Source organism: Nesoenas mayeri (genome assembly GCF_963082525.1).
Source record: "Nesoenas mayeri genome assembly, chromosome: 4".
Taxonomy (NCBI): Eukaryota; Metazoa; Chordata; class Aves; order Columbiformes; family Columbidae; genus Nesoenas; species Nesoenas mayeri.
Genome location: NC_137540.1, coordinates 72,137,176 through 72,281,354, shown reverse-complemented (window position 1 = coordinate 72,281,354; position 144,179 = coordinate 72,137,176).

The following is a 144,179-nucleotide window of genomic DNA, read 5'->3' as shown; positions in this document are numbered from 1 at the left end:
TAAAACTGATTTTTTTTTATCTGCCTTTTAACATCAGTCTTCTCTGCATTTCCAGCTAGATTTCAGTCTGTCTTCTCACTTTTCCCTTTTTGTCCCGCTGTCTCTTTGTAACGTTGTGACTTTAAGTCAAAGAAAATCTGTACAGCCCCTATATCTACTCAATCATAGCTTTTCTTCTGCCTCCAACTACTTGTTTCCACACAGGACATTTTGTTTTGTATTTATATATCTACCTACAGCACAGGTGTCAAGCACCCGGCCCGTGGGCTGGATCCATCCCACCTCCTTGTTTCATCAGCCCAGCACTCCATTTCCACCCAACGCAGTGCATTTGAATGAGTTTGACACCCTTGCATTACAGGATTATCATTGCAATAAAGTTACGGCTAGAGAAAAGACCTTTTGGGATTTCTCTGTGCAAAGAATAAATGGGCCTTGCAGAAGAGAGGACAGCATAGCTTTTAAAATAAGTCTGTTCTGTTTGTTTTTCTCTGAGGTATTTATAATTTTACCAGCTGTATATTGCGTTATTACGTGATGCCAGTGTTTCACTCTTTTGCTTGTGCTGACAGGAATATTTCGAGTTGCTCAAGCGAAGTGTGGAGGAGTAGTATGCTGTAATTTATATGGTATTTCTGATTAGAAGATGTGTTCATGTGCAACAGTTTGGAGGATGAGGAGTGTCAGAGAGGAGAGAAGTATCGAAAAAACTGAAGGCTGCATAAAAGTACCTGACTGTTTTATCCCTTTTTAGTTAATATGTAATTGCAGTTATTGGGTGGAAAATATTGAGTTTACACTAGTGTTATTGAAACTGGTAAAACTAGTGCTATCGAGTTGCCATGGAGTGGAAAGAAGCCACACACCATTTCTGATTCTATTCTGAAAGCCTTTTACTTTCCCGTTGCTCTCAAAACCAGTTTCACATCTAGTAGATCATTACAAATATTTGCTTTTTTTAATTAAAACCAAATCTAGCACTCAAAAATGCAAGACTTAAATCTATTTGATTTAGTTTATATAGACCTTTTAAAACAGGACTGTATAAATGTAATTTTAGGACTGTATAAATAGTCTTAAAATTACGTTCGGCCCCTTCAAGGCAACAACAAGGCTGATGTGGCCCCCAGTGAAAATGAGTTTGACACCCCTGACCTACAGACTACAGTTGCGTGGAGTTAATTCTGTGGTGGGGAAAGAGAAAAGCTACTTATTTAAAGCAATCAAGCAGCAGACAGTGTTTGCTGAATAACGCATGTACCACAAACAGAAGCTCAGCCTAATTATGAGCATCTCATTTCCCATGGGCTGCAAGAAATACTTTGCTTGGTTCCAGGCTTTTGGGGGCAGCCAGTCCATGGTGTGACTTTAGAAACAGAATCAGTTCAGTGCAGATGGTCTCTGTGATTTGACAAAATAATAATGATTCACTTCAGCTAAGTGGTGCGCAATTGCTCTGAATTTAGCTAGAAAGAAATACAGAGATGATCACCGGCTTCAAGTCCTGAACTGGCACAATGTGATGTATAATGAAGAGCTTCACAGAATTGAAGGCATCACACAAATGAGTAACTCATTACTATTTTCTTGTAGAAAAATAAAGTAGCTTTTTGCTATGGGGAATTTTATTAAATGCAATGAAACTTTTCTTCTCTTTAAAGGCAGCTGCCATTAGGTAACCTGTCAAATGCTACTCCATGCAACATGGAGTGGAACATGAATGAAATTCTACTGTCACAGCACCAGCATAAATCAGGAAAGACTTTATTTATGTAAGTTTCAGCTGCTTATTTGACAATCACCCCTCTAGATAAAATTCTCTAAACAGCCCATTGCCCCATAATGCTTAGCTAGTATAAATCATCGTAGCTTTCTTAGCTTCAGCAGATTTCCTAGTCCATACCAGATGATACATAGAGAGCAAAAGAGGTTCAAAGCAGTCAGCTGCATGACTTTGAACCAAGTTCTAATCCTGATCATATTTTGAGCATTTTAACTTCTGCTAGCTGTGCTATATGGATATCAGAAATGTCCTCTTATATTGAATATTTCATCTGTGTCTGAGTATTTTAAGAAACAAGTGTTCATACTAGCTACTTCGAGAAAGTGAGATCAGAACAGAAATCAGGAAAAATAGGCCTAAGATAACAAAGGATTTTGATACAGATCCTGAAAAACTATGAAAGATCAAATTCCTGTCCAAAAAGGACGTGTAAGTATTTTATTCTAAATCCTGTTGTCTGTGATGAGAACATGACAATAATGCAATACCAGAAGTGTTCAGCAAGTTGAAGCTTTTGGTTGTTCAAAGATGGTTGAACAGATCCTAAAGTTTGAACCATGCTGAGTTATTTGCTAGTCTAGGTCATGCACAGAACCTAAAGAAGATAGGAAAAGAATTTTTGCTAAAATTCAAAATATTATACTACTGATTACTGAAGCCTGACTTTATGTATGACATAAGGCCCAACATCTTTGAAAAGAAAGCACTTTGCAAGGACCTTCTGGAACTACATGAAGCTGGTTTTACAGTCCTTTTTTTCAATAATATTCTTATTTGATTATGAAACTGCAGAATTCTTTCAAATGAAGGATCATATCTAGAGAAAGTTGCATATCATGTACTTTCAAGACACCTGTCTAGATCCCAGGAGTGTTCTTGTAACTGTTCAATTTACACCAGGATTGACTATTTCTGCTCCACAGCTTGAAATACCTGAGGTGTTCATTCTGTAGGAATTATCAGTCTGACTTAAGTAAAAATTATTTGACCTATAGTAGTTTAAATGTAAGTTATGTACTACTATATCCTGTCTTGATAGTGTTGGACTGCTCTGAATCTCTAATGAAAATTGTGGGTGCATCAATATGAGGGGATATATTTTATCTTACATGTGCTTTCATGTACTGAATTCTCAGTTTCCATAAATAGTATTTTTCCAGATGTTTCATGTATATGAACAAGGGCAGAGAAGGACCATGTCACGTGTTAGAGAGACATAATATTATTTCTGTGTTATTCTAAATCAGTATGAGTAGTTTTTTAAAAAACAAAAAACAAACAACAACAACAACAACAACAACAACAACACTGTGCACACTATATTTTTTTTCCAGAAAAAGGTCTGGAACATATTATCTATAGTTTTATTTTAAAAGTGTCATGAAGAGAGGGCTCTGGGGAGAACTTATTGCAGCTTTTCAGTATTTAAATGAGGCCTATAAGAAAGATGGGGACAGACTTTTTAGCAGGATCTGTTGAGCTAAGACAAGGGATAAAGGTTTTAAAGTAAATCAGGGTAGATTCAGTCTAGACATGAGGAAGAAATGAGGGTGGTGAGAGCCTGGCCCAGGTTGCCCAGAGAGGTGGTGGATGAACCATCCCTGGAGACATCCCAGGCCAGGCTGGATGGGACTCTGAGCAACCTGAGCTGGTGAAGATGTCCCTGCTCATGGCAGGGGTGGCACTGGATGAGCTCTGAAGTTCCTTTCCAACCCAAACTATTCTATGAATTATTTTTCCTTAGAGAAAATAAACATTAAAAGAAACTAGTTTGTCTTCTGTAGGGCTAAAAAAAGGAAGGGCTCTGTCAATCAGAAAACCTGGACTTGCTGCAGGCTAATTACTATGCCTCACAGACAAGTCACACAAGAGAGCCATTTTTGAAGAACACTATCATAGATTTCTGATACTGTGTCTGCAGAAGTGCCACCATATCATTCATTGAACAGGTAAAATTGATTTTTGCAGAAAACTTTTATATCTAAAGGAAGTAAAAGAAAAAAAAAAAAAAAAGAATCTCTGACATTGTTGATGTACAAGAAAAACAGCAAAAAACCAAATTATTCACCAGATCACAGAGTGGACCTATCTGATTAGCAATAGTAGGGATTCATGTTATATATTTGGCAACTGTAAGAAAATTATTATAGCCTTAATGCATTGCAGCAGTTAATGCCCCCAGCTCACACTTTTTTTGAACAAAATTCTTTGAAAGTAGTCACAGATTGGCATATGCACTAATCTCCCCTGATAAGGAAAAGGTCAGTAACGTGCCTGGCTGCAGACTGTGTGCTCATAATTGAGGTGCATCTGAGCACTTGAGTTTTTCCTCTAGGGGAAATTTAATGGAATCATTTCATTGTATACTTCCCAGCAGCATCAAACAGTCATTTAAATTCACAGGAATTTTTAAAAGTATTTGCTTGTCAACAGCAAAGTTGCTGCAGCAACTGTATAAGTGTAAATCTGTTCAGATTGGAGTTAGATTCTGGTTTTATTAATTTGCCATTAGGTTTGTTACCTCTGCTTATAAAAACATTTAAAGGCCTGACTCCCCAATAATATATTTTTTTTAAATAGACAAATCCTCAGCATATTTTCATATGCTCCCATGTGGCTACTTTGAATTAGCCCCTGTGTGATTCTAAGATTCCTTCAAGTAAACTATAAGTAGTCAATTCAGGTATACATTGAAAAGCATCTAGTGGCATTTGAAATGTCCCAGGGTACCTTGTTGGTCCTTCAGCTGTCATGCCAAGGGGCCTAAAGTCCTCTGCCATATCTCTCAGATCTCTGCGGATGACTCAGATGCCTTTTGGCTTCTCTGATGTCATTTGACATGTGGCTATGACATATGGACAAGTTAATCAAGCCTTTGCTACATTGTCCCTAAATTTCACAGAAGTGTCCCCTGTAGCTGCCATTACCAAAACCTTGGCACCTACACCCAGTACATTAGGATCCAAAATTTGCTTGCAAATAATTTCTGTCCTTTACAATATAGATTTTGCTCTTTCCAGGGGCTGTACACGTGAGGCAGGATGTATTAGGACTGTGGACAAATGATCTTGTTTCTGGTATCATCAGGTTCTGACTTGTAGTGTGTCCTGAAAGTAGGGTAATAACTCTAAGTTCCTGTAAAGGAGGCATAGACAATGCTTAGCTCACCTACCTCCAGTCACCTAATAATTAAAACATGAGGGTGAGATTCCCCTTGAAATTAAACCTGTTCGTATGCTTCTCCATGTGAGTTACAGGGTTAATTATCCATAACGCTTCCAGTATTCCTAAATTAGGAAGTACAGTTTGGTTAGGTCCTGACATAAGGTCAGGGTGATTCCTCAGTAGATATCTACTCTATCTACTAAAGGTATTGTAAGTGCAAAGACACTTGGGAAATATGGATTTGCAATTTGCACTGATTTTTTTTCCTGCTCCAGAAAGTACTTGCAAATCCATTAGGCATTTAATGACAATGTTCTGTGGCTGCGTGTAGTTATAAAAGATGAGCAATAGCTAAACTATCAGCTCTTTCTATAAACATCCCTGAGTTAGAAAAGAATGAGAAGAATATTATGACACTGGACTGGACAAAAAGGTGAGAATATTGCTTGTGTAAAATTAATACACTGTGTAAAAGTCTATTTTATTGGTTTTAATTGAAAAGCTCTATTAATTTAAAAGGCAAAACCAATAGGTGATAAATTATTTTTTCAGGGTTAATCTTCCATTGAATGGAAAGGGCACATTATTTGCCTTCCATTAAAGTGATATTAAAGTTATTTTCCCAAATGTTTATGCAAAAGTTATGTTACATGAAAAATTAGGTAGGACTTGATAACCTTTAATTGGGAATTTAGTTTGCAAGTGGTGATATGATGTGGATTACCAGTATTCCCTCCCCAGTGCAGGAAATATTTTGAGGTAATACAAAATTTACACCATACAAATGAAAACATCATTTTCTGCAACTTCATTCTACTTTGGAGTATTTATGCAGTCTTCCTTGTTATAGAATCCTAGTATTTCATAACTATTCATACAATTTATCCCCATAGCAGGTCTAGCAACAAAAAACTGAACCATGGGTCAATTTATTTGTAATTTACCCAAGGCCACTCAAGTGTTCGGTAATCAAGCTCAGACTTCTAAATTCCTCATCTAGAATAATGGCTATTTAATTCCTTACCTAGCAGCAGTTTTAGAAAAAGAGCAAAAGCAAACTAGACCATATTTACAGAGGACTTGCACAAAATGAAATTAAAACAGCTTTACAAGCTGCCCTGTGTCAAGGGAGCTGTGCTGATTTTTTACCTGAATACTTGTTACCTGCACCAAGTCTGGGATTGGACTTGGCTTAGCCTATTACAAAAAGAGATTATATGAAATTATTGCCATTAGATAAGAATATACACAAAAGCCATTAGCCAGTGCTAGCTGTTCCTTTCATTTCTTGGACCATGTGAATGTCCAGTTCTCCAGTTTTCAATCTGCTCACAGTGCAATGGAAATAACTGAGCATTCAAGCCTCTAATAAACCTCATCTTTGTGTAGAATCACTGGGATTCAGAGTGAAAACAAAACTAGATAAGACTTTCAATATTTCAGTAAATACTGAGGTTTTTTTTTCCAGAAAAAGCTTGAGTTCTAGGGAACCTAAATATACCGTTGATATAACAAGCGGATAGCAGTAAGGTTGGAAATGACATCTGCAGTACACATGAAGTGCACATAAATACATGTAACATGTATGGATCTCTTCAAAACAATATGAAAAGTGAGTAATCCTATTGTCATTACTAATCTAAGATAGATGTATTGAATAAATGCCTTAAAGTATTTGTGCAAGTGCAGATGTTCTTATCTCTCATCATGTATCAGAAAAGGGTATTTTTAGAAGTTAACTTCATTTTTCCCCTCAAAAATTGTTCTTCCAAGTGGCACAGGTGGGAATCATTGAATTATCTGGTAAAGTTTATATTGCCACATGCTGAGTTTGATGTACCCTAAGGAGAAAGAATGGAAATCTGCTTCTAGGATTTTTTTTAAAACTGTCACTAAAAATAAAGAAGAAAGGGATGACAGGTTACCCAAGCTTTTGTTACAAACAATCCTCTAAAGTAAAAGCTGACAGTGACTTTTTCCCTTGCAAAAAGGAGAAGTGAAATTCTGCATTTACTAGCTACAATCAAAGGATGTATTTTTTTCCCTTCTTTTTAAGATGTTGAACAAACATCTCAAAATGTGAAATCTTGTCTTTTTCTTATCTGAGACACACAAGGCAGAACAAGATACCAGGGACTTTGAAAGCAAGGTGAGAGTACTTACTTATCCCATAATAGCTACTCTGTCTAAGGTTTGAAGGATGCTGACTTCACGTCCTTTCTAGGAGACTGCTTAGTTACCTCTGCAACACATCTAGTTCAGAAGTTGGTACAGTAGATTATATCTGATGCCTTCTACATTTATCAAAGTTATGTGGAAGGTCAAAATCACTAATGTTCTCTTTCCACTAGAACAAAAAAATGTATTGCAAAGGAGAGAAACTTAACCGAACAAGAATAATAAGAAACCTTTGCTGAAAGGACTATACTGAGTCCAAGTCTGCAGAGATTAAAAGAAATGAAAGAGAATGAAAGAAACAATTTCATTTTGTGCTGAATTGCAGGAATGGGGTGACAGAGATTGCATTCGCAATCCAAACGCCAGGTTTTTTTTTCCTGTAAGAGTGTGTAATAAGGCTTTAATTTTATTTACCTACTTTGTAAAATATACAAAAGTTTCCTGAATTAAATTTCTTATGAATGGAAATGAACAATAGGAAAGCATTATGGACAGAAAAGCTACCTCAAATAGAAAATCTTAATGTCAGTATCAGTTTTTCTTGATCTGCTGCCCAAGTATATGGATCAGTGTTGTCTTAGATTATCTAAACACATCCCCTCTGTTTTATTCTGGTTTATTGGCTACACAATTCAAAGTTCTTTCAGTAATTAAAGACAAGCTGTGTTTCTTCCCCCTGCCTCCACGTATTCTTTTCGTATTTCAAATCAATGTGTTTTACAAAGAATAGGCTTTCTTTTCCATTTCCTTGAAATTGCTTTATGGAATGTAATAATATTATAATAATTTTTCTTTAAAGATTTTGATACTTCTTTTTGAGATAGCAGAAAAAAAATCAGAACTTTTTTTCATGGTTTTGACAAGATGCAGCTTCATAGTAGAAAGACTGTGAAAAAAGATTCTGTTCTCTCAGTTCAGTTCAGTTCACTCCTTCCCTCTTGCACTCAGTTTAAAAAATGCCATTTATGACTTATTCTGTCAGCCTCTCCTGTCAGCTTTGCTATCTCTGTCAGTCAGGGTTGATCAAAAGGCAAAAGTCGGTGATTTGCCATTTGGCTTCCACTTGGCTCACATGCGCTATGGAGCAGCCAGTTTCTTTCAGTTCTTAGAACAAGTGACAAAGGTGGAGATTCTGGGAGGGACAAGTCATTTATGCATTGAACGTGCAGGTTTGGGATGACCTAAACAATTTAGGGCTGACCTATCCATGTCATTTTGAATGACGTAAAAATGACAGTGTATTTCAGAATGTCAAACAGTTCATGCACCAAATCAAAAACGTGGTGATTCATACAGCTTATATCTCTAAAATGTCAAATATTTGTTGATTTCAGTCAGCAAATTCCAACTAATGGTGGAACTAGATCACTGCACAACTAGATTTATCACTTTGCTAGATGTAAAAAAAATGAAGTAGAGTCTTTTATTCTTTTCCCCTTCTCTTAACATTAGGAAGTCATGAGGAAAAAAAAGGAAAATTCAAATTATTCAAGTGAGAATTTTCAAAAGCACTCAGCACATTTCTGAGTCATCCCCCATTGAACTCCATGATTAAACTCTTGCTGATATCCATGGCAGCAGAGTTATGCTAATTCTTACCACTCCTGGACATGCCATGCTTAAATACATCTGTGATGTGTGCTTTCTTTTCAGCTGGGGTCATTTAATGCCCATTGATTTATTTTTGCTCTCCCTTTCCTTTTCCACATTCTGGTTTTCAACACAGTAAGTCAGCTGGATGCCTCAGTATAACAATTCCTGATCAAAGTGCTCCAGGAAATCACAGCAATTAGTTACAAAAAAATATTAAATTTAGGAAGTGGTATACTGGAGAAAAATGGTGTATATTTTACTAACAGCAAGACTCATAGAAGATTGGCTGTAATAAGTCTGAATAGTTTTATTTTGCTTAGTAAAATGTACTTTGGAGTTTGTTTGGGTTTTTGTAATGCAATCTTTTTATAAGTTAGGTTAGGACAAAAATGTACCCATAGGAGCACTTTTGCTAAGTTATCATTCTTTCTAAGTTGTTTAGGTGTATTGGAAAGATGAAATAATGTTTTTTTAAAGAAGGACATTTATTTTACATTTTTGGGATGTGGGAATGATTAATTATAATATGTTACAGTTTAGAGCCTTGAATCATGGCCAAAATAAGTGAATAAAAAAAATATTTTGGGGTATGCAGCACAGTTGCCATGGCATTTAGAGCAAATGGATACTTACGAGGCTGCAGAGATTGACTACAAGAGTCCTAAAGCATTCCGTCATTTCCCAAGTGCACTAAAGCAGTCAGAGTTTTCTATCAAATCCTAATACTAAAGCATTTTGCATTAAACATTGTAATTCAGAGATACCTATGCAGCCATGAGGGACTGGGATTCCCTTGTTATACCAGTGTTCCTGTAGCACTAAATGATATCTTAACCTTCTTTTCCATATCTTGCAAGATCATGTATAAACATAGAGAGACAGACTGGCTCTGTCTCAGAAGAGATATTATAAAGGAGAGAAAAGAGCTGTGGAGAAACAGACCCAGAAAAGTGAATTTACTTGTTCATAGTCACTGTTTGGTGGTGCTGGTGTTCCCCTGCCAGGAATTCTCAGAGCTGTCTCCTGCAGTGCTGAGCTGAGCACCTGGAAGGCTCTGGGAAGGACCAACAGTTTTGAAGTTTTCTCACATTCCCTGAAAAGCTCAACCTGGGTACCTGCACAACACAAACCACTTTATGTTCACCAAAGGCCTCAGCCCCACCACTCGAACACGACTGGAGGGAAAGGAGTAGGACCCATTTTTAACTGGGAACCCAGAACAGCAGGCAGGGGACCAAGTGATGATCTTAATGGTCTCTTCCAACCAAAATAATTCTATAGTTCTAAGTTTACCACCGTCCTCATCCTGGGGAAGGCAACAGTCCACGTTCCACCTCTTAACACCAGCTCTAAGCACCAAGTGATATGTTTTCTTGCCTCCAGGTCAAAATGTTTATGGTGGTTTAGACACCAGCAATTAGCATTCAGCTTTGCTTACCCTACAAAGCAGAGCAATATCTATATATCCTTAAAATTTGAATATAGATCACCTCACAGGATGTCTGCCTTCCTCTTAGAACTACCTTCCACAAATAAGATAAATTTCCAAACCTGTTCAAAATTTTGTGGCCCTATTTTTCTCTTTTGTCAAGCACGTTGAGACAAAAGGACCATATTTCTGTCTACATTGTATTTCACCAGAACAGTGCAATAAAATATGTACACATGAATTGTCATATCTCTACAATATATGAATTCTCATAAACTCACCAGATGTTTTGAAGCGAGCACTAGGTTTTAATTGGGACATTCAAACTTGAAAAGGCCAATCTGCAATGACACTGTGCTTCTTATTTATTTCAGTCTATTTACATTTTAGAAAGAAGGGAATAGAAAGTTTCTTGTCCTATTTTCGAGGGGGAAAAAAAAAAAAAAGACATCAATCCATTAATACTTCTTAATCATGAAAGTAATAGAAAAGTTAACAGAAAGATCTCAAGTCATTTTAGCCCTACACAGAAAAAATTCCTAAGATAAATCCCCTGTAAACTTGACTATAAAATTTATGGCCACAGAGTAAGAATATGATTTCTTCCCTGAGTCAAGGATTTCCTCCTAAGAACAAAACATTTGTAAGTTAAAAGTATAAGGATAAAGTCCTCTACTGGATGGGATAGATTGATTATTACCATATTACCACAGCAGAATTAAAGAATGAAAACAGTTAAAACTGCACTTTTGAAGTTGCAAGAGCAAAGTGACACCTGCACAACCACCGGACTGCAAAACAAGTCACTGAATACTTTAGGATAGTTAAATGGCATTAGGCACCTATATGTAGTCAACTGAATCTATATTCAGGGCTCTGTCAGTTATAATGAGAGTTGAAGCAAACACCTTAGCTACAGACATCTGTGTCTTAATTTTGACCTAACTCCATGCAAGAAGTCTCATCTGTTCTTGAAAACCATGGTCTTATAGCACCATGAAGCACATAGTTCAATGTGAATGCCATTCAAGAGAATCACTGGACCTGAAAATCACATGAAATAGGGCTTGAAGAGCTTTTGAAAGATGAATGAAACTATACCTGTCCTTCCACTGTAAGACGGGATCAATTATACCTGTGGTATTTTTCACTGACGTGTAGCCAACCTCTTATTAAAAACAAAACAAAACAACCAAAGAAACTAACAAGAAAAAAAAAAGCATGGCTGACCAACTTAAGATGTCTTTTTCTACTCAGGCTTGGCAGAGGACCATGGGAGTCTGTTGGCACTGGTGCTGCGTTTGTCGTGCCACAACACCACTGCAGAAGCAGATCTAGGAGCAACTGCAGAGCAAGACATGATAACTGAATAGCTTTTCATCGTGTTGGATCGCTTGGCTCAGTGAGTAGTACGAAGTCCATTTCATGTGAGCCCCAGTGCATCTGCATCCATCTGATCTGACCCCATCCACTGTGGCCTTTTCAGTGTCACTGTCTCAGCAAAAGGAATTGGAAGGACCCTATAGAGAAGTCATCCTTCCACTAATACATGCAGTATTCATGCTTGGTAGACGAACAAAAAAAAATTAATTAATATCAAACTGACACAAGTAAATGGGAATAGGTTAGAAACTGCCTAGGAACAAGATACTTCATGTATGTGGAAGAATTGATAGATACTGTACCACATATTCACATAACTGTATTTAAAGACAAGTATAATAATGCAAAGACATCCACCAAATACTAAGAAACACCAGAATTAAAGCAAACCAAATTATCCATTATTATTTTTTTTTAGCCTTTACTTTTTCCATTATCATCCTGGATCTCTGTATACAGTATCAGAACTAGGCAGAAAAGATGCTTTCCTTCTCCTGCTCCACTCAAAATCCATCTAAGACTAAAACTTTAGGATATTATTTCTTAGCCAACAGCAGCTGTCAGAGGGAACATGCTCTATGTGGTTGGTTGTGGTGGTGGTCAACTGCTTTTTTGCAAGTCCATCCTACACTCTGTCTTTAAAAGGGCATCATAACCACTTTCACGTGGATAATGGCAAAACGCTGATAAATAGACAAGACCTCCAAACAAACTTTGAGTAACTCTTCTGCGAGATGGATGTACTCCTGCTTAAGAGTTAAAAAAAAAAAATTGTCCATGTTTTCACTAGGTATAAAACACAGTATTTTTCCCTTGATTTATTCTTGAAAAAAAATAATACTTTCCTTCAAAAAATTTCTTAACAGAATTAATGCAAAGGTAGACCCCTGGCACGAGATATTTCAGTGCACACAGTTCACATTTGTCAAAGGTATGAGTGTCTGAAAACAGGTTCTTGTAATGGGAAGTGTCAGGCAACCTTAAATACACAGACCTATTGCCCTGCCCGCAATGCAGTTTCTAAATGAAGTAAGCATTTCATCACAAAGATTTAAAAATGCAGCCTACGTTCACTCTAAAACTTGCTTCCAGTCTTTTAGACAGACAGCTATCGTGCTATAGCCATAGATTATACCAGTTATAAACACAGTTCTTTTTTTCAACTTTATATATCTCATAATTACTGAACCGTGAAGTCTTAGTGGACAGAAAGACACAGATCCAGGAGTATTCTTTGGTAATAACTTTGTCTAGGGCAAGAGAAATTCTGAATATGTCTCTTCTACTGGTTAAACTTATACACTGAGGTGCTTTAAATCAACTTCTTTTCAAGTTGCCCTTCCTTTCTTGTTTTCCTTTCCTGCTGTCAAGGATGACCTACCTGATAAGAAGGACTGAAAGTGAATTCTCACGCTACATAAATGCTGGATAATGCATATTTTTATGGCTTGCTCTCTGTCTTTAGAGTTAAATAATAACATTTTTCAAAGGCTCTTTCTCTGCCTGTGACATTGTTCAGCTTCTGAAAATTAAATACTTCTAGCATTTGGAAATGTGTTCTAGATTGAAGCCAAGAATATCAAAGCATGCTGTAGCAGGCACCAAATTCTAACATTATTTCAGAGGTGAAACCTTCTGTATTGACTTAATCTTGCTCCGGCTGGGCTGTGTTTTCCCTTCTAGAGGGTTTGAAAGACATTTGCACGCATAACTGTTATATGCAGAGGGCAGTGATCGTCAGTGCTGATTGATACTGCTCTGTGGGACAATCTGAAGGTATATATGATGGTTCCACCTATTTGGTTTTAGCTAGGGCACTTCAATATTAGTAAAAATTACTACAGGTCTTTTAATGAATGTGTGATCAGTACTGTTATTCTATCTGGTATTCACATTCATTTTTAGGTTGTAGGCTTCATATATATCAGGTCCGCCACCTCAAAACTCAGCATAAGCAATTCACTTGCTGTTATGCTCGTGACCTTAACTGCTGGACTCTAGATTACAATCTCTGTCAGCAAACAGGGGCCATTCAACCAGCATGTGGCTTTTTTAAAGTACTGATTCATAAAAAGAAGCGTAATGCTTACTGCGCCTATTATACCATTTATTCCATTACATATAGACACTGCTTTGAGGAGTAATGTCCAAACTGCAGTCTGGTGGAACCTTGTTTTACCCAGTAAATATGACAAGGCATATAGCACATGGTGAACTATGTAGGTCAGCATTTATATGTTCTTCTCTTCTGAACAGGTTTGTATAGCTGAATTTTCTGTAAGCATATAAATCTTTGGTATAAGTCTATGAAGCAACAGCTGAACCCTGGTGGCAGAAGGGGAGAAAAAGCAAAGCACATCAAAGGAAAATGTAGCTGTTCTAGTTTTTACATTAGGGTAATTGTTAAAGTAGAAATTATGCACAGCAACTGGACAAGAAAATGGAGATCAGTCAATGCTACCCAGAGTTTGAAAATAATTTTCTGTTAATTTCTGCAAAACTTAAGCTTGCTGTATAAACTATGTGGGAACACTCTTGGTCCTTAATGATGCTTGCTGAAATTTATGTTGACAAGTTGCAGACAGAATGATGGAGTGCCCCTTCTTTGATCTGCAGTTAGAAGTCATTTGCATCCCTCCACCTTATTATTTCTTTTTTCCACAAAGGGAAGTTTCTTTAACTCAGTTATCAATCAACAAAGCTCTGAAGGGCTATTTTATCCAACAATTTGTTAAAGTGACGACAATGGTATCAAATACACAGCTCTTCAGTAATAGCCCGAAAATATCCATGTCACTGAGTTATTAATTGTATAAGGAGAAGAATTTAAAGTCATTAGCATTGACTGCCTTTGCTTCCCAAATGAATGTTTTTTTCTCTGAAATTACCATTTCTTTTTTCTTGTTTTATTGCTGTTCCAAATGCTGGCAATGTTAACCATCTGTATATCAAAACTAATTTCTGCAAGGGTTTACCATCGTCTTCATATAATTTTTTTTAAAACCAAACATCAAACAGCAACAAAGCCAAAGAAACAATTACATTTCAATTTTTTGTGCCCATTGACCAGTCAGCATTCTTTTGTATTTACTATGTGACATATATATAGAACATAGTATACATATAACAACGGGTAGAGGTACGGAGCAAGTTAGGGATGCATTTTCCAGGCATTATGAAAGCATCTAAAGTACTGATTTGATTTTATCAAGAACTGACTGAGGCATACCAGAGGCACATTTGTGAGATTTACTCCCAGAGAAATGAGAGTTTTTCAAGTGCCATGGTGGAGATGTGATGGAGGCAGAGGTTTTGAGGTGGGCAGTGTGGTCCCAGCCCCATTACCCACCCCATTGAATCCAAGTGTTCTTCAACCTGTTCTGTCTTGATTCCTCCTGTATACCAAGAAATCTGGCCCACATTTAAAAACTTGAAATTGTGGTCCCCCTGGCTTAGCAGTGTCTTTAAAGCTACTAAGTAGGTGTTTTGATTTTCCAACATAATAAAATAACCATTCCCTCCTTAGCCACTGCTGTGCTGGTATGCAGGTCCTGCCCAATGTGCTTCCGACCCTCCACGTGCTTATAGCTGGGCTTAATTCTTCAAATATCACTTTTATCCCAGTGCCCTGAATGGAGTCATTTCCCCATACAAAGATATTCACCTGTATGTTTGCAGAACTGGGTCAAAGATTGTATATTTTTATCTATGGGGGAATTAGTCTTGCTATTTTCCCATAATTCCAGTGATAAATGCTCCTAAGGGTCCCTTTCTTCCTGTCTCAGCTCCATAGTATATTCCTGTACCAGGAAAGAGAAGTAGCTCCATTCAAATTTCTTTAAAGGTCCTTTGAACACACACACACACACACACACACACACACCCTCACCAAAAAAAAAAATGTATATGCTTTTGTTGTGGAAGAGAAGGTATATTCTTCGAAAGTGTGTTGCATCAAAGAGGGACTGATGTGCAAACTTTTCCAAACTTTAAAGTGTGCAGCTCCTTTTATAGCTAAGAAATCATACACGTAAAGGTGAAAGCTGCAGATTAAGAGAAAGAAATATAGAGGCAGACATGCTATTTTATGAGGAATTTAAGCTATTTAAAATAACAAATAGCTCTTCAGCTGATGTTAAGATGACTAATAAGCCAGATCAAAATCAGGATTTGAGTATGTAAACTAGATTTAAATGCACTTCTGCTGCTTACTTCCAAACTTCTAGTCAAAGCAAGAGAGTACCTCTAACTCTTCAGAGCTGTGTGGGGCAGGAGTTATTTGTATGTGGGAAGAAGGGGCAATTATCAAGTCAGTTCAGAGACAAATTGGTTCTCCCTACTGGGTCTGGTATTCCACAATTTTCCCGGCGGTACAGCCTTGAGCTTCATATGTCTTGTAGTTAAATTCTAAAGCAGCATTTGGGTGTTTTCCTGAGCTTCTAACAGTACTCAACTTTCTCCTCCTGCTAACCAGGGATCCCTGCTCATTCTTCAGTCTGTATCAGAGGACACTGGTAAAAATCTAGAGTTGGCATGGCCCAATGTGTCTGTAACAGATTGTCTTGGGGATCTGGCTTCACAAAGTTGACTCAGAGCGTGACATGGAATTTCCACTTGGTTTAGGTTGAAGGTGCCTCGCTGGGGCTTTAAGACAGTATTTCTCTCTATCTTGCTCCTCTCCTTCTTTCCCATGTGCTTCCATTATCTTTTCAACTGCTTTGATAAGGCTTGGTCCAAAGCCTGGCTAATTCAGTCATATAATAGGTGAAACAACTATCAATAACAGCCTTCCCAATGGAACTATGAATTTCCACAGACTTATAATTATCTTTTAAGGAACGTAATGTGAGATAAGTTTTCCAATATCACTAAACACGGCATTTCAGTGCTCCATATAGAAAAAATGTACAGCTTCACACAACATAACCTGTGTTTCATATTATAATATGTATCTAAATGGATTGTGCAGCAGCAGCATCTGAGAAACCTTTGCTGAATACAAGCCCATCCTTCCTCTCTTCTCCATACTTCTTCATTTCCCTCTGCTGTTGTTTTTATTGTAACGTGCAAGCCAGTAATAGAACTCTGTAGTGAATTTTGAGATGCAGTTCCTAAGAATGATTGCATCAAACAGTTTTGCTCTGGGTCAAACAGAATTGGCTCTAAGACGCCTCCGACTGAAGATACATGATATATGTAAATGGTACAATTTCAACGCTTTAACATATGCATTCAATCATGCTGAGTTTATTACTGCAACGATGTACAAGACAGTAAATAAAGTCTGGCATAAAACTTTATGCAGTTTCTTCTTCCAGTTGAAAAAAAAAGATACAAATTAAGACAGTGTTAAACGACTGGCAACGTGAGGTCAGGTAACAACTGAATAATTACTCTATGTAGCAAATTCCTCCAGCTGGAATATTACGATCCGATGAGTAAGGAGTTCTTATATATGTCACTACTAAAGTCAATGAAAGTCACTGGAATCACATTTGCCCTGTTTGCTTGAGAGTATAGGTGTTGAAATAAAGCTGTGATCAGAATATCCTGAGGCTTCCTTCCAATCCACCTGCACAGTCACGGATTCTCGTGGGCAGGTTGGGGACAGTTTATGTGAGTGGCTGTAGGACATAAGTCGTAGCAGACAAAGTGATCTTGAACCTTACAAACCAACATGGACATTTGGCCCTGTGGGACTTTACATACATTTTATAGGACATTTCAAAATTTATATTTATTTATTATATTTATTTATGTATGTACATTTCATAGGATGAGAGGAAATGGCCTCCCACTGTGCCGGGGGAGGTTTAGATTGGACATTAGGAAAATTTCTTTCAGGGAAAGCATTGTCAGGCACTGGATCTGGCTGCCCAGGGAAGTGGTGAAGTCACCATCCCTGGAGGGGTATAAAAGATGCATAGATGAGGTTCCTGGGGACATGGGTTAGTGACAGTGTTGGGTTAATGGTTGGACTCGATCTTGAGGGTCTCTTCCAACTAAAATCAGTCTATGATTTCGGAGAGGGGAGGACTTGGGACTCTGTCCACTGCGCTGCTTTGCTGACACAGTGATGTGCACAGAGCTGGTTGTCACAATCAAGGGTAAACAGACAACCTTCCCGCAATCAGCTGAATAACATTGTTTTTCTTGCTACCATCAAACTCTGATGCAACAATTTAATCTGTTCTCTTTTTAAAGCAGATGAAAGTAATATCTTTTGCTGTTGTGCACTCAAATGAAATAAAACATTGCTAGCTAGAACCAGTCAAATCAGTCCTTTCATGAATTTTGATTGGTTTCCATGGAAACACTAACATACTCCATTTAGCACCAGGGTCCATGCCTGAACAAAGAACTGCTGAATAAAGTCGCAGCGTCTTCCTACCCATATGCATGGCAGAGAGATGTATTTTCAAGTAACACTGGTGATTAAGTGTTTGTATAAACATGCATAGTGATGTGAGCACACTGGAGATCAAAATCAGTTGGGCAGGAAGCATCCATCAGCTCTAATTAAGAGTTAGAAAAGGATGAAGTATACAGTACGTGAAATATATGCATTGCTATTGGGAATAGAGCTGCACTTCTATTTAATAAGGGGATTTTAAAATTAGGTTTATTTGCAATGCAGAGGAGAAATCTGGAGAAACTGAGCTTTTCCAAGGAAGCTGAGAAGATTAGCATCTCTCTCTCAATTTGTCTGTACTTATCACTGGACAAGGTGGTGACAATAGATTTCACTCTTCTAGCTGCTTTCTCCTCCAGGTGTCCTGGCTGCACTCTCCACAAGCCTCAACTCTTGTCTTGCTCACCCTTGTGTAATTTGGAAGTAACACCACAGAAACTGTTGGAGTTCTACTGCTATAAAATAACATAAAGAAGAAAGTACATCACGCTTTCTCTCCAAGACTGTTTTCACAGCACAGCCTAGCAGGTTAATATATCAGAACTAATTAACAGTCTGATGAGAACCCCATGCAACAGCATGGAGTACGTATGTGTGCTGAATGCAGGAGACCTGACAATACTGCATCCAGATGAAGGTGACAGAAAAGCTGGCAAAGTGGAGCTCTTTGAATTATAAAGACTCTTTATTAAAAATCCTAAAACCACACCTCAGCCTGCTTGTAAAATCCTAAGTACAGCAAATAGGAATGAAAACAACACACCTGAAAAATGTTGAGACTTTACAGAAGTGTGGTTTTTTTCACTTTTTTCCCCCATTAGTTGGGATTTGCCAACTTTCTGAGAACTGAATTTGATTTTACCCTTTTTAGAGTCATTGTATTCTACTTATGCAGTTCAATAATTTTGGAGCCCAAGGGGTTGTTTGAGGTGCTGGGGTGGAGGTATCACAGATTAATTCTAATCGGGGTCAGTGCTGCTCCTTATTAACTATCACGAGCGATTTTGAGGGAGCTGAAAATATGCAAGACCTGCTCTATTTGCACTGAATTTAAAGCTGTGGATTCTTTTAGATAATTTTTAATTTATTTTTTTTTAGTAACGAGAAAGGTAAGGTTAAAATAATGAAGAAGGATTTTATTAAAAAAAAAAAAAAAATATTAATTACCCTAAACTTTTCTCTATAATTTTATCTCTGCCACTTTTCTGAACTTTTGTGATCTTCGCAAGCATCTCTTACAAGTGCTTGAGTGGCAAAGTGGATTAGCTGCATAAGTGGCTTTTTATGAAGAATTTTTTTAGGCTAACTAATGTGCTTCTTTAATAACTTAGATGTACTTTATTCAGTAAAGTCCCTCAGGTGTGTAAGCACAGCAAAGGCTTAGACTAGGGAATCAAAAAGGTGCCATTGTGACTAATTCCTACAAATACGCGACTAAGACCACAAGAAGGATGAAATTCCTGATTCAGATTGTGGCAAGTGGACCCACCCCCTTCAAAAACATCAGAAACTTCTAGACCAATGGACCACTATGGTCATGTACACACCCCTTGGTTGATAGACAGGGCCCTTGACCAATGAATCGCCTCGGTTGAGAGAAGTTTCCAGACCACTACCATAAATGACCACAGCTCAGCTTCAACTGGGGTCTAAATGGAGCTGCTGGAGATCCCAATTGAGTTGGTCTCTTTTGGAGCAGCAGCTTTCTGGTTGAGGACTCTCCTCCTTAGATGTGGGACACATCTGAGTTCCTCAAGGTCTGAGACACCCTCCTGCCTTATTGGTGAGTGATGTATGTTCTAGGTACCCTTGAGAGTCCTCACTTCTTATGAGTGGGTAAATGTGAATTTTGAATCATCATTCTGAAGTTTTGGGGATCCCCGGAGTCTTGGCTCTGTAGTAACTGAACTCCTAACTTGTACCTCGATTTGTGTTTTATAATGTCGTTGAAGTGCTGAGTGATTTTGGATAAGTCCTGTTCCTACTTGTTTTTCTGCTAAACAATTCTGGTTATAATTAAGTCTGTTTGGAGCTTATCACCTGCCTAAATTGAGTTTTGGGGTGCTTCTGTGACACAGATTTCTTCTTTTTTTTTTCCTGGAGGTTGATTAAGGTACCTTTTCATTTCACTGTTCTTCATCTTGATGAATTTTAATATTCCTATTATTAGAAATCTGAATTTTTGGTCGGCATCTGGAGAACAAATGCTGTGTGTTCTTACAAAACAGAGTTGCAGTGCTCTCTAGAGGCAGCCAAACCAGGTGAGAGCAACTTCTTGCCCTAGAAGCAAAAGGGTGGTGTTAATGTGGCTCTTCTGGAGCTAATTCAAGGTGGTGAGGGGAACGGTACTGGGTTAGGAAACTGGGCAACATGCATGAATTTTACGGTGAGAACAAAGTGTGCATCTAGTTCACCATGCTAAGAAGTAGTTGTTTTGTGAAAAGATATTAGAAGATCTGAAATAGTCCCAACAGGCAAAAATCTGGCACATTGTGAATTTTCAGTCATTTGTCATGGTTTATGTTTTCCTGATCCTGCCTTCCTTCAATTTGTGGGAAAAGGGGATGAGTTTAAGCCAACAAAAAAGGGAGACAGAAACATTCTCTTCTTGAAAGTCCTATGTGTAAATGCAGATGTAATGTAGAAAATTATGTAAAAGGAAATTATGATCATTTAATCGTGATGATTTGTTCTTTCCACTGCACGGGACCACTAAATAAAATGAGATACTGGGAAAGTCAAAGTGGAAAAAAAAGTTGTATTCACACACAGTGTGTCATAAAGCCAAGAAACTAATTTCTAGCAAAGACTATTGCAGTACAGAAAGTAACGGGGATATTTGTAAGGATGACAAGGGCATCCAGAGTTGTTGTATTTAGTGACAACACAAGTGCGGGAAGATAAATTAAATGTAGTGCTTCACAGATCACAACTCTTGCGACAAAGTGTGCAAACATAACATTCAGCACAGGTTATTGCATGTCAACGTGTCCGAGAGTTTCTACCAGCATCTCTCGGAGCAGCTGGTTCTGGCCATGGTGGAGACAAAATGTTGGAGGAGCTGGGACGTTGCTGTGAGCTGGTCTAACAACTTCAATGTGTAAATACAGAATGTTTTTCATTGGTTTTTCATTGCCTTGTTATCTTCTGGTGTAGGAAAAAGCCAGCAGTGCAAATAATGAGGCACATACTTAGTGCAAGGCTGTGTGTCTTGCTCTGAGAACTGATCAAGCTATTGGAACTACACAGAGCCCTAAATATTGTGAAATTAGGGTCTAAAATGGTTCTCAGCAGAACTCAGACAATTCTCCTGCCATCCATGATATTATAGAGGAATTGATTTGGTTTCGTGGTTACACTTAATCCAACAGATTTACTGTTGCACTTAGTGGAAAGAGTAATGATTGTTATAAATAGCATCCTAATAAACAGGTCTATTGTTCTGTCTCTTTATCTGTGAGCGTCACTGTATTGATGACTACCTGTCATTAGCATAATTATGAAATGTTATTAATATCTGCTTGTGTTTACCCAGCACTGCAAGATATATGTATTTATATATGAATATAAGACACACATCTGATAAATTAAACAGAATGATTGATTAAATAACCATGGAAGTCTTCCTCAGAAATAAAATGTATTATACCTCCCCAACATTTTAAGAACAGTCACTTAACAATTGTTAATTTTAAGAAAGAAAATGAAGTATTCATTTGATCATAACAGTAGTTACACTTAAAATCAAAAAGGAATATATACAGAAAATTCACTTTTCATCTGTATATATATATATTTAAAAGATATATGGGGTAATAACACATCTTTTTTTACATTTTTAGTTAAGATTTTAAAAGTTTTTTTTCAATGGCATTTGTATTATATATCATTTAGATTTTTTTTTTGGTAGTAAATTTGAGTCTGGAAATGAATTCTTGAAATAATGTTATTTTTAATTGTACTGGTTTGTTCATCTCACAATCCTTTTTAAATGAAATAATTTTATGGATAAATATCTCCATCTAGAGCTTGTTTAGACTAAAAAAAAAAAAACTTATTAAAACATAATTCTGCATATAGTGTATTTAAAAGCCCACATTAAAATAACTTCTCAATAAAGGTTTCCCAAGCAATATACAAATCAAGCCTTATTTTAACACTAGATCTAGTATAATGGAAATAATAGTTTATATTGTTTCAGCCATGTTTAGTTTTACATTGTGAGAGAAAAAAAATCCCAAGGGGAACAAAGATATTTCATCCTTTCTGAGAAGAGTTTTGCTGCTTATTTGGCTTCCCTCTGCATCAGCCTGAACCCCATGCTTAGGGCACTGCAGGTGGGTTTTCAATGTGAACGTGTATCCATTTGGGGAGACAGAAAAACTGAGCTAGATGCTGTTTGCTAGTGAAGGAAAAAAGGGCTAATTAAGTCAGGTAAGAGAGTCAACAATGACCTAAGGGACAGAAAGACTGGCAGAGGTTACTTCATCACAAGCTGAAGATGAGTGAGATATATTCTACTTTTAGTGAATTCTACCTATAGTGAGCCCATTTATCAGCCCATTGCTACCCAGAAGAATGACTTCTTCATTCCTTAGAAGACATGACTTGGGAAGGAGCAAAACAAAGGACAGGAGGTATCTGCAGGATAGTTGGGAGATGCCCATGTCATCTACATGTGAGCTGTGTGATGTGACATATTACAAGTGCCATGTATAGATATTAAGTTGAGCTTTGGAGATCAGAGCTCTCTCGGCACATTTCTGTTCCTGCCTTAATCAGCTTTCTGTAAGTGGGTCTCATTAGTCTAAGCTCAGAAATGTGATGGCATGGCTTGCTCAAATCTCTTAACAACATGATAAAAACAATGAATAAAGACAGATGAGATAATTTCTCCACCTTAGTGTCTGAGTGTGAATGTTTGCAATTGATACAGTATCCTCTCCAATAGTAGGGCTGCATTACATTGCTAATGTGGATTGGATTAAAAACTGATTTCAGAAGATCACCCAGATGCCTTCATTTCTGTCCTGTTAAATTTCTTCCACTGGGCTACTTTTTACCCATTCACATTCTTTTTTCTTCTTCAACATCTTCAGTGCTGTCCAGAGTTCAGGCAGATCTTTCATCTTCCTTTACCAAATAACAGGTGTCAAGCCTGTTTACACTGCTGAGATTTGTCTTCATTTCTTTTCATTTTTTGGGATCCTTCATTGTTCTTCTTGGGAGATGCCATTTTCACAGGCAATTCTATGAATCAATTGATGCATTCAGGTGGTTTTCTTGGAGGCATCAGGATCTTACATTGTAAAAGTCATGCAGAAGGCTATCCTTACCATTTAATAATAACAGAAGAATGAAGCGGGGGCAGGGATTCATCCTGCAAGTATTTCAGATTCCTCATTTCCTTTCCTTTAAGTTTCTACTCTCTTTTCATTGTCAAAGGAATTAAAGCATGGTTCATAATTAATAACTTTGGTGTCTCCAGCTCTTTAAGACTGCCATTGGCTTATACAGTATGAAATCCTTAAGGATTCAGTTCCTATGAGCAGGTGCATCTGCCCACATTGCAGAAGTGGTTTAACATCCTGAGGAGTGAGAAGAGCAGCCCTGTGCTGGCATAGGTAGAAGGGATGGAGGCAAGAATAACGGGACTTTTGATGATGGTGGGAGGTGGCACTGTTGACTGGAGGTAGCTTATGGTGACCATTGGTCACAGTGGAGGAAATACCACATGATGGTCTGATGGAGCTGGCTGTGATGCTACCTTTGCTTTGCTGCGGTCAGTGGGCAGGAGAAAGGCAGGTCTCTTTTTCGGTTAATTAATGCAACATTTTTGCATTAACTAATAGAATTATGCAAAGAAACATTACTGGTAAGCCAGGAACAGCTGAGCTTTACAAGCAAAAGCAGTGAAATATCACAAAATTTCTCATATTTCGTGCTATAAATAGTCAGCAAATTTAAGTTCTTTAAAACAGTGAACAAATCAAAATCATGTTAATACCAGGTGCTTTCACCTGGCCATGGCAGAGATTGTTTTCAGTTCCTGGAATAATAGCTCATACTGTTCTTTTTCACAAAATGAACAGTTGTGACAAATATCGCCTCAAGCTATGAACTTGGTTCTCAGCTAATTTTCAGAGTGCCTCTACAAAACTCATACGTTTTCTTCAAACGAAGTGTATTCTGTTTAGCTGAACAGCCACACTATTAAAACTTCAAGACAAGGCAGTGAATCTGAATTAGAAACAGTGTGAAATGATGCAAGTGTACTGATGTTAAAAATACTAAAAAATAACTTCCTTTAAATTAGAGACACAGTGGTAGTGGAAAGCAACTCAGAACAGGCTTCTGCTGCTGGGATCTGATACTGAAATCCTCTCTGACCTCCAGCCAGACCCTCAATTCTTCCACGTCTCAGTTACTATGATTTAACAAGTGGCTGCATGTCAACTGACCTGGTGAAGCTGCTTGTAGGCACAGTCTTACCTGGAGACAAATGAGGTTCATGCATCTTAGCTGAGTTTTGCCTTTGTAGAATCCTTATTTAATTCCATGCCTACTAAACCATGACGCCCTGTTAGATGTGTTCTGATAAACATTTCATGTTAAACAAAAATGTATTTGATTGCGACAATCACCTCTCTAGCTTAGTAAAATCTACGAATGTGAGATGTCTATTGAGGGCAACGTAAAAATGCCGGTGCACCTTCCTCCAAGAGGCCTTTAGAGGGGTCTTCTAACCTGACCTGAATTTTCAGAATATGCATCCCCTAATAGCTTCTTCTTCAGAAGAAACTATTGTTGAGCCCTGAAGAAAGCTTGTCTAGCCTTCTACTTAGATCATTCAATTTCTACATTGCTTTCATGTCTTTTTTTTTTTTCTTTATTAATTTAGAGATTAATAGCCTTGAGAGAACAAGTCCCCTTATTATTAAGTGCCTCCTTAAAATCTAATGGGGACCAGGAACATATTCTCTGTTTCGCTGTATCGTAGTATCTGTTAATTACTTTTTCCAGTCTCACTCTGGACTTTGCTTCACTAAATTTTGTCAGATCCTCCCGAGAGCCCGACTCAAACCAGCAGCCCAGGTGTGCATTCAATTTGCGAGGCACACACTTGTAGCTGATGGGGTGGGGGAGATAATCTTTGTATTCTCAGGTAGTGGGAGGGGGGTGTTTGCCAGTGTTTCCTGTCAGCACTAATAAATGGCTTATGGCCCATTCATATTAATAATATCATGCTCTCATTAAATCCCTGAAAATATCACATCCTTGAAATAAAATAAAACACTGCTTTTCTATTACAGCGTACTGACATTTGAATTTCTTATTTTCTGTGGAGGAAGACAGGCAGCTACAGAGAGAAATTCAGCCTTTTCCAAAACAGCTGTAAGAACTGGGAAACATGAATTATCTTGGAAGCAACCTAGGAGTTACTAAATTAACCTAATCTGCACTGACATGACAAGACACACTGCTTTCAGGCAGGTAAAGTCAGTAAAGTGGAATCACACTAGGAGCTCTTTAGGACAAGGTTTTCTAGAATTTACTTTTCCAGATTTTCAGACTCCTTTTAAGATTTATACCTCGCTGTCACTAGGTATCTTAGCCCTGCAGTGCCCTCAGATAACTGGTTTCAGCAGATAAATTTGGTATATAGATCATTGTTCCAAGACATCTTTATACTCATTTTTTTCCCCACTGTGATGAACGCAGTATGAATGTCACCACACTTACTGTGATCAACCTATTCACTTCACTGTGTTAAGCTTTTATCCTGTGTTACATGCGGCCTGCATTACTGTTTATTTATTTCAGTCCATTAGCTTTGATTCTGCCCAGATTCCTCAAGAAGCTGTGGATGTATTCTACCATCATCCCAAGATCAAAAATTCACTTACTACATGTTTTAAAGCTACTTGTGATATTCCCTTCCATTATCTGCTGTCCAGTGGTGATATTTGTGGCTGGAACATTCTGGGTACAAAACACAGCTTTGCAGAAAATGTTAAAAATGGCATTTCTAAAGCCGATCTTTGCACAAGCACAAACTCATAACTATCTTTCCCGGTGCTGGAGACATCACAAGTATTCCTGCTTTACATACCTACTGAGTTGCTCAAGTACTACCTAGGAGTAAAAACTTGAGTCTGTTTTTGTTTGCTTGCTGGTACCAGTAAAATAAGTCAATTCATTCCCTTAATTCTTCTATTCACAGTCTGACTTTGAAAACATTAGTATCCACTTTGTTCTTTACAGCTCTATCTTGTTAAGAGGGATTGTCCTAATAGGAAACAGGGACAAGTGGCTATTTCAAATACATGCTTCATTTGTTTGCAATTAAAAAGGATACTCCAGCTCTGCCTCAAATATTTTGTCCACCACTGCTGCACTGAGTGCATTTTTCTGATGCCATCAGAGACATCACAGCCTGTCTTTAGCATGATGATGTCTGCCCTTTGTTCAAAAACCATTAGGAATGTCTCTTTTCAAACAGTGTGCATTTGCCTCACATTTTCTGTTGTTGCTGGAGAGCTTATCACCCATCTCGGAGTTCAAAATTCATCCCCCAATACCTGTGGCCTTTCTTTTATGACTCACATCACTGTTTCTGTCAGATCCCTGGCTTCTGTCCCAGAGTTCAGTTAAAGGTTAACAAACGTCCTATTCGCACTGAGTTTCTCTGCCACTCTGCTGCTGCTGCAGCGTTCTCCATGGCTCCTATGAAAAATAAAGCGTAACTTGCAGCACTTTATCATACTTGCTCACCGCCTTCCCTGCTTGCCAGCAGGCAGATCCCCAGGTTTCCCAGTCACCTGGGTTTTTACGCACCTTACCTGGGGATTTAGCTGCACTTTGGCTAATGGTCTACATCAGAAATGGGGTTTACAACTCCTTGGCTGTGCTCCAAGGAGTTAGGGTCAGGGTTTGCTGCTGGTGGTTCATGGGCTGCAGCCTGTGATGTTCCTGTGCCATGAGGCAGCTGGTGGTCACTGATTTCCCCTTATTCCCGGACAACAGGCTCTTGGGAAGCAATGCAAAAAACACGTTGTGCTTCCATCCAGGAGGACTTACGGGTTTTCCTTCCCTTGAGAAATTAATTTCAGAATATAAAGTTTCTTTCCTCACTCATTGAGACCTATACCCCACTCGATATTAAATTCTGCTTTCTGGTGTTGTCTATGGAGAACATGACAGCGAGATTATTTTGGAATGTGATCACACTGATAACTGGCATCTCTTCTCTTCAACTTCCAAATTGTGTGTCAATCCCACCGTGCAACTTTGGTCTGGAAGTGTAGAGGCCAACACCATGGCCAAGGTATTGCTACTGTCTCTGAGCTGTGTTGCATTAACCTGCTCTGGCCCCACTGCTCTTATCAAGCTGTTTCATGTGTTGCTTTATTCAGCATTCAGGACTGAAAAAAAGCTTTTGCCAAGCTAATTCCCTCAGCAGGAACCTGTAACCTTGGAAGCTCCCATTTTCTAAAGGAATCAAGATGAAATCCTACAGTTTCTTGCAGTGGGATGGAAGGATTTCCATGGTATCACCAGGTGGTGAATCAAAGCTGCAAAAATAGCAATTTTATGAGGGAAGGAGCCTAACATGTATCTCTACAAATGTGGACTCAAGAAGTCACTGGGACTGCTTTGCCTAAGGCACACCATATTCTGAGGGTGGATATACGACGTTTGTCTCCAAAGCTGGTAAGCTCAGGCATTTCAACAGCACTAAATGCATTTTTTAAAAGTGCAGGTGAGCGATGAGAGGGTATCTGGTTCCCAAGAAAGGTATTACAGAAGGATGTGCTGTTCTGAATTCCTTCTTCTAGCAAGCTCTGTGTCAATCAGAAACTATACATTTTTCAACTCATCTTCTCTATCCAAGGGAATATTTGCCACAAATAGGAGGTGAATTGCACGGAACAAAGCTTTAAAGAACATCCTTTTAGAATAAAATATTTACATTCAACACAGAATAACATAACTCTGCATCTGTTTTATGGAGGAAAGGATTCTGTGCTAAGCTCCGTAAGGTTGTATTAAATGAGACAACCAGGTATCCAAGGAGATGGGATTGGAAATAAAGATTTCTTGGAGAAATTCTGCAAGAGGCACAAGGGGGTACCTGCTATACAACTTCAGCATTCAAAGGACTCATTAGTACAGCACAGGCTGCCTTGCAGTTCATAGCCAGAAAATACGATCATGCATCAGTAGACATTTTAATGAGGTTAATGGGATGATTATTATTTTTTAAATTAACTTTGATAATGTAATAAAAGTAAAGCATTTTCAAAGATGACTGTTCAGGGTGGCTGTCAGTACCACAAGCTCACCTGTGCTTTAAGAGAAAACAATTCATATATAATGAAAAACTATCCCAGTGGTGTATGAGTGAAATCTCAATGTAAAAAGCAAATTACACAGTTAATAGGCTTGATGTTTATTTTTCCAGGACATATCCAGCACATAATAGTGCTATCACAGAACAGCTTTCCATAAAAGGAACTTATGTAAACTTTGGTAAAAAAAGATGTCTACATGTGTTTCCATAGTTTCCTTTCATATCCTGATGTTTTCATCCTGTCTCTCCAGAATATGGTTCTTTCCCAGATGATAAACACGCGCAGTTTGGGTGTGAAGAATTAAGGATCCTTATTGCTTTCAGGCATTATCTTCTTAGAAGAGATTACTAATTAGGTCATTTGGAGCCCTTCACAGATTGCATCTCTAAGGGACAATTTCTTTCATAACATCTATGTGATTTTTTTTCTTTTCCATTTTAAACAACACAGAGGTCACATCTACAATGAACACCGTTGATCTGGTACATCAGGTAACATTTTCATATATCTGAAAATCTGAATTTCAATTAGGTACATTAAAAACACATCAGTTGATGTGCATGCTGGGCTTTGTACCTCTCTGCTGGTTTATCTTTGCTATCACTACTTCATAGCTCAGAGGTACTTGTGCAGAGAATTAAGTAGGGGGCAGTTCAGCCAAAGACACTGAGAATGACTGAAAGGAAGTTCCAAAATCCACAGAAAAAATGAATTCTAAGAACTTTAAGTAATTCAAACTGACTGATAATGCTAAAAAACAGGTGTTAAAATTAGAGTTGATTAAAAAAGTGTTTCTGCAAGTCTGTGTTAGCCTGTTAATTCTGAATCTTTAAGAAGGGTGTCATCTCCCCAGCACTGCAGGAAGGAAAACGGAGACCAGGTGCCGCATCTCTGAAATCCGAGGCTAAAACCAGGATAATCTTTGACTATCCCTAAGAAAACAATACCACAAGGAGTATTGAATTACTAACGCAAAAGGGGAGCTCTGCGATTTATGCTGCCTCAGGATGGTTCCTCAGACATCTCCAAAGCCTCTTGCAGGGCACCAGTATCAATCACAAGCATTCTTTTGACATAGATCAGTGTAGACAAATAAAACAAGATGTAGCGGCTGTAATATTTGGAGACCAACAGTCTTGACAGTGTTCATGTTCTTCATATTTACTATTTAGTTCTTATTTACACCTCAAATTGTTTAGTAATAAATCTCCACAAACCCTTGAGAAAACAAGCAAGTATTTATCAGATGGTACTACTGGCTTATTTGCCTGTTTCTTTTTGTAAATTAATTAACAGGTAGAAAAACTGTGATCGAGGAAAAATTAAGCAGAGCTATGGAGAACCATTTAAATTGCTTAAAACCTTTGATGAATAGACATTGAGCAGCTACTGTTCAAGTGCAGAAAGAAAACCAATGTAAAATCTGTGTTCTCTTGGATTCCTGATTCCAAGGCCTGTATTATATATAAAAATACATAAATTATAAATAATTATAAATATATAAATTATATATAAAAAAACCAAACAAACTAGGAAAACTTGTCTAAAATACTTGACACCTTTCTGTTACAAGCAAGGACACTGTCAATGCCATGACAAAGACCCTCATGTCTTTGATGGGAGTGTACAAGTCACTGATGTGATGGTTGAAAAGTGAAATGGAGCTTCAGGCAAAGCACTTGGGTGATCAGTATTGCACGAAGCATCAACATTATAATGTAATGTATAGTAATAATTCTTCTAGACCAATGTGTAGCATTCTCATCCTCGGTGCTTGAGGACTTCAAACTGGAGCAGGTGCAGCAAAGGAAAGGTAGGGTGGCCACAGAAGGGAGACCCTGTTTCACCAGGGGAAATGAGGGAGTTCATCTGCACATGGCAGCAGTAGATCAGCCAGCTCCAAAATGAGACGCAATATGTCTGGCTCAGTGTGTTCTCAGCATTCTCAGGCACATCCTGGGTTCTGGTGAAGCTCCGGTCCAACAGCCCCATGGCTGGATGATTTCAAGGGCTCAGCCTAGAACAGGTTTCTAGGAAGATTTACTACTTTTTATTGGTTTACGTTTTTGCTACTGCTTCAGTTTTCTGGGTTATTTTTTTTTCCTTTTACGAACGATGAAAAACCTCTATCTAAAACTGGAGCATTTCAAGTGTTAAACTCTGATGGACATTTTTACCGAGGCAATGCCAAATTTTCCTTGAAGTACCTAAATTACCATTCATTTATCATTCTGTTTTCCAACTAAATACATGTTAAAATTAAAAAAAATAAAGGTTGGGGGGAAAGTTTAGCATTTGCCTTAGGGAAGTGATTTTGAGAAATTATCTTAATAACTCTGAGTTACTTCATGGGATTGAGTTATTGTCATGAGCTTCCCATCAGATACCCAATGTGTGAAAGACACACAAGCATAATTTTCTTCAGAAGCAAAAGAAAAGCCACAGTAATTGTTTCATCTGTTTGTAATTTTCTACTGAGTGACATAAACAATGTTGTCACTTCTTTCAGTATGTCATAATTGTGCAGTATTTCGTATGAAATCAAAATGCTGATGGCAATGTCGAGGGTGGTGCATTCCTAAACTAAATAATTAAAATAGTCTCTGTTATGTCTCCCAGTGGAAAAGTGATGCATTCCTGCTTCTATAGTTCAGCCCTATTTCTGACTATGTTCTCCATACTTTTTTTGCTTCATTCTTTAGCATTAGAACTTTTCATATCTGAGAATTTCATTTAAAACAAAACAAAACAAAAAATTGGTCATTGATGCCAGAACTGTCTTGGACTAAATGGACATGGGTTCAGAGTCAGGTCCTCACATACTGAGGTAATTCTTGTAGCTCCTGAAAAAGCTAAGCCATGATCATTATAAATTAGGGGAGCAATTCTCAGTGATTTACATGGAAACTGAAACAGGGCCAGGGTCCACAATGGGGTAGACAACACATGCACTGAAATCACCATTTCTGCACTTAGGCCAAAATGCTCCAACCCTTGTTTGTGTGGACACAATTGTTTGATGAAATGTGTCTGGCAGCCCCTCCGGAGCGCGCTGACATCAGTGCAAGTCTTTCCTCTGACTTCAAAAAGCCTCAGTCCCAAAACCACTGAGCACTGATTTATGTGTTTATTGTTCATCACCTGGGCTTGACAGCAGAGACCGCTTCTCTAATTCCTGTGATTTCCGATGGGGAGAAGCAGGGTGAGGGGTCAGATAAACCGGGGAGAGGGAAAGACCCACCGTGGCCCACAATTCGTATCATAGTAAAATTAGAAGCAAGCCCACAGTGCTCCACTCACCTCTGTGTCAGGGTTGCACCCAGTTCCAATTGTCTTGGTTTATTGAAAGGGACATATTTGTGGAGCTTATGGGTTTTTTTTATTAAGTAAAGCACTCAGCCGACTGATTGTTTCTTTATTACTTGTGGAATTGTTTATGTATTACCAAAAGTATAAACTAAAGATACAATGAGAAGAAAATCACGGACCTAGTAGGTAAATTACTAGGAGAAAACATGAATAATTCAAGCAAAGGGACTCAAGTGTTTCTTAAAACCTGTTTCTTTTTTTCATAAAGGGAGAAAAATGAGTTTCATATGAACAAAACCTGTCTACAACTATAACAGTAGCGTGCAGTTTTAAAGGCGAGAAATGTTGAGACTGGCAGGTAACACCGGAAAAAAAGTCTCTGGATTCAAATAGAGTGTTGAAGAAAGCTAAATGTTAACAAAATGGGGAAAACAAGATAATCGCTCTATAGCAAATACTCATCTTGGCTTAATCCAGTACATCCAAAAGTATGGCAAAGCATTCAAAGGCAAAATAACATCACAAAAAGTTACTGTTAGTAAGCTGGTTAGTGATTTAGAAATTGTTTCCTGATCAGATGACCTTTAAGTGAATGACCCTCACATCTTCAGTTTGTGGATGTGGAGGACAATCTGGTAAATCTACATCCAGACAAATCTGTTTTCCAACCAGCATCTGCTGGAGCTGGGATGAAGGGTCCTGGGGGTACTCAGAGCATTGTCAAGTCGGTGGCTCAGGCTGGAAACTGCTGAGAAAACTGTCTCTTTCAGGAGCCTTAATAGATGATTTTACCTTGTGTTGTGGCAACCATAACATGTCCTATTTTCCCAAAAAATAATACATGCTGCTGCTGCACGGGTTCTGTGTTTTGGGGATCTGGTTAAGATATGCTGGAAAAACATCTAATTTTAAACAGCAGCAGCAGTCATGTTCCAATAGACCCGAGAGCTTCGTGTGCAGGTCAGCATCCCATAGTGCTAAATGTTGTATGCCAGGAACAAAAAAGAGATTCCTAGTCCAGAAATTTTATGGCAATAACATTTGGCTGTGATATAACAAAGCAAATTAAAAACAGGTAGAAAGCAGGGTGACTTTTCTTGCAGCTTGCTAGGTATAAGTGCCTATCTCCTTGCCCTTTTACTAATATCCTTTCTCCACTGCTCAGAGCCTTACATGCCTCACTGTCCTGTACTGATTGCACAGTGCATGCTCCCCAAATACTAAAGTGCTGAGAACAAAAATAGGTTTAATCCAAAATTAATTGCATTTCAGAAAAATTATTTCCAACATTTTTATTTAACTGGGAGCAGATTAAACCAGGTATTATAAAGGGATAAAATGTCCTTTGTAGGCGACAGGAAAACTAATTCCATTTCTTTTTTTTTATGGACAACTAATTAATAGAATTAAAGAGCCATGTTGTTAGTATTCACATCTGCTTGAGAAAAATGTTAAGATTAAAAATGACAGACAAGATAGAAATGTCTGTCTTTTTAGTCACCCACACTTAATTAAAATAAACCTGACCTGTTGTCTGCCACCCATAGTGTCCTATGGTAATGAGACTGTAATGGTAGCATCGACAAATTGGCTTGTCTTGCTAAAACTCCTTGGGGTTAATTAGAAAGCAGCTTACTCTTTGAAGAGTACCACATCAGAGATGGTTACTTCTCCTCTCATTCCTGTTACACATTTTCTGAGCGTTTATGATAAGATTTTTTATAACTAAACAAGAAAGCTGTGATTTGTATCAAAGCGAGCAAAGCTTGCGCTTAGCATAGTATGGAAAGAGCGTGACAGCTCCTAAGGTGCTCAGAGCAGAGAAGAGCCAGAAAGCTCCAGTACCTTTAAGCAGAAACTTGCAGAAATGTGACTGTTACAGCTTCATGGAATCATAGAATGTCCTGAATTGAAAGTGACCCACAAGGATCATTGAGTCCAACTCCTGTCCCATTCAGCTGGCCCGAGTGCTGGAGCAAGCTGCATCTCACTGTGAGATGGATGCTAATCCTGGAAGTCTTTCCATTCCTACACCCTTTTTGAGCTCCAGGCAGTGTAGCAATACATATGGCACATGACAGAGAAAGCATCATGGTCATGCCTCTCTTTATGGCATGTGCATTGGTTGCCACATAACTTTAGAAATGTTTTGTAAACCACACAGGTGGTGGGGAAGTGGCTTCACTTTCCAATGAGACATCCTTGGCAGGAGCCAGAACTGCTCAGCCTAAAAGAAGATTGTTTACTCTGGAAGCATCTCCATATGTCCATCTAAATAATTCCCTGTTCTGGACAGGATAACGATATTTAAACTACCCGTGACAGGTGTTTGTTTAAACTGATTAAAAAGACCATGGTGAGGACTATACAGTGACCACCCGACAAGCTTCTTTTGGTGCTGCATCACCACTGTTGTTGGAAGGGTCCCTGAATATTCAGTGAACCCCTCCACACACCTTTTTGCTGCAATGTAATCCTAATATTTCTCTTCTTGCCTTGAACTAGACATACCAAAAACTCACCTGCTTTTTATTTAAAGCTATACACATTGGAATATTTTTTTCCTACCTACTGTAAAAGGTAGAACCTCAGTCCTTTCCATCTTAAAGTAACCGAGAAGTTTTGAGAATCCCTTAGACATGAGTTTTGCTAAAATTCCAGTTTTTAAGTGGTACACAAAAAACTGGATACAGCAGTCTAGCTGCATTCACTCTGGTACTGTGTGAAGGGAGAGGTCACAAGAACGACAGGAATAGGTAACATCCAACAACTGACACAAAATTCTCCTATGAACGCATCCCAGTGTAATATTTGTCCTTATTATATTTGTATTTTTAGTCAAATCTATTACCCAACCTTTCATAAATCAGTTATCTTTCCCTTAAACTATTAGGGAATCCAAATACGCAACTCCCTGTTGCAGGTCACCTTAAGGACCACTTAATTTGTAATATGTTTATATGACTAGCAAGAATATCTCGTAACGTTATATGTCAAGTTAATATGAATCTTGAAGAGTGTCAGAAATCAGATCAGTACTTATAAAAAGCTCAAATACAAAGGTTGAATATATAGCTTCCTGATTAAGTCTGTTTTTTTCTCATTTACTGAATGTGCACTACGTTAAATGACAGGACAGTTTGCTCATCAAGGCTGCTACCGCAGATACTACTAAAGCCTCATGACACAAGTTTCTTCTCAGTAGTAGCCTAGTAGTAGCCTTAGAAAATTGTTTAGCCAGTCTGACTGAATAATATTCCTAATAAAAAAAGTCATCATCTAAGTTTTAAGGCCAAGTCGCTTCATATCTGGATAGCATGGAGGTCTTTCCATCTTACAGATAGGACAACACAAGGTGCGGATGTGTTTATTGGTTCAGGTGTTAAATGCTGCAATTTCTACAGTGTCTGTTCCTTGAGACGTTCATGTTATCTGGGTTTCTGTCTTGAATTTGATCCTCAGATTGTCATTACAGCTGCTTTTTGAAAAGCCTCCTTATCTTTCCAAACAAAATTGTATAAGCTCTGTGTACATAGGATTGATGGTGGTCAAGTGAAGCTGGATTTACCACCTCCAGAAAACTTCACAAATCCATCTTCCTGTAATTTTAACATATTGTTTTCTCATTTAATTTTAGAAATCTGATAGTCTGAATGAAGGAGACTTCATTACAGCTGAGAAGAGCAGGTCAATGATACACATGAACTTCATTCACAAGAAAGCCAATTGCTGATCAAAAGGAGCTGAACTAGAGATGATTAATTCTTTTTCTGTGGCTGCTTTTGGTAGTCTTGACAATTACTCATACCAAAGAGCTATCAGTTTTTTAGTATCGCCTTATTTAATTAATCTTAAACCATCTAAGGGGAAATTTCAAAGTTCAGTGAAATCAGCTAGAGGATGCTGTTTATAATGGTCCTGCCTACGGGGAGAACTATTCATCTTTACAGCCGTGAAACTCAGGTGTCGTTTGTCATACTTGGCATTGCAATTTGTTTTCTTTTTGTTGTTTAGTCAATTTTCAGCTGAACGGACCCTTTCTTATCCAGAAACAAAACTGCTTTGAGATGGTAAGCACCTTAAAAACATGCAAGAAGGTGTGATCAGCCTCCTGAGGTGTGCAGCTTGTATTTTAAATAGAGAAGTCTTTGTGAACCACCAACTCAAACAGCATGAGTAGGAGTCAGGCATTTTGACCAAGCACCTCCATTCTTCTCCAGTTGGATGTTGTCGTATCAGAGCTCTGGGTTCCAATTAAGCTAACATTTACAGCTCCCAGTATATCAGTGTCCTGGGGGGTTTTTTGTACATATTACTTCTAACTCCATGGCAACAGGTCAGATTGGACAGCAGGTCTAAATCACCTCAGCCTCATAACCCCACACAAATAGTGTCATGAGTTAGAGTTGCAATTACAGGCAAAAATGAAGCAGTTCCTCCTTTCCCTGCTGACCACTGCTTGTAAAATTCAGTTATTCCTTTACACACCCTTAGGCCCCACTCATGTATTTCCCCTTTGGTTCTTCTTATATTGCCAGCAGGAGTTTGCTGAAAGAGAAGTCAGTCTACTGACTATGTACAGATCTGGATTTATCTGTGACTTTGATACAAATTTCCTTCAAAAGGTCAGATCATTCAAAATCCTCCATTTTCAAGAGCTATTATATTTAAACTCTTCCGTGCATCTTTATATCTGATGTTTAAATACAGTTTTAAAATTATGTTGGATTAATAAGAGCACAAAAGCCTCTTGAAACATATTTTTGATCTTCAGTTGTCAGCCTTTATTCAAATATTAAAAGGTCTGTTGGAAATTCAAAAATACTTCTTCATATATATTAAATCATCCCTGTCTTATGCTGAAAGTTGGTACAGAATTTTTTAATCCAAATGAAAACTAGATTTGTTTGTTTGTTTGTTCCAAGGAGAGATGGAAGAAACAACCTGTTAGAAATCTGAAAATTTGTTCTAACTATTTTTTTTCCACAGAGAACATGTGTTGCATTTTAACCAGCACAACTCTACACTTTAAAGGTCTTTATATGCTTAAGCTTCTCAGAAGAAGAAAGAAGAAACTGAGCTTATAGAAAGATTCACTTGAAAGCCAGATGGCTTCTGCAACAGTGAATAGATTGAAAACTCTGCTGGGAGTGAACAGCTCCATAGATCAGGCAAGAAGTCTGAGAGATCTTCTGAAAGAACACAACAGCCATGATTCAAAACACTTACAGGGTTTTTATTGCAACATATAATTCACTGAAATATATCATGATTTATTTCACGATGCCTTATAGTTAGTACATTTTCTGAAATTACAACAGAATGGAAATAAAACATCGTTTTAGATTGAAATGTGGTGTTTTTTCAAGAACTGATTAAGACTTGTATTTAAAATCTTTTTCAACTAAAAGTTTTGCTTTCGTGAAGGGAAACTTCTGTATAAGAAAATAATTATTTACTAATGGGGTTTTCTGTTTAAATAAAGAACATAAAAAGCTTCTCAGCATTCTTTTTCCCCTCCAGCATCTATAGGGTTTTGTTTGTTTGTTTTAAATTTCCTTCTTTTTCTTCTGAGAAAAGAAAGAAGAATGGGGTGGAAATGGAGAGACAAAAATGGAAAATATAAAATTGAACAGGTTTACATATCAGGGGAATGAAAATATTTCCACAGGGAAGACGAGCAGAAAAGTACCAAAAAAAGGTAATTACTGTATTCTTTCAATAGCCTTTCATTTTTGTATTGTGGGCCTATAGTAATGAAAACAATTATAACAGCCAGCAAAATATAAAAAGGAGTTATATGGCAAAAGCTCCATGTTTTCCCTGGGTTGGGCAATGGCTTTCTAATTCCATAGAACTACAGAGAGGGTCATGTGAAAAGGGACCTCCTTGAGTGCCTGCCACATCCACTCTTGAGTTTATGCACTTTTGGGAAGATGCATGTGATTTTTGTCCATTTCTCTTTTTATTTTTCCTGTGTAAAGAGACAGTTTTTCAGTCTTTGAATATTTGGTTCTGCTTAATTGCATCTGTGGTGTCTATGCTGGGAATATTTGTTGAAATGGCCATTTTTAGACTGCCCTCTGCATTTCTACCACTAATTCTTAAAGACAATTGTCAAAGATGTTTTTATTTAAAGCCTAGGGACAAGGGCAGCATGGCTTAAATAAAAGAGAATTTCACCATCAAAGAGCATTTCAAACCATTTACCCTGCCCTCCAAAGCTGAATCACGTCTTTTTATGAGACTGGGGAAAGTTTAACATCAGCTTTTGAGAGCTTCAAGGACAAAAAGATGTTGATTTGGCCCTTTATCTAGGGGTGAATGTTCGTCTTAGCTCAGCACTGTATATAAAAATAAACAAAACTGAAACATAAAACAGAAAAGCAGATGAGGAAGAAAATCATTGCTTTTTAAAAACAAATAAGCACACACTAGAACACCTAATAAATTAACACCAGTGTCACTGGAAAATAAAAATAACATTTTCAAGGGACAGCTTGTCATGTTCTCATGACTCAGGGATTGTTGTTTGTTTTTGTCCTTTCTACTCCCCCCCTCCCCCCTTAATTAATACATTTACTTCCAAATAAGATCTGAGCATTAGGAAAATGTCACACCATATGTGTGCTTATTTTTGCTCAAGTAATTATAATGGTGTAGGATCTCTCTTTTCTTTTCTTTGCTTGCTGAGACAGAATGTTCCTTCGGAGGATAGAACTGCCTCAAAGCAGCTGCTGCGACATCTGAGGCGGAGAAGAAGTCACAACTTCATATTCTTTTCCTTGTGTATGCAATGACCTTTAAGAGGGGGTGAGGGAATCCTTCCTCCAGGTGCTCTCCCCACAAATTTCGGAGGAATGTGCCTGTGGCAGCACGTAGAAAAGGGGTCTCCTGTACATGCAAAGCCCCAACATGACAAATATTAATAACATCTCCGTGAACGCATTTGCAAATAAATGCCTGCTACCTTACAGAATTGAGCATGTGAGGCCTCCGCATGCTGACTGCTCTACTGGACAAAGATACTAGTATTTTTACAATAATAAGTCAAAATTTTACAATATCTCAGCAATCTGGGTAATTTGGAACTAAACTACTGCAAGCTCTATCCCCCAAAAACTGCTCTCTTGGACTGGTATAGTCAAAGTAGCTTCCTTAAAGTTTCTGAGGTGGAATTTTCTTCTTCACTGGTGAATATTGCCTTTTCATCTTCTCAGGGAGTTGTGATGTTTTCTGAGTAGTCAGAAGTTTGCAGGTGTTTTTCTATTATTATGTTACTGTAATCTTACTCCATTTACTAACACAGAACCATGCTCCAGTATCATTGTCCACCAACCAGAAATCTCCATCTCAGAAGAGAAACATTATGTAGAAGTTCTCTAGGGTTTTCTTACTGGTCTTGTTCTTTCACATGATCATGTCAGGATGGTGTCAAAACATGGAAAATAGCTTGTGCAGAAGGATACAGTGTGAAGATTCTGTGATTCTGGACATACAGGGAAATATTCTTGCCATCAAGTTGGACAGTCCAGATCCTTGGTCATTTTAAAGGTCTTTGGTTTTGGTTCCATTTTCTGAGAACTGAATGCGGGAAGCCGAATTTTGACTTAAGGCCATTTTCACTCTCATATCTATTAACTCACAATAGTCTCAATGGCATAGCTAATATGAGCTTTCTATTTGATATAGATTTTATTACTTCATTTCCATGGGTAAAGAAAAGAGAGATTTAATATAGCTGTTCAGGATTCTCTACTTTGTTATTTTAAAGTATTGTGTTGGTAATAAAAGTTCTCTATACTTATTTATCTCAGTGTTCATTTCCTTGAGGTCAAGATTTAGAAGTCCTGATGTTACTGTAATCTATATTCCATTATTAAGGGTTGATAAGAAAGTTTCTTGTTAGGCTTTTTGGGTTTTTAGTTTATCTTCTATAATAAGGCAACATTGTGGGATATTAGGATCTACTTCTGCCAATCTCAGTCTAAATAGTGCAGGACTTCTTGGGACTTTCCTACCTCTTGCAGTTATTTACCTGTACACGCTAAACCCATTCTGAGGCAGATCCTTCTCAAGCACAGTGGTCTCCAAAAACTTAATGAATTCACAATAGAGGTGCCATGGTCATACTCACTGTATTCAATAAAAGAGTTGTCTGAGGAATCACAAATCCTTCTTGAGACCCAACACAGCTACAGATAAGCATTGGCCACTTACCTCCTCACAGACTAGTTGGGGTTGGAAGGGACCTCTGGAGATCATCCAGTCCAACCCACCTGCTAAAGCAGGTTCACCAGAGCAGATCACACAGGAAGGTGTCCAGGCGGGTTTGAATGTCTGCAGAGAAGGAGACTCCACAACCTCTCTGGGCAGCCTGTTCCAGGGCTCTGGCACCTCGAAGTCAAGAACTTTCTCCTCATATTCAGATGGAACCTCCTGTGCTTCAGTCTGTGCCCATTGCCCCTCATCTACTCCCCAGTACAAAAGGATCTATGAAATTCTGGCTTTGAGAAGCCACTGGTTCAGCTTGCTGGGGTCACTGCAGTGATGAGAAGAGTTTAAACTACTCTACAGATACCTTCCAAACCAGAAATTTCCTGATAAAAGCATTATGCCCTATTGTATACCTAAACCAGCTGAGGACCTTAGAAGGCACTTAGATTACTTTTTAACCATCTTCCCTGCAGAACTCTGTATATAAGGTGCTAACAGGAGGTTGCTGAAGCAACCTCATACCTTCCATGTGGAGTGATGCCTAGTTAGGAAGCCTGTGCCCAAACTGCCTACTGTACTCTTAGCTCAGAGAACACCTTTGCAAAAATACAACACATGGTTCAGCTGGTGAGCTGCTGCTTCCTTTCTAAGGTAGGAAATCTGCTGGGCTGCTTCTTTTACAGTCATCTTCCATAAAAAATAGTAGACAACATGACTAATGGAGAAAAGTTCAAATAATAATTTGCATATGACTTTCATTAGGCAGACAGATGTTTTTAAAAGCTGATCCTGAAATGCAATGTCGGAGAGACTGTCACATCATGGTGCATCAAGTGGAAAAGCAAGTGGTATTTAAATTATTATTAATAAAGCTTTCTTGAGAGATCACAATGAATTAATGGTGGCCTAAGAAGTCCTTGTCTAGCAGCTAACAATAATTTAGCTTGAGATGATCATAGCAGTATTGCTAGGCACTTAAAACCCTGTAAGGGATCATTAAAACACCTTTGGGCTGCTGAGCTTTACATGGCATGTGTCTTCTACATTGGACTATGGACACCAAGGTGGACTTCTGTTGATTTTCTCCTATTTTCAGCCTATTCCAGAGCCTGGAGGATTCAACTAAAATGACTCATTTCTCTACTTGTATATGAAGAGAGCAAAACCTTCACTGCTTTTCTTTCCCCTTCCTTCCCTTCATCCTTCTTATGACACTTGAGCTTAAATCAAATACACAACTATAAGCAATGGCAAATTGCTTACGTAGCAATGTATAAGCAAAGGCAGTGTTGCCTTATATACTATTATATATCTCACTAACTTACTGCTAGCTAGTAAAACCAGATTTTGAGCATATTTTGAACCAGCACAGATGCTTTTATGTTTTCAATGTTTAATGAAAAAAGCAAACTGTTTCTGCATTGTTTACCTGACCTCGCTCAGTCTGGGTCATTAAGTATCTTTAACCATTCAGCATAGTCTGAATAAATCTGGATGTTCTGCAATAATCCAAGATCAATCAACATAATTAAAATAATTTATTCTAGATGTGGCATGGGAAGACATTTGCTTGAGCAATGTAGAACACTTGGGATTCAAATTGCAGTGTTTTCCAAGGTTCTTTAGCTGGAGAATCTAAACTGAGAACTACCTGCACCCTAGCATTATTTGGAGTAATTAAAAAGCCTGCGGAAGGCAACATAAATAATCCCATATACAGGATGTTTCAAAAAGATGGACCCAGTTTCAAAGCAGGATATTTCATGATGGCAGTATGTTACAATTACGCAAGAATTTACGAACGGTTTAATGAGTTATCAAGTTTAGTAATCATTTGAAACTCTATGCCCCACTTTTTCAAGTGCTAAGAGTTTCATTCTTGGGCAGTTCATGGTTGCAGAGATACAGTGATTTCAAATTGGGTCCATCTTTTTGAAACACCATGTACCTTGACTCAAACACTACAGTTTTTCTACAGTGTTCTTATTATCTTAGCATAAAATTTAAGTAAAACAAAACAAAAGCAGGTGAAATTTGATATTTTTTTTAATTTTACATAAACTCCCAGACTTCAGTCTCCCTAGCATTGCACTTACCTGTGGGCACATGAACAATCCTCTTTATTTCAGTAGCAATACTCACCTGCTTAAACTGAGTTTAAAGACTTCCCACAGAAGCCATTTTTAAACACATTTCAAAAGTTTTGTTGTGAGCAATGTAACTTATGTTTGATTCTAAGGGAATTGTACTGCTTCTCTCAGAGATGAAGCTGGTGCTCTGAACTCCAGGGAAAACAGCTAATGTATGTATTGATTTATATATTTTAGGATGCTCTGTTGGCACCCATCAAGTCATTGAAAATTACAAATTAGAAGCTCTGACTAGAAATCCAGAGAGAAATGATGTGGAGATACTCCCCAATAAAAATGAAATTCCCAATAGAGTTTGGCTAGAGATGTTTTGGATCAGGGAAAATTTAGGTAGAGTGTGAATTTGAGCTAGATTCAAAACAGGTTACTGATCTATTTCTCCAGCCTACTTTACGATGAAACTGAATCCTGTCCCACACTGGGTAAGAATGAGGTTTGTCCCAGTTAACAGCAATGAACTGAAGAACAGAATCAGGTTTTGCATGAATGTGACTTTTTTTCAGCAATAAAAGAAAGCAACTTCAAAGTATTAAATTCTAAAGTGATTTACAGCAAGGGTGTCAAGCTCTTTTTCATCAGGGGCCACATCAGCCTCGTGGTTGTTTTCAAAGAGCTGAATGTGATTTTGAAAATTTAGCCCTTTGAAAGCAACTGTGAGGCTGATATGGCCCAAGTGAAAATCAGTTTGACACCCTGATTTACAACATCCTGCCAGTTTATGTGAGATGGGGATTTGGCTCTTAAAGTTTTTCTACCTTTGATGCAGTAAAACTACACAGTACATGCAAAGTTCAGCGCTCCCTGGTAGTGCAGACGAAGTGTCTACTTGATCTGTGGGGTGAACTATGTGGGGCTGGGTCCATAAACCTGGACTGAATTATTTCGACTGAGATCACCTCACTTTGTTTCTTGTCTTAAGGAGCTAAGACTTTGTTTAGCACAATAGTGGGATGTGTCTTGCAGGGACATTATGCAAGTAAACTATATTCAAACAGCATTGCACACACGTTGATCAAAGAGGGTCCTCAGACCAACGTGACATGTTGCCCTGTCAGCATCCCCAACATTGTTGGTTCCTGATCACAGGCAACAGACCAACAAAATGAAAAGAGTCCTTGTGCAGGACAGAAAACCAGACAACCAGATGGAAAATTTTGACCATTTACCTTTCATTCTATCTGGAGACGTCCAAGTGTGTATGTCCCGAGAACTGCTTCCAGCACAGATAGCTATCACACTTGGCAACTAAGGGAACTTTGTGGAAGGTGCCATGTGCTCCTCACAAAGCTGCTTTCAAGACAGTATTGCCCAGCTCCACCTTCCACTGAAATGTGGCTGTACAATGAGGGGCAGGTGCTTCGAGCAATGGTTTTCCACCGTTTTTCGTTTGCACACCAGTATATTCATCTTGCTGGACATGCAAGTCAATATGGGGCAAATCCAAGATGACTGATAGGAGACTCGATTTTCTAATTACTTGTCAATTGTCCTGTAGCGGTCAGCTAAAAAAGTTTGACTCAAGGAATATATAATACCTTAGCAATCTCAACTGTAGAGGTTTGTCCAGCGACAGCGAGTATTCTTCTTCACAGCAGTCTTCAATACACAGGTCTAGAAAGTAACCCCAATTTCAAAAGCTTATTTTCCTACCTTATTAGGGCAATAGTCATAAACTGCTTTTCTTTACTAAAAAATTAATAATTCGTAAATGCACCTTAACATGACAACTTAAGCCATATGGATTTCCATGTGAAATATTTATTTGCTTCCTCTCTTGCTATTTTTGGTTTTAATAGAGAGAGATGAAAAGCTGGAGAGAAAAAATTATAGCCTCAAAAACTGCATGCGGTTAACATTAAAACATTTTAATTGAACTTCACATTACAAAAATCCAGATGGTCCATGTTCTGTTCAGCCCTCAGGGGACTGCAACATGCTACCATGGGTAAAATGCGTCACTCCCTTCCTCTTCCCTTGTGTACAGAGAATTTTCAGTCAAGATACCACAGGCTGGCAAAATCTGTGTTTTACTGTCTCTTAGGGATTCAGGGAGATTTCAGGGAATGCTCAAGAGATTTGGGACTATCATACCTCCTTTCTGGTGGACTGGATTGCTAAAAGCACTGTTTTTCACTTTCTGGGATGATAGAAGGGAGCTAGTCGTCAGTGGAAACAGAGAAAACCTGATTGACCTTCAGCTGGCACTAATCAGCTCCACAAATATGTCCCATCTGGATCTGACCCCTGATTTGCAGCAGCTCAGGATCTAGCCCCCAAGATGGGCAAGTATTTGTGTATTGACACTCATTCTGTTTCAGACTTTGACCTTTAAAACATTATTTTATAAGCCTATTGCACCATGGCATCACCCTGCTCCCAGTACAGTACGTTGGTGCACTCAAATGTAAATCTGTCTCTCTCCTCTCTGGTTGTGATAGAACACAACAGTGCACCTGGCGCTGTGACATTACAACATTTTTCTGGACACCATCAATGACTTCCCAAGCAAAGAATGACCTATATGTACCTGCCATGATTTATATAGACCTGCCGCACTGTTGTTGAAGCTTACATGGCAAAACTGGTAGTAATTCACTTACACTTCCTAGTAGTTCTACTTACATGAACACTGTCATCTTTTTTTTGGAAATTATTCTCAAATTAAATCTGAATGTGCTGAAATTACAGGCAGCCCCCACCACTCCTAAGGAGACCATCACCTCCTACAGATCTCCTTATCTTCTCCTTAAAGACAAATTATTATGCCTTGAGGCACAAGTCAGGCCATAAAATTCAACTTCTTGACTCTTTCTTGGGAGCAGAAGGAAGGTGGGCATAAGGACTGTGATCCAAAACTAATCAGAATAATATTCAGTGTATTCCTGTCATTTCTAAACTGCCTCAGTGATCATCTGCAAGTGTCTGTTTAGATCTACAAACTAGACGATCTGCAAGTGCAAGGCTTAGTTCACGTGAACAGCCTTGGCATCAGACACAGCACGCTCTTGTAGCTGCCAGCTTGCGTAAGAAGTAACAGGACATTTTAACAAGCAACTGAAAGTGCCGCAGAAGCATCTGAATTTGGCAGTTTGATGTGTGGAAAGCAATAGTTGAGGTGTGGAGAATGATGGGGGAAGGATTTTGGGTTGCAAATACAGTAAGCTCACTAATGTATGAGGAAGTTTTATCATGTCAGGCCCAAATGAAAAAAAATAACAAAAACAAAAAACACCACATAGTGAAAAGTGAACTGAGATAAAGTACATTTGTTCTGACCTTCATCGGGATTAAATTACTGCAGAGAGGTACCAAGAAACTAGTTGTCATGTTCTTGTTTTTTACCTCAATGATATTATAAGGAAAATTCTAAACAAAGCATCTAATGAAAGTTAATGCTGCTGCCTTACCTTGAGTGATACTCAAGAAAAGCAGGTTGTGAGACTTTTTTGTTACAGGCTGCCATTTCCATTAGTTTCATGGACCTTTCACCTTTACCTCCTCAGTATTTGCAGCTTCCACTCCACTTGCTGGAGATGTTGCCAACTTATGAACTCTTCACTGAGCAGCAAGCTGGGGCAAAGCCTTCTTTTGTGCTTCTGCACATGTCTTGTAGCACTAGGACAAGAAGATAAAGGATAGTTAAGGATAAGAATGAAATGTTGGAAAGGAAGGGAGAAGAATGGCCTCAAGAGAAGGAAGGTATTCACTCTGCCATCTTTTAGAAAGAACAGAGAAGTAAGGATGATGGCCAAAGAGGGAGCCAGGTCTGCAGTGAGACTCAATAATGTGGAAATCTTTGCAAACACTATTTCTGGTTGAAAGAGACTGCTTTTGGTGATAGGAATCCAGTATGGGGGATGTATGGGACAGCTGGACTGAGAGGGCAGGCTGGAAAAGAGGAGGTCAAACCTCACTATTTCTTTTGATGATATCAGGAGGTGGATTACATAAATGATATTAAATTTTAAAAATAAATGTTAAATCATGTGAAATTATGTTAAACTTTAAAATAACGCTCTCACCCTAATGGTAATTACAAGGTGACAGAACTACCATGGCTTAACAAGCTGGCACACTTCATCCAAACCACCATCCCCGTGCACACCCTCAGCCCAAGGCAAATGTACAGCAAATTGATTTAGCTTTGCTCACAGGGAAGGAGGGTTAACTTAAGTTGCATTATTTCACGTGGCACATGGCAAATTGCTGCAGTTCAATGGTGCGTGGTGACTTGTGACAGCGCGCTCTCTCTGCTCGGAGATGTGCTGGGCCATGAAATAGCGGTCTGAGTCCTCATTACTGAGCCACTTAGAGCCGAGCAGGGAAAAGCACAAGAGGCCGAAATGGATGCTCTTGAAGTGGAAAGAAAAGGGATGAATTAAGTGACACCACAATTTTTTCCAGTGCTTAGTCTTGAGAACCTGCAGCCATCCAGTTGAGACCAAATTAATTCCCAGAGTAAATTCACAGAGGAATGACCCAACGTTTGAATTTTCCTTTTAATATAATTGAAATTTTTCCTTTTAATTTTCAATTGAAAATTCCCATTGCCACTCCCAACATTTGATCACAAGAGCATGCTTTACATTGCAGGGATTTCTATGGGTCTCTGGGCAGACTGGTGGTCAGCCACATGGAGATACATCACATTTGCTTAAGGCTTAGATAATAGTAGTGTCCTACTCTATTAGCTGGTTTTCTGCTGCACCCGACTATCCTATATGATTCAGGAGTGATCAAGGAGTATTGTACTTGCTTTGTTGGTAGTATCTTGGATAAATTATTGGTATTTACCTGACTGATTTTCATGCATCAGTAGCTGGCTTACCTATTAAAGCATCAACATTATAATCCCATACAAATAGGTGAGCCATGCAGCTTAACTCACATGCAGCCCGTGCCCAAGAGTTGTTGATGTGTATGTCAGTGTTTTAGAGTTAAAATTTACACACTGGAAAAAACAACCCTCACAGTTCATTTAAAAAAAAAAAAAAAAAAGACACTAAAGACACTAAAGAAACCACCGAGGATAAAATTGCACAACTTTATAAGGTTAACATTTATCATCCTGTTTGTTTTCCCTTCTCTCTCCTGCTTTTCCCATCTGGTTTGGTACCACTATTTATGTCATTTTAACAACCACCCTCCACTCCCTCTGTGCTGCATAGATTTTCGAACTCAATATAAAAACAAATCCACTGCAAAGCACACTGAAAATTGCCACAGCAGTCCCAGGACTCCCCAAGCCAAGGAGCACTCTGTCAAAAAGCAGGCGCCATATGGAGCGTGTTTATTGCTCTCGGTGCTGCCGTCACAGCAGTCTGTGCTGCTGTCTCCAAAAGGAGGGGGACTCGGAAAATGGGAGCTGCTCCCGTATTTATTGTCCCTCTATGTATATGCACACATGCATACATTGAAGTCTGAATGTATGCTTTAAGTAAGGGTAGCGGCAGCAGCACAACTGCAGAGAAGGCACTAACAGGACGAGGTATTCTGCTCCGATAAGCAGAACGAAAAGGCTTGATTGGCAATGCTGAAAGGCAGGCTGGTTATTTAGTACAAGCTGCTTGATGAGCGACAGCCAAAAATATCCCAGTTATTAATAATAATCACAGAGATAAAAGTGAGAGGGCAGGGGCAGCTCAGCTATTTGAACAAGTTGCACTTATTCCTAGTGAGGGAGAAATAAGCAGAAAGTCAAGAGAAAACAGGGAAAGGGGAAGGGAGAAGCAGGCATCACAAGCGGACTTTAAGGGCTTTCACTCAGGAACTGGTGCCATAAGGAGGTTTGTGTTCCTGGGTCTGACCAGTCAGCTATATCAGAGCATATCTGTGCAATAATTAGTTGGATGACCATCTTTTCCATCCCAGCTTGTTGCCAAAACACTGCTGAGTCCTGAGGCCAGCCCTTCCTAATTAAAATCTAGGATTTGCTGTATGCACACATGTGAAGGAACTGCTTGTGGGACCTGCAGAGGCTATGGACACCCAAACCCAGCCCTGGAAGAGGGAAGAACGTGACCAAAACTGTCCTTTGGAGAGGAGAGACCGGAGGGCACACAGGCTGCCAGGGGCTGGGTGACAGTTAAAAGTCCCCCAGCAAAGGAACAAGCAAAGGATTTGCTCTGGGTCTCTGTGTCACACAGAAGATGATGGGAGTCTGTCTCCTCCTATTTATCCTCCTCTATCTCTCCTGTCTCCTCCCCTCCACCCTGTTTACTGCCTTTGTGACCCTCTGAAAGCCATTTTAATATAAGGAGGTTCATGTTGTCCTTCTTCATAGGGCTGTCCTGAGGCTAAAACCCATCTCTGAGGTCAGTGCACTTGGGATCGTGCCGGTGCAGTGCCTGGGGGACCATCTGACTGCAAGTGACAGGAATGAGCAGCCTCCCATGCTAATAAGCCATATAACCACAGACATAAGCCTTTCTGTAGATCATTGGCTCATAAAAAGAAATGAGCCTGAATCACAAGCACCAGTGAATGTCCCACTGCCCAGACTTGCTCCTGCTGAATAATGTCAGACCCTCCTGCAAAGTGGCTGCTTTCCCAGAGCGTCCTCCTGAGACCTTCAGCTCTTTCCCAAACTCAGCCCCTTCCTGAAACAATACAAAGTGATACTCAGGTCTCTGAAATCTGTTTTTGTGGGCATGGACTTAATGGATGCCGTAAGAAATGCAGTCCTGAATGGCACATGTGCACAGAGTGAGGGTTTCCAAGGCGTTTGGAAAGCGCCATACATAAAACCTGGAAGTGACCTACCAGATCAGGCTATTCTACTTGTGCCACAAAGCCGTGAATTAGACGGAAATAATCATGTGGAGTCTGTGTGGTGACTTTTGTGCAGTAACAATAAAGCCTGAATCTGAGGTCCTTTCACTCTTTGCAAATTCAGCTTCTGTGCAGAGTGGGAGGTTGCAGACTTTAACATCCAGTTCTTAATGCATGATAGACACCAGCTGTACTTTGATCAGCAGTGGATAATTTGAGACCAGTGACTGGTAACATTTGGGCAATTCATGTCAGAAAGAATAAAAACAGAGAGTGTTTGAATTAGATGGGTTCCTCACCATTAGCCTTTTGAGAATAGCCAAACAAGCCCTTAGAAGCACAGGCTTGAAAGGGCAAAAGAATTTTCACGATCGAAGGTGACCAAGACCTTTTCCCTCTTCCCATTTCAATCAGTAAGGAAAAACACAAAAACAAAAAACAAACAAAAAAAAACCCCACAGAAACAAACCAAAACACCAACACAAAACACCAAAACACAAACACCAAGTCTTGAGAGGTTTTGCCTGGAAAACTGGAATTAAATCCATTTTGCTACCCTAGTAGAGTAGATGGGATAACTCTCTCTATATCCTAGACTTCATGGACAACAGTGCATAATGTTCTTCTCTGCTTTAGCCATTATCTAAGTGAAGTTTCCATCTTTGGCAGGGATTTTGTACCTCAGTCAAAGCCAACTTGTGTTGCTGCCTCTGCATTTGTCAGTATAATAAAAAGAGCTGGAGGTCCAACTCATCTGACACTGAAGGCAGAGGAAGAACAAGGATGGAAATTGGATAAAAGACATGAGATATTCCATCTTCAGAGTGGTGTTTTATTAGCCTTTGTTCTCTTGGTGCATCTAAATCCTCAGGCATGGGGCCTATGATAACACCCAGTGGGGAAATTCACATTTATGTCAATAAGAAGTTATAAATTGTATCATGTGACATAACTATATTAAATAAACACATACCATAAAGGACAGCAGGATCTGACCACTTGTAAAAAAAGTCTATATTTCTATTTTGTAAAACAAAGGAAAGGTCCATTGTTAATGCAGAACAATTACAAGGATCTGAGCAGCTAGGACATAACACAAGCTATTTTGAAATAGGTTTCTGAAACTGGTGAGATGAATTATCCCCTGAAAGTTGATTTTATTAATGTTTTTTTAAAACCCAAATGTATCATGGGACAGCAGTGTGAGCACTCAGGCCACCCACATTAATTCTTGGAAGCTTGGTGCTTGGATTTTTTGTGAACGTCAAAAATTGGACAGAAATCTGAGTGAATATGATTGAATGGGCATATAAAGTATGCAGCATTGCAAATTCACAGCTGCAGGCAGTCAAGATGTAATTTGCGCTACTACCCAATTAGTAGCCACCATCCAGCTAGAACATGAACAGCATAATTTCTCTGATAGTCAGCTGCCTGGCTGCAACTTGTTGTGCCCAGCAGAGGCAGTCAGTAATGCTCTCTCATCAAAAATGAGGGTGATCTTAATAGACCACATAGAAGAAAATCTTATCTAGCTCTATATTGGAAATTAGCACTAGGTGATTTAGGAAGGATAAGGTTCATCTCACCTGGCAGTTTCTCATTACACCTCCATGGCTTACTGTCTGCTCTGCCACTAAAGATGTTGTCTTGAACCCTTCACAGGAGCGGTAGCTTCCAAAGGGCAATTTGTCCCGCTAGTCCAAAGTACCTCTATCAGGTTGGTTTATCTTCTGTGAGTCTAGATCAGCTTAGCTTCAAGACATACTTTTTACAGAGGTAAAGTGAGATGCAGCTCACTCTGAAGAAAGATGGGAAATCCTTATTAAAGTAACACTTAGTTACAGGTTTCTTACTGCAAAAGTGCTCCAGATCAAGCTTTGCCAAAAAAAAAAAAAATGACATCAACAAGATTTTGCAAGTGGATCTTAACTTTTACAGCTGGATCTCAAGGATACTCCATCCTAGGGTACTAGAGTTCACATTTATAATAGTGTATTGCAAGACCATCATCAAGTGGACATTGTAGCAGAACCATCATTCCTTAAGTCTTAATCACTTCAGAACTCCCCTAATCCTGCATTTATCCATTCTCTTGAAACCAAGAGTGTCGTGGTTTGTTTGTTGTGAGTTTTTTGTTGTGTGTTTTTATTTATTTATTTTTTGGTTGGTTTTATTTTTGTTTGTTTTAAATGTACTGGAAGGTTTAAAATATGAATGAATAAATAAATAAATGGTGTGTGCATACATGTCGCAACACTCAAAGGCAGATTTGGTAATGAAAGGTCATGTCCATGAGAAAATGATATTACATGCTTGGAAGCATTGAAACATTTCTGAAATGTCTCCAGTGCAGAAAATAATGAATACAGAATTCACAGTGGTGAACAAAAAAGAACATTGTACCCTAATATAAATACATTTTTACATCAGAGTTCACCGATAACATGTTGCAATTGTAATAAGCAGCCTTTTAATAGGAGCAAAATATTGCGAACTCTTTCATGCCTTGCTGGTGTGGTATCTTTGGTCTCCCACATAACATTTCCCTTCAGAGTGACCAAATGTGGTGTTCATGTACCCTAAAACTGGTACAAATAATGCTTAATTTGTCCTTTCACTGCAATTCTGATAAACCAGTAATTGTCTCAAATGATGGGATAACACAGAGAAGTAGCGTAGTCACCACTGTTAGTTCTGTGTTATCGTTCTTCATTACAAACATGTTTAATTTTCCATACAGCATGTCTTTATTGATTCTTTTTAATTGGTTACTCGAATAGTTCTCTAAGACCTACTAACAGCTAACTTCACAAACTGCTTCCAATGCAGAGTTGTTAATGAAGTCAGCCAGAAAGTGGACAAAGGCTTCGTGTGTCCTGTGTGCTAAAGGAAGATCAGTTTCAGGAAGGACAAGGGTGTCTCTGGAAACCCTGCACTTCTTCAAATTCACCTACAGGTGTCATCTGATTCTTGACCAAGAAAAACTCGCTTTTCTTATCTTAAAACCTGCACATCACACTGTGTGTTTAGCAGAGCTAATGTCCTCCACTCCAGTTTGAGATGATCCAGTTGCATCAGCTGGACCTCTTGCAGTGGTGAGATAACCAGCTGTGTGGCTCCTGGACCTGAGTGAGTGCCTCTGAGCAGCTCTTCAAATAAGGAGGAAATCATTCCAGGTAGGAATGTCGCTCTTTCCTCTGGTGCACAGATAAAGTAATTCCTCTACTTATTTTTATATGGGGAAAAACTTCCCCTCAGAGCATCTTGTTCCCCATCCTAAATGCCATGGAGATGTGGAAGATCATTCTTAATTTTAGGCTGATAAGTCTGTATTTAGAACACTCTCCAGAGGTGTGGAAGACCTGGGTTCACATTCTTCATCTGCTGGAATTGGATCATGTGTGGAAGTTCAGATTTTCCTCTCTAGTGAGAGTTGAGGATTTCCAGGTCTTTCCCAGTCTCTCTTTTGAGATCATTGATCTTCATATACTTATAATTAAATGCATCAAAACCAGACAGCAAATTTCCTCCTAGCTTGGGAAGTAAGCACTTAAAGTGAATTCAAACCACACCAGTCAGGCTGGTACATCAACTACTTTGCAACTGGCTTAATGGGTGAGCAGCAGTGTTTGACTTAACCCGCATGAGAGAAAGGAGTAGTTATGGCACCATATCCTCAGATCCAGACTGCAACACCAAATATGACTCATCAGAAAAAAAAAAAGGGGGGACAAAAAAATCCCGTGTCCACTCCATTTCCTCAGACATGATAATGGTGTTCTGCTGGAATTAGACCCGGGCTAAAGCAGCTACCCTAAAAATCTGAATAAAGTCACTTATCTGAGGGAATGTAAAATTTTGGAGGAGAAAATAAAGACAATAGATCAATTTAGTTTGGCACCCTACAGAATAAAAAACCTTCTATTACCTTAATTCTGATGCAGGACTTGGGTAACACAATGAAGACTGTGTCACTCTGGTTTTTGTATACTGCACCCTTTTAAATGTAGATGAGGATCTACATTTTCTGAAAGGTCAGCTGTGATTCAACCACTATTTTTATGTTGTTCTGCAAATTGTTGCAGTGAATCACTGTGTACTTTCGCTCACATTCATAGACACTTTATGGTTCTTCATCCCTTGTTCTCCAAAATAAAAGCAGTCTAGACTGAGAAATGAAGTCTGTAATTTGCTCATTTTGTGTAGGAGGAAAGCAAAAATACCTTAATTCTGTGAAGGCCATCTGGTTTCTTAAAGCCAAGGTTTCCTATAGAGTTTAAAGGTCAAGCAAATTTGATTAAAGAAAATTTCTACCATCATTAATTTAATCTGTCTTTTGGTAAAAAAGCTCAAGTGAGTCAGACCCGGCTAAAAATGAGCTCACCAGAAAGCCTATGGGCTGTTTCCGAGGTGAACATGAAACATCGTGAGCCTAGTTGAGCTTCAGGAAGGAAGTTTTCCACAAATACAACAACACATTACAATATTTGAGTAACACATCATGAGTCAACATGCCACTTATATACTCTGAGATTACCGTATTAAAATGATACTTTCTGACTAAACAGAGCTGGTTCATGGGCACTGTCAGTCATACCTGTTCATTTCATGGAGAAAAACTCTTTTTTTTGAAATTTTTGGCTTTCTTTGGCTCTTGGAAGTCAACTGATACGTGTCAGACAAGAAGATTCAAGAAGAAATGGTAAAATGGATAAAATGGAACTGAGTGTTGAGAAGCTAGTTCTAGTTTACTATAACTTTTTTAAAAACCTTGATTCTGTCTGGTCCACTTCCCTTTTTATATTCTGTTTATTATTTAAATTGTGTTTGTCATAGCAAGAGGACTTCCCTGCCTCTCAGGGTGCTGCATATAAAATCATTAATATTGGAAAGATTTAGCTATGTCCTGGTGTTTGGGCCTGTATGCTTACCTAAAGAAAAAATGTACTTTTCTTGAGTATTTACACCAATAAAAACAGAAATCCACAGCGGTCTTGGGCAGCATCTTTAGACAGTAAAATACAGAAGGTCAGCCATAAAGAAAGGATTGCAATGATTGCCATCCAAAACTCTGGGGAAAAAAAAACCCCATGACCCAAGCAAAGATTTCCTTTCCCTGAAAATAAACATTTTTTTATTATTTTTCTCAAGTAGAAAACTCTTGGAAGTTCAGCAGTGTAGGAGGAGGTGACCTAAATACAGTTTATGCTGCTCAGAGCAGCCCAGTGTAGGGCTTGTAGGTTTTGTACATCCTAGGCAAGTGCTCACTAATTTTTACTAATTTCACCATGTGTTTACATTAACTTCTATAGGAACTCAAGGAAAGAAGCCTTTAATTTAGGTGACTGCATTAACTGCTTCTATTAAAGAGGGTTAAAAAAAGCCGCTTCATTTCTTGCAGACAGGATGGGAAGAAGGAGGTGAGTGAGATAGCCCAAAAGACAAAATTTTGGTATCATTAGAAGAAATTCCATGTCTGTTTTCAAGACCAGAAATGTTGGATCTGCTTATGGTTTGAAGGACTGAGAAAAGAAAGTCTTAATCAGAGCCTCAGAAGAGAAAATGCTTCTGCATTAAACCTGTTCTGACTCTGTATAAAGATTCATGGTCTCGCTGTTTATATACATTTCATGTTATCTTGACAGTTCTGAAGTATGAGACAACCGAGCCTACTGCAAATTCCTTTACAGGTTGTGGCAAATATGGCACCTAGAGAAACATCTGTAGTCAGAAGCTGTCTTTGGACAGGTTTTAATGCACGAAACCTGTTCTTCAGGTCTGTAACTGATTTCAGTAGTCAACCCTTAAACTTCTGCTATTACTTTTTGTAAGCAATTACCATTAGCATATGGTTGCCAGTGCTAACTACAGAGAATACCGAGGTAATACTAATTAGGAAGGAGAGGAAACTGTGAAGATATCCTTGCTTTATTCTGTTAAACTGTTAGCATTATTTATGCTGTGCATTACACTACCTAAGAGAGAGACACCCTTGTTCTGAGCACTAAGCAAATAACTAACGTTATAAAGTCCTTGCCATACAGAACCATACAGCTAATTAAACAAGACTGGCAAGGAACAGGACAAGCAACTGATGTGAAAACAAAGCCTCAGGTCTCATAACAATAGAGCTATGTATAGCCTAAATACCCATCTCATTGTTATAAGCTGGTGCTGCAGCCATTGCGTCAAACTAACTCTTCAAATGGGTGAATAGGAAACAAGATAAATCATTAAAGGGTTTTGTAGCATTTTGAGCGGTTTTCACGAGGAGCAAGATGGGCATCTGCAGCGTTGAAATGATCTGTTGCAGAACATAAAGCACTTTGACATAAAGCATAATGACAGAGGGAGGCTTTCATCACTGGGCACAAAATGAAATCATACGGGAAAAAAAACAAAGAGTGTATATCTATATCCAGAGAAGCAGGGCTTGATCAGAAGTAATTAAGTTCAATTCTTCAGGTATTGTCACAAAATTGTTACCAATAAGAGGCAGAAAACAGGTTTTAAATGATGGCATAATTCATAACATTTGGTGGAGGTTGTTCTCTTTTAACCTAAGCCATTCAGTTAGGAGAGGCTTACCATAAAATGAAAGAGAGTCATCCATCATTAATCAGGCCAATCCAAAAGAGAGTGCCATCATTTAGAGCATGCTGTACGGCAGTAGAGCACAATGACACATCGGAAGTGACAAATATTATTAATCATTTGAAATGGAACATAAGGTGGTGGCAGCTGCATGTATGATCGCTACACTTAAAATCCAGCACTTCCCTACCAAACGTAAAACAAATTGTTTGTCTTTGACAAAGAAATCACATCAGATGCCAATAAAAGCTTTTCACTTACGTAGGTGAATGTGTAATTACTAGAGATACGTTTTCAGAGGCATGCTGCAGATTGTTGGTGGGTGCAGTGTGCATCCAGAGAATGAATTGGGCAGGAAAAAATAAGGTGTGAAACCAGGTGGAACCAACATGACCTACAAAAGGAGAGCTGCTGTTCAATCAGACTGAAAATCATATTTAGCCCCAGCCTTGAAGCTAGACACCTTCTTGTGTGCTCACCTTCTGGACCCATGACCATCTCTGGATGTCCTGTCTCTTGTGTTCTACACATCCATAGGATTTCTGCTCCAGTGTAACCAAGACATTAGACTGAAATTTCTTGGGTGTGAAAAGCTCTGAATAGGTATGTCTGGTCTGTTCAGAAACAAAACACCTTCTGGGCTGAGGGGGGAACTCTACAGCTATGAAAACTGCAAAGTAGAGAGAAAAAGATGTTTAAAGAACAGGAATGAATAGACACACCATATTTTGGAGTGACAGGTTTAAACCTCAAAAAGGGAACTGTCATGCTTTCCATACAAAGTGTACTTAAGTTGTGGAACCTCCTTTGCTGCAGGGTAGGACTGGGTTCAAAAATGGGCAAATGTTTATAGGAGGCCAACCACTGGGATTAAATAATAATGGGCAAATCTCCATCCCTGAAAACTAGTTTACCACTAACTGAGAGGGCATGTGAAAGGCATTGTCTTTTATATTATTTCCTTCTACATTCACACCTGACCACTTCAGGGGCAAGACACAGGGTAGCTCAGTGTAACTGTTCCTCTGCTCTGATCTTGTTTTACTTCCTGAGAAGAGTCTCTTCCTGACAGACAATTTTATGGTAATGGAAGTGGCCGATCAACACTCATGTTGATGACTTTTGGCTGAGAGCTTTTGCCCAAGTCTCAGAAACTCTTCAAATTATTTTGAAAAAAACGGGAAGAGGAAAGTCCACAATTAACTCAGATGATGCAGTGCATGGCTGGCTTCTCTTGAAAAGAAAATGTTGAGAGATTAGGAGGTATGACAGCGTACAGTATTAACAGAAATAATATTGGGCAGGAGCTGGAGTGCTTCCAGTTTATGCAAGTATAAAAATTCAGAACATTAGGTCTCAGGTCACTAACTTGAACCAAAAGTAATGACAACTGTGGTGAGAGTAGGAAATGATCACTGGAGTTAATAAAACAAGATACAGTATCTTTTTCTTCTGTTACCTCCTCAGTTCATGTAAAAAAAAAAAAAAAAAAGAGTAAATGAAATAATTGCAGTTTAATCTAAAAATGCCAGTAAGCCAAGGGGTCTCTAGACCAGTAGAGAAAAGCTTTGGAGAAACTAGTGGTTAGAAGGTTCTCAACACCAAATCCTCTGAGTAATAAAATAACATACAGTTTTGGAAAAGTGAGGGTGCTTAACCACTGAAGCAGATCTCCAGGGGAAGGGGCAAAGTGTTCCCCAACTAAAGGACAGAGGCATTTCTAGAAGATATTCTTCAGTACTCAACAGAAAATAACTGGTTGAATTTTATGGCCTGAGCATGGAAGATGCAGGAGGTGATACTAGATGATATAATGGTTTCTTTCTCGCTCTAAAATCTATGAATCTATTAAAAATATATTAGAAGCTGGAGGTGGCACTTGTATAATCCTGAACCACTGCTGTGAGCAAGATCTAAATGCAGAATTCAAGTTTCCAAGCTTGCACATGAATGTGAAACAGCATTTACACACAGCAGTGAAGCTGATACTGAAGCAGCAACTTCTGAGAGCATTGGCACCGCTTCTTGCTGTAAAAGTTTTCAGCTCTGATCTTGGCCAAGACCTTCATGTCTTACTGTAATATGAACAATCATAATAATGGGATTGAATTATAGTGCTCTGTAGAGAAACATATCAACCCCTTACAGATATTTCCAAAAGAATATCTGGTGGCTGATGGAACCAAGATCCATGGGACGTGGCTGCCAGTGCTCCACAGGGTATCACAGTTGCAAGTCCGCTGGTCTTCAGTACACTATTGAATTAATACTATTGCTAATCCAGCAGCAACACTGCATCATTGCTCTGCCTGGTCCTCTCTGCACCCTCCTGTGCTTCTGCTCAGAGCAGACAAAGTCAAATGCCCAGACTGGATGACAGAAATAGTTCTTGCCTTGTAATTCCCAGAATAGCTACATGTCCTCTGTGAAACACAGCCTTCTACCCAGGCATCCCACCCTTGGGATCACCAGGGGAGAAGAGAGCATGCTTTTAAGATAAACTATTTTCCCTTCTTTTTCCAATGGCTGGTGGTGGTACATCCTTTCTCTAATAAGTTGTCTGAGCTGGGCAAGTTCAAGGTGCAAGTGGAGGTTACCATCCTGGAAGGGAGATGAAAGAAAGACAATTATCCTGAGCTTGGGAGGTCCTGTTTCCCACAGAGCATAGGACAAATAAAGTTCCCCAAGCCCCTTAGGTAACAGGAAATTTTGGGGGACTAGAGGAGGAAGATCAGTATTCCTGAAGGTGCAGACCGTGATGTGGGCACACACTGAAGACATAATAGTCACAGGTACTTCACAAAGATACCTCTTTGATGTGGCATCTATATGCGGCCTAAATGGTATGTATTGTGTCTTTCACATGTCTAACCTTTTACCAATCCACCTCTGAAGACACCCTGAGTGTCCCAACATGAAGACCTTCCCTGTTGGTACTTGAAATCACACACTGAGAGACTACTGTGAGAGGTGAACTTAATCATTATGAGATATTTGCTATAGTGATTTAAAGCAGATATTTACAAGCTTGCACAACTGAAAGCCACTTTTTTTACAATTTTAAGGTTTAAAACACCTTTTGACATTAGCAGAAACAGAAAATATCAGACTGAATTCCCAACTTTCTTTCTCTTTGAAAAGTAGAGAGAACAAGTTCTGTCTCTAGTACTGAAAGAAATAAATTTATATACTTTAAGATCTCTTATCTGACCCTTTATTCTTACATGTAAATGTCACACAATACTAGCTCACAAACTGAAAAAATAATTTTGTCTCTCATTCTGCATCTTTTATCAATAAAGAACAATGCTTTTTAAAAATCTCTTTAATTACACTCACAGACATCTGCTTAATATTGTGGATAAATATGAGATGAGCACTACTGGATGGCAAGCAATAATACCTCTTTACAAATGATGATGAATAAAGAGGAAGATGAATGTGTACAGATAGCATATCACTGTAATAGACTGCTTTCTAAGAGACATTTTTTATTTGTGTTCTTTGCTCTACTGCATGTAAAATTAAATCTCCAGTGCTGTGCCATACACACTTTTGCATGAAAATAAATTCCTTTTCACTGAGGAAGAGCCTGGTTCAATTTAAGGACAAGCTGTCTCCTTGAGCATTTCTAAACTATAAGCTTTTTAGAGTTTTTACTGAGATGATCCAGTATGCTTATAGCGCTTTGCATGGTTTTGACAGTGTCTGAAATATTGCACTTCTGATTGCAAATCCCATCTTCCCTCAACAAAACAGAACCACCAGCATGATGAGACCTCATGGGTCAGTGAGACCTTGACTAACACATATTATAATAAAATCCACTTTATGGACATATCAGATTCCAAGTTAGAAATAGATTTTGGTTTTTTACCTCTTCTGTTATGACTATAATTTTTCATTGTGTCAGGAATCTTTTACTAACCCCTCCTAAGATTTTACTTTAATACAGTAGGCACCAACTCCTTCACATGCATGTAAGTCATGGTAAAAGGTTCCTAAAATACCCATTGTCTTAAAGAAAAGAGAAATCTCAGCTCTTATCTAAAATCCTAAATGTAGGGGCCAAATAAGAGGTATTGAAATCCAGCCCTGCTCTAACAGCTAGAGCCCCAGATTTATCTGACTTCATTTCAGGCAGTTAAGTGAGATGCATCAATTGGGAGCAGCTGTCCTAAGTTATTTCTATGGTCAGCAGCTGAAAAACAGGATTGTGGAGGGTGAGTCAGATTTTAAGGCAGAGGTGCAGCTCTGTAGAAGTGCTCACTTTCCATGCAGAGGGAACTCAGAGCTACCCTTCTCCTAATTAAGGGGCTAAGTTTTTACAGTGTTGGTGGATGAGACGTTAACCCTTAGTCTTCCTGAGAAGTCTTGCTTTTTTGTTTCCTATATGAGCAGATTACCTGAGGTCTCAGTCCCAAAATATATCACATACCTGAGCAATATCAGCTCAGGGTGGGCTCATCTTACACAGTATGTGATGTGGGCACTCGTCCTCACCCTCAGAGGACATACCTGGTGGATCAAATTAATAGCATATCACTATATATTTTCTACACTGTTTGTACCAATTACTCTATATCTAGTTCTTATTTTATCATTTTCTAGGCCGTGGGCCCATTCCCCAGCTGATAAAAGTCATTTTTGTTCCATGATGTGGAAGTGCAACGATTTATACTGGATGACTGTCTGATGCGGGCAGATGAATTGCATTCCGTCAGTGAGGGGTCTTTATTGTTGCTGAGGTGAACTTTATATTGTAAGAAAGAACAGAGCACTTGGGGACTACTGCTGGAGAAAAAGTAATAGGATCTGGCCCCACATTGCAGCACGCATTGTCACCTGGGGCGTGCAGGACTCATTGAGGTTAATTGAAAAGGTAGAAGGAAGCCATATAGCACTTTTCTAGAGCAAAGGGAATAACTATTTCAGACGGGAAACTGGTGTTACATCCACAACAGCTCTGGAGGCTTTTCCTTCACTGTGTTTGGAAGCACCAGACACCCCAGCTGCACTCGATGGAGCAGCATCAGGACCTCAGGTGTGATGCAAATGTCCCCCTTCACTTCAACTGACAGGAAAGACCCTCCTGAACCCTCCTGCTTGACATCAACTTGTACCAAGCTCTAATTTTGTCATATTGCTGATGCTTTTGATAAATGTACTTCCCTCTTATTTAAAAACACTTCAAGAAGACCCTCTACCAGCGCCCTAGGCCCCCAAGCACATTTACATTACTAAAGCACATTAGAGTAAAATTGCTTGGGTAAGTTTATAATTTCCCTTCTCCTATGAACTTGCTTATCAACAATCCCAAAATATCACTGGTACAGTATTGATATCCCCCTGCTCTGTGCAATAAAGCTACAGCCATGTCTGTGTGTTAAGCAAACTCCTTCGTTTGAGAAGGCATTTTGCCAAAAACAAGTAGCCTCAAGGATAGTTTAAGAAGTAGTTTTGACTTAACTGCAGATTTGTTTTATTTTGTTGGTTTGGTTTTAGTTTGTTTGTACTGCAGGAAAAATAGAGAAAAACAATCTTGAGAATTTTCAGGTGTGGAGGCTTTTCCCTACATTCGAAACTGCCTTATTGCCTGTATACATCTGAATATGAAGTGGAAGCATCTTCAGAACCAATTTTTAAACCTGTCTTTTGTGTTTACTTGGGCATAATAAGAAACAAATGAAAAGTGCAGATAGATCTCAATCTAAGAAGGAGGATTTAAAATTAATATGTTTTCTCTCTCATGCATTTCAAGTATCAATAACTGAGGAGCCAAGCATAAATAATAGTAGCAATGCTGTTGTTTTCAATCTCAATGCATTTTGCAAATATTAATCTACAGAGGAAAGGAAACATCTCAAATTAGTATTATTGAAGGGAAGGAGAGAAATGACTGTAAAACGTATGTATAGGAAACATAAGACATTTTACAAGGACATTGGAACCAGTCTAAAGAGATATCCTGTATCACTCAATACACCCTCTAGCTCCTCATTAAAATTTTTCTACATAAACTTATCCAGTTCCATCTTAAAAAGAAATAGATTACTTTTCAGAGACCTGGAGGTCAGAAATTTGTTCTGGTATCTCCCTGCTATGCTTGGGCAACTTTAATGCTCCCATCTTTTCTGGCCTTACAATCTAGAAGACAGAGAAGGAACATGATCATATAGAAATGATCTTGCACTGCGACTCAAATCTAATTTGCTTTGCCCCTCGCCTGCTGCGTGCTCTTGAGCAGTACTCTTCGCCCTTATCCCAGTCTTTGCTCATCTTTTTAATTAGACAGCACATTCTCCAAATGATACTGCATTTTTTCTTCCTCATTAGCATTAAATGTGTTTCAGTGAGGCTTTGACATTGGGCAGTGTATGTATGCGGTAATGTAGTAAAACATCCTTAGTTACAGGTGCTTCTACAAGGTCTGGATTCACAAACACCATCTCACCTCCAGGCAGACACTTGGAGAAGGTTGTTCAGAAGATTCAGTAGATGTCAGGCTACCTTCAGCCTTCCCTGAACTTGCTGTTCACACACAGTCATAGAAATAAAAAAATGAAATGAGTGAGAGAAGAAGAAACACAGTTGCTTTTAGACTGATTGAGAGTTGCTGAGACACGTATAAATATTAACCATCTCAGTATTTGGAATATGTCATTTTACTGACATTGGCTGTTTAGGTCATCTGGTTTGTTCCTTCACTATTATAAAAGACAGAAACAGTAAAGTATAGAATATATCTGGGTTTTGTTGAGTCATCTAGAACAACTTTCACTAAAATCAAGAAAGGGTGGAAACCTGGGATTCCTTAGTTAACTAAATGCTCAGAGGATTCTTGCATTTTCCTCAGAATAGGCTGAAAAATATGCTGAAAATTAAGACAGCCTAAAGAGTATCCAAATATCTTTCACAGTATTTAACAAAAAGTTAAACTTCAGCAAGGGGAAGATTTGGCTCTGGTCTTCAAGATAATTAAAAAAAAAAATCATGTGTCACATATTAAAGTGGCTTCAGTTTGAATATACCTATGGAGGATTAACATAAATGACAAAATTCAGACTTAGCTAGTCTGCTCTCAAATCTTCACCTTGTCAGTCATTTACTCCATTAGGTCAGCTTAATCAGTGGTTTGGTCGAGTTTAATAAAGCGCTTGAATAAAAAAAAGTGTACTGGGAAGTCCTCCTCCAAATGTTATTTGCTTCTGATGACACTTGAATCAGAATTCTTCTATACAGAAAGTATTTAATCTGATAATACTGAAACAGGTCAAAGGAGAGAGAATTGAAGAGGCATTAACTTCTGTAAATGTAATAAAACTCTGTCCTCTAAAGCCTTTCATACTAGTAATGAGTTTTCAGTTTTCCATTCCTAGGAGATTATTCTCCTAAGGTCAACTAGAATCTGTGGACCTTCTCAGAGAGGAAAACAACAGTTTTTGTTAACTTATTTGACTCTCTTGTTTCCAGGCATTTATATTCTGTGTTTTATTATGGGTTAAATTCTGTTCACAACTCTAAAGACAGCAGAAGTTCAGCAAACTGATTCAAAGCTCAGCTCATACTACCTGCTGCAGCCAATCTGAGCACCAGCTGAGCAACTCACCCGAAGTTCATTACCCCTATAATTTTCATCATGATTATGATTGGACTTGAAGCACAGAAATATGGCAAGAGGAATAAGCAGGGCACAAACATGTAGAATTTCAGAATGCTTCTTAGATGTTGGCTGCATTATTTTGCTAATTAGCTAATCAAAAGGTCTCTGGAAAGCCTGGAAGAGTCTAGGACATAGCTCCAATTTTCAGTAAAGCTTCATGGCTGGGACAGAAGCAGTTTCACAGACCACAGTTTGGGAGTCATTAATGTTGGAAAATGGTCATACTCATCTCTCCCCCCAGACGGAGTCTGGGAACCATAACTGCGTTGCCAGCTTTATGCATTCTCGCACATAATGCGTTTTTATCATAAAAACAAATGTAGCGTCCAAAAAAATAGTGTTTTATTCACAGCCTGTTGGGAACCAATTTACTGCGCTATAGACTTGAAAATGAAGATATAAAGTGGCACTAGAGAGCCACAATTATGCAAGCCAGCCACTGCAACCTATGACCATGAGTACACTGGGCATGCTGGGACTGGCATTCAGAGTGCGCTACACGACTTCTTGCTTGCAGGGTAAGAGTGGCTGTAAACAGCTGTGAGACCTGCTATGAGGACTCTGTGTGTGCAGGGAAAGGTTATTTCATGCACACTAATGGGACTGTGAAGCTGAAAAATAACTTGCAAAAAATGAGTTTTGGAAGAGCAACGTACAATACAGGTAGAAGAGCTTTAACATCCTAAATGGATCCTTAGCTCAGGACACAGCAAGTCCGGGCCACTCCATTCGTGGCTGCATTAGCTTAGAAGCGCTGAAACAAAACAAAACAAAACTTTTCTTCAACTGCCTTAAGTCTGACTCTCAAAACAAAAATTACTATTCTTATTAATTTGTGCAACCTAAAACCAGAGAGAGCTTCCATAAGAAGCAAACTTTTTATATAGCCGATATACTTTGCAATGGGAAATAGTTTCATTTATTATCTTGCTACAGCTACAATCACTGAATAAACCTGGAAAGAAGGTAAAAAAAAAAGAAATAGTGGCCAGTATACCATTTTAACCCTAAAAGCAACAGGCTTTCCAAATCTAATATGGTAACACAGCAGAGAAAGGTTGGATTTATTTTTGGTTAGTGACACAGACACACAAACTCACCTAGCTTTTCTTAGACAGGTATTTTAGAGATAGTGTATCTAATTTACACTATAAAGACAAACAGAAAAAATGCCTGTAATATACAGGAATGTCTGTGATATATAGGATTGCACATATTTAATAATGTGTTAAACACATAACTCTCTTGCACTAGGGATATCGGTGTGATTTAATTACCGTTAGAATAAGTTAATGAATGACTTTCTTTGTCAAAGTGATAGGTATATTTCCTTCCTGAAAATTCTCACGCTTGACTTTCCCTTGGGTGCAATACAAAAAGGAAGCACTTTCAATAAACCATCCATAATGAGAGTTAAAAGGAAGGCAGAAGGCAAAAAAACTGGCTGCAAAGAGCAGAAGTGAAAACCCCAGAAAATATACTTCTGTATGGATAAAGATAATCTTGCAGTACCAGTCTCTGTGGAGACTACATTAGTATATGATAAAGTATTATCAGAACTAGCAGTTATTAGCAAAAAGCATAAGGAACTTGCAGTATATTAATGGAGGAATTACAAGTTCTGTCACGGAGACACCCCAAAAGTCAATTTAGGCAGGGAACAGGCTCTAAACACGCTTTATTCAAACCTGAGCTGTGTAGCAGAAAACCAACTACAAAAGGGTTTTATGCAAAATCATTCAGCACTGTGTCAACATGATACAACACAGGTTCAGGTACCAGTTAGCTTCAGTTACCGGTTCATTTACTACACAAGCAACTCAAACTCAACTGGATTGGATCCCAAATCTCCAAACTGATGATTCAAAATGCACATCTTACCACTCTGTGTCAAAGTGAGGACTCTCAGGGGTACCCAGATCGCTTACCAGGTCAGTAAGGTGTCTCAGTCCCCTAGGAACATTCCTTAGATTGCCAGTCTAAGGAGGAGACTCTTCATCTACAAACCCACTGCTTCAAGGAAGACCAGCAGAATAGGGGTCTCCAGCTGGCTTCATTTATACCCTAGTTGAAGCTGAGCTGTGGTCACTTATGGTAGTAGTCTGGAAGTGTTTCTCAATCAAGGCATTTCATTGGTCAAAGGCCCTGCCTGTTAAATAAGGGGCATGTGCATGACCATTGATCTAGAAGTTTCTATTGCTTTCAGGTGTGGGGAGGGTGTATGTGCCACAAGATCATAATTAAAAGGTGTGAAGGCCTGAATGTTCACAAAGCCATGAAGTCAATAAGGTCATTCATTTGAGCAGTGCAAGAAGGATTCAGCAGGAGCTGGCCACAAAGAAGCTCTATGGTCTCACTGAGAAGGCACGGAGGAAGGGAACATGGAGTTGGGTTGTTTTCCTACTCTTACATGTGGCTTCAAACAAACCCTGTTCTCCATCCCAGCCTTGATTCCCTACCTTTGGTAGCCTTTTATAGTAATAAACTCCTCAAGATTGCTTCTCACTTTGGCCTGACCCTCATAGTCGAACAGGAGGTACGTAGCTGTAGTGCCTAAATTAGGAACCAATTTTCCAAAGGCTATTGACAGTCACCGGAGAGAGAAGTCACAAAAACTCACACCTACCTGAGGAGATTTTGGCTACATCACTGTCCCCTCCTTTCCAGGAACTACAGGGTGTAGCAGTGAAATTGGGCCCCAGAAGCAGATCATTTCTGCAGCCAAAGGGAGGTCCAGGTGTTCCAGGGCGCTGTATCAATGCTGAATCTACCAAGACATGACAAGTTTCTGATGTGAACTTCCAATATTTCAAAGATTTATAAGGCACACAAGCCGACATGTGCTTTTATTCCTTTCCAGAATAAACCTCTCATACAAAACTGATAGACATGATGTTCCCATTGTAGATTTAATGCCCATTAGCTCTAGCAATTGAGCTTTTTTTACTTTTCTCATTTTTTATTAATGCAGATGAAACAATTATATCATACTGATTGCATTTTTGGAAAAGGCTTAGCCATTTTTGCTCTGATGTCAAAAAAAAAAGTAGTTTGATTCAGACTATTTGGCCACTATGTCTCAAGTTTGGCAAAGTTAAAAAAAAGGCAAATTTTAAGAAGAATTTCACAAGGGAAAGCGTGAATTTTACACTTGTCACCTGAACACATGACAGGGCCAACTGATAAGAAAAATCTGTTCACTTCGCCTGTATGGCTCCCTTTGCTCTCATGCATCCTTTAATTTTTAGCATTTATTTTTCATTTCATGTTAGTATTCCTAAACAATGCAATCTGCTAGAGCCTATATTTATCGGAAATTGCTATCTTTTCTCTCCCATTTGTATAGCTAGATGAATCAGATACTATCAATTGATTAATCAACGTGTTCGCTTTCTCTCCTCCATAACTGTGAACATGAGAATGAATATTTATGAGACTGTGCAATTAGACACTTGACTTTGTAAATCATCCGGTGTTGCTGTTGGTGAGGTTTTAATTTGCAGATAGGCTTCAAGTTTTACCTATCTCCATGAAAGAAATGATGAATTTCCACAGCAAGGAACTGGAAGAAAATATAATTCTGTTATCACACATAATTATGTTTATGGTGATGTTTGCGACATACTTCACCAAAGATCTTATAAAAGTGGTCTGATGAGCTAAGGAGAAAAATCAGAACAAGTATGTCAGCATCAAGAGTTAGCCTCAGCTCTCTGAATGAAAATGCTTCGATTTTATAGTTGTCTCCCTGAAATTAACATTCAAAAAAAAAATTCTTCAAAGATAAGAATATATTTTATTCTAACTATTTTTTCACAAAGTCCCTGCTTATTCTCAATTAGTTTTGTCAATTGCAATTGTGAACTATACCTCTGCCACAACATAGTCCTCTTAAATCTTAAATATGTATTATAACATCTGTAGAGCTAAACATGCAGTGGCATTAAGCCACCTCTTTCACACAAAAAAATCCCAAACAAACAAACAGCAACAAAACAGAGTCACATCCAGAATAAGTGTGTGATAAGTGTGCTTGTTCCAAAACCAGGGCTTAAATGCAACAAAAGCAAAGAGAGGAGGTGGTACAGCCAGGTAGTTCAGTGCTGCACAGCAGTGACATTTCTTTCCTTTCTCAGCCTTGGACCTCGCCACCTTTTCACCTCACCCACCTGTCCTGTTGCCTCACCAACCCAAATCCTCATTCCCCTCGATTTGCTCTCCCTCCTTGTACAACCCTCAGATTCTCCCTCTTGCCTACACTTTCTTCTCCTGTGTTGTTACTCAAAAGCCCCATTTGACCAAGCAAATCTCTCCCACTGAGTTCTCCCCCTGTTGATTTCCCAGAGCATCCTTCTCATCCAGTTAACTATTTCAACTTGCGTCTGCAGGTCAGTGCATTCAGACACCGTTCATACATGTTATCTCCTTATGCAGATTGGTTTTGGATACTCTTAGACTCTCATCTTTCTCTCTCATCCAGCCCCGTTTCACTTAATTTTATTCATGTTGCCCCATTTTAAGCATGTCATACAGACTCTCTACACCTGAACTGCTCACGTACACTCCCTGGGCAGTAATGGACGCGTGCAGGTTGTGATACACAACAATCTGGACACCTGCTTTAGGGTGGAGGAGGCTATGTCCTAGAGGCTATGCCTGTGGGACCTGCTTCCCCGAACTTGGATGAGCCCCAGGGCCAGGTGCTGGTCCACCTTTCATCTCTTGCCTAATGAGGAGATCCTGACTGAAGTCTTTAGTGAGCTACTTGTGCCCATGTCTATGGCTCAGTTGCTAAATGGTCCCATGGCACCTTAATACTGTGTCTTGTTAATCCCAAATTTGAGCAATAGGGGATACAAGGAACATAGACCAGAAAAAAAGTCCCAATTTTCATTTTGCCTGAAGAGCAAGCTCCTTTGGGAAGCAGCACTGTACTGCTGTTTGACAGCAGCCAAGGCACATCAATATATCCAACAGGTGGATTTAACCTGTGCTTTAATAAATAATTTCAAGCATTTATCCAAACAAGAAGTACTGTCAGCTGTGTCAAGTCTGCAAGGAATGTTTCTTTTGTTTTCAATAGCTGCTGGATCTGCTTCCCTCTAAACAGCGACCCCATCTAGGAAAAGACTGTGCCAAGCCATCCTGGCCACCAGCAGTACTTCAACCCAAACTCAATATTGTGTAAAAGAGTGGCATTATTTAAAAAAAAAAAAAAAAAAAGAAACGTATCAGTAGCTAGTGTAATTGGGAGGTTTTATTGAACTTCTCACTCACGTTTAAGTGCTTTTTGAACCTTCTAGAACTGTTTTCCTTAATATATCCAGCAGCAGTGAACTTCACTGATGATGCCTTGTTTCCAAAAGCACTCTACTACACTTGTCAGCCTTTTCTGAAAGGAAATGAATTGCATATCCATCACATCTTTGCTCTTTGTTCTCATCTATAACACCCTAATTAATCTTTCCTCTACCTATCTTTTTGCTTTCATTCATCTGCTCCCTCTGCGTTTCCTTTTGCTTTTCGTAATCCTCCTCTATTTTTATTGCTGCTGCCTTCTTTTCCCAGTTTGTGATTTGTACCATCTATCATGTTGCTTCCAAAATCCAGCAGTGACCCAGTAAATAACATTCCTGTATTTTTTTAAACCATCTCTTCAAACATCCCTGCCTCTTCTGTTCTCTTCATCACCGCTGCAGCAGCATCTTTTTTCCTTGAATTGATTTCTGTAGTATAAATGACACTTATCAGGCTCATAGAGTTTTTATTAGGGCTGAAAAGAGTCATAGGGAGCCTCAAGAAAGAGTAAAGTATGTAATTATTAATAATAAATTGACTACAAACATTCTAATTAATATATTTATATACAATATATTAATATTTAACACGTTAATAACATACATGCTCCCCAAATACATATTTTTAGTCCATCATAAGTAAGCAGGGAAGCACCCTTTGTGATCTTTCTCTACATTGTTGAAACTGAATATACTGACCATTGTCATTCTCATTGTCTAATTTATATTGGGTGAACTTTCATAATTGAATAAACAACAATAGTCAATCTAAATCAAGGACAACAACTACCCGTGAGATAAATTCAGAAAACCCGTGAAAACTTTTCAACTGGAGGATAAATCAGATGCAGATATGAATTTTACTGTACTGATAAAGTCAAAAGTAGAACCTAAATCCCTTGAAATCTGTGAGCTTCCTAATGAGGAGCAGGACCAACATTTCATTTATAAAAGGACCCCTTCAAACCGTGCACATTTGAATGGAGTCTCAAAGCCATAAACTTGATTACTCCTTGACAACTGCTCCAAACCGCAGCAGAGAGCTGTTGCTTTCATCCGACCTTGCAGAAGGCTGATGAGATCTGACAAGTGCCATATTTATGGAAATGCATAAGCTTTGCTGCACTGACATCGCTGTCACCAAGACAGATCAAACAAAGAAGACAGTTGGCCTCCAGCTTCTAAATTGAACGTTTAATAACTATTAGAAGGAACTAAGCAAGCAGGACGTACGCTGGTGACAGTTGCAAGAGTCCCACCCATTTATTACAAACTTAAATAGTCTGGACAAGTAGCCAAAAGGCTCTTAAACTTTTTTTTTCATTCCACAACTGGAGTGGGTAATGCACCGTGTCATTTCCAGAGAGATGTGAACAGATTCGATGCATTCACTGATGCACGTGACCTGCAATAATAAAGGAAAAGCAGTTGCAAAAGCTAATTGTAATGAGTTTGGTCATAATTCCCTTGCATTTTATTTAGTAAAATGTAGGGTTTTTTCCAATAGAGGCTTATGTTTTTCTCTCCACGTGAGAGCAGAATAGAGGATAAGTCATTAATGCTGATGAGACCCACTTCTCACATTACAGCCCCAAGCAGTTGGGTTCTTTGGATATTAGCTACCAGTGTCTCAGTCTTTTAACAGCTTATTGCCCACTAAACCAATTCCCTTGGTGTGCTGAACAGCACACACACAGGGCAATAAAGCATACCTCGTTCTGGATTTCTCTATGCATTCTTGTAAATACAAAAGCATTCAGCAGCTTATCGTGCAAAAGGAATTACGTGGTTGACATTGTGCTACAGGAGGCCATAAATTGTGTGTTTGCACAGTGATCTCAGCTAGAGAATTGATTTAGTGCTTTGCAATCACTGGATAGTCTATTCTCACAGGTCCCGTTTCTGGAAGAGCCTGTAAGCTTGTGTGTCCTTCCTAAAGAATAATTCTTTTAAAAGTATTGTGTGGTGGGTTTGAACCATTTAAATAACAAGTAACTGGGGGACCTGATTTTTCTGCCTTCTCATTTCTCTCTGCGTGATCTTATGTGTCTTGTCTCAAAGGAGACGCTGACTGCTCAGGGGTGAACCAGGAACAAATTAATACACACAGTCAAACCACACTCTCAGAATAAGCCCTGCTGGACGTGCTCCAAGATGGAAACAAAACACAGGCTTGGCTCAGGAGTTATTAGCTGAGGTGCTGTGCTAACACATTGATACCGCCGTGCTAATCCATCTGTATTGCTTTCACAAGCTGAGTTCTACCTCTGCCCCACTTGCTCTGAGCAAGATGAGAAGCTGCACAGTGTGAAGGTCTCTGGGTGCCTCTGCAGCATCTGCACGTGGGCATCGACACAGGTGTGATAGACTCAGACCTCTTCCTGCCTCACCCTCGTATTTCCCCAGGGTGCTTCTCAGACAAATTCAAATGTGGGAGATGCTGTGTCTGTTACTGTATTTCAAAGGTGATGGCAGTTATGGAAAAGACTGAAGGAGCTGGACTTTTTAAAAGGTGGTATTTTATTTCTCTGTTCATCTGCTTGTTTTTTAAAATTTTAACGGTTTCTAAATGTTGCTCATTAAAGGGAGGAGAGGGGAGGGAACACTGGAGGATGACATGAAGGTGATAATGTATACTGAATTGTTGGTAAATGTAAAAATATTTGTTCTTTGGAAATAAAAGAAGATTGTGCTTCCTTTAGATAGTCTGAATGTAAGAAAGGAATAGGAGAGCCACATCACTGAATGGGTTAAAGCAGGGGTTTGGCTTGTGCAATTCATCCTCCCTGTGGTCTTCCTCCCCGCACCCCCATGGTGCGTGCAGCTCAGCACAGCCGCTGGAGTAAAAGGCTGGGAAAATGACCGAAAATATACAGGCAGCTGTCTTGTTTCTGAGCACCCTGCAGGGAGCTGAGAGGTAGACCACATCTCGACTGGTGCCAGTCCCCGAACCGTGTGGCTGGCACGGGGCAGTGGGGGAGCGCTGACTACAGGCTGCAAAGCTCATTGAGCCATTTCTCTTGTCACATTTTCCTCCACACATCACGGCAAACAATTCCTAATGCTTGGAGGACACACACAGAGACATTTTCAAGGGAGCGGAGTGGCAGATCCAAGGTGAGACAAAAAGATGTTCAGCCACCTCATGTCTTAGAGATGGGGATGGGTCTGGAGAGGAGCCAGAGATGGGAGAGCTCAGGAAAGACAATGGGATGTCACAGCTGCTGGCACACAAATTGCTGAGATGCTTACGCTAACTAATAGGAAACACCCAAAAGAGAAGAGGATGGTCCCCATGTCTCCTTTACAAGCTCATAAGAAGAAATATTCAGACACTTAATTGAAATGGATTCAGGCTTTGAACGTTGCCTTTCACTTAAACACATGGTGAGCTCAGCTGCCCTGGGAACTCGTAGGAGTTTTGGGAGGGACTGGTCTCCACCTCATTTGAGCCATCTAAAAGTTGCATGCATGGTCAAAGTAAATTTTCCTGTGCGCTGCATTTTTCCACTGGAGAAAACACAAGTGACTCACTTGAACAAGAGTCTAGGTGAATCCCACTGTATTTTCTGGACAGCTTTTTGTGAGTAAAGACACTTCAGCCATGTTTGCATCCAGTTATGCACAGTAAAACTGTGTGTGCCTAAGGATCTTTTGAAGAAGCCTTTGTATACTGCATCTACCCAGATAATGGTTGGATTACTTAGGATTTTTGTGCGTCATTCTTCTAAACTTGGACAAAAGCGCCCTGTTGTATGTTAGCTTAGAATCATAGAATCATTTCAGTTGGAAGAGACCCTCAGGATCATCGAGTCCAACCATAACCTCTAACCTAACTCTAGCACTAAACCACGACCTTAAGAACCTCATCTTAACACCTTTTAAACCCCTCCAGGGATGGTGAGTCCACCACTTCCCTGGGCAGCCTGTTCCAATGCCTGACAACCCTTTCCATGAGGAATTTTTTCTTAATATCCAATCTGAACCTCCCCTGGCACAACCTGAGGCCATTTCCTCTTGTCCTATCATTTGCTACTTGATTTCTATATGTGCTTTTGTGAAGTCTTCTTAAACACAGGACACCAAAATTCCCCACAACATCTCACCTTCAGGTTCTTCTCCAAAAGACCAGGATTCTCCCATAGGTCCTGTGTTTTATCTGCCAGCATTGGTGGCTGTCTCAGCATCACAGGGCATCTCAAATAGCACTGGGTTCTTGTGTTTATGCAGCTAAACTTTGTAGCTAAATATGTTAAAGGATAATTAATGAATCTTTCTTTCTGTTTCAGTTTGGATTTCTGTACTACTAGACCCCTTGTGGCAGGTGTTTGTTTGTTTTAATTGTGCAAATTTTAAAGAAAATTATATATTTCAGACAACTGGGCTTGGCTTTCTACAGATTTGAAACAAGAAGTGCATTAAAAATTATTCAAAACCAGTTATATTATCACAGGGACACTGGAGGTGAACTCCAAATATGGAACCCAAAAGTTCAGTGGTATATATTTATATCAGCTCCAGACTTTTACAAAGCTCAGCCAAAAGCATGAAGACACCATCCAGATAGCCATCTGCAACCAGATCATTCCCAAAGCTGAAATTCGCTTGTAAGCTAAAGTTAGTCTAAGCCTTTGTCTTGTCTTAGTAAGCCCTTAGAGCTTTGGAAATCCTTCCCTCAGTTTGGATCTCCTAAAGATTTGGCCTATGTCTCTACTTCTTCTTAAGAAAAGTCTTTCAGACTTAATGTATATATTTGATTGATGACCACTTTTGTCATTAGCTGAACATATTGGAAATTGTTGCAAGGTTTTATTATTTTGTACTCTGACAAATAAGGCTCTCAAAATGTTTTGCTAAATCTTTGATACTACTAGCTAAATATTCAGCAGGAGTAAGGGGATACAGTATGCAGGGAAGAATTACCATCTTAATGAGGTTTGTCTCATTAAACAGTCTCACTCAATTAGTTTCACAGATTTTACTTTAAGAGTAGGAACACAGAGCTCTAGATATCTGCAGCTAATTTTAGCTTATTTGATACTAAAAGACCAACCTGCCAAAAAACATTTAAGTGGAAGGATAGTAATGAGTGTGGTCTTGGATATTTCAAAAATACAAGGTTTAGAATCAGGAAATTGGATGAAAATACATTGTCAATTTTACTTAAATAAGAAATATGTTGGCAATTTCCCCAAGCAAAATGTGATCACTTCAGCACAAAGCATTATTTGCAATACAAAGGACTTTGGTGTTCAGACAGTTTAGATCTGCTTTATTTCCCCAAAAGTCTGTATGCACATTCTGCTTTCTGCCTTTGCTGACCTATGAGAAAAGCTTGTCAAAGGTCATAGGCAACAGCACTGTCATCCGCTGAAAATGTGAAAGTGTCACCTCCACACAAAGTGACATTTTATGTGGCTGAACAGAGTTGCTTTTCCTAATCTGTCACTTCAGGTTGTGTGGGTTTTGCCAGATTCCCCCCGAATTGCACTCTCTGCATCCCTTATATGAAACAATACCCACAGAGTTCAGCAAAACTGCATTAAGGATCAACTGAAAAGAATAACATCCCACAGTGCAGGGTTAGGGAAAGGATGCCAAAACACGGGAAGTACAGAGTGATGCTTTCCTCAACATGCCCTCCTACCCTCTGGCATCTAAGATTTAGGGACTTTAAGAGCTGGAGGATGCATCATGTCAGAAGACCAGATAGACCTTCTTCAGATGTAGTTAATTTTGTAGCCCAAGTACAGTGTTAGCAACTAAAAAACTCCCTTAAGTGGCTTCCTCAAATGCAAAAGAGATGAGGCTGATGTGCTGTATACAACATAGTAAGTGGGTACAATCCACTGCCGTATCAAAAGGCAAGATGTATTAGTGTAGCTCACCTAGAAAAGTGAAACTAAGATACTCTCTGTGACCTGGGTATTCAAGATAGCTTTTCTGCATTGTGGTATATGAGCCAACCAGCTTGTACTATAGGTAGCTCTGCAGTGTGCAATGTAGACATGCTGTAAAACTCAATGGGTGTGATCCATCTCACCAGACTCCCAACATCAGCAGTGAAACTGCCTCTAATGGAGCTGGGTACCTGCCTGGAAAATAATGGACACTTTTAGGAAATCATACAATTGACCTATTTTGGCATGAAATTAATCATGCCTCCAAAATACTTGTTCCTCACACAGAGCCTATTGGCAGTCTGGAGTTCAGATGCTGATCTCTGTTTGGTCAGATGAAATGCCACTCTGTTCCCATGACAAATATAACTCAATCTGCGACATGAAGCAGAAGAAAAAAAGTGTAAGAAATCAGCTTTATGTCTGATGTGGAGAACAGCAGCAGCATCTGAAAGACGTCCACTAATGTTATACCTAGTCCAAATTTGTTATCTATGCGACTCTCTAGAGCACTTTGCTCAAAACAGTTTTCAGTAATCTATACTGCTATGGAAAGATTCCATCCTCCTCCCGAAAACATCCTGAGATACTGGTATAGTCCATATTTAGATAAGTCTGAATTTTGAGGTGTATGCATTTCTGAGGCCTTAGTGGTTGTTTTAGGTACTTTTCAGTTTCAGTAACTGTCAGCAAAATGCTGTGTTTTAAAATCACTTGTGGTTTTTTTTTCTTGAAATAAATAAATAGTGTTTAAAAATACTTTAACTTCAGTTTATGAGCTAGTTTTGAAACAGGTCTTTGTGAAATAGTTTTAGACTCATACAAGCACAGAATGGTTTGGACTGGAAGGGATCTTAAAAGTAATCTATTTCCAGCCCCCTGCTGTGGGCAGGGACACCTTCCACTAGCCCAGGTTGCTCAGAGTCCTGTCCAGCTTGGCCTTGAACACTTCAGGGATGAGATCCCCACAGCTTCTCTGGGCACCTGTTTCAGTGTCTCACCACCCTCATGAGGAATAATTTCTCCTAAGGTCTACTCTAAATTGAGCTCTTTTCAGTTTAAAACCATTAACCCCTTGTCCTATCACTACATTCCTTGATAAAGAGTCCCTCCCCATCTTTCCTGTAGGTTCCCTTTAAATGCTCAAAGGCCCCAATGAGGTTTCCCTGGAGCCTTCTCTTCTCCAGGCTGAACAACCCCAACTCAGCCTGTCTTCATAGGAGAGGTATTCCATCCCTCTGATCATCTTTGTGGCTCTCTGGCCCATCAGTGAAGACCAAGGCAAAAAAGTCATTGAGTACTTCAGCCTTCTCCATGCTGGTTATAGCCAGGTCTCCTGTTTCATCAGGGAGGGAGTGGTACAGTTTACTTCACCCACCTTTGTTTTTCCCATGTACCTGAAGAAACCCTTCTTGTTATTTTTCACATCCCTACCAATTATAGCTCCAGCTGTACCTTGGCTTTCCTGATCCCTACCCTGTACTCTCAGGCCATATCTCTGTAATCTCCCCAGGATGTCTATCCCTGCCTCCACTGCCTATGCATTTTGGTTTTGTGCTTTAGCTCTGTTAAGAGGTCTTGACTTAGCCAAGCTGGCCTCCTGCTTCCCCTGCCCAGCTTCTCGCATGTCAGGATTGGGAGCTCTTGTACTCTAATAAAAACGTCTTTAAATATCTCCCAGCTCTTGTCCACTCCTTTTCCTCCAAGGGCAGTTTCCCAAGAAATCCCACACACTAGGACTTGAAATAGCTGAAAGTTTACCTTTCTGAGCTGTAGGGTCCTGACTATTTTTTACTCATCCTGTGCCTCTCAAGATGGGGAATTCTGCCAAGGCATGATCACTACAGCCCAGGTTACAGCCTACCCCCATCTTGACCTCTCCAATAAGTTCTTCCGTGTTAGTGAGCAACACATCCAGCAGTGCCTGTGGTCAGGCTCTCCATCACCTGGACTAGAAAGTTGTTGTCAATGCACTCCAGTAGTTTCGTGGGCTGCTTGCCACTTGACTGAGGCACTTTTCCAGCAGATGTCTGGGCGGTTGAAGTTCCCTGTGAGGACCAGGGCCTGCAAGCATGATGCTTCCTGCAGTTGAAGAATAAACAACTCTTCATCAACCTCCTTTCCTCGATTGGATGGCCTGTAGTACACACCGACCACAAAGTTTCCTTTGTTGGCTTGGTTGCTAATTTTCACCCATAAACTCTTGACCTGCACATTCCTATTCTTCAAAAATAGTTCTGTGCAAGTCCCCCCTGCTCCTTCCTTGCCTGTCCCTTCTGAATAAGTCCATCAGTCACAGCACTCCAGTTATGCAATTCATCCCACCAAGTTTCTGGTCATATTTTTCCATCTTTGTAGTGGCCACCAGCTCCTCCTCTTTGTTTCCCATGCTACATGCATTGGTATAGAGGCACTGAACTGGGCTACCAGCCACATCACCTTTTAAAAGGAGTTCACCCTAATTCCCTTGATGCAATTGACAGGTGTTTCCCTGTTGATTCCTCAATCCTAAAGCAGCCCTTTATTTTTTTTGGATAAAGAAATCAGCTTTTTTCTAAATTAAGAAAAAAAGGGGGGGAGGGGCGGGGGAGAGAACAGTTTTGCTTCAAATACTTATTTTCAGTGTCTTAAAACGGATCAGGAACTGACAAAATAATAACTTTTTCAAAAGGATACTGTGCTATATATTCTTTAATGGAAAAAATATTTTCTTGTAACATTTCTATTTTAATGAAGCTATGATTTTCAATAAAGAACAATGTTGATGCAGAAAGTTCAACTATTTTTACTAGAATAGTTTGCAGTCTCTCCTGTGTGTCACCAAAAAAAAAATTGTGTAAATTAGTTCTAGTCATATTTTAAAATATACATATAAAACAATTCTAGGATGAAAACAATGTGGTGTTTTTCATATTCTAGAAAAGAAAGTTGATATTCAAGTTAAAGTATGAAAAACACACACAGCTTCTCAATCAAATATAAAGATAATCCCCAAAGACATCCTTCTGTGTTTTTATTGAATGGAAAGAAGGAAGAGACAGGGAGGAAAAACAAAGAAGAGATAATAATTGTAATGAAAACAAAAAGTATCAGTAAATGAGATGGGAAAAAATAGCCTACAATCCCCATTAGAAAACAGATTGTCAGAGCCAACAGATGACATCCATATAAAAAACCCCTATACAAATAGCAGGGGACTTGCGAATAAGCCAAATCATCAGATTGCAGATGCAGGTCTGTAGGGTTCTGTGTGAGCCCAGAGTCAGTTCATTAACCCAAATGACCTACAGTGCTGCAAAATCAGATTATTGTTGAGCCTGCCATTCATCAGCTCCTCTCTCCCTTGAACTTCTGCTCCTAGTTCGGAAATAATTGTGCAAGATTTACTGACAATAAAGGGATCTGGGGCCTCTTGCTCTTCCTGATGACATCAGCGTGTCTCAGCTCAGCACAGGTGGAGTTCACTAAGAGAGTCTGAGTGTCTTTTGGCCTACTTGATTCCTCAGACAGAGTCCACCTGTGTTGTATCAAGGTCCCGATTCCTCATAAAGCATTCTTTGAAAGATCTTCCCTCTGGAAAAATGACCCATAACTCCCAAATGATGTGAGGGATCTCACAGACATCATCTGAATGGTTGAATGAATTATCAGAAAGGCCACACACTAGCAACAGGTCTTTTGAGGCTGGAAATAAAAGAGGTTCTAAGCATGGCGAGCATGAATGTCTGGGATAATGTCCCAGCAGAAGTGTGCATATGGACTAAGGAGTCAAGAAATATGCCAATTTTAAGATGAACCTTAATAGGTTTTGGCTGGGGATGATGCCTCAGGATCTGACACTGTGATCACAAAAGTCTATTTGAATCTGATGCTCATTGTTCCAAGTATTTTCTGACAAGCTGTAAAACATTAACTACTTTAAAGTCTTTCCACCTACTGGACAAAGAAAGCAGAGTGGAACTGTATGAGGAAAAGATATATTATCTTCTCTCTTTTCCACCTCATAAAAATTTTCTTCATTTCCCAGTGTGATTTTAAAACTTTACTAGAAGCAGATTAAATAAAGCTTACTTTTAATAGTGATGGGGTTTTTTTCTGTTTACTTGTTTATTTCGATCAACTACAAACAATATATGCACTGGCAAACCATAAAATACTGATCTGACGGCTGACTAACAAGACTTATATTGCCATCTTACTGAGCAGAACAATGATGCAATCTTTTTGTTTTATTAACAATAAAATAAATATATTGCTCCTGTGAGTCTAGCACAACATGCAGATGCATGGACCAAGCCCAGCAAAATCAAGAACACTTTCACTCCAGGGTAATGCATGATTTGAAGCCTGATTTAATATCAGAAACTCAGAAAGTAAGACAGAACGATGGCAAAAATAGCAGACTGAGCTCTGTAAGCATTCATTAATATTTGCTATGCTTTTTCACAAATCCTGTGTTGATCCCAGGCTAAGCATTGAGTTTTGGGGATCCAAGTCTCTCCCAACCTGAATCCAGCAAAGCACCTTTACTCAGCAAGTCTTGGTAGCACATCCTTCAAAATCACCTTGCACTCAATGGAGCAGGATTTTGATACACAGTAGTCAGGTCCTTAGGCAGGCATGTCTTTTGAATTAACAAATTCTCCAAATTATGAAGAAAAGGGGATTGAAAGCTTGGCATGTTGCATGAATATCCTTTTTCAAGGGCAGCTTTTTAGGCAGCTGTGCTGACTTTGCACCATGAACCCTGAGGAGCACTCACAAGGTTCATTCCATCAGTGCAAGACACAACCTCCAGCTGAGGGTAACGGAACAGCCACCACAGGAAACAATCTCTTAAAACCTGACAGACATTTCTGCACTAAATGTTTGACTACAGCCTTAATTATGTTTTCCCAGTGCACCTGGAAATACCATGTTGCAAACAGAACACCAGGAGAGAAAATTGCATATATTGGTCTCTTCTCCCAAGCAGCAAGTGACAGGGCAAGAGGAAATGGCCTCAAGACACCAAGGGAGGCTTAGGTCAGATATTAGGAAAAATTTATTCATGGAAAGGGTTGTGAGGCATTGGAAGAGGCTGCCCAGGGCAGTGGTGGAGTCACCATCCATGGAGGGGCTTAAAAGACGCAGAGGTGAGGTTCTTAGGGATATGGTTTAACGACAGTTTTAGGTTAACAGTTGGACTCAACGATCTTGAGGGTCTCTTCCAAACAAAATGATTCTAGGATTCTATGATTTAACATGTTTGATACATTGCTTTGCAAATTGTTGCAGGGCTTGCTGCAAAGCAGAGTTTCTCCCCAAAGATGCCTACAGAAACTGGGCAGGTTTGCAACGCTCAATGGGTTGCAGAGGTGGCACCAGGCATGCTTGTACATCATGCTCTGTTGCACTGTGTGCCCTCCTGAAAAGCTGGCTTTTGTTTCTAGCCAGTGCTGTTGTATTGAACCTCTGTTCTAGCAAGCTCCATCTCCCAGGAAGAGTAATTTTCTTATGACCTAGAGTGGTTGTAGATCTGGTGTTCATGCAGGAAGTGTCAGCTCCAAAATCTCCACCCTCCACCTGCTCTTCCTGGCCACATCCCCTTAACTTGATAAGGCTTTTGTGGTAGTGTCTCCATAATCCTCTTTTTTCCCAGGCGATCACTGCTCAGTCATGCACTGTACCTTATACTCTACAATGGTTTTTCTGATGGTTTGAATTACATCTCCAGTATGCCCCCAGAAATGCATTTTTTTGCTGGAAAATGACTGCATTGTGAGGAGAAATCAAAATATGAATATTGCAGCATGAAATTTTTAAATCAGTATTTAAAAACCAAAATGTGATCTTAGAAACTTTAACTCAGTTTTTCTTGTGATTGCGCAATAGCTAGTTAAAAAAGACAATCCAGAAAAAATACCTTTGCATCCATTTGGAGCTGAGACCTCAGTTTGGAACCCGTATTTAGAGTTCCACTCCTGGAGAGAGGATGGTATTGGTACATGAAGCATCAGGTCTGTTCGTGGTGTTGGCTGCCTGGAGGCACAGAGCCCCTGATGTCGTTCTGCTGGGGAAACCTGTTATGCAGGGAGAGGGATATATCAGCTCAGAGGAGGCTTTCACCAGGACGCTTCAGAGTGAGTGTATTCAAGAGAGAAGCTGGAAACACATGAACTGCCTTTTATGCTGCTGCGGTATGTGTATAGCAGATGCAGCACATTGGCACTGTGTGGACGTTCTTGCTGCAGACAGTGATTCTAACACCCATCAAAAACACTTATAGTGTAAGGAACATCAGGCTAGCTCTGAAAAAAAAGAACAGCCAAAATGTAATCTTCTCAGAGAGAAAAGAGAAATTTGCCAGAGATAATCTCTCTATACATTAATTTTCATTTCTTCTCTTAGCCTTAGCCAGGAATCCAGATTGTTTTCTAGTTGTTTACGTTAGCTGAATTAATCTATGAAGGCCCATTTTCATTGTATTTCCATTAGATACAGATGCCATCAACTATGTGCCAGTGCATATTACCAAGCAATAAATCTCCAGAGTTATTATTTCACATTTTATTGAAAGCAAATTCTTGAGTTAAGAAAACTATGTAAAGGCTTGGAGCAGCTTAGCTAAATTCCATGCTAAAGGCACAATGCTCTTTGGAAAGAAATTCTCTCTAAAACTACAAGCTTATGTTCCCATCTAGTATAATTTCATCCTAATATAAAGCAGGACCTCCCATAGTTTGAGTGTCTTTGCAAGATCCCCTGACATTATCACTGAAAACTCTTACTCCTTTGTTACCCATTGTTAAAATGAGAAGTTCTTTTTGTGGAACAGACAAGCCAGAGGTGACACAATTAAATGAATCTATTTGTCATAGAAAATTTAGATCAGCAGGAAGTAAATGATGAATAAATTAGGATTGGCATCCTCTTCCCTAAGGAGCAATACATAAGCTTCCTAAATTCAGTAAAAAGTATTCTTCCCTCAGCCTTTGATCCACCATCTTCAATCAATATTTCAGTCTTTAAATATAGTCAGTCCGAAGTTACACCATAGCTACATACTTATGAATATGGTTGTCACTTGATGGGGTAGCTAGAGGTCATCTGAGGGTGTGAGGTGAGGAACAGCTGTAATCAGCTTTTTAAACAATGTTACCAGAACCTGGATTTTCCAAGAGCAAAATCAGCATTATTACCACTATTTCCCTGGGGAGACTGAAGCGGGGAACCTGAGCTCCACACAATCATCTTTAAATACCCCCAAACTCCGGGACTCTACCCAGCTTCTCAGTTTACCTTCTCCTCAAACCAAGACTCTTCCCACAGCCTCTCGTTGTGGGAGTCCTCCTTCCCAAAACCCGACAGTTGTTCCCAGCTCCCTTCCCACCAAAAACATTGAACACAAAAAGCAAAGCCTTGAGGCCTATCAGGACTCCTCTCAAAGACAACAGGATTGAAATAGCTTGACTTTGAATTACAAGCAACCTAGGCCTTCTATTATTTTTAACAATAATGATGTACTTACTTGTCATTGCTATTAATTATGTATATTGCAGGTATACCAAGTTTCTCCTTGCACTGCACTGTGTAGGGTAAACCAGAACACATCCCTTCGTGTTTGCAGTGTGGCTTCTGAGGAGGGTTAGCTTTCACATTTTAGTTCAAACACTTACTATTCAAACACTGCCATGGATATTTTTTGTCTCTTTAGTTGATACTTGTTCCACAACCAACAGCAAAATAGAGAAAGTATAAAGAACATATTAAAAATACAGGAACCCTTGCCACCCTTTTATTATGCAAGACTGTATGTCACCATTTTATTATTCCAGAAATGTTTGACCAACAAAAGGTGCATTTTTTTTCATCTCTAATTAAGAGAATATGGCCAAAGTATGTAGTGTAACTGCACTATCACCAAACAGCAGACTGTATTTGGAAAAGGTTTCCAAGGAATGCACAATACTATCATGAAGCTAAATAGCGTGGAATATGTCAAACCAGGTTAATGGTTAAGTAGGCTAAAATAAGTCAATGAAACACGTTGCTGTGAGGACTGTGGTGACCAAGTGTTTGAAGACCCAGCCTAGATCAGGCCTCTTTGCTCCAGGATGTGGGGCGTCCCTGTCCCTGCAATCTTCCAGTGTCCTGCCCTGATTTCTGCCAAGTGGCAGTACACTTCCAAATAAAGTGGAAAGCAAATTTCATAGGTTGTGACTGGCTTTGTCATTAACCAACAGAAAAGGCAGTGAAATGCTCTATTAGTCCATAGGTGCCATTTCCAAGGAAGAAGGCAAGGAAGAAAGCTTTATTTGTTACACTGAAATGGATGGGGAAAGCAAGGGTGAGCAGTGACACAAGATGTGATGCTACTGAAGTGACATAGTGAAGAAAGCCTGGGGATACAGCAAAGACAGGATTCAGTGTGTGCTTGATGCCATTTCAGACACCTTAGAGTAGCTCACCTGGCTCCAGGTGCCTCTTCAGACATTCATAGAATCATAGAGTAGTTTGAGTTGGAAGGAACCTTCAAAGCTCATCCAGCGCCACCTCTACCATAAGCAGGGACATCTTCACCCAGATCAGGTTGCTCAGAGCCCCGGCCAGCCTGGCCTGGGAAGTCTCCAGAGATGGAGCATCCACCACCTCTCTGGGCAACCTGGGCCAGTGTTTCACCAACCTCATTCCTAGGTCCTGCCAGCCCATATGGATATCTCAGGTACCCTGGGGCACCATGTTAGGCACTAGTCTTACATGTTGAAGCAACTTGATCCCACTCCAAGTCTCCACTTTTATATGGTCTGAACAGTGTGGCTGTTTTATCTCACAATGTATATTCACTTATAAATCATATAGCACAAAGCCTGTGTGTCCACGCAGCCCAAAGGCCCAAAGGATGCTGCCCTGGTACCAATTATTCAAATCTAGGCTGAACGCAGGCTCATTTATTACTCTTGCCTAAAAAGAAAAGAGGAGATAGAGCTTCCTTAGTGCAAATCAAGCTTTCTTTAGTGCAAATAAGCGCTCAGAGCACACAGGCAGAAACAGCCTGATCACCGACCACAGTGCAGAGCCCCCGCGGGAGAAGACCCAGTGGAGAACCACGAAGGTCTTGCCAGGCAAAATCCAGGTTGACAGCAGACAACAGAGGCTTGCTGCCAAACATCCCACTCAGATATTCGGGGCTTGACACAAATGAGAAAGCAGCAGAGAAGCAAGGACACGAGGGATGCGCTGCAAGTGCATTATACATGAAGGATATCTATACTGATGATAGCTAGAGACTTTATAAGAAAGCAGACCAGAACATTAATGTTACAAGAGTCTATCTAAAGAAATCTTCCCAAACAAGAAGCTGGGGAATTAGATTTGAAATGGGAACTCATTAAGAGAAACTTCCCTTAAAATAAAATAAAATAAAATAAAAATAAAATAAAATAAAATAAAATAAAATAAAATAAAATAAAATAAAATAAAATACGTTACTGGCTTTCTTTAGAACCTGGCATTCCTCTGTGTTATAGAGAGTGAGGAGGTGATTTTTCAGACTGACTGTAGACTTTTGCAATGTAGATTTGTACACTTGAATGAGTCCCCACAGGTTCCTATGAAGCCATTGGAGACAAAAAGGCACTTCATCTCACTCCAAAGCATGTTGCAAAATATGGCAAATTAATTGTGCCCTAAAAATGTCTCTTTTTCGTCGCATCGACTGCGAAGAGATCCTTGGCTTATTAGCTGACATGCGAGATGATTAGCTCACATCTACACTGTGAATATGTAATGTGTATGTACTATAAATGTTACATGAAGCATTTGCTTATATCAACTGTAGATGACACTGTCTCATACTATAGAGTTAATACTTTATGTACCAATATTGCATATAGCTTTTAAGATCCCCCGCAGATGTGGATAGGAATGAGTTTTTTAATCTCATGGCTTTATTTGAGATGTGAAAACTTCTTCTCCTATGTGTATTGAGACAAAACCAAGATATTTTCAAGTTTTTCATAAATCTTGAGGAAAATTCATATGAGGTAGCCAGTTGCATGTGATTTGGGGAACTTATGAAAGATACTGAATATCTATACTTAAATTTCATTTTCACCCCAGTTATCCTAAAGCAGATACTGCCTTGTGATTTGGGGGTGGGCATCTTTGCCTTCAGGGAATTTGTAGTTCATTGGAATAGGGATTTTTTATATGGATTGCTCATATCTCGCATGAGTTCTCAGACCACCCCACTACTTTATGTCCCAGGATAACAATACTTCTTTAATGCTGACAGGAAAGTTCCACCTTGAATCTAAGAAAAAGTTTTCAACTGAAGTTTTTACTGAAACTGATAGATGAGAGCAAGACATTTCAGTGCAGGTAAGTAATTTACATAGGAATAATCTCATTTAACTAGACACATAATAGTGCTGGAGTCCTTGTCTACTGATGACAAAGGGAGCAAAACAGCTGCCTTAATTCACCTGATGTTTCAATTTTTGAAGAGAGGCATCTCATCCTTATGAATGAAACAATTAAGTAAGAATAATAGTGGGGAACTGTGGAAAATGTGATTGGTTTCTCTGTTCCTTTAGCACCATAATCTCTTTCCTTGGGAGCCTATATGCAGCGACTTTTTTCTCACTGAGAAGCTGTCTCTAAAGCAGCTCCAAAAATTATGATATTTCAGTCATTTATTACAGAAGGAAGAAAACAAAGCAGTATTCAGTCTTCTGCAAGTCTTCTAAAATGTATTTAATGACTGCTGATTAAATAGCAGTGGAGAGTTTCAAACAAATGAGAACTTTAGAAGGTACCAATCTTTCAAAAAGACGTTAAATGAGTGTTCACTTTCAACACACAGATGCTGTGTGTGAAGATGATTTCTCTGTAACCCAAAGAATCAGGTGGCTCTGAGCTGCAGCCTGTGACATCTCAAAAGTGCCTCCCTGAAACCCTTACCTGGCAAATTTCCTAAGCATGTGTTGGTGTGTTCTACAGAACTGATTTTAAAGAGCTACTTCAGCTAAAACCTGCTCAAGCCCTCAGCCAAGTGGAAGGTGAGATGAGCAAACAGTTGACTCTGTCCTGACATCCCCAAATACCATTACCCTTTTCCAAGGAAACTTCTATTGCACATCACACATTGTAGGATTATAGGATGGTTTGGGTTGGAAGGAACCTTAAAGATCATCTAGTCCAACCTCCCTGCTAAGGGCAGGAACACCTTCCACTGGACCAGGTTGCTTGAAGCCCTGACCAACCTGGGCTTGAACACTTCCAGTGATGAGGCATCCACAGCATCTCTGGGCAGCCTGTTACAGTCCCTCACCAGCCTCATGGTGAAGAATTTCTTCCTTGTATCTAACCTAAATCTACCCTTTTTCAGTTTAAGCCACTACCCTTTGTCCTATCACCACATACCCTTTTAAAAAGTCCCTCTCCAACTTTCTTTTAGATCCCCTTTAAGTACTAGAAGGTTGCTATAAGGTTCCCCCAGAGTCTGCTCTTCTCCAGGCTCCAGATCATAGAATGAAATTACTTTTATTGGGATGTGAATGTGGCATAGACTTTTCCCCTCCTCGTTTGTCCATGTGCTTTTTAATAATCAAAATGCAAGAAAAAAATCCTTATTAGTATTTGCATTCCAGCTGGACACAAAACCACAGGCAGATTCAAGAAAACAGTGAGCCCTGTATGTACATGCATAAAGAAACCTCAAACAAGTACATTTAAAAAACAACACTGAAAGGGCTGTGCAAGTATCAGCACACCATCAGGTTGCTGCTTCTAAGATTGCTTGGCTTCCATTGCCAGCTGAGCCATGGGTTCTAAGCATGATGTAGGATAAGGCTTTCAGATGCAGATAAAAACATGCCCTGATGCCCACCTCTCATTGAGATTACTGGATGTTGGATGCTTCTGCTGCTGCTCTTCCTGTTTTCCATAGCTCCCCTTCATAAAATAGGGGGAAACAGTCTTATTTTCCAAGAAAGGAAATTTTGAATTTTAGTCATTCTCATTTCTCATGCTCTCATTGTCCATTAACGTTACACCTTAGCAGCACCTGATGGTCTCGAACCATGCATCTTGAAGCTGACTTCTTTTGGGATCTAATTATAAAGGTCTGAAATGTAAGGACTTTTCTTCTCATTAAAGAAACAGAACGTTGAATATTATTCGATAAAAAGAACACTGTTAAAACAGTAATTTTCCCTCTCATATTACTGCCCCCACCCCCCCCGGGCTTATTCTTGATGAAGAATTCAAAGCTAGGAATATTTAAGATGTGTAGCACAAAGTGCTATACTTTCTTTATTAACCTTTATTTTTAATAAAGAACAAATCAATCTCGTGTCTTAAAGCAACGGACAGCAAGAACCTGCTTTTTCGGCTTTAAACAAAGGGATTAATCAAGGAAGGCAAGGAAACTAGTAGGAGGGTGTCTTGGTGGAGTCACCACAGGTCTTGGGGCAAGGGGAGTAAGGAGAATTGCTAATGAGAAAAAGCTATGTGGCAGCTCAAAGGATGGATGGCATTTATTTCTTTTTCCCTGGAGAACCCAAAAAGCTCCCTGAAAAACAGCGTACTGCATTCCTTCAGTCTGTTATGAAAATGCCTTTTCAGCCATTTCTTAAATATTTTGAACTCCAGCTCTCTCAGTAAGGTTTAAGAGGAAGGCACATTGGCATCATGTAATTTGGGGTCAGGGGAAATTTTGGAATCAGGACAGAAGAAAATCAGTCTGTGGGGGAGGCTGGGATGAATCCTGCGACAGGACCAGGCATCTTGTGAGCTCTACTAATTGATATTGTTTTTTTAAAAGGAGTTGCACGTGTTATGAAAAGACCTCATTACAAATCCTGTCAGTTCTCTCCTGCCTTTATCCTTTCCCAGTTACACATATCCCAAATCGCAGCTGACCTCAGTCAATTAAAGAAGAACAAAAACTGAATTCAGCAATTAAGCCATCTGCCTTGTCTAAGATGCCTACAGAAGGATGGGATAAACCATGGCCCTAGATATCTGTATTTCTCTCCAGTACCGTAGCTCTACAAGTAGAACAGCAGAGCCAAGGTCACGGAAAACCAGCACATAGCGTGCAAAGTGCAAACTGTTCATATCTAAACCATACATAGTCCACGTGTGCTAGAAGGTATAGAGCAAAGTTAAAAGGCTTTTGTAGCAGCCCTTGAGTAGCCTGTAAAATACTTCCCTTGTTCTTCTTTCTGAGCTGATGTTAAAAAACTCCACACCAAGGAAAGAAGTATAAAAAGAAAGGATTGTAGGCAAAAGGTACTAGAATTAATGAACTTTACCGCTCTGCAGTTAAAAAATTATCAGAGGACATGATGAGTTTGGCTACAAAACCTCACCGTATAAAGACTGGGTGACAAATTCTTCACAGCTACTTGCCATATTTATAAGGCAGGAATGAGGTATGGTAAGAGAGATTCTTCCTTCAGTTGGAGTCATGTAAATGCTTCAGTTCCCATCTGTAGATGTAAGGAGACCTTGACATCATCACAGTGTAAAGCTTAGAGAAGATATATCCCATACAGGCTGGCCTATTAGCTTTTATATCAGCTTTTAGCTTCTTAAAACTTTTTAAAAGTCAGTATTCTTTCTTCTGCCTTTATAAACATTACACTGCAGATGTATTTCTATTTGTACTACTGAACTATGTTTCTTAATTAATATTTCAAATGACTTGTGCAAAATTAATTTGTTTTGTCGTTTTTTTTCTTCTGCTGCTGATTCCTGAAATGGTCTTTGTTTCCAGCTCCTGGCTGAGGGCCAGCACTGTGCAGGATGTTCAGGTATTGTTTCATGTACCACATTGCAAGTGGTTGGGTTTACTGAGAGATACTCCATCTTATGCTGCAAGGGTAAGGCCAGACCAAAGACGTACTCGAGGCATTAGTAAAAGCTAGATATAATTAGAAATCACTGTAATGTGTTTTCCTGCTAAAATCTGAGCGGATTTGTTTGGGAATAGCAATCTGAACATGGCAGGGCAATACCTAGGTTGAGCATGGTTTCAAAGCATTTGCTTTTCTTTAATTACTGCCTGGAATATTGTTTACCTGTTAGCACAGGGAAGACATTTTCCTTCAAAAAATGTATTAGTATGTTTCCCTGTCTTTCTTCTAGGACTTCAGAGTCTTTTTGTTGTGCATGCCAAGAAAAACTGGAGAATAAAGAGTTCATTTTGTTAAGCAGCTGTAGAATTACAATCTGGAAATAGAGAATAAAAATGGGAAGGAAAATAATACCAAGAACCACAGTCAATGTATTTTACAAGGATGGAATAGCCTTAACATATAGCATAGCACATTATGTGTCAAAGTGTATAATAACTTTCCAGATTTTATGTCACTAGGCTACTAAATCTTCCAAAAATGTATTTGGTGCAAAGTCCACTAACTAAGCATTGAAGAGCTGCCGCTCTCCGCATCTGGACAAGAGCAAAATGTAAATCAAGATTGATTTCACTGCTAATGGTGATGCAGTCACATAACAACGAGCAAGACTATGGAAATTGGAAAATCCTCACAAGAATTTCAAGCACTGGGATGGAAAAGGTTTGAATTGATTCTGGGCCTAAAAGTGCTATTCATCAAGGACAAGAGCATTTCTTTAAAGTATGGAAATACAGAAGACATTTATCAATAAGAAGCAGCAAAGTCTAAAAGACAAAACTATTTCCCCCATTCCCCTTCCAAGGCAAAAGAAAAAGTCAGAGACATGTTAAACACTGGTGCATTTTCAATGAAATATGATCACTTAGAGATGGAGTGCATATACCTGAGCAAAGTATTTATCATCTACATTAAATTAGTGCTCATCACAGGGAATATCACCTTTTTCTCCAGTTAAGAAGTTATCCAGCATAGTTTCAAAGCTACTGAACATAGGATCATAGAATCAAAGAATCATATAAACATAGAATCATACAATAGTTTGGGTTGGATAGGATCTTCAGAGCTCACCCGGGGACATCTTCACCAGCTCAGGTTGCTCAGAGCCCCGTCCAGCCTGGCCTGGGATGTCTCCAGGGATGGTTCATCCACCACCTCTCTGGGCAACCTGGGCCAGGCTCTCACCACCCTCACTGTAAAAAATGTCTTTTTATGTTTGGCCTGAATCTTTTTGTTTAAAACCATCACCACTTGTCCTTTCATGACAGGCCCTGCTGAAAAGTCTGTCCCCATCTTTCTTGTTAACCCCTTCTAAGTACTGAAAGGCTGCAATAAGGTCTCCTGACATGCCTGAATAACAGTTTCATTGAAGGAGGGACAATATGGAAATAACAATCTGATTGTTAGATCTAACTGGTCTCTACATGCAGCTTCTGGGGATCTCAATCATAATCAGGATCCTTCTGCTCTGAGCACTGCACAAATTCATGAGGACACTGATGCAGTGATTTGTAAGAACTACTCAGTCAATTCAGTAAATGAGGCAAAATATTTGTGAAAATCAATCAGCTATCAGGCACGATTTTTGTCATGGCTTGAGCTGATTATTTGTTCCATTTCTGAAGCAGATGAGAGAAGGAGGACATCCTTTGAGCTACAGAAAGTGTTGATCATTAGAAAGGGACTGGAGGTGGAGGGATCACTGTCTTTTAAGAAATGCACAGTTTTAATTTCAGTTCTGAGAGAAGCCCAGAAAGTCCACCTCTCCCTCTCTTTCTTCTCTCCCCTTGTGCTTGTTTTTCAGCTTTTAATGAGGAAAACTCTGAGTCAAGAGACAGCAGTGACTCATGTGGCAGCTGAGTGCACAACAGCAATGTCAGAGCTATTGTGCATTTAACATGGCTTTGGGCAGGATGACTTGTATTTATTTCCCAGTAGAAAATTAGAGAAAATTCTAATTCTCCAAATAAGAGCAAAGACAGTTCAAATGCTCATGTGCTTTGCTTCTATGCAGGCAGTGAGGGTTATTTCTGTGTCTCTAGCTGCTGTGATGTGCTGGTGTGATGTGTGTGGAAAAGGGCTGCAAGCTGGAAATGTCATGGCTGGAGGTCTGGAGGGAAAGGGGATCCAAGTGTAAGAGTCATGAGTGGTAAATCCTTGCAGGTATGTTGATCCATTTATTTTGGTTCTGATGATAGCTGAGAAAGGGAGTGACACACACAAAAAAAACTTCCCTGACACATACAAAATTCAGCATGTGCCTTTGGTTTATATTACATTTACCCATGAGATCAATTTTTTCTTAATTCTTAACTCTGTTCTCATGTACACGCAAAATGTGGCATTGCAGACAATTTCATCTGCAGAAACTGCCAATTCCTGCACGTTCACAGTGCTGTAATCTTCCTGTTTCCATGCTTTAGGACACTAATAGGTCAGAAACTAGACAAACAAAACAAAGTTATTCCCAGTGAGCAAATGCCCATAAAATTCTGCAGAAAGAGATCAGCTCTCTACAAGTGTCTGAGCTGGGGCATATAAAAACAGAGGTTCTTTGAAATCTTAAAATGTTTCAACCTCAAGGTCTAGAACTGAGACTCCACCTCCCCATGCCACAGGTTTTCTAGATTTTTTTTTGCTTATTCCCTGAACTGTGGATTTAGACATAAAAGCTCACATGTGTGCAGGGTGCAGGCCACAAAGCTTTGAGATGTAACAGGTCCTACTGCTGCCCTGGAGACTGTTGCCTGAGAAGGGCTGGAGGCATCATCTCTCCCTCTTGGGAAGGTGCTCCCTGATGCAGAACAGAGGAGATAATCTCAGCAGAAAATGGGGTACCGCTGTGCTGTGAAAGGAAAGATTTCACTAGGCCATTTCTTCTCCTCAACACATACATGTTACCTTGAAGTGTCTTCAGTATAGCAGCAAAAGGGGTGAAAATCTGTTTCAAAGATGTAATAAGTACACTGGCTTCCCTGATAGCCTTTCCCTAAGCTCAGGCCACTTTGATATTGCCACTGCAGTATAAAAATTCAGCGTTTGTTTGCAAGCCTTTCATGCATCTTTTTAATGACCTCATTAAGCAAATCAAGGAGGGATGGGAGGGTTTGGTGGGTGTGTTCTTTCATGTAATTTTCGATACCTTATGATCAGAAGAAAATGTATGTGCAGCTGGAATTAGAAGAAGGTTACTGTGCATAAACAAAGCAGAGAAAGCAGCCTTGTATTCTCCTGCTGTCCCCTTCAGCCCTCTGTCTGCTACGGCTATTGACACTTAAAAATGTCAAGCTATTATTTTTCCACACCTCAGGAGGAATGTCTCTGGTTTGATATGTTCAGCCTTCTTTCTTTGTTCTTGCAGCCCTAACATCAGGTTGTCAACCCCCAAATTAAAAACGATTGCTGCCTGCCTGGGCATCGGCGCCTGCTGCAACCCCACAACTGCGCTGGTGGGGGATTTTAAGAGCGCCTGAGGGGCTGAATCACTTCTGTCAACTGGAGAGGGAACATATTGTATTTTTAGGTATTTTTCAGAACCCTACGGTGATACCAGCAGCACGTCATTCCTGCAGCTGGGGGGACTGAGCTGCAGGGCTTTAAAACTGTGAGCATCCTTTGTGTCTGACATGAACTCAGCCCGCATAGCAGACTGATAAACCTGAGTATCCTGAGCCAGCTGCCTCCAAGGACAGAGCCTGGCGATGAATTAGCAGGTGCTGTGCTTGGTTTTACAGCTGCTGAAATCTCTTACAGCTGGGGATGGTATTTACTGTACGCATGACCTGTCATGACAGTATCTCATGTTAAATGTACATGTTAAACAGTGTCTCTTTTTTTGCTTTCCCTCCCTAATGTACTTGGAAATTAGTAGCCAGATATTCATGTAAATATATCCAAAACGGTTTGATACATTGGATTAGTTCTGATATAATTTATTTGTTGGTTATAAAATATGTGGGAAATGCATTAGCTCCAGCAGATGGGTTACGCAAGCAGAAAGAAATTGCTCCCAGTGCATTATACCTGTTGGATATTTTTTATTCTGGCACTAAGAGACGGAGAGCAGACTTCAACTCAGAAGCTAGTCTGCAACCTGAAGCAGGTTTAAATTGCAAAGGTTACTGGTGATCTCTGAAGCGTGTATTCACTAGCACTGACAAAACGAATTGTATTTAGTATGTCTCGGTCTGAAGTTTTGGGTCAAATTTCATGCTAAAGTAGACTGATATGGCTTAACTGACTGTATTAGAGCCTGGCTGGCTGATCCAGAATGGTGGAGAATCTGACCCAAATATACAGGTTTTAGTTTATCCTGAGCTGATGAATTGAATTAGGAATCTGGAAAGAATCATCGGGGAGTTTCCACTTGCATTATGTGAAGTGTGTGTCAATCTAGACAGGCCAGGGCTATTAATCAAAACAAAAAAATTAAATAAAACATTACTTCTCCACTGGAAAACAAAATTGTATCTTAGTCACATTTAAAGAAAAAAAAAGTCAATTACTGACAGGATTTTTCACCAGAAAAAAAGTGCATAGATGTTTGTCTGCCTTCAACAGCTCAGTTATTCTCAGGAGCTGTGGTTGCAGGTTTCTTGTGATCTCCTGAGGATCCAGCCAAGCTACATCTTTCATGATGTTGCATTGCAATGCCCCAGGAATAGGCAGGTCTCAGATCTCGATCGTTCAAGCTTTTATTTCTGTTATGGTGATATGTGCAAGTGCCAGTGTTGCCTCCCCGAGATAGCTAAAATGTCAAAAAAGACAAGATGTAGACAGTGAATCCATGACAAACAGCAAGATGAAAGGAAGAGGCAGAGCAGCAGCTAGAGTGAAGAGTTTGCAAACCTACTTCAATCATATGCAGACATAAGTGCATTGTTCTGAATGAGAGCAACATGTTTTAACAGAAATAGAAAAACATGATCTACTGTCCTTTCTCTCCCCCCTCTACCCATTGCCTCTTGGGATTTTTCTGTAGGCATTTCAGCAGAGCTTCCTCTCTGAAGTTTCAAAGCAAGACGAAGAATAGTCGGTAACTAATGAGTTTCGGGAAACAATTTTTTTTTATTAGTAATGGTTAGTGACTACACTATGTAAATAGGCAGGAAAGGATTAAAAAACCCTCAAAAATCAGTCAAACATATCGAAACCATTGTGGAGCAGACAGGGAGTTTGCATGGTAACAGATATGAAAGGACCATCAAGCTACCTTCCACGGACCTGAAGGTGGAGTCCTGTACTGGAGCTGAGAATGCAGACTCATGTCAATTCGCTTCACGGCTGCTGAACATGGGAATGTGGCATGAACATGTGAACCACAGCATGACCATGGAAAAGTGCTGCAGTGATTTGTTAAGGCGTGATGTGTTTGTACCTCTGAGGTCTTGCATTCCCAGGGGTGCTGCGAGACAAATTGCCTCCGCAGCCGATTCCCGGCTCACAGGGACTATGCGGGCTGTGGTCCCTAATGAGCCGTGGGAAAAAGTGGACGGAGCGAGAGGAGAAGGACAAGTGCACAGTTCAGATAGGACTGATCTGATCACACATTAAAGGCACACAAACATAATCTTAGAATCATAGAATGCCTTGAGTTGGAAGGGACCCATAAGGATCATGGAGTCCAACTCCTGTCCTTGCATGTGACAACCCCACAGGTCACACCATGTGTCTGAGGGTGTTGTCCAGTCTCTTCTTGAACACTGTCAGGCTTGGGGCTGTGACACCTCCCTGGGGAGCCTGTTCCAGTGTCCAGCACCCTCTGGGTGAAGAACATTTCCAGCCTAATAGCCAGCCTGTCTTTTACATGCACTGTGTGCCTGAATTCCCATTGCAGTCACTACAGATGAAGAACACAATTTACTTGCTGAAACAAGTGTCTGATATGATTTAGGAGTCTCCAGAGCATGATGTCTGATCTCCAACAAGTACTTTAGAAAGGCACAGGTCTCCCATTAGTCTTACGTCATATTTATTAGCCTGGACAGATGTGTTAGATATGCCAGGGCCTCTCTAATTACACTGGGCAACACCTCTGAACCTGAATCCATCTTGCACGTCTCTCTCTGAGTCAGACTCTACCTTATTAACTAACCAGAGGTGAAATCATTTGTGATGATTTGTGCATATCAGAAGCTCACATAGTTGGTTTTTCTTCTGTTTTCTGCTTCTAAACAACCACTCAATTCCTGGGACCTAAACAAGCATGGGGCACTAGTAGCCCTCTGCATTATGCTGGTTTAGAGGAAGAAGTTGGGGAAAAAAATGAGTGGAAAAAGGTAATTATTTTCTAACAGGCAGGACTAGTTGAAAGATAATTCCTTGCCTTGGGCATCCAACCAGCCTTTTAGGGCATTTCTAGCTAGAATGAATAGAAATAGTTCATGCAAAATCATCTCTTGTAATTAAGTACAGCAATAATTCTGGAGGTGCCGGTGTCATTTGTCATGTGAAGAGGGACATGTAAAAGTGTGTTTGTGTCACGTATGCATGACAAGTATGTACATGTGACAGTGGGTTGGGTCTTTTTGTTTCTTTAATACCTTATAACTTACATCTTTTCTCTCACAGATTTTCAAAGGCTTTATAAAAAGCAATGATTTATTGCCATAAACTCCATACCATCAGGAGTGTAGGGCTCAATTCTAAAACCCATTTCAATCAGTTACTCTGTTCTTTTGAACATCTGGATAGAAGACATTGAAAAAGATTTCTAGGTGCAATGTCAGAAGAACAAAGATCCCCAAATCCCTATTGTTTCTGTTAGGGTTCCCAAGTTCCTCACTTTTTAAAATTCCTCCAGACACCTGTTCAGAGTTTTGTTGGGTTTATTTTAAAGCCCAACCTTGGTCTTAAATGACTTCTTTGATACCATAGGGAGAACTGTGCTAGAAAATGAAGTGCCGCTACTTCTACAAAGCCATTTCCTTTAACACATCCTCCTACCTCCTCCTACCCACTCCATGTGTCTGCTTCATCCATCTGTTTCATCTCATGAAATACATGGATCATGAGCTCCCTGGAGCCCATCCAATTTTCCCTGCCTCTGTATTTGAACACTCACATTTTTCCATCCTGTAGACAAGCATAAATACTGTGTAGTGAGCAGTTTGCCTTGTTTCCAATTTCAGCATGTCATATTCTGAAAACTATCCATTATTCAGAATGGTGCATGGGTTTATTTACCAATTAATACACGGTATTACGATCTTCAACTTCCTCATTGGGTGCATTCTTAACGTACACTTCTATTGCTGAGCCTGTGCTATTTCTATGTAACTATTAAGTTACGCATTAATCGATCGGTAAAATTGCATCTGCATTACACTGAGGAACCAGCTACAGCACCTACATTTAGAGGTATGAAGGCTTTTGCACTGCCGGGTCCTCTGGGCTTGAGTCTTCAAATGCACCTTGGTGCTCAGCAGTACTTCCAATAACATTCCTGCACAGGGTCCTCTCCAGGGACAACATAAATGCAGGTGGTAGTGTGCTTAGTTTGCAATTGAAACATGCTCTTCAAATTAAAAATGAGAATTTTGAGAAAAAGTTGATTCACTAAGGTATTCATAGAAAGTAAACAAAAGATTGGAAACAGGCAAATTAAGTTTCTTTATAAACTGAAGTAAACGTGTGTGGTATATTTGGGTGTTCACCCAACCCGGCCATAGCTGTTATAACCTGCAATAATTAAAAACATTGGTTTGACCTTCATGGAAGGAAAGCAGTAGCCATTCCTATGGATTTCACAAATATCAAAGTCTTGCTGTAAAATGCAATTTTAACTTAAAGAGGCTCATCCCTAATGTGAACAGCCGTGGTGGTGGTGGAAGGGTGCATGCCAGCACATCAGTAATAAATTTCTCAGGCGTTTACCCTGGAATTTTATTTCTCTTATTGTTCGTGTTGTTTGATATACACATTGACATCCCTGAGAGAGAGCAAGACAGAGTCAGATGAAAGGCCCGAATACGGAGGTTAAGATCTGTGACACTATTTTGAAAGAAAATCAGAAAGTATATTTAGCTTGGATCTGGCCATATCAGTATAGTGAACTGAAGCAGTCATTATTTCCTCCGAATTTTTTGGACTGTTTATTTCCAAGTAATATTTCTGTTCTCTTTCCTTCCTGTTAAGAAAGTGATCCTGTGAGCTGGTGTTTTGCTAATCCAATTGATTCTCTAAGATAACCACTGTACCTTGCAGCTGGTGGAAGTGCAAAGGGGAGCATCATCCTCTCTCCAGGCAATTCCTAAGTCACCATGGCCCAGATGAGTTCCAATATGCAAGAGCTGCAGAAAATAATCTTATGTTCTCATTTCTCCACTCCCAGGAAAAGGAAGAATAGTCAGAGAGGATTTTACAAACACGTGAGCCACAGGTTGTTCCAATTATGATGACCTGATCCAGGTAGAAAATATTGAAAGCTATGTAAGCAAAGCTCAAAAGATTCAGGAGAGGTCTTGTTGTTCAATGCCCAATTTATTAATAGAAGAATAAAACCTGTGCCGAGAACGTGCTGTTAACTCCAGACTGCTGTTAGTCTTTCTGTCTTAATTTGTAACCGTCTTTTTTCCTAGATCTTTATGTATTTCCATTCATCTAAATTACATTCACTGTAATCAATAAAGAAAACATCCTAGGGCATCTAGTCTTTTTACTCATATCGTTGATGAATATCTACTTGTGACTGAAGAACACTTACTTTGCCAGGCATTCAATTAAAATAGAATAAGGCGCACGCTGATGCGAGCAAATACTTAGTCAAATGAGGAATTCAACATGAACTACACAAACGTGATGTATCAAACAGCAATCAATAGAAACCTAAATGCAATTTTAAAAGTGAAATGTAAATGCATAGAAAATAAAAAGATGCTTCTTTTTAGGCGTTGAACGTGAAGGTCATATGCTCAACAAATTTTTGTTAACATCAGAAATAAGGTCATGATCTACTTGATTCTGTACCAGTTACCACATATGAGTTAACAGAATTAAACTTAGCCCTTTATCACTCTGAATGTTTCCAAGTTTCTCTTTTTAAGGAAGCCTTGTATCCTGACCTAATAAAAGGCTATAAGGTAATCTGGAAAAAAAACCAAACACATCCAATGTCACTTAGATGGGCCCCATCACGCTGCTATGACAGGGGCTTGGGAAAGCAGAAACTTGGGGAAAACATCTTGTCAACTAATTTATGGTGACCTGGTTCAACCGTGGAGAGAGATACGCTAGATTAGACACTTCCACACATCTCCTTTCCCCAGATTCTGGAAACAGGGTCAGAGCAAGTAATCAGAGAAACCAGGGCTCTGGAAGATAACTGCAGTAGAGAAAGATGTTGAACATACCAAAAAGCTGGTGGGAAGTGCAAATCACAGGTTAATCTACTGCTAAAGGAGGCTTCTTGGGACTGAGATAGGATTCTGATTAGCTCCAGCTTGAACATCCAAGCAAAGATGACAGTATAAGTGAATAATAAAAGAACAGAACACCAGAAGAGTCCCTGTCTGTCTCTGAAACCTCTTCCTCGCAAGAGCAATCACCTAAGGGTGTTCCAAGCACAAGACATTTAGTCTCCCACGCTGCAAAAGCAGCACAGGAGATGAATAGAAAAGGTGAAGAGTATTTTTCTTGTTCCCAGAGCAAGGAAATGCCCAGACAATGCCTTGGGAAGCAGACCATGCCCTGTGTTATAGCAGGAGGTAAAAAAAAACACCACAGTAATCACACTAGTTAGGCTGGAACTTCTTCTTGACTCCAGCTTTGCAATGCAGTAAGCCTGAATGCATCAGCAGGACACGCTACCCAGGAGCTTTAGACATTTTTGGTGCAATTAGTGACACACATAAATCCTGTTCAGTGTCCTATCTCCAGATTTCAGGTGCCTTGAGGCACAGAAACCTGACCCATTTCAGACAACTGGCCATCACACATCTGTATACTGCGGCTCTTACTCACTAAGTAACCCCTGATTAGTAACAGGCTTATCCAGAGTATGTACAACTTTCCTTCAGGAACCAAACTAAGCATTTACTTAAGATTTCTAACCACGGAATGGGATGTATGGTCTCTTCTACCCCCCAGCTCCCCTGGATCCAGGTTAGGAAACACATAGAAACATAGAATCACAAAGTCATTTTGATTAGAAAAGACCTTTAAGATCAAGTTCATCCACTAAGCTAGGACTGTAAAGTCCACCTCTAAACCACATCCCTAAGAACCTCATCTAGATGTCTTTTAAACCCCTCCAGGGATGGTGACTCCACCAGTTCCCTGGGCAGCCTGTTCCAATGCCTGACAAAAAGTACTAGTCTCGGCTAGATCTTGTGTATTTGAAGAATCTGGGGATCTTAACAGTGACCTCTCCCCAGAGAGAGTGTGGGGAATTTATATTCTGACATGTAAAATTACCCCCTCACCGCGCAATTTACAACCCTTTTCTCCCCTCTGAACATTAAACTTTTTTTACACCCATTAACCCAATTTACTGCCTGTATTACATATGTGTGTCTCGTAGCCTGCACTAATAATCAAGCATTTCTATGTGGTGCTTCGTTACATTTATCTCTTGGCCACTTTGCTTACTAGAAGAGGATCCAAGGCATTTCTCCTGACGCTCTTCAGATTGCAGCTCTGTGAAGTCTGTTCTCACGGTAACACACTTGCTCACCTCAGGATGTAGTCCTGTGGGAGCAGGTGAGAGAAAGATGCCTGTAGCTAATGGTAGAAAAATACAACTTTGGATTATGGAAAATGTTCCTGTAATAATGTTACACTCAGGTTTTCTGTTCTTCCCTAGGCTGGAGCCCTGGCAGGATCTCATCAGTGTCTGCTGTAGTAAGTCAAGTGAGGCTGGAGAGCTGACAGAACTATGGAAATTGAGTTTATAATGAATTGAGGACCATGAATTGTCCCAGATCATGGAACAAAGAAATGGGATTCAAAGTTCAAAGAAAGTTCATGGGAAGATTAAATGAATTGAGGTTATTTAGGCAAGAAAAGGAGCACAGGTGTGGCAACGTAATAAAAAAAGGTGTGACTGGTCATCTTGTGTGGCCTCTCATGTAATCCAGTGCAAAGTGCAACCCAGTTGCTGTCCAACAGCAAAGTTAGATAACAGGAGAACTCTTTGCAGATTGCTGTGTGCAAACACAGAAATCCTTTCTTAGCAGGTCATTAAAAATAGATTAGACAGATCAGGTGATCTTTCCACATCATCTTTTTGGAGAAAATGTGGGCTATACTAGGGATAGGGGATTCATCTACCCTCGAAGTAATCACACCAGGCTGTCTTTAGTAGCCAGTGAAGACAGGCTGACACATAAAACAATAAACATTATCGTAGAAGCATTGTTTCCTGGGGTCACGTATTTATTCCCATTGACTGCAGGAAAGCTGATGGAGGTCAGCTCTATCATAGAGATTCACCTTTTGGGTACATAAGCTGTAGCAGATGCCTCCCACCCAGCATGCCTGGGATCCTCTCCTTGCCTTTCTGCTCTTCCTTGACACCAGATTCTCTTTGGTTAATCTTCATCCTCTTATTCCCTGCTTTATGATCCTGCCAAATTCAATACAGAACGTTGTCCCACTTCTAGTGCCACCTTGGCCCCCACAGCATGCAGCCTTTCCAACCCTCTCCAAATCCCGTTATGCCAATGAGAATTAAATTGACTAGTGAATCATTTGCTTCATAAAACATTTGGTTGAAAAGCAAGACGAATCTGGGGAATACTGATGGAATTACACACATCTCAATGAAGGTTAACATTTCAATGAGAATGTTAGTCTTTTTTTCAAGTTTCATCTACATTCATTGAATTTTTTTTCCTTTCTCTGATTCTTTTCTAACAATCAAATTGTGCACATAGAACACGGATAAAAATTCATCTCATTTCATTTACATATGAGTATCTCACCTTAGGTTCTCTTTTTAGTAATGAAAAGAAGCCAGAAAAAAGATGCTATTTTTATCTCAGATGTCTATATTATGTCTATATTATCTATCTGTATAAGGGCCTATTTCCCAAATCCCATATCAGGGTTTATTTCCCAAGTCAGGAAAGCCCTCTGGATGCTTCATACTTATTCAGAACACACTTCAAATGAACTGAAGTCATATTGACATCAGCTGTAGGAACCTATGCATATGCCCAACTATTTCACTCTCTGACTTCCCAATCGAGGCCTATAAAGTAATGGCAATCAAAATATTTTAAATGCCACTATTAGGTTTCAGAGTTAACAATGTCTGGAAACTACACCATTATCACAGTATTTCAAAGATAACTGATTGAGGAACCTTCTGGAGAACTGCCTATTTAAGAGAGAAATTAATTCAAGATTTGTGCTCCGCAATCCATCTCTCAATCAATTTATCTGAAATTTGGTTGTCCCTACTATCTGAGCATCTGTATAATATGGTATCCACTATAAGAAAATCCTGATTTTTCTGTCATTCTGCTCCAAGAACACAAAGAAAACTGATCTCACTGAAGCTGGAGGAGCTTTCTCAGCTGATTGTCCTTTTGTTGTTGCAATATTTAAGTAAGTTTTCAATAAAACCATAGATGTATCTCATATGGATCTTCTTCAGCCAGAAAGGAGTGTGTATAACATTGAGCAATCTATGGAAACCAGTTCTAAGCAGAAATTTAAAAAATATTTTTTAAAAAATCATAATATATTCAAATAGAGTAAGCCAGGACATTGATCAGTACTCTAGTGGGGCTATTTTGATTAAGCATATTTCTGCATGGACTCACAGAGGTCATTTCAAACCACCAAAATGAATATGTAGATGTTATCAAAGAGCTGTAAACCTCTGCAGACACCATAGTAAAGGAACAGGCGATAAGGCTATTGCAGTGGCAAGAAATCTGCCATAGAAATATTTGGTCCTATTCCACATCACTTGGTACAACATAGTGCCACGAAACCCACTGATCCCTTCCCAAAAGATGTAAGAGCATCACAAAATATGGTCATCTCACAATATGATACTTCTAGCCAGCAATATAATAAAATGTTTAAGGGATATAATCCAGCAGTAGACTCCACCAGTCTTAAGCAGATGAGCACAACTCAGTGCTCACAGGCCCTGCTCCCTGCACATTGCGGGCATTTCTGTGCTTTTTTGAGTAAACCAGTAGGAAAAGAAACAGTAAGAAATCGTTATGCTTGAATAAAGCCACGTTGTGGTGAGGTTTCTTTGACATTTCCTTCCTGCACATATTAAAAAACTGGAGGGCTACTGCAGAGCAAACGATCTGTGGGTGGTTCAGCTGAAGTTCAATTCCTGAATTTTGCATTTGTATAATTGATTGTAAAACTTCATAATTCATGCTAAGTTGGTTATTTAAAGATGCCATCCAATCAGGGAATTAAGAAAAAAAAAAAAAACAAACAAGTGCAATGCATTTAACTAGCTAAGATAGGATGAATTACAATCAAATATACAATTAATATATGAATAAACCTCATGCAAGCTGAAAATAAGATGTACATATTTAAGGCATGATAATTAACCATTGGAACAAATTACTGAGGCTCATGGTAAATTCTTTTTCATTTGGGAATTGCTAAATCAAGACTAAATGTCTTTCTAAAAAGATATGTTCAGCTTGAAGTCATTAAGTAAGAAGTAGAATTATTGATGAAAATCCATATTCAATATTTTTCAGAAAGCCCAATTAAATGTTTATTACAAGCCTCCCTGCCTTAATAAGGAGTAGTTTATTTGGATGTCCCTTTGCAATAGCAAGCAACATGAAAATAACCACAAATATCATAAAAATGCTACTATTTAAATGTAATATGCAATTATATGATCAAACTACCATTTTACTGTTTATATGTACCTTTTGAATTACTGAAATGGCACAGCTTGAAATTACTGCAAGAAAACATGGTGTTAAGGTCATTTTTGTATACTCAAAAAGAAACTCTGAAATTTCTTCTTGAAAAGTATTTTGATATTGTTCTCATACCAATTTCACCAGAAAATTGTGAAATTTCAGTTGAGATGGGTATTCTATGTTCATTTTCTATGACTAAGGTTTAAATACATTAGGGTACTTAATGATTATAATAAAGTAGATAATATAAACACTAAACACTTAGCATTTGGAAACCTGACCTTGGCTATACATAAGGAATTTATACTTATGTGAGCTATATATTCCTATCAGGTATTGCTATTACATTGATTTCTTTTTTATGTACTAGCTTTAAAAGAAAAGGAATGAGCTTTTCATCTTACTTTGTCTTATCCCTTTCCTAGTTGTTGAGCTATTAAAGAATGAGACAAGATCTTAAGGAAGAGAATTAAAATTCTCTAAGTACAATGAAATAGTGTAGGAACAAGACGACAAAGAGTAAAGACATTTGATGAAAGGGCCAGAGATAGGACAGACTCTGGGAAGCATAAATGTTCCACAAAAGCAGCAATAACGTTGTGATTGGGCTCTGTGAAGGTAAGGAGAGGGAAAGTTTCACTGGAGAGGTAGTAACTTCTCACTGTACACACTGGGATAGCCCGGGCTATTGGGAGAGGGAAGTTGAGAGGCAAATTCCTACAGAAACCAAAATATTTTGCTACCTAAAATAAATATATCATCTGTGTCAGGATAATTCTTTCTTCCTCCAGTTGTTTCCAACCCAGCCAAGTTTAGCCCTGATTTCCAGCCCTGGACTGCTCTGCATTTTTTCCGTTTTCCATACTCCGACACCAATTAGTGAGCAACTACTGGTGCCGCCCTGAGCCAAAACCTGACCTCTTTATTTACCGTCCAGTGGGCTTCAAACTGCATGGCTAGCTTGTGATACAATTTTACTTGATAGAGAGGGAGAAAAAAAATCTAATTCCACTATTTAGCTCTGCCCAGAACAAACAGATGTAGGAGCACTCCCAGAGCATATGGGTTAAATTAGTGCCTGCTGTGTCCCAGCACCGGCATTTGTCTGATTTAGTGACACTTGTTTTAAACAGTCGGAAGGGGGTCTGGGCAGCTCTGGAGGTGGTTTTCAGCTGGATTCATCCTTAAACAGCAGTCTAATAAAATTCCACTTTTACGTTCAGTCTGTGCTGAGCTGCCACCAACTTTGGGTCATCAGAGGAGACTTCCCCTGAGATAAATTGGGCAGGTCACAAACTAGCTGCACAATGTCCTTTTGATGATAAAATACTAAGCAGAGCTGACATTTAAATTAGGATCCCTGAGTGTTTTCCAGCTAGATAATTATATGGGTAAAACAGCCAACACCTGTGGCACCGGGAGGGATCCAGTTCCCTGGGAGCCGTGGCCAAAGGTTTGTCATTGTCCCAAACCATTTATGTTGCCACTGATTGAAAACAGGCTCAGACAGTCAGGCCCTGGCTGCCCTGGGATATGCTTTGGGTTTACAAACCTTGGTTTTATTCTTTTATCCTCATCCCTCCTGGGACTCGATTGGCTTCATGGTGCTGAGGTCTTCACGCTGGCCCTAATACCCAGGAAAAGGAGGGATGAAAAGAGGAGAGAGCAGATAAACCAACACACAAAATCTCTTTGCTTCTGTAGCGCAGGACGATAACTAAAAGAACAGATCACCACAAGGGCACAGAGCGATGATTCCTGGGTGTTGGCTTTTAACAGCACCTTCTTTTAACAAAACAGCTCCCCTTCCCCTCTGCCCCAAAATCAGCCCCAGAGTCTATTCAAGACTGTAAAACAGGGCTTCTCATGCCATAAATGGTAAAATCAACACTGTTACTAAGGAATTATTTTTCCCCGAGCATTTTTTGATGGATTAGGGCTAGGTAGTGGAGAAGTGGCTGTGACTAATTAGAGACATCGTCCCCACATAACCCCAGCACCTGCCCGTCCCCCTCCAAAGCACCGTGGGTGGATGATCTGCACGCCCTGCTGCAAGGTGAGGCATCAAGGCAGGGTTATGGAGCTTCACACCGCATCAATTTAAATGTGTTGTGAGGTACAGGAACTGCACCACCTTCTCCCGGCGCAGTACGGACCATAAATATTATTAGGTATCAAGTGGGACTAAATGAATCGGCACAAATCAGTGAACTTTAGCATGCTCCGGCATCTATCCTGTAAAGAGATGCCCGACCCTTCACTGCTGCCTGATTTAATTTGGAGCATATTGATGTTATTTATGGCCTGGTGGCTTTAACCCTCAACAGACACTAAAACAAGAATACCCACACAGAGAGTTTCACATTCCAGCTTCCACTGGCTGTAAATCAGCTTGTTCAGTGAGTCGAGAAATCTCCCGGAGATTTTTTTTTCCGACCGCAGGAATCACCTTTCACAACCCTGCCCGCTAAACAAGGGGTGTCATTTGGAGAGGATCCTTTCAGGGCAATCCATAGGCAAGCCAAAAGGATTTACTATTTTTTCTATTTGAACCTACATTTCGCATCTTTCTGGCTGCCATTTCGCTGATTCTCCCCTCCAGCAAACCCCTGAAGCTGAAAACCTGCTTAGCTTTATTCTGCAAAAGGCAGGGAGATAGTGGCAGCTGTCCAGTTTGAAGGGAAAAGCAGATTTCATTCAACTCAAAGCGAGGGTGAAAAATGGAAAATTCCATCACCAAGCGAGTGCAACCTGGCGCTGGGAGAAGCGCACGAACATCAAAGTCAGCTGGGTCAAAGCACTGAGCTCTGAGTCAATTATCACATTTTCTTAGATATAAATCACACTTCAGACAGCCTAATTTCCTTTAAAAGTAATGGCACTTGAAAGTGTGTCCTCGGATAATCCGCACCCACGCTGCACTAAGGCAGGCAGAGGGTTTAGGGGGCGAACTGCAGGGCAGCTGTGTCACCCACCGCTCCGTGTCCACATAACCCCTCTGCTGCTGAACCATAGATTGCATTTTAGCAGGTTAGGCGTGTAGAAACGTGTTGGTTTCTCTACAACAGCACGGTGCTCGGTATTTGAATATCATTATGCTGATTTAGCACCCTGACCCCAAGCTGCTCCACGGCAGATTTAGTAAATATAGCAAAAAGTAAAAAGAAGACTGTAATAAACCATTCAGTACAAATTGAATAGCTTGGTTAATCACTGTGTAAGTGCAGTTTTATACAGCTGTCTGCTTCCCTGGATTGCACTGGAATAAATCTGCAGTAGCAGATTTGACCCTTTGCTTCTGTGCTTCAGTTCCCTGCCTGTAAAAAAACTCAGGATAATATATTTCCCCAAGGCACAGAGCTGTTACAAAGATACCTAAACTTAAAAGGGTTATTCTCACATGTTAGCTTGATAATATGCTACTCAGAAACCAAAAGAACACAAAGAGCTGTCAAAGAAAAAGCAAATTAAAATAACAAAAGAAATGAAACCACCCCATAACTCAGGCTTGAAGAAATTTTGCTGTTGAGCTTGAACTGGATGTGCATGGGAGTGAGGGGCAAAGCAGGACATCTTATTTAAATTAAGTGAAAGTAATCAGATTCTCTCTGCTCAGATGAGATAGTGGCGAATTTTACAGCTTGCTGTAGGATGTTAGTCCTGAACAACAAGCTGCTGTGGGGCACAACTGCATTAAACCAGCAAAGAGGTGTCTGGGTCTGCCCTGGTCCTACCAAGGGTTCCTGGTGGCTTTGTTTCCTTTGAGGGCTGATGCTGCAGATGTAAGAAATGAAGCAAATGTCCCCTCCTCTTTCTGCATTCCAGGTCTGATATAGTGGTAGAAGTTTCCAGACAAGGTTGACACAGCTGGAAGGTACCGGTAGTGCAGAAAGGGAACAGGGATGATTCTTCCAAAACTTCTCTCGAGAGTGATCTCAGTAAAATATTGCTGTAAGTCCTGCACAGAAAGTTGGAGTGAAGTCATGGAGTATGCTGGTGATACAAAGCTGGAGAGACGCATGAATACAAAGAGAACTGGAAAAATCACATAGGAATAACCACATGCCTTTGAAGCCTGTCAAAATATATTTTTTTAAAGAATTATGCTCTGTAGCACAAAATGATCTCATGCATCTCAGGTTGAAAAATGGGGATTTCTTTTCTTCAGTGTGGGTTAGAAAGGTGTGAGTCACCCCTGGGCCAAGACACCGACCAGATGCTGTCATGGAAGAGGCAAACGTGACCCTCAGCTACATCACCATTGGTGGCCACTGACCCCTTGTCTGGTGTGCTTGAGACCATTCAAGTCATGCGTGTCAAAGAAAGAGGAAATCCAACAGGCAAATGTGCAGAAAATACATTCCAGGGATTTATAGGATGTTCTATTTCATGCAAAAAAATATAAACTGAAATAGGTAACCACTTCTGTTTAGTCTAGTAAAATGAATGCTGAAAGGGATGGAATTGCAAATATCTCTTTGGGGATAAACAGCGGGAGGGAGGAAAGAACTACTTAAGTTAAAGGACAAACCTAGCAAAGAAGAAAGTAGGTGTAAACTACTCAGAAATAAATCTGAAAATCAGAGGGAAAGGCTTCTACCAGCCAGACAAGTAAAGTACAGAAGCAGCATTCAGTCAGATAGGGAGGAAGATGCAGCTGCTTTTAATGTAGAGCTTGATGGATAATGAAAAGAGTGGAGCAGAGTGGGTACGCATCCATTTTTAAAGGGTCAGGGAATGGAAAGGAGCTGGGGTAACTTCAGTTCTCAGAAGGCAGTGAAAATATCAACAGTCTCCTCCTTAAATAAACAGCTGAGCAGTTTGTAAGTAATAAGCAAATAATCTTCCTGGCAAATACCAAAGAACTGGGTGTCAATCAATACAGATTTGTTAAGAAATCACGTAAAGAAAATATAATCTCCCATTATGCCAGTATAACAGGCCTGTGAAGAATGGAGTAACAATAGATGCATTTTTACTTGAGACTTTTGACAATACATCATATGACATCCTCATAAACAAGAGACAGAAGCAGACTCAGCAAGAAACAATAATAGAATTGGTGCGAAACTGGTTGAATAATCAGACACAGAAAGAAGTTATCAAAGTTTTGCTGTTGAAGCGACTCATTGAGCAGTTTTCCACAGGGTTTGTAGTGGGTCCTGCAGTCTTCAGTGTTTTTTCTAAGTGAATACCTGTCCTATTTTGTGGAAAAACTGCTTTGTGAGAAGGGCAAGTATGAAAAAAATCAATGTGGACGAGTGCAAAATAATAACCCTCAGCAAAAATCAAGCTACACATGAAGAGCATGGTATCCAGCTTCTTAAATCATTGTTCCTCAGCACCATATCTGGGAGACCTTGGCAGATCCAACTACAACACCTGTTAAACATTCTGGTGTTGCTATAAAAGCCAAACACCATACTGGACCATATGAAATGAGACACAAATCTTCTGGCTCTTCTTAACCGCTGGAAGTGCCTCAAGTGTCTAGATTTGAGTGCCACACTTGAAAGGTGTAGACTAAATGTAGACAAGGGAAAGAAGAAGAACCCATAGAGGTTTACAGATCATGTCCCATGGGAAAGGGGTTGACAGATCTAGAGCCGTTCATACTGATGAGGAGAGAAAGAGAGAGGGACAACAAATAAATTCTGCTACAAAGAGAATAATAAATTCTTGGTGCCTCTGACACAGGAGTAAGAATGAATCTTAAATTATGTCAAGAAATACAGGCTAGGCATTCGGATAAATAATCTAATGATAGGTGAAGCATTTGAATTTGTTAGCTGGATAAGGTGTGGAATGTCTCTTACACTGGAGATATTTAAAGGTAGACCAGAACAATGTATGGCAAGAACAAAACAAGAGCGGTTGATCCTGGCAAAAGATCGCGTGGCAAAATAAACAGCTTCTCAAAGTTCATATTTTTCTCTATTTTCCAGGTTCTTGTGAAACACTTTGTGCAATACAACTTATTGAGAACATGAGGAACTAGACTTGAGGTCTAAAGACCAAAGTTCAGTTTGACACGTACATATACATCATTCATATGTAGCCATTACATATGTTACCCTGAACTAATGTGGCCTCTTATTCTTGAAGGAGTATGCAAACATGGTTCTGAAACAAGGCCTTTTGTCTTTTGGCAAGATTAATCAAAACTGGTTATTCTTCAGCACCTCATTGTGGAGATTAGGCATACGAAGGAAGTACTTGTCAAAGGATTATGGTATTACAGAAAAATAATTGGTATATCTCTTGGCTTATTCAATTTGCTCTAAGGAACATTTGGGCTATTTAAGAGTATGCATTTATGTCTTTGGTACAACTTTGTTTCCAAGTCAAAAGGCAGTTTCTGGAGACTGAGCCAAACCAGAAGTTTCATTTTATTTTTTTTCCCTCTTAAACCAACCTCGACCATCCTATCAATGGAAATACACAGATAAATGAGTCGCCATACATAATTTAGAACATTTGCTTTAACACTGATGAATTGCAGGCTCATTATTTTTTTCTCTCATTCTAACTGAATGCTGATTATCTGACCTTTCTCATGTGAACAGGCTGCGATAGCTTTTGACATGCCGCAGGAGGAGCTGATTTAACAGAGCACTGTGGTCTCATACCTGTGTCTCACCACCCCGCTCACTAGTATCAGAGGTTCAGTCTTGGCAGTAGTTGTGGGCAATGGCACCTTTTGGCTATGGGGCTGCTTTTGCAATGATCTGGTGCATCCAGTTATCAAACTTGCAGAAAGCTGACATATGGATCTGACTCTCTTCTGTCTTCATAGCCCTGTACCAGCAGGGGAAAGAAAATATGCCGTGTGAAAGGAAGGATTTGGAGCATCTTCTCCCTATTTAACTAATTCCCTTCCATCACCTCCCTCCAAAAATTCATTCTACACTATAATCTAAAAAAAGGAAACTGAAACAAACAGCCTCACAGTGTGACTGTAACCTATTTAAGTCATTTTAAAGCCAGCAGATGTTTTATAGCCTAAGATTTTCATCACTGTGTCTTTACAGACCTCTGCTACTTGGTAGGAGGCTCAAAATAGGCTAGGGGCTGCAGACAATTAAAACTTAAAACCTTTCATTACCAGTCACCAGGTCACTCTGATGCTTTAATGCAACTTCTGTCACTGTTTGCCCAGGGCAGGTCAAGCTGTGATGGACTCAAAGCCTTCAAACCAGCCAGCCGTGGCCTGCTGCCAATGGTCACTTCTTTCAAGAAGACAGAAACTACCTGATCCCTTCAGTGACCTCCAGATCTGCTAAAACTTAGCAGAATACATCCTCTGTACCAGATCTGAGAGATGCTCCAGAAACTTACTTCTCGTCGATGTCTGTCCAGCCCTACCAGCAACACCATGAGCATCAGTGGTTCTTTGAGGCATAACGTCCTCCTCATTTCACTGACTTCACATGAATACATGTTGTCTTTCTAGCACTTCACCTGTTACAAGTTGCAGCACCAACTTTCAGGGTCACTCTTGGCATTTCATGATGCATTGGCACCTCTTACATCAAACGTTTTCAGGCTGGGTGAGGGATCACTTGCTCAGGCTATTCACGAGGCTCAGGTCAAGCTTTACTAAAGGGAGGATTGACTTACCTCGATCATTCCCCCTGGTGCTGAGGTGCCACAGACAATACAGGTTGTCTCACCAGTGTAGAATGATTTTTCTTATTCTGAATGAAATAAAATGAAATGAGGAACAGTTTCCCCACAGAAACTCAAAATTCAGCTGAAGATAACCAGTCTCTTGGCTAAAGAGCTTGTTATTTCCCTCATTTTCCCCATAACTGTTACTCTCTTGAGTATCCCTTTCATATATCTTTGTTGTTGCCTCACTGCAGCATTACAAATTGCTGTGACCACAGTCTGGCTCATGAATTTCTTTGTGTCTTGTTCATTTTCTACAAGCAAAAGAGTTGGTATGACAATTAACTTTATATGTGTTGTTAAATATAGACCTGAACTACTACATTTAGCTATGAATCCTAGAGCAAATTTCCACCAATGTCTTTGCACATGAGAGGTTTAATTGCTTTTTCTGCTGTTTTAGCCCCTCAGCTCATCAGAGATCAGCCACAGCTGGAGAGAGAGAGGATGAGCCCAATCTAGTGGTGGTTTTCTAGAACTGAGATTCATCATGTACCTGGTTTGTGTTTCTCAGCACAAATCTGAGTTAAACTGACCAGTTTGGAGACTAGAATGAATTTTCTTCACCTTATGTTGACCTGAACCATCTGTGTAGATTTCCTTTTTTTCTTTCTAGAATATTTACTCAATTATCTCCCAGGTCTTTAAGATCTTCTTGCATGATGGCATTACTATCAAGGCTTGCAGTGCAGATGTGTGTAAGCGTGGAAATAAAAGGAATAAAATGAACTTTCTATTCTGATCTGATCTGGGCAGTTTAAGCACTATAAACACCTAATTTTTCCATTCTCATCATCACAGAATCGCTGAATGGTTGAGGCTGGAAGGGACCGCTGGAGGTCATCTTGTCCAATCTCCCTGCTCAAGTGGCTAGTTGGCCATCATCTCAGGGGGGTTTTCTGATGTGGTGGCTTCTGGCTTTAGGAGTTCTAACAAGGATATGCAGTAAATCAGGTACAAGTAAGAGTTCAGTCAGATCAATGGCATCATACCATGATCTGCAAATCTGTTCCTGGAGTTCAAGCACGCTCAAAACACTGATCGACTTTAACATTGACTTCAAAATGTAGATAGAGGAGCATAATCCTGTTTTGAATGACACTGGCTTCAGTATATTGCCCACGTGAAGAGAACAAAGTAAAACCTTTTGTTTGCCATGTCATATTTAATGTAAATACCAAATACTACTCAGTATTTCAGTATTTCCTGGTACTCTGCAGCTGTCTAAATCTATAATTTTATTTTCTAAACCAACTGATTCAGAATTTATGAGTAGGTTTTCAGTAATGATCTGCCAAGTGTGAAATGATTGCACTGGCTGCTTCAATGAAAAAGGAGTGACTTGTGACCCTATTTTTCATGCTTTAACTCAGCCTCCTGCACTGCCTTTTCGATAGAGGAATGGAGCACATAACCAAGTACAGAGAGCAGTGATGCTGTCTGTAATTTCTCCCCCAGGCTCCCCCCTGGTATTTGGATTTCAGTGCCTTGGTTTTAAAAGGTCACTTAGCAAAAAGTGAATGCCACATTATTCATTCCTCCCTGCCTCCCTGCCCCATCCTGTCTTTCCTCTTTTTGGAAGAGAAATGCAAAAAGCAGCAGCCAACGTTTGTTTAAAAATAGTGGCTGAATCTAAAGAACTATTGACTCTCATTTTTCACTCATTGTGGTCTTATCTCGTGTTAGAGGGAGACTATTGCTAAAAAGCAACTAGTGCCACGCCAGCCCTTTCCCAGGCATCTTCTGTACACTGCTGCACCCAGCCCTGTGTGCAATGGCTCTTGCACAGAGGCAGGAGTCACTAGGAGCCCTAATCTTTGCCAGCTGAACCTGCCATGGTCCACTGGCAAAATAAATCCCTTGGTTAGGGTCTTTAGTTTCCAGCCCACTTTAGGAAAAATGTCCCAGGTATTGATAGTCCTGCCCAATATGCAAGAGGTGCAGTCAAGGTATGGTAAGATAACTAGATATGTTGGCTCTAGTAGAGAAGTCATTGATCCCACTGTAGTGCCCAGGCCAAATTTTATATCCTAAGTGAGTACACCCTTATTGCCTTTGAATCACACCAGATAATTGACCCCGGCTCCTAACCCAACTGTTGCTGACTGTTTCATGCCCACCCTGCTTACACTAGCACCATCCTGAGTAGGCTGGTTATGTCCACACTTCATCCAGAGTCTCTTCTTAGCCCTATGTGGTGTCTCTATAGTTCTGATCCACAATTAATATTTGCCTTTCATCTCAAAGTGCCCAAAATAACTGGAAGAGTGGGTTCACAATGGGGTTTCTGTAGCATTGTGTCAGCCAAGATTGCATGTTCCCGCCCCAGGACATTACAGGATGGTGTTTATGGAGAGGGAACAAGGCTGTGCTGGGATAGCAGTTGAGCCAAACTGATGTGATCTGTGTCTACACTGTATGTGTGGCAGTCACAGGATGTTATGCTCATTCTTAATTACTATTTCAGTCAATATACTGCAGTCAGGAGACAGAGAAGAGAGAAAACCGTATGGTCCTGCAATTATTTATATTCAGTACTCTTAGCATATGTATATTACTAAGAGCCAACATATCCGTGGCAGTACATCAAAACAATTTTGTTCATCTGGTTATCTTATGCTTCAAGGCTATTAGCTTATTTGAGTATCTTTCAGCAACCAGTATCATTCAGTGAGCAAAGGTGCCTGTATTTTAAGCTAGTTTCATTCTTTCTTCACAATGTAGTCTAAACTCTAATAGGCTCACTCAGAGAGGCTCTGGTTGGAGATAAATCACAAAATGCTTCCAGAAAAAACTATCATTTGTACTTCCTTGTCATTGGTTCTTTATTGTAATCCTTATTTGTTGCAGTTCCCTGCAGCAATTTCTTTACCGGGATTGCCTTCTGCTGAACTTTTTCCAATGAACTTCAGCTACCACAGAAATCCCTCATCACATCTGCATTCCTGTGTCATCTGCACCTTGCTCTCCCAAAGCTGATGGGATAGCGAGGGTTCTAAATCTTGCCTAGTTTTCACCCATTCCTGTTCTCTTGTCTGTACAGTGCAGGGAAATGCACAAATTGCACATTCTTCACTAATAATGTGGTGCCCTATCCAAAGCCTGTTAACATAATAGAAATTCTTATCAGTTTTAATGGACCTGTTCCTTATTCCACCAAGAAACAGCTCTGATCTTCACTACTGCTGACTTCAATGGAAGTAAATCGATGTGCAACAGCAGAGGATCTACATTTTAAAGAAAATGGTTTGTGAACTGGGTGATGCCTCTGTCTGTCCACCACATCTGACTCGACCACAATGCTGGCAGTGCCTTGTGCCTGCTGCCTCCAGGGCAGAAAAGGAGACTAACCACTGTGGACAAACAGCAAAGTATTCCCAGACGTGCCAGATAGATGCAGCACTTATATCCAGAGCGGTTATCACCATTCCTTTCGAGCAAGAGGTGTGTATAAACTGCCTTTTCAGGCTGGGTTTTGCACTAAAGGGAAGTCAGTCTTGTCATAAGTGAAGATCTTCTAAACTCATTCAGTGTATGAGAGACATACCCCCAAAGAGAGATTTGTCTTCTTTAAGGGTGCTATTCCACAGTTGCTTTATTTCTCCCGAGGTGCTGGGGAAAGAGTTGTTTCAAGAGCCCTCAACCTCAGCCAGCTATTCCTTTCTCTTTTTTTCAGTTATTACGAGATTTTCTTTGCTCGGTGTCCAAGAAACTGAGCTGGCTGGAACCAAACTAATAAAAACTAGGAAAACTTTAAAAATACCAAACAAACAAACAAAGAAACAAACAAACAAACAAGAAAAAACACTGGGGTAATTCTCTGCCAGCTCAATTCCTTGTCCAGGTTCCCGATGAAAATGAGCTTTAGCACAAGGGAGCGGGCGGGATCACACAGAACCACACGGAATCACAGAATCAACTGGGTTGGGAGATCATCAAGTCCAACCCTTGGTCCAACTCCAGTCCATTGACTAGATCATGGCACTAAGTGCCATGGCCAATCTCAGTTTAAAAACCTCCAGGGACAGTGAGTCCAGCACTTCCCTGGGCAGCCATTCCAATGCCTGATCACTCTCACCATAAAGAATTTATTTCTAATCTCCAGCCTAAATTTCCCCTGGCAGAGTTGAAGCCCATGCGCCCTTGTCCTATTGGTGACTGCCTGGGAGAAGAGACCAATCCCCACCTGGCTAGAACTGCCCTTCAGGTAGTTCTAAAGGGTGCTGAGCTCACCTCTAAGCCTCCTCTTCTCCAGACTAAACAAGCCCAGCTCCCTCAGCCTCTCCCCACAGGGCTTGTGTTCAAGACCTGTCATACAGCCAAGGGGAAGGGAAGAACAGCATCACTTACTTTCTGCAACACCTGAGTCTGATGTATTAAGGACACTGTAAAACAGCATCCTGCAGCAGATAAGATAAATCCCTCTCTGGAAACACTTTAACGACTACAGAGAGAGCCCGGACTGTTTGAGCTTGAACAATTAAACATTCAGAGTCTATAATGAGGTGAAATGGATCCCAAAAGCAAGAACAGAGATTTTCAGGGCACAGTAGAACATAGGTATCAGAGCTGTGCAAAGCCACTGCTTCAGATTGCGTGTAACCCAAAAAACTAAACCAGACAACCCCCTTCAGTTTGTGTCATAATCCTGGGGTTTGGACCAGCAAGCTCCCTCCTGAACATAAAATCACCCTTGTAATTGCAATAGCTCCAGTTGGGAGTGATGGAGGGCAAAGAATACAATGTGTCCCTCTTCAGGTTTATGGAAAGGTTGGTGTGAAAGGATAGGCTTTATTAGTGTGGCAGGAAACCAGATAGAAATAGGCCAATTATTTAACAAGAAAAAAAAGACAGACTTTTTCTCCTGAGTTTTCCCCCTTCTCACTGAATTTTATGTAAGGAGCTGCTCACTCTGAACCAGAGGCAGAGCTCAGCCTGTCAGAAGACCTTCTGCCTGCTAAGTCCATGGAGACGTAGAAGAGACATCACCAGAATAGCAATGATACTGCTATAAAGGCTTTCAGCTTCTCCTTCTAAAGTCAATGCATGCCTGCTTTTTGAAGCCAGCAGAAAAGTACAAAAGTGTTTTAAAGAGTCTTATGTGAACAAGCAGAGGCCGGGAACTTCAGTATCAGCAAAGAGGGCTCCTGAGAGATCACAGAGATATTCAGAGTCCAGAGATGCAAATCCCTCTCCTCATCCCCCAGATTGAAAGTCGTGTGGGTCTTGCCATAGGGACATAACTAGCAACTGGTGTAGCAGTCTATTAGATAACTGAGCAGATTAAATTTAGTGATGTGAGTTGGGATAACCAAGCAGTTAAACTGCAACAGCTTATAGTGTGTATTTTTTTGCAGATAGCACTATGTCCAGATGCTGATTCAGAGATTGCTCCATTATCAGTGAAAACTTGGTGACCATGCCAGGCTTCAGCATCCTACATAGGGACCCAAGTCTGTAGACACACATCTCACCAAAGCACACACAAAATACGCAGCGCAATTTCCTTGAACTTTCTTTTTCTTGGCCCCTAAATCCTTTCCCTGTTGAAAGGCACTTTAAGCCCTCTGCCTCATCCTCAGAGAAAGGCTTTGGTCTACCAGCTCCAGGCCTCCCAAGGTTTGTGTGTCATACTTTCACTCTTCTTAGATAAAACCATTTCATTTTCTAGGAAATCTAGTTGGCTATGAGGATTTCAAAAAGAAAAAAAAAGGAGAAAATAAGAAAACTTTAGCCTTTTTTCTTGGAAAATTGACACTTCTGTAGTAATTTCCAGGGGGAAAGGCACTAGAAGACAGTACTGGAAATCATGAAAGAAGCCTGGACACTGAAATAAGCACTATTAATCTCAGCATTTGAAATTTAGGATTGATTTAGAGGTGTCTGCCTTAAAAAAAGATCCTCACAAGGACATATGCTCAAGGATGAAGCAGCATAAAGTATTTCTTAATAACCTGGGGTTATTGTAAGACAGCTTGAGGACATTCAGAGTGGATCTAGTCAGAGTTAGATACTCTAAGTGCAGTGAGTTAGCTCCATCTTAACAGATGGCACCATTGTAAATGAGCTGAAGAGTAAGATGATACAACAAAGAAATGGAGCTGGGACAAGAAGTGGTGAAAATTACTTTTTTTATGGTGAATTCAGCTTAAACCCAAACTTCAGTGTTGAAAATGAGGGAAGAGTGGAACTAATGGAGAAAGGTGATTGGCACCATCCTGGACCATTTGCCATCTCTTTCAGAAGGAAATAAGATAGAATGGTTGATTTTCTTTCTCCATGGAAGACCTCGAAAGAAATTAGTTGTTTAATGATATTATCCTCAGCAGAGGCAGCTGGTGGATTCCTGTCAGACTTGCTTTATGCAGACACCGAGAGTATTTTTACAATGCCACAGGGAAGAAATCAGCCCCGAGACCGACTCTTCGTGCAGCTCAGCAGCGGTTCCCCAGAAATAGCGCTGACGGCAAATGGCAGCGGGGGACTCTCCGAGGAGACGCGTGGGCTTGTCAGAGCACCAATTATTTCAGGAGGCATCTAAACAAAGAAGGCTAATGCTTTTCTGTGAAAAGGGAAGGAAAGGAGGAAAAAAAAAGACAATCTCAGTAATATTTTTATAAAGCATATTTGGGTAGTGTCTGAGCTTGGTGCAGGAAGATCACAGAATCACAGAATCGACTGGGTTGGAAAAGACCTCAGAAATCATCAAGTCCAACCCTTGGTCCAACTCTAGTCCGTTTACTAGATCATGGCACTAAGTGCCATGTCCAACCTCACTTTAAAAACCTCCAGGGACGGCGAGTCCGGCACCTCTCTGGGCAGCCATTGCAATGCCTGACCACTCTCTCTGTAAAGAATTTCTTCCTAATATCCAGCCTAAATTTCCCCTGGCAGAGTTTAAGCCCATGCGCCCTTGTCCTATTGCTGACTGCCTGGGAGAAGAGACCAATCCCCACCTGGCTATAACTTCCCTTCAGATAGTTATAGAGAGTGATGAGGTCACCTCTGAGCCTCCTCTTCTCCAGACTAAACAAGCCCAGCTCCCTCAGCCTCTCCCCATAGGTCTTGTGCTCAAGTCCCTTCACCAGTCTTGTTGCTCTTCTCTGGACCCGCTCCAGATCAGTCCTATAGGAGGGACTGGAACCAGCAGAGCCATCTATAAAGCAATGTTTTGGAGAGACTGGCTCCCACAGGCTGCAGGTATTTGAAGCACATCACAGAAGTTCTTTTCCTGAGGACAAACAGAATTCATTACCCAGATATCTAGCCCTAATATTTCTCGGTCTAACTCCATTTCAGTGAGGGTGTGAGTTCAGTGGAATCACATTGGCACAGGAAAGGTGCTTCAGACTAACAGCTGTCTTACTGCTAGATGATAAAGAGGCAAAAATATTCTGCCTTTTCCATCTTTTGAAAAAGTGCGTGGTTTAGAACTGGCAGAAATCAACAGGAGTTTTTCCATAGACTTCAGCAGATGTTGGATCATAACATCTCTCGGAACTGGAGCACTTCACTCATTTACCAAGCACTTTCTTATGACAGATAAAGGAATTGCAAATGTCTGAATTTATGGTAACAGTCCTCACCAATCATAAAATGCAGAAAACTGAAAAGCTGCGGCCCATCCTATAAGGTTACTGTAGCTAAAGCTGAGATTGTTGTTTTGGGGTAAATAATCTCTGTGTTGTGTTTAGCCCATATGAGGTTTCAAAATTATGGTTATTTTTCCTCTTTTTCTTTCATAAACAAGAAAACAGTTGTTCTATAATCGGCTTCCTAACAAGTAATGAGATCAAGGTAAAATGAAAGTTAAATATTGCTCTATTCCCTTCGCACTTTTATTTGAATGTTGCCAACATTATTAATGTCAAAATACCTTGGAGTGAAATAACAGCAGTTTATCTGATATCAAGGGGGGCTGTTTTTCCTTACTTGCCTCACTTAACTGTGAATTGAAGAAAGTAATAGGGAATAATAAAGGATAGGTCCTGCTAAGTGAGGCTTGCTTACAGCCCAGAAACAGAACAAGCAGCTCAGAGAGAAGCTGTACGAGGTGGGTGCTGTGGTGTACGTGCTTTGGCTCTGTCCCCTGAATGAACCCACGTCCCCAAGGGAAAATTGCAGGTTTAGATCTGTAAAGGGCCCAGCTAAAGCATTTTTCAGCTCAGAATACGGTTTAGAAGGTGGCACCAGATGGTGCTGACCATCTACCAGCTAGGACGGCAGAAGTCACCAGTCTCCTTTCTTTCTGAATTGTGGAGGTGGAGGAAAGAAAACAAAATCCTAAATCCATTTGTATCTAAGACAAGTCTGCAATGGGAGATATTTTCAAGTCCATCTCTGCCTGATTTAGAAGGCAGAAATGATTCTGTGTCTTCCACCTCCCCCGGTAGCTGTTCGACAGGCTGCTGACGCAGCCTGGAACAAGAGTTCCTTCGTCTCCCCAGTTCAGCTTGTCCCAGTGAGTGTAAGAATTAAACATTAATTGAAACAGAGAGACCTGTCAGAGGGAGAGAGAGAGAGAGAAGCATAAGGAGTGCTATCTGGAATAGCTTCATGGGGAAAGGGTGCAGGAGGGCTCGCAGGAGCTGGTGATGCCTTGTCTGCAGGAGCAGAACTGGATCCACATCCCCACTTCTGCAGCAAAGCGCTCAGGTACACCCCTGCAAAAATAACATCTGCAAGGGTGAGCAGAGCAGACGTTTTGCCACCTAGCAGTGGGGAGAAGCTGTGAAACTGTTGTGTCTGGGGAAAATGCTCAAAGGCAGGAGGAGATGCTGATCGGCACAGCTCTCAGGATTGTGGACAGAGGTTCCCATGAAATGCTGCCTACTTTCTGCAGGGCTACTCTGCTTCTGGCTGGGGCTCTCTGAAATGGAGTGTCCTCTGCAGTGATATCTTGCAGATGTACAACTGCCAGATACTTTTGCAAAGCATTTTAGGACTGGAAGTTTATAGAAGAGAGGGAGAAAAAAACCAGCTTGATCTGACTGAAGCATCAAAGCGTGGTAAAAAAATAAAAGTGCCCAAGAATGATCAGCATTGGGATAGAGAGGTGTTTTTGCTCTAGAAGGCAGAGCCATTTTTGTGCAAGGAGGTTTGGACAGCCCATGAAATTGTATGCTCATATCTCCACGTAAGGAAGTGTTTTGGAGCTCACAGAGCATCCAGACAGCAAAATAAAAGATTGGTTCTGGCAGGGTGGACTCTGGATTCAGTGCCACAAGTAATGGAGTCGCTAACACATGCCAGTCACTTGGGTAAAAAGACAAGGAAGGCAATTAGCTGATATTTTGGTGTGTTCCTTTTTGGCAATTAGTTCCCGCTGTTGCATGGTCAGTGAAGTATTTATTAAGCATGACCTGGATTGCAGGTTTGCCTCTAGGGGTTAAAGATGGATTTTTATTATAACATGAATAAAGATATACCCTGCTATACCTTCCAGGGTGAGGTAGAAAGGGTCTTTAGGAGGTGGTTTTGATTTTATCCAAGGTATTTTCAGCTGGATTGTAGGACCACCACTACAAAGAGGCTCTGGCAGTTGTTGGTTATATAGCAAAGTCTTAATATTTCTCAGGAACTTGTATGAGTTTCAAAAAGTGAGAGCTGAGAGTAACTTCATCTCAGTATTTCTGCATTTAATATATGCATTTTGACTGTAAAAGAGCAAGCAGTAGCATTGCCAGTAGTGTGAAAGCTCACAGGCTCGTAACTGCAGGAGCTTCTGCTTTTACCACAGCACTAACAACAGAAAGCAAATGTGCACGGAAGTTAAAAGTGCAATAAGAAAGTTGATTTTACTTTTGCAGAGTTGGGAGCTACAGCTGAAGAAATTTAGGGGGCGTTTGGTTATACCAACTGTTATTTACGACAGCTGCAAATGAATGAAATATCCTCTGCATTAATCCCCTCTGGAAGTACAAGGCTCTCCTGTGCCTTATGTCTTTTTAAAACTTACAATACAAAACAGAACCCATAGAAAAATATATGGACAAACATAAATATGAGGATTTTTTTTTTCCTTTGATGCATCCATGCAGCATCACTGTCTATAAGTTTATATTATAGCTCTACTGCCATCAAGTGATAGACTTTTTAGTGAAGATATCTTAAAAAAAAAAAAAAGTCTGTAAGTTACAGTAGCTACAGAGCTCTTACATAGAACCGAGGCATATTTAATATTCCTTCTTGTCTCTTCCCCATGCATACTATCCACGATTACCCATGGGAAACCAAAAATCTCTTCATGAACTGCAACCTGAGAAAAGGCAAGAAGGCTAATTAAAGTTCATATCAAGATTGTTTGTGAGTAGCACAGATGAAAAAAAAAAAAACCATGTATGACCTTTCTTAACTCTTGCCTTGCATAACATGTGGGGAGCAATGAAACTACTTGTTACTACCAGCAAAGAAAGCTATTACAGCTCAGGAACCTTCTGTCTGCCATTTTCCTTTCCTTGGCTGCTTGCTAGTGACTTTCCACTATAAAAATATGGGCTGTTTTGGCAAAATAGAGGGGGAAAAGCTAAAGAACAGCCTGATGCAGCATTTCAGTTCTTAAAGAGGGCTTATAGGGAAGGTAGGGACAGATTTCTTAGTAGGGCCTGCAGCAATAGGACAAGGAGTAATGCTTTTAGAGGGGAGATTCAGACTAGTTATAAGGCAGAAAATTATTATAAAGAGGCTGGTGAAACAGTGGCCCAGGTTGCCCAGATAGGTGGTCAATGCCTCATCCCTGGAGTCATCCCAGGCCAGGCTGGACGGGGCTCTGAGCAACCTGAGCAGGGTGACGATGTCCCTGCTCATGGCAGGAGTTGGACTAGATGACCTTTGAAGGTCTCTTCCAACCTAAACTATTCTAGGATTCTATAACTTGATCTAGAATAGATGACACGTAGAGCAATTATTTTAAAACTGCAGGACATCAAGACAAAACCAAAGGAACACTAGGAACTGCATCTGGGATGGTTTTCTGGCATGGTTGTACAGAGTTTTCTCTTGACTTCACTGAGGAAAGACAACTCTCAGGGATCTTTCCCACAAAGATGGTGCCTGTACTGCAGCCCCTCTCTTTGCACTTCACTGCCCAGCCTGCTCTTCCCTCTGTGACCCCAAAACAGCATCCACCGAAGCTACCTGGCATGGACTGTCCAACCTCCACAACGACTTTGGCATTTGCCAGTGACAGGGAAGGAAAATTGCTAAACTCCTAACACACCACCTCGCTGCACACACACAGAAAAGCAGTTTTCATGGAGTAGCATAAAGGACCTTTGTCTTAAAAGTGTTCTTTCTCCTCTGAAACCTGATTAACAGCAGATCTTCAGCCTGTTTTTTGCTGTGGTTCTTGATACTGTAAATCTGTAGGGTCTGAACTGGAAATACTGTGATCTCATGCAAAGGATGCTGAGGGGTTAAACCAACAGTGAGTCCACTGATCTCAAAGAAGCTGTAGGAGAATAAGCTGGGACCAAGCATGGGAAAACCACAGATTAATAGACCTACTCTCTGCTATAGCAGTAGCTCACGTCTGGTACATCTGATTGGGATTAAAACCTGCAGTAAGGTCAGTTCTGCAAGAGAGCTTTACAAGACTCACACGTTCAGTTGACAACTCTGCCTCGTCCTGTTTCTGTAAACTGTAAATATCTCTGTTCCATACAAATACAATACAAACCAGAGACTGCTTGAAGCTGAATACCCCAAGACAGCCTTTTTACAGACATGACCTTAAGACTGAATAGGGCTAAAATGAGATCTGTTTCACAAGTTCTTTCTACTTAGTTGTGAAGGCATTGTGGGCTATTAAAAATGAGTTCAGCACAGGTTACATTGTATGGAAGTGAAAGGGAGGCTATACACAGAGAGATGTAAAAAAAAGTTGGGTTCAGGGTTCAGTTCCTAAATGTTCAGGATTAGGTTATTTCTTCGTAAGGTATTTTGGATTCCTGTGGAAGGAAAGACACAATACAAAAGCACAGAGCTTGGACAGTCAGTCAGACTGTATGGCAGAAATAAATCAGAAGAAACTCTAATGGCTCGGAGTCCTTTGTGTGATTAATGGCAAAACCAGCATTTGCCATCCCATAGAATCCAGTAGACCCCTAAAGCCAAAGCAGATCTGACAAGACCTTAGCTAACCACTTTGGGAGGCATAAAAGGGAAAAAAAAATGTCCTAATAAAGGAGAAGAACTAATAATGGGCTCAGGATATTTGTTCCAATTGCCCTGAATTCTGTTTGGAGCACAGCATCATCCAAAGAGACATTTATGGACTAAGGCAGCTGAATATCAGGTCTACCTGTCATGTCTTGATCAAAATAAATGGAAAAGGGAAATAATGTGAACAAAGGATAAAAAAGAAGGATGAAGACAGCACACGGCAGCAAACAAGACTGTTATTTCACACTTTTTTCCTCCTTTTTTATTTATTTTCTATGGGCTCCTGCCACAAGGCAGTGTGTTTCATGTGCTGGGAGATGTTTTATGCCTGAGTGAAGTTGCAGTGTGGAAGGTGTATCTGAACAGTTGGACCCATCTTTTATTTTTATATATGTAAGTAAATACACACAGGTATTATGAACGTATAAAAATCTACATGCTTATTTGTATGTGTATGTATAAAAATCACAGAAATATTAGAATGAGGAAAAAGATATATGCACATAGATCAGTTTTTGATAATTTACTTTTAACAGTCAGTGACTTTCAAAAGGCCATTTCCATGCCAGCAATGCAGCCTTTTCTTTGGAGTGCGGCAAGTTAGGAGAATAAAAGTTCAATTAAGAGCCTGCTTGCCTGTGACTGATAATGGTTTTGACATTTGCAGAGTCTCCTGACAACAATGCCTGAGCAAAGTGGGGGAAAGGAAACCAAAGAATGAGTTCTTTGCAGATGGCAATGAGAGGGTTTAAACATCTGAGTTTTCACACCGTGGCCTCAGAAACGATCCTTCCCACTACGCAAGATTGTGCCAAACGTTTTAGCTTTCCAAGGAGCTGCATTGTGCTTAGTGATTAAAATCAGCAGCTTTGAGGGAGCCTTCGTGGAAGGCGTTAAATAAAGATAAATGTTCGTTTTAGTCGAGCAAGTGCCCTGACCACCACCACTGCCACGAACAGGGAGGTGACTGCAGAGAGAGGAAGAAATGACTGGCGGACTGCCAGCCTAAGCCGTGCTTTTGATCCTGTCAATTAAAGTAACATCCTTCTAATCTGAGGAAGATCCAGAAGGTAAATTCCTACCAGGCCAGACTGAGGCTCCCAGGGCACCATGCCGAAAAATCTCTCTCAACCCAAGCTCTTCACTGAGGCATCTGGGGCTGAGCATACTGTTTGCTCTCTTCCGTGAGGTTACGGTTGTATTTTCAGGCATGGTTAAGACTAATAACGTTCAGTGGCACTGCCTGCGTGGGATAAAACTAGTGCTGTGTCTTTTAATATGGCTACCCTATTGCTTTTGTGAATGCCTTGATTGAAAATGTGCATATTTTTCTGAAAATATCCAAACCTCAGCTGCTGGCTTTTGAGACAAACTGAATTTTTAGTGCCTCCTTTGCACATCCATACAGAGAGTTGACATGAAACACAATTCTATTTGCACTGACAGCTTTAGGGAAAAAAAAAACAAACCACAAAACACACACAATTTTAAAACTCAGCTTAATGGATCAGAATCAACCAGAATTAGAGCCCACTCCCTATTCAGACTCCTGAGCAAACATGAATTAATTACACCAGCTGATTGCCTCTGAGGTAAATACAGAGCAGCAACAGTGGGAAACTGCATGGGGAGAGTGATCAAATGACCTCCTAAAGCACAGAAAGGTGTCCTAAAGCATCCTGTCAGTGGTCCAACTAGTTTAACGTGACCACTGTAATTGGATCAAGTCTGGGTCACTGTAGAGGTAATTACAATCAGAGGCACTGGGATGTCTGCCATTCCCTCGGGATGTCTCACCTTTCTTGACAATATCTAGAGGTTCACTGTCAGTACATCTATATGTCCCTCCAGCGCCTTGAGCAATGAGTTTCTCATGGCCTGTAGTGCACTGTGCTCACAAGAGCCCCATGGGGTAGAAAAACTCACCCCTTTCCACAACAGGCATCTGAAGCACAGAAGAGACCCTGGAGATCTGCAGATTACTGGTCTCTCAACCCGTATTTCATCAGGGTGACTATCCTCACATCATGCTTTATGCATCCAGGCAGCAGGGTTTACACTGCCTTTGAAACTTTATGAGAGTTCCTGACTTCTAACTTGATGTTTCCCTCGAGCATGATGTGGCTGATCAGCAAGGAGAAGAGACCTACTGCTGCAACACATCAGAGAGGTTTGTCATTAGCCTAAGAGCTTCAGGCTGGTGGTTTTGGATGCAAAGAGCCAGGCTTCCAGTCTCAGATACAGCCAACATTATTATTTTGCTGTTTATAGCTCATTAATTTGTTACTCTAGGCTTGTATGGAGGGTACTTTTCCATGTCTGTCTTTCATATGACATCTTACAACTTGACATAATAATTTTGGAAAGAGAAAGTAAAACCATCAACTCGTCAGGTGTTTTTTTTAGCCAGCAGGTGGATTTTTCATCAACAAAACATGAATGTATCTGTATGTGCAATCTATGCATGGACTCCCACACTTGTATCACTCATGCATCAATGTGCTTCACTCCCTGCCCTTAAACTGTAAAAATCAGCCAGATCTCTGCTCCCCATTCAGCTGTAATAAATGAAATTACTAACACAGAGCAAAAAGGAGTGCTTTGAACAAACCTCAGCTCATTCGGCTGATAGAACCATGTGTTTTGACCTCTCCTATTTGCTTCTCTGTCACCTAGGACTGTCTAGAAAACAGTTTAAGAGGATGTAAAGAGAGTGAAAATGGAGTCCTTAAACATGTAAGTACTGTATTCTTCTGTTGTCATTAAAAAAGATTTATTCAGGGATATTAAGGAGAGTATCTAGTAGGATGAAGTGTTTCCCCCTGCCTTTGTGAAGAGGACCTCTGCTTCCAACCAAGGGGCTGCTCAAAAGGACAGACAAGACTTTGAAAATTCAGTACCAGCACTACCCATGCTGACAGGTTCTTACTTTCTCTCTAGGTTTTTTCAAAGCAGTCATTTTCTCCTGCGAGTGAAATACGTAATATCCACAACACTGACTATCACAGGCAAATACATGAAGCAGTTAGACAAGGTCCATGTTGAAAAGAGAACGTCCAAGATGGGCAGTCCAGCTTGTTATACAAGCAGAAACACAACACTAACCCATTCAAAATCTGCCCACAGGCCCCCCTTCTTTCCAAAAATAAACAGAACAAGATATGGTAATTTGAGTAGAATCAAGGTGCTATATTTGTGGGTGTGCCTGTATATGTTTGTTTTATTTTTATGTTACTTGTCATGTACTGTTACCAAAGTGAAAATCCACATATTGGGTAACAGCAGGTGGAATTTCTATTTTAGCCCAATTTTAGCTCAATAGCCAAAGATCATAGAATGGCTTCAAAGGGACCTTAAAGACCATCTAGTTACAACCCCATGCCACGGGCAGAGACCCCTTCCACTAGACCAGGTTGCTCAAAGGCCTATCCAACCTGGCCTTGACCACAACTTCTCTGAGCAACCTGCTCCAGCGCCTCACCACCCTAATAATGAAGAATTTCTTCCTTATATCTGATAGAAATCTCTTTTAGTTTAAAACTGTTACCCCTTGTCTTATCACTATGTGCCCTTGTGAAAAAAAAAAAAAAATCTCCAGCTTTCTTGTAGGTCCTTTAGGTATTGCAAGGCTGCTATAAGTTCTCCCTGGAGCTTTCCCTTCTCCAGGCTGAATAACCCTACCTCTCTCAGCTTGTCTTCATAGGAGAGGTGCTGCTATGACAGAGAAGAGTCCAGCTTGAAGTTTTGCAGAACAACAATTCAGGAAGCAAATAGAAAGGTAGGTCTGATGTCTTCTGAAATTCAAGCAGGGGGAAGCTGTTCAAAGAATAAGGTAAGGGATGAGAGCACAAGGTTAACTCCTTCTGGTCCTGCATCCTGACTCCTGTCAGTGGCAAAAATGGTTATCTCAAGTCAATATAAGAGCAAGGTAGGTAGGCAGTGATCCTGCTGCAGCCATGCTCTTCCATCTCCAAAGACCTCATGGTTTTCTGTTTTACAGAGATGTCCTTGTACCTTAAAGTCTTCAATGGACTTTTTTTTGGTAATGTTGTCCAATTGTTCTTTGAACCCATCAGAAAGTTTGGTACCCAAAACATCCAAGACCAGACAATGGCCTCCATGGTTTAACACTGTATTTTATGGAGAGACACTACCTATTGTTGTCATCTGATATGTCATTTCACGTTTCACAGTATTCATATTATAAGAAACTATGAACAAAGACAAGAGAGAGCATTCAAAGATGGTTGGGAAGGCAGTCGGCAAGAAAAATCCATAAGAAGAGGAAGAGGTGGATGCAGAGCTCTAGTAAGAGACAAGCTGTCGTAGTTACAATATACTTCTGTTATAGATGTACTGGCAATATAGTGGCAACAAACAGAGGTCTGACTTTTTTCCCCATGTGCAATGTGGAAGAACAGTGATGTGTTTGATTTCCCATAGGTAGTGGGATCAGCATGAAAGACATTGATATCCAGTGAAAACCGCTGAATAAAATGCTGAAGGCAAAGGGAATATGGTATAAGGAGCTTTGTACAAGACTAATGATAAACAAGGCAAAAGGCATCCCTGGAGCACAGTGATTACGGAAATAGTTATCACTGTATGGAGGTGACACAACACGCTTCACGGAGATAGAGCACAGAGTCCTGTGCTGCAGCAGACAGAGGGACACATCCCATCCCTCCCTTCTGGGTATTGTATATTATTGCTCTGATTAGTCTAAGGTGGTTCCTATGATACAGGAGATCGGATTTTCCATGGGAGGCTTCACAGACTATTTAAGATTTACTGTCCTGTTTACATACCCGCCACAGATCATAGTGACGTGAACTCTATTCTTGACTCTCATATTGAAGTACTGAAAAGGATGAACACTTCAAAAGGTTTCATATTCTTTTGGGAACTGGATAAGCAAATACACTGACTTGTTACAGCAAACACTATGTACCTATTGGGATGTTCATCTTGCACAAGGTAATAGCAAAATGACAAAGCAGGATGAGACAATTTTTTGTAGCTGTATGTGTCCTGGGGAATTAAAAGGCAAGAAAGAAAGAAGAAAGTTTCATTTTCTTGAAGTTTAGCTTAGTAGCAAAAATGAAATTCCACAGGCAACATAAAGGAGCACTTTGAGACAGCTGCGAGGGAACTGCAGCTAGCTTCAGATGTCTTGGGACAAATGCATAGATTTTCAAAAAATGACAAATGATTTATTTCTATCAGAGAAATATCATCAGGCAGAAATAATGGTGGCCAAGGTTTTGTCAGATTATATCTTATCACCAGTCCATCAAGTTAGGACTTTGCCTACAAAAGTGATCAGCACCTGATGTTGCAAAAGAAAGGGGAAAAACAAAATAATAGCCTTACCTTGTATCTGGTGATGCTGAAAAGCCATAATTTGGAGGAAAGCCACACAGGGGTGTGTAGACTCTGCCATGGCTGACAGCACTAGAGTCCAGGTCCCATTTACTGAGGCAGAAGGGGAGACCAGTGTTGAACATGAGTTTAGTTTAGCCCAGCTAGTTTGAAAACCATTAGCAATAACTGGTAGCAGCTTCTGCTCACCCTGCTGCACTGCCCAAGCCCCTTTTCAGTGAATACAGCACCGCACCAAGCTATGATGCTGGGAAGGGCTTCTCCATCTTTCTGATGAAGCAGCTTGATAAAGCATTACTGGTTTCTCTCATGGCACACATAGCCAGAAAGAAACATCTACTGGGCTCCATCACCAGCCAATGCAACTGCAAACCAAACACTTGCTACGCTGCTGTGCTTGGGTTCCCAAAATCAGACCCAAATTCCTACATTTGCTTTAGTCTCAGGATCTCACACTTGCACCTCCTTAGGCCCACAGCTCTGGGAAGCTGGATCATCCTTTCAAACTTGGGTCCACTCCCTGGAAAGCCAGCATGAGCATATAACTACAAAGCACATATTTGAATGACTCCAGAGACAGACAGCTCACAGACAAATCCAATATAATCCACCAAAAGACGGCATTTGGCACACCGAGTAAAGCTCCACTGTAATTTAGGTAAGTGAGGTTGGAAAGATATTGACATCTCCTATTACTCCTAAATAAACATTTCATACAAGGCCAGATGCAATCTTGTCCCAGAAATGAGGGATGGAGGGCAGGTGGACAGAAAAAAGAACATGTGGCCATGTAGCCCCTGAACCAGAAAATAACCATTGTACCAGAGAGAGATAATAGGGGCTATAACCATCTTATTTGTCTCTCTTCATCTAAGCTGTCTACTTTCTGAACTTGCCAAGTCTTCTCAAACATTTGCTAAAATGAAAAGCACAAATCCACTGGACAGGTTCTATAATACAAAGCCAGTTAGTGATTTTTCTGCAGATTTCCTCCTAGGCTCATGGCCACACACAGGAGCGCTCAAGGAAAAGGCAAAACATAAATGGGAAATTCAGAAGAGCAAGTCTTGAAAACCACTATTGCAGAGAACTTCCGTGCACAACATAAAAATGTCTCACAGAAAACATCACCAAATAATTTTGAATGGTGAGAAAAACTATTACAAAAAGGCAAAATCTGCTTACAAATAAACACAGAAAACTTGAGATAAATTCCTGCAAATAACTTTTCAAGGTTGGTTGAAGTTGCTAATGGCTACATTTGTCCAACCCTTAAAAATTTTGCTTCAGCATCATTCATATTAGATGATCTCCTGCAGTGAGCGTGCAGAAAACTCCTGAAATCTTTATCAAATCACTTTCACCCATCTCTAGTATTAAGCATTTGAGGCATTTACACTTCCCTGCTCTGCTTCCTGCTACCTTTAAGAAATTGGTTTGGTACTTCTTCCTTTTGCTCAGAAATTATTTCACAACAAAGTAAATAAAAAATGACAACAACCCCCATAACTTAGTACCCTCTAAAACACGCTCTTCCAACTGCAGGAACAGCCTCACCCTTGGGCATTTTCTATGAAACTGATGGCAAACTGTCTTAATGCCCTGCAGTCTTGCTTCAAGCAATCAGTTCTCTCAGTCAATCATTAATTCCCAGAAAAAAAAGCCCTGGGCCTTGGCATTACTGCTTAAATAGAAAAAATTGTAGTGTAACACTTCGTGGTGTCACTCAAAGGATAAAACTTACAAATTACTCTTCTAGTTTCTTCATAATGTCATAGAAATACCAGCCGGAGGAGATCTCTGGAGATCTCTATTCCAGCTTCATGCTCAAAGCAGGACCATCGGTAACAGATCTGCTCAACCATGTCTCCATCTAGCAGAGTCTTAAAACCTTCTCAGATAGGTTTCACTGCAACTCTGGGCACTTTTCCCAGGGCCACACCACCTGCCTGGTCAAGGTTGGTCTAGTTAAAACCCAACCAGCAGCTTGTACACCTGCCACCTCAATGTTCAAAAAGACCTCAGCTCTCTCATCTTCGCAGTTCTTTTTCAAGTTGCTGCAGGCTGCTGTTGGGTTACCAGCCCTGGCAAGCCCAGCTCCCTCAACCACCCCTGCAGCCCACCTGCTCCAGCTCTGGCTGGATGGTGGCCCTTCATTTGATTCTCTCCACACCCCTCTCTATCTGTGGACAGAGTTTTCCAAGTACAGCCTCAGGAGCACCAGCCATGGAGAACGAATACCCCCAAGCTCGGAGGAGTGGCTGACACACCAGAAGGCTGTGCTGCCATCCAGAGACCTGGACAGGCTGGAGAGTTGGGCAGGGAAAAATTTAATGAACTATAACAAGGGAAAGTATAGAGTCTTGCATCTGGGTAGGAACAACCCCAGGTTCCAGTATAATTTGGGGAATGACCTATTAGAGAGGAGCATAGGGGAAAGGGACCTGGGGGTCCTGGTGGACAGCAGGATGACCATGAGCCAGCACTGTGCCCTTGTGGCCAAGAGGGCCAACGGTACCTGGGGTGGATTAGAAGGGGGGTGGTTAGTAAGTCCAGAGAGGTTCTCCTTCCCCTCTACTCTGCCCTGGTGAGACCACACCTGGAATATTGTGTCCAGTTGTGGCCCCTCAGTTCCAGCAGGACAGGGAACTGCTGGAGAGAGTCCAGCGCAGCCACCAAGATGCTGAAGGGAGTGGAGCATCTCCCGTGTGAGGAAAGGCTGAGGGAGCTGGGGCTCTGGAGCTTGGAGGAGACTGAGAGGTGACCTCATTAATGTTTACAAATATATAAAGGGTGAGTGTCAGGAGGATGGAGCCAGGCTCTTCTTGGTGACAGCCAATGGTAGGACAAGGGGTAATGGGTTCAAACTGGAACACAAAAGGTTCCACTTAAATTTGAGAAGAAACTTCTTCTCAGTGAGGGTGACAGAGCCTGGAACAGGCTGCCCAGGGGGGTTGTGGAGTCTCCTTCTCTGCAGACATTCAAACCCACCTGGACACCTTCCTGTGTAACCTCATCTGGGTGTTCCTGCTCCCGCAGGGGAATTGGACTGTATGAGCTTTCAAGGTCACTTCCAACCCCTGACATTCTGTGATTCTTCTGTTCATGCAGGACATGACCTCTCACAGCAAGAATGTATTTCTGGATCTTATTTTACCTCGCATCCCCTGTTACCTCCAGATAGTCTCCAGTGGGGCTGCTTCTTGGGCACTCAGCTGGTTTCTCCACCCCAAGAACAGAGCTTTGTTCTTCCCCTTGCCAAACCTCATGGGGCTTCTTTTAGCCCCATCTTCAAATTAACTCAGGTCCCCCGGGTGGCCACTTTGTCATTTGTCACACCAGACTCTCCCCCCTAGTGTAGCATCATCCACAAACTACTTTTCTAACGCTGCTGGTTTTGGTAACACAGTAATAGTAAAGAGACCATTTAAATGTCACCCCGGTGCGCTTGCTTGTGGTAGATAGTTGTGTAAATTAGAGTCTCCTGCTCTCCTCGCTGTGCTGCCTGCTGACCCAGCCCTGCAGCTGAATTAGCTCTGCCTTAATATATTTCTTTCCCCCCTGAGCATTTCAATGCTGCAATATAAAGCCTCATTTCATAGTGATTCCTGAAATGAAAGTACCTCAGCACCCAGCAGCCCGAATCATCTGTGAGACTGAGCTACCCGGTGAGCTTTCAGAGCCATGGGCTTGTCCCATGGAGATGTGTCTCCTGGGAGGATGAAGCAGCCTTTATACTTCTTAGTCCAAAGGTTTAGTAAAAAGTTTACCTTTTCAGCTCCTTTACCTGCAAACAGCAAGAGTTTCTCTGCTTTCTTTCCTTTCCTCTTTGCAGAATGATATTTCTTTTTAAGAAATATACAAGAACAATTCTTCTATCTTTTCCTTCCCACCTACCACATCTCTTTGTGAGACAAAGTAAAGGGCAGTATTATAATTTTCCTCTTTCTTGGTAGCAGCAGCCAGTGATCTCTGCCTGGGGGGAGACTATTTTTTTTGACAAAGTCAGGTATAACTCTTTCCTCTCCTTCCCTTTTTACTCCTTAACATTCATCTCTAAGTAGCTTAAAGGAAGAGCTGTTCCTAATCCAGTTCCAGCAGTATGTGCTCTCTTAAAAAAAAAATAATCAGAAATACATTCAAAAGACATCACTGCTATGTTGGGAGAACTGCCAAAATGATGTGAATGATACATAAAAGCCAAAACATCTAACAAAATCCTCCAGTGCTCCAGCAAACAGTTCAAAGAAAAGGCATCAGTGTCCAATTACCTGCCCAGGGGGTGTAGTGGTTGAATATTGTGTGCTGGAGAGCACAGAAACATCAACTTTTTGACCACCCACAGCTCCACAGAGGTGCTAATTGCCATGGGCTGTGGTAAGTGAAACACTCATTTGCTTTCTCCTGCTCCCTGAAGGTCACTATGGGACCACCAACAGCACCTGTGACACCAGGTATGGTGGCAGGTCTCCTCAGAGCAACATGCCCAGGGAAGCAGCTCAAAGCCAATTTATCTCATTTTACTCCAGTACCTGCCCAAGTTTGCACCATTTTGTTTCTGATCTGCACCAGAACACTGCTGCTCTGAACTTCGCTGCCTTAAAGACAAATGAAATCTCTCCCCATTTCAAATCAAGTTATAGATTAATATTACTTTTTTTACCACCACTCTCAATCAGTACTATTTGTGTGAGGTATCTCCCTTCTCATTGTTCTCTCCTTATACCTTATTGCCCAAAACTCTTTCATACGGGCTTTTCTCTCAGTTGCACCTCCCAGCTCTCTTCTACACTGCAACATGGAACCAAGCACGGCCAGAGAAACAGAGCAAAACCTGGCTGCAGGAGTCCAAAGCAAGCCCTAATTTACCATTTACCTGGAATTTGACATCTAATGGGAGTTTCCCTGTTGCATACCAAGGCAGATTGCACCTTCAGCAGACTTCTAACATTTTTCCCTGTCCTCCTTCCTAGAAGTCTAGCAGGATTTCTATTACAGAACTGAATAAATTATGGGTTTGCAAACAATAATTAATCCACTTCTCTGCCTTTCTTCTCGCAGCATGACCATTGCTTCCTGAACACGAGATGAGCAAGTCAGAGAGGCCAGTGAACTGAGCTCCATGCAGAACTGAACCCTCTGTTGACATTTCATAATGTCAGTGAATAACAGCAAGTTTTGAAAATTTTACTTTTATTTCTACACAATTACTGTATTTATCCTTTTTGCATCTCATCCCAGAAAGAGATTAAAAATGGGGCCAACTTAGGCAGTTGATTCATTTTGTGTACATCCATGTATCTCATTGACATGAAGTCAGAAATGTGCATAAAGCCTCACGAACTGGGGCCATTAACCTCAAAGTTGTTTCTCTAAATTTCCCAGTTTTCCTTTCTTTGTTTCGTCTTTGTTTGATCTGTGATCAAACTTTCATAAAGAAAGGTCAGTGATGTTTTGTGGTGTTTCCAAAAGACCTCATCATACCTGCATTAAAATGCTCTTCTAATGACAAACATGCTATCTGCCCTGTGTCTTTGGGTAAATCTAGGAGCCGACATAAATTATTTCTATTGACAGCTATAAAAATGAGCAGAGGCCAGAATCTTTCACATTTCTGCCTTTGTCCTCCCCTCAGAATTACTGATTGAATGTCCCCTATTTTGAGCAAAAGCTGAAATATGGATTTTCTTTTCATCATCACCACTTGCACAGCTGCATCAGTCATTAAGCTGTCTTAAAGATCTGTTACCCAGGAACTAGATGCCAGGTATATATCGTATCCTGAGGTGAGTTGTGGCAAGGCATAAATTGATCATGTGGTTCATGCCTTTGAAACCTAAATGAAAGAACATCAATTGTCATCAACTCCAGGAATATAAATAGAAAAGACCAAATCAATTCTGCCCCATATGTGTTGTGGAATGAAAAGATATTGAAAAAAAAAAAAAGCCAAACAAACTACAGGTTAGTTAGACCAGAGACAGAAAATTATACTTTTGAATGTAGGACATAAAACTGAGACAAAGCTTTTCCACTTAATCTGTCTGTTCCCCAAATAATATAGGCAACTGCATTCTGCAACTCCAAATGCATTAGGCTCCATATTAAGCTATGTTTTTATTCCTATTGTCTGTACTGAAAAGTTGTTCCAGAACTACAGCCCTCTGCAGGTTAACTTCCTGAAGACACCCTGGTGAAATGTAGCCATGGTCCTTATAAAGCTATTTGCACTTCTATCAGGATAGTCTCTTCCATATCATTGTGTTAGTGTAGTCTCATTCCCCTCAAATTACAGCTTTCTATGTTAAAAAAGCAAAGCTATTCCATTTTGAGTTGGGTGTTTTTTTTTTCTACTAAAGTACATTCTCCATCATCTATTTCAAGTTTAAGTTCATCTTTTTTGAATATATGTGTGAACAGGAGTGTATGTTATCATTCTAAATGAGACCTTATAGCACCATATAATTCCCAGTTTCTGCTGGAAATACCTTCTGTGTGATACCCCTTAGATTCCATTTTCTTTTCTCTCTATTATCTTGAAGGCCCATAACCATCCTAAGATCAACAAGCACAACCATGTCTTCCTCCTTCTGTATTGGCACCTTCCATGCCTACAGCAGGAATTCTTGTTTTGCATTCCTGAATTGATAATATTGCATTTTGTAGCACTGAAATTTCATTCAGCTGCTGTTGCTCTGCTCTTTGCTGTCACCCAGGTCTTCCCTCACTTTATCTTGTCCCTCCTCCTTGCTCAAAGTCATCAGCAAGTTTCACCCCCATCATATCGCTTTTTATGCCAGGGACAGTGATTGAAAGTTAATACCCTTGATCTAAAGATTTGGCTTTGGAGAGCTCAAGCAGTTACATCCCTCCTGCTTCATAGTTCAGTTTTCAACCAAACACACTGTTATTTCTCCTCTATGCAATTCCTTATCTCCTATATGATTTCTGTACTAATCCCCAGCTTCCCCATGTGGTAGTTACAAATGTTCATTGAAGTCTAAACACATTAAAGATGTTATCCTTCCAATGTTTAAAAAAAAAATCTAAACTGATAAATTATATAGCAGTGAATTATAAGTAATAAATCCTTGTTTTCATTTTGCTCCATTTATCTCCATGTTTTCAATTATTCTACCTCTCTGAAAAAAAATGAAGCCTTTATTACAGCCACACCAGAAAGACTGTATATGCTCAATACCATTTTTTGCCTTTTTAATGTGTGTTATTTAATAAGTGTATAGAACTACCTTCATTAGGCTTACAATAGTCCCACAAGTTCATGTGCAGGTTTTGTCTGAATTCTGGGATGGAGACTAAATATACCCTTATTTAATTATTTTAATCCTCTGGACCTGCACTTATATATCTAATATTTTATATAAAACAATATACTACATGTTATATGCTATTTATTATAAAAACTGGAAAACTCCCTCCTTTTACATGATGTATCTAGAATATGGGTCTTATAGTATGAAGCCTAGAACAGGATTCATTTGTCTAATTAATTAATTCAGACACAGGTATCTGAGATGCTCTCAGGTATCTCAGAGAGCTCAGAGCTGACAGATACCACACAGGACCTACAAGAGACCTCGGTTCTCCTGGAACAACTGCTGTAGGGCACATGAGGCACTCTAAAAATTGTATAATTGTGGGGTGCTAGACTCCAACTCACCCTTATCTTGGAGAGGTGGAATGAAAATTGGAGCTGGTAACAAGACTACATTAGATTAGTTCAGCTTAGAAACAGGGCTGGTGTTTCCTTACAGCAAGATCAACAGGGCAAGGTGGCATCACCATGTTGATAAATGATATCTTTGGAGAAGGTAGGATTCAAACTAGCTTTGGGCACTCTGACCCAGTGCTAACCTAAGTATACTCAGGCTTTCTTGCTTTTTATTACTGACCAACATGACCAGCAGAGCTCAGATCAGAGCTCACTGATAAGTTTAAACAGATTGATGCCTGGGAGAGAACTCCCCTCAGTTGTACAGTTCCAGAGTTTCAGGTCTGTTGGATTGATTTGTTCATTTGGATTTTGGCTTCGTCTGGAGCACCGGGACAAATAATCAGACCTTTACCTGGTTATATCCAGCATTATGAGTTCCTTGACATCACAGAAGCCTCAGACATTAATTTTTTTCTGTTTCTCTTGCTTCTATTTCCCAACAGTTCAGTTGCCTGAGGAGATAAGTGCTTGAGTTCAAAGTCACTTGGTAAAATCTAAGTACAATGCAATGACTTGCCATTCACTGCAAGTCAGATCAGATGATCTAATCACCTCCTATAGCCTCAAACTCTCTGAGACCTTATGAAAATGATAGAAAAACTGTATGACCACAAATAAAAAGAAATGCTTCTCATTCAATTGCAGGTAATGATTTTGACATGGTTTCTGAACTCTTGGCTTTGTAGGTGCCAGAGTCTTAACAACTTGAGGAAGTTTTCATCTCCAATTCCAGTTTTTATCTGTGGAGGTGGGAGGGAAAGAAATATGAAGTGCAAAATTGCAAGAAAACGGCTGCTTGAATCAGCAACTTTCAGCTCTTCCACTGTGATTGTAATTGATTTCAAGTCACAGCTTTGCAGGAGAAAAACACCACGTCATGACTAAACTGCCACCTAACCTTGGACTTTGCATGAGGTCAAGAAATGTTGCCTCCAACTTTTCTAGTACTTGGCTCTTCAATGGAGGAAAAATAGTACAAGAAACAACTTGGTTTAATGACAACCATGCAGCAAGAGGAGATTATTAATTGCAGCAGATGTTACAAATTCACCATCTCAAGAGTGTATGTAAAAATAAATGAAATGGTAACATAATTGCTCTAGTTTTCCCATTATTTCAATTAATTTTGCTTTCATGTTCACTGATGCTATTGTCATGCTGTAGCATTGTGCTTTGAACATGTTCCTGCCCTGCGCCAGGAGGTTTGCTGGGGTAACCTCTCTGGCACAGAAATCAAAACTCTCTAAATGAATTGTTCCTTTCATCCCTTAATTAGAACGATGCCAATTTCCTTCAACATCATTGTTACATAAAAAGCCACACCAGCTTCAGCTCCATATTGCCCTAGTGCGTTGATGCGGAAGGTAGAAATCCTAAGCGCACGAGTATAAGGGATGCATCATGAGTAGCAATGAGATCATCTTACCAAACTGCATCATTTTCTGGGGCTTTCAGCAACAAGATTTTCTGGGGATTCCACAGATTCCTGCATAATTCCCCCCCTTGCTGGTGGGATCCTAGACCCACAGTTAATAAACATCAGTAGTGCAAAGTTCTTCCACAGCTGACCTATGGCACTGGGTGCTATAAGAAATTTCTGCCTAAAGAGAAAGAGAAATAATCAAAGCCACGTGCAGGATGTGACATCAAATTTCTTTTAAGTAGTTAGTTCCTGATACTTTGTACTGAAGTAAGAAAAGACTTTATAGTAGATTTTCAAAGCTCAGACCCATTTCTGTCCAAGGATATAATCTTTATGTGGCCAGGCAGGGATATTTCTCAATACATGGGGTTTTCTGTTTGTTTGTCCTGAAGTTGAAATGGTTATTTTAAGAACAGACCTACCTTTAATGTTGGAATGTGGAAAGCCAAACATAGAAGAGAGTTTGCAGTTCAGCAAGTAGAGCTGCCTATTCAGAAATTAAAGACCAAACGTGCTGGACAAATGATTTTTTTGAGACAAAATACAATTTAGTCTTTACTTATTTTCATATTTCTTTACAATTGCCATGAGAATATTTTAATAATCTCTGTAGAGTTTAAAATGATGCAAGTAATTAAGTAATTTTAGTGCTATCAAAGATAACAAACCTCTTGTGTTAAATACTTCACTGAGCAATGATTAGCAGAAAAGGGGTAAAGATATCTTTAGTGCAAATTTGAGTTCTATTTATAGGTGAGTTGAAGTGAGAATACAATTACATTATCTATAAATTAAAAGGTGTGCAGATATTCAAACATCTACCATCTCAATCTTGCATTGACCCATGCAGAAAACACATCAGAATGTTAATTAGCTCTGTTTCTGCCATTCAGCAGCCTGTATGTGACATCTGAACCCATCTGTAGGTTGCACTGATGATGTTTAAATTGCGACATTAGTCATCACAGCATATTTATAATACCTGAAACCAAATTCCTCACAAATTACTTGGAAAACAGTCAGAAGAACAAGTGAGTATAAATCCTGCACACCTTGTTTTCATTTCTTTTCCTGACCTTCATGATTATGGCTACAAAACCATTTCCTTCTTTTTGGCTCTTCTTCATGAAAAATGTGGCAGAAAAGTTAATCTCAGAGAAGTTTGGGACTTTGAAAAAAAAATATGTTGCACAAAAGCTTGAAGATCCCAAGTAAACCACATTGTTTCTCTAAGACACTATGTCCTGTTAATGAGTTATGAGAATCCTTACTCCCTGAATAAACAACAAGAACTTGCATTTTCTGTCTCAGCCTTTTTAAGGGTTGCAAGTGCCATAAAACCAGAATATCACCGCTAATTTTAAACAGCTAAAAGTTAGATGTGTTAACTGGGCTTGTAATCAAGAGGAGAATCCACACCATAATAAGAGATATAATAGATCGCTCTACAGAGGTGCTGATCTCTCCCCATTACTAAGGAAGATACAGCTTTCTGCCAATAATATGTTTTCACTAAGATGTTAAATTAAATTTTACAAGGTGTTATTGCAGACCAAAGCACCATCGCCTCACCAGGGCTGCACAACAATGTCCAAACCCCTTGCAACTTCATGGCATCCTTGTGTCTCTGGTGTCTGAGATGGGTCAATCCCTAGTAAACAGCTCTGCTTCTCCACAAGCAAACCCTAGTTTAAACAGGTCCTGGGTCTTTTGGGGCTTTGGCTTTTAAAGCTGATGGAAACCAATGGTCAGTTTTCTGCCTTTCTTTCTTGTACATCTTCAGCTCTGGGAACTATTGGCCCTAAATGCAGAAGGGATCTTCTAGTGCTACCCTGCTCCAAGGAATATGTGAAACAAGCTGGGTAAGAGTTGCCAAAAAGACTTGGAAAAGGAAAAGAAAGGGAAAACAACAGCTTAGCTAGAAAACATATCATATAGCTGTGACTGTTAAACCTCTGCTACCATCTGGAACATGCTCTAGGTGGGTCATACGGGGCCAGCTATTCTACAATATTAATTTCTTGCTAACCAAAAGGTTGGAGAAAGTTTTTTCCACTTTTTTTTCCATTGCAAGCCTTTTGTCTGTGATAAAACAGGCTAGAACAGCATTTCAAAGCCTGCTGTTCACATCTTACACTAGGAATTTACTTCTTTTCCCCTCTTTGTCTTCTTTTCCCCCTATTTATTTTTTCACCCCTTTGGACAACATTTCAAGGTAGAAACAGCTCTCCTGCAAACAGTCAAAAGAAAACAAAACAAAAACACGCTTTATTTCCCACTCTTCTCAACCAGCAACATTGATTTTTTTAGTCATTAGCTTCTGTGAGCTGAATGTTAATGAGTCTGCACGATGTAAGTAATGATGATGGATGCTTTCCAGGTGCACTTATGGATAGTCAAGCATTATGTCTTTCCATAGGCTAATTGTAACGGCTCTTACCAACAGGGAGCCACCATTTGGCACATATCCATCCATTACTGTGCTGTCTTTTCACCAAAGCTCAATGTATGGGGTAACCTCAGTTCACTGAATTAATGCCTAATCACTCTGATTTGAGGAATCTCCCTTCCTTCACTTATTTATTTTTGACGTAGGAAAAAACTGTATTATTTTAAGTTTCCCCTCCTGATGCGTTCTCATTGAACTCAACAGCCAAGACACTCTTCGGTTTTTTTGGTTGCTTTGGCTCTTTTGGTGCTGTTTTTGGGGGGTTTTGTTGTTGTTTTATATTGTGGTTTTGTTGGTTTTGTTTCTTTCTTTCATTGGTTTGTGTGTTTTGGTCATCATTGTTTGGTTTTTGTGGGGTTTTGTTTTGGCTTTCTTTCCATCCCTAAATATTTGCCACATGCAGGTATACCTGACTGAGGCAAGCAGCCCCTAGGAAGGTCACAGAGACATTTGTATCAAATAAAGGGGGAAAAAAAACCAAGTAATTTACATTTTGCAAGATATTCCTTCACTCCTTCCTCCAGCAAAATTCTCAGCCCTAAACAAGAGCTGAATAATATATGCAAGTAATGACTCAACAATTGCTCATTTTCAATATTTGTATCTCTACTAAAGTAAGCAGTCAGTAAAGAATTACTAGGTTCTCTTCTCTTGTTCACATCTAAGATAGTAGATGTGTTGCTGCAGAACAAGGCATTGGTAGATCAAGCTAAGCATCCTTCTACAGAATTACTCAGTCTCATGTAAGAATTAATGAGGCTGAGCTGCAAAGCATTATCCTGGACAGTAATGAAGGGCAAGTAATCTGACCAGACACTGTTGGGTGGATACTTCCAAATGTAAACGTGGTTTCCAAAACAACAGCTTTTCTTAGAAGAGTTTAAGACAAGTTGCTTCTGTCATAAATGTTTTCCAGGGAGAGACCTGAGCGAGCACCAAGACATAAGCCTTAAATAGCCTCCAGAAGTAAGAAAAATGTTAGAGAAATTTGATCCTGAACAGTAAGCAACAATGTTTGTGACAAGGATTAATAGTGATGTGCCTAGACATCTTGCCTGTGCTCTCCTTGAAGAGATCAAAATGGCTGTTCAACCCCAAAAGGCTATATTTTAATAGAATATAAGCTAGAAGAGTTAACTTTTGTAATCCAGAAAGCCTGAAGAGACTAGATTAACCAGTATTGAAATAAATGGAGTAATGCAATACTTTCTCCATGCCTACTGGGTCCTTGCTGGGAGTGCTGGGGCCACAGTCAGATGACAAAGCTCTGGCTGAGATCTAAATAACTGAACAGGATGTGGAAAACTACCACATACAACACAAGAAAGTGCTGGATGTATTAAATAACAATGCAAGAAACCAATGAAGTTACAGATAGCACTGTGAGGCATGGACAAATTAGACAAGTAAATAGACAGGAGCACTAGGGACTTTTTGGTGAGCCAAGCCTAGCAAGGCCGGCAGCAGTACCTAGGGAATTACATCAGCAATACTGTGTAAAGATGCAATTGCCTACATATCAGAAATAGGGAATAATCATATCAGAAATAGTAACTTTGAATATGGACATGGTAAAATTGTCATCAATGCAAAAAAAAGGTGATTAGGTAGGAGTTGATTACTTGGAAGGGAATGAGGGTGAAAAGGAAGAAAGGGGGAGCAAACCATACTATCGGGGTTGTTCAGGGTCCCTACAAGCAGCCCTGTGTCATCACTGAAGTTTAGTGCATGACAATAAACTTACTGTTTCCATCATACCCGCACATTTCTTTCATAATCAGGAGGGACCCAGAATGTCTAAGGTAACATTGATGGGAGCCCTTCGGAACTCCGTTCCTGGCAGCGTTGGGGAATACGAAGATGGTGCCACCTAGCTCAACCACCCCTTCCTACCCCTTTAATGGAGAGAGCACTAGTTTGCTTCACACAACTTCATCAGATGGCAACCTTTACAAAATGGAAATATTCTGACTACTTTTATTTTTCACCCTGTCTCTCCACGCTCAGACCATCCACTCTCCTCAAAAGGACAAAATCCTTGAGGAAACCTCCTGACACTGGGTATATTTGAAATAAACTGCCACAACCCAGTGGAAGTCTGTTTTTTGAGCATGGGAGTGACGGTGTTTGCAAGATTTTAGCCACAGGAGGAAGATACTGTGAAGGAAGCCAAGGTGGGAACTACAAATTTGGAAATCACCAGGATGTCCCAACTCCTCACCAAAACAAGCTTCTCAGTCTAGCTAAATCGTTTTGAATAAGCGACTCCTGCTCTCCTGATTCATTCCAGACTGAAATAGGTAAGGAAGAGAGGAAGGAGGGAGAAGGTTACTTCCCCAGGTAGCAAAGTTGTGTCCAGATGCAGATGCACATCTGCATGCTCACAGGGCGATGTGCAGCTGTGTTGCTGTTCTGTCCCTACCAAAGCACCAGCTGTGAGCTGCACCGCAATGACCACCATGGTCCCCCACGTCCAGCTGAGAATTTAAATGCATTGGATTAAACCATGGTGATTTACAGAAGTATTAACCTAAGCTAAACTGCATAAAGCTGCTTTCCAGGCAAAAATGTGTCTACCTAGAAAGCTGACATCCCACAGATTCAAGTTTGATTCCATTGCCAAGACATCAGATCATTCCCATTTCTCTCACCTGGACTTTCTGGGACAGGTATTCACAACATTTGTATATGGAAATAGGCAAATCATTGATCAGCTGGACAAAGCCAATCTGATCACATGAGTGCAGGTCTGTTTCCAAATGTCTTCATACCTTGATGAGCTGTGCTCCAGTACACAGCATATTCTTCACCACAGACACAATATTTCTCCCCTCTTTTGGGCCTGACGCAATCCTTGCTTTCTATTAACCAGCACAGCCTCAAGTAAGGAAAAACCAGCAGCACTTCCAGCCATAATTTACCGTATGAAGGAGCAATTCCCTGTTTTGAGATTCCTCCTGCCTCTAAGAGTTTACCTAGAGAAAAATGGCAGTAGTAGGACAGAGAACTCATCCTATCCAAATGGTTCCTGGTTTTGAGTTATGGTTTTCCTCTTTTTTTTTGTTTGTTGGTTTTTTAGTTTGGTTTATGGTCTTGGGGTTTTTTTGTGTTTTTGTTTGTTTGTTTGTTTTGTTTGGTTTTTTTGTGGGGGTTGTTGGTTTTTTTAGTGTTTTCTAATTTTCAAATGAAAAGGAATAGCCAAGCTGAGTGGTGCAGCACTAGAAACAGTGGATAATAACTCTCAGTTTACAGCCACGTGAAAGCACTGGTAATTGTCCTCTACTTGCTCTGGAAATAAGACATGGAAACAATAAGGTCTGGAGGTAAGATTTTAAGTACCAATAAATGTTTTTGCTGCCCACTGAGATTTTAGTTTGGACCTGATGGTCACCATTGACTTATGTGTCGCTTGAGCAGGAATTCTGGTGTCATCTGCAGGGACATGTGGCTTGATGGGCCTTTTAGGAACAATTACACAATAGTGTAATTTACAGCATTAGCCTGGCATACTCAGTGTGTAACAGGATACACACAGCAGTAAGGCACAGTGTAGAGGGAAGGAAATCAGAAGAATACAACACTGCCTGGGCAAACTCCCTGTAAAGATAGCAGCTGAGATGCTGGGCATGAAACCACATGAGATCCACTCCGACAGCTGCAGAAGACTATCCTCACCTCTAAGCTCATTTTAATGCTGATAGACAAATTAACACTGGACACTTTTCCTTTGGAAGGCAGAACTTCAGCATTTATGAAACCACATTAAGTTTATCGACATTTAAGTTCTCCAACTCTATCCATTAAATCTTTCCACCAAAAGCCATAACGATGATGGCTGTCATTATTATTATTTGTCATCACAGTAGCAGCATTTTGCAAGCACCCAGGAGCCCAGTCAATTGCACTGCAATGTTTAGCCCTAACTCGTATCGATTCTTCAGCTCCAAGTCTCAAATCAAAAGCCATTTCTGAGATTTTTAGCTTGTGCGGATCAAAGGCAGAAAAGAGCCGTGGGATGCATTAGAGTCACTCTTCTGTAACAAAACTGTGAAGAGTGGTTTTAAACTTACAGTTCATGGACTGACTTGAGACATCTTCCAGAGTTTACTCTGTCAGTCAGGTCAGAGACTCTGTTTCTCTTAACAGACTCTATCTGAAGAACATCTGAAGCCAATAGAAGGTCTCACAGCATCTTTACTTCACCTGTCAGGCATGCACCAGGTCCAGGTTCCAGGATATAGAATCATAGAATCAGTTTGGTTGGAAAATACCCTCAAAATCATGGAGTCCAGCAGTTAACCAGACACTGGCACTAAACCATGTACCTAAGAACCTCATCTACGTATCTTTTAAACTCCTACAGGGATGGTGACTCCACCGCTTCCCTGGGCAGCCTGTTCCAATGCCTTACAACCTCTTCTGTGAATCATTTTTTTCCTAATATCCAATCTAAACCTCCCCTGGTACAACTTGAGGCCATTTTGTTTAGTCCTATGAAGAAGAGGAAGGGCCCAGCCAACCTGGGAACTGACCAGCCCATCTCCTCTGGTGCACCAGGGCTCAGATGACACAGCTACAACATGGTCGTGGGTAGGGTAGTTCAAAATCCCTCTCCCAAAAGGTGTACATTGGGCTCACCTTCCTGAGCTGTTGGCACTTCTCTGTAGGAGACCGCTGCTAGATAGAAAACAGAGCTGGGACAGCAAGCCACATCTCTCACTGCTCACTTAGCCCAGTGCTTAGGTGCCAGGGTATAAAATTATTTGCCCTCCCACTCCAGTCCATGCATTGGATTCTTGCCCACAGCGTGACACAGCAGTGGTCTTCAACAGTACACAGCTTCAGGAGCTTAGGAAGAAGAGCCATGCAACTTCAGAACCCTAAGGCTGAAGAGAAAATGACCACAAACAGATTACTACTTCTGGACCAAATACTCTTCTTACGTTCTCATGCAGTAGGCAGACATCACTGCCACCTGTTGTCTCTTTAAAGAAAAAATGGCCAGTTTTCTGTGGTTAAAAAAAGAAAAACAACTTAAAAGCCTAGATGGAAGGTACAATTTTTGTCCAGCAAATCTACCTTCGAAGACACACCTGACCAACAACCCCAGGTAGACACCAAAGCCAGGGAGATACATATGGGCTCAGCGGGACTTGGACATTCCCATTACCTGTCATGGCCTGACAGGTGCTTATGAGTATCATTTCCCAGTGCATCATTTTCCCTACTCACTATACACAGAAAGTAGGTACCAAGCTCAGTCTTCTGAACCCCTCTTCACTCTCTGTCCCAAAGTGCTGCACGGTCATGCCTTATTATTTGGAATTAGATTTCACCAAATTTCTGCTGCTCATTTTTTAGTGGGAACTGCTTCAGAAGTGGCTGAAGTGTT